Source organism: Malus domestica, chromosome 14 (genome assembly GCF_042453785.1).
Source record: "Malus domestica chromosome 14, GDT2T_hap1".
NCBI classification, from domain to species: Eukaryota; Viridiplantae; Streptophyta; class Magnoliopsida; order Rosales; family Rosaceae; genus Malus; species Malus domestica.
Genome location: NC_091674.1, coordinates 31,408,949 through 31,535,695, shown reverse-complemented (window position 1 = coordinate 31,535,695; position 126,747 = coordinate 31,408,949). Strand labels below are relative to the sequence as shown.

The following is a 126,747-nucleotide window of genomic DNA, read 5'->3' as shown; positions in this document are numbered from 1 at the left end:
AATTGGAAAATTGGAATGTAACTTTCAACTTTGTGTATCCTCTTCCTTCCAATATTATTATTATTATTTTATATATCCATCACCATTCAATGAATTCTCGGAGTAGAATTCTTTTATCTCTTTTTTTTCTCATTTTTTCTTTTTTCTTATTTAAACGATTACGGTTAAATCACATCATATTATTTTTTTATAAAAGTATAAAATATAAAATGTAAAAGAAAATGATAAAAAGGGGAGTAAAGAGAATTTTAATCCCTCTCTCTCTCCTTTTTTTTTTGGGGTGTGCTATCCACACACCCCAAATTACTTCTCACACCCCTTGTTAATTTTTGTCCGTTGATCTTCTTCAATTAATCCGATCCAACGGCCGAAAATTAGAAGGGTGTGTGAGAAGTAAAATGGGGTGTGCGGATATCACAACCCTTTTTTTTTTTCTTTTCTTTCTTTCCTTCCTTGGATACTGGTTTCTCTTTCATTTTTTCTCTCTGTCAGTGTTAGTGCTCATCATACGACGGACATCACTAGTGACCAGTGAGTGATGAGATAAAAAGAGTTGGTCGGTCCTTCTTTTCCTACGTCAACAATAACTGACGGTTATTGTTGTCATTTCTGCACTCCCTTTTCACTTGCACAAATTGCATTGCATGTTTATTTGTTCACCCTTCTTTCTATTTCCGGCAACAACTGTTAACTTATCAATTAATCAAAATTATGAATTGAGAAAGTTGGTGTTGATATCGGAGTGTACACTTGTCGTTTGCAACTCATCTTTTCTTCTTTTCTCTTTTCAGAACTACAGAAAATATAACAAAACAAAGCCAGTTCCATCTGACTTGAATCGATTTCGTCCCCATTACGACTACATATTTCACAAAATAAACGACTAGTGGCAACCATATAATGGTGCAACTACTCCTGGAGGCAGGGAGGAGGCTTATCCAAAAGTTTTATGGTAGTGCGAGCTGTCGAGTAATGGGTACTTTGGTTTTTTTTTAAGTGTTATATCTCGAATAAATTGTTTATATTATAAAATTAATTGATAATACGAAAAGTAGTCTATTTATCTATAAATATATATAATGTTCATTAACTTTTAGTAGTGGAATTCATACTCTCAACATATCTTTTTTATATATATTTTTAACCAAATATCTAATTGTTGTAAAGTTCAAGTTTCACATTTTTATTATGGAATTAACTTGGATCAGCCGGTTCAAATGAACTTTACACCCATGATTAGAACAACTTATTATAAATGTAAATTTCATGTAAATTTCATCAGTACAAAAAATCAATATAAATTACTAATGTAAATGAAGTTTAGCATATCCTAATAATTCTTATGGTCTTCAATCATGTTTAGTCATTGAACTATATATACAAACAAATAATCGAACTCGGTAAAGGTATCGTAAACCGTCTATCTATTTTCAATAGTTAATTGATTAAACAAATTTTAATTGATTTTTTATGAGATCATCTTTACAACAAAGTGAATTATAACGTGAACGGTCTCGAGTATAAGCATGAAGTTATGTAAATTGGATACAAAATATTTTGAAGAGGAGTTCATCCTAAACCTTGAGGAGCCAAGTGTTGATCTTTATAAAAACAGATGGATAGATTCGGCAAAAGCATTATAAACCGTCTATTTATTTGCTATAATTGGTTGACTAAACAATTGTAATTTTAATTGATTTTTGCAGAAATGATATTTTTAAAATGATTTATATAATATGAACAATTTCAATCATAAGTACGAAGTTATGTAAATATGCACCAAGCCTTAAGAAACCAAGCTCTTCTTATACTTTGTCCAAATTATTGAGACTTGAGCGTGGACGTTGTCTTCATGTCTCCTCTTTTCCTTCCATCCCTTATTGACACCGAATAAATAATAATGTATGCACTTATCGACTAATTACCAACTTATAAACAGTAAAAAAATAATACTTGCATCTCTCTATGAAAAAATGCACATATCTCACCTTTTTAATAGCATACATATATTCAAGGTATGGCACCATATAAATTCATTTGTATAAACTGCATAAATTTCGTATTTGAAATTGTTAAATTTCTTAATCTTCATTTGATTATTAGAATAAGTGATTGTTTAGTCATTCAAATGTATTGAATAAATGAACAATTTCATCATGCAAATGTTCTATGTTACTCGTACTGACGATTATCCTAATTAAAACTTGATCACAAGCCATTAATAAAGAATTTTTCTTCAACTTGATGTGTTCCAAATTCAAAACATTCTTTTTTTCTTTTTCTAATTGAGCTTGGAGTAGTAATTAACGTTGTTTGTAATAAAGAAAACAAAAAAAGAATAATATGGATATTAATACATAATACGTACACGTTATTTTGGCTTTCATTACTTTGGTACTTTGGTAGCTAATTAACTTGAGTGAGGATCCTGGGGGGATCCTCAAATCACATTTGTTCATCGTACATTGTGCAATCACAAATTATTATAAATTTTTTGATTTAAAATTAAATATAAATAGTATCTGAGGAAAATTGATCGCACGATGTACAATAAACAAATGTTAATGTTTTGGATTTGGATTTGGTCATTGTCCTGACTAATTACAGACTTCCAGTTGTTTCTAGAATAGTAATATTTGTTATCAAATCCTGACCGACCTTGATCGGCTCATCATGTTTACTTGTCCTTTTATTTTTTGACGGAAGAAAAACAAGGAAGATGATGCTCTTCGGATTCATTACATTTTAATCATTCATCATATATCGTGCGATTATTTTTCGTCTGATATTATTTGTGTTTAATTTTAAATAAAAAAAATCAAATGATTTATGACTGCACAATACACAATGAATGGCTAAGATGTGGGGATCCCTATGATCCCCACAATTTGGATCCATATGGGATCCAATTCCAAAAAATAAAATATATGTTCCACTAAGCACTAACTTAATCTGGGTAATGTTAGTGAGACTAAATTTAAAAACAAAATTTGCAAATTAAATGACGTGTCATAAAAAAAATGAGTATTTTTATCAACGTTTAAGTAATGAATCAATTATCAACTTTCATGTCATTTAATTTCTATAATTTTGTCTACAAATTTAGTCTCTCTAACATTACTCATTTAATCTAAATCAAAGAGAAAATTAGCTTGAACTTGTAGCTATTCGCGGGTCATATATATATTTCCTCTTGGAGATGTATATAATGTATAGGTAGGGGTGGTTCGGTATGGGATACCGAAACCTTAGTCCCGATTCCCAAACCGAAATTTTCGGTATTCCCAATTTCAATACCGATCCCAAACCAAAATTTCGGGAATCCCAATTTTCGGTAATCCCAAAATAGTTTCAATATTTCGGGACAATCGAGAATCCTGAAATATTTTTGGGCTTTTGTGATTATGTATTCCCAATTCCCATAGCTGTTATATTTTCACTGAAATAATCAGGTACATACTTCAAACATTATTGTGCTTCTTGTTTTCCTTCGTTTCGTAATTGTTCTTCCATTACTAATTTCAACTTCATACTCCCGATGAGTTACCTGGCATGAAGTTGAGGGGGTAGAAGGAATAATGCATGAATTGATCAAACGATATCGGTAGGCAACATTAAACTCTTAAACAACCACCAGTGCAACCGCGGATAAGTTTTATATGATATTTTCTTTTTTAGTATTGAGACGCAATTATAAATTTATAACCTATAAAACAGAGTTGTTTTACCATTTAAGAATACACTAGAAGGCAAACCTATTACAGAAGTTATACCTTTTTGTGATTATGTGGAATACTCATTACACTTCTGGTGTTTATGTTCTCTACTTTCTTCAACAACTTTGACACTAATGTTTGTGTTACTTCCAGTAAAGGTGACTCCTATCAACGAAATAGAATGACACATAACACATATCATAATCCTTCATATCTTTATGTTGCAGGGATGAAAAATAAAGTAACATGATTTTTTCATTATTGTGCCAACATGATTTATATATATTATTATCTCTGTGTGTATATATATATAAAAAATAATTAAAAATATATATTTCTGTTCGGTATGGGAATACCGAAATATTGGAAAGACAATCCCGATTCCTATACCGAAATTTCGGTATTTTTTTGGAATAGCATACCCAAAATTTTGGGAAAATCGGTTTGGGACATTTTCGGTTTGGGATCGGTATTTTTTCAGTTTGGTTTGGGATTTTTGGGAAATTTTTCCACCCCTATGTATAGGTATTATAGCGGGTCATATATATATTTCCTCTTGGAGATGTGTATAATGTATAGGTATTATATATGTAATAGGAAAAACTTAACCTTTGTCATGACTGTGATGGTAAGAATATAAACTACAAGTAGGTACTGTTAAGTGTTAACAAATTAAGTAAGAAATTAATATGAATATTTAGACAGTGCATGCCTATATATAGTTTTAGTTTTAGACTTTTGATTGACTAAGACATGCATGCATATGAATAAGCATACGCCATGAATTAGCAAATTAGCAATTGCTTGCTTGCTAGGAGCAAGACGGATTCATAAAAAAGAACAGGATTTTATGGGAACTCAGATCTCTGGGCTGCGCAACGTCATATATATATAGAAAGTGTTTGAGTTGATGGTCACATATACATATTACGTACTTTTTATTAGTTCTCTTTTTTATGCAACTCATCATTTCATAATATATGTTGCATTCTTAGACATCTTCAACCATGGGCTAAATGCCAAATTGCCCTCCTATTTGCCCCCCCCCCCAAAACCCAACCCTAAAAGCTAAAAGCCAAACCCAAGCCAAATTCCCACCAAAATTTAGCCCAGGATTCGATGTGAGCCTCACCAAAATGAATGAAATCCGGCGTCCGTGCGCCAATCCCCCTCCCCCACCCACTCGCCTGACACGCGTGACGCGCAATCCTTCAGACAGACAAGGCCCCACCCACGTGGGCCTGTTGGCCACCTTTCCCAGGTGCCCTATTGGCTACTTTGATCCGACGGTCGCGATCAACAGGCCGTTGGTTGATCCAACGGCCTAGATTCAAATTTAATTTTTTTTTTGTTTTTATATTTATATATTTATTGAATCCAACGACTGAGATCGAATAGAATCAAATCTAATGGTAAAAAAAAGATCTAACGGCCCAAATTTAAATCCAACGACTAAAATAATTAAAAAAAATTATTTAACTCAAAATTTACCAAAAAACTCTATAAATACCTATGTATTTGTTCAAACATCCACACAAAACTCAATTTTCTCCTACAATTATTCCAATTTTTCTTTCTACCATTTCCAAATTTTGTGTTTAAACATCTCTATCATGATTTTCATATTCTTTCATAGTGTTTCATGAGTTTCATATATGGATTTAGTGATTTTTCAATATTTATCGAAATTTAAATATTTTTAGATTAAAATGTTCATATAATTAATTTACGATAGTCTACATAATATTTTTTTAAAGTAAATTTAAGAAAAAAATTAGCCCATGTTTATTCTTTAATAATCCCGGGCTAAAATTGTAGGTCAGAAGGGTTTGAGTAAAAAAGCTGTTTTTGGGCTAAAAACTAAATTGTCTAGGCTAAAAAATTTGGCTTTTAGCCCAACGGTTGGAGATGATCTTACGTGGACAAATGAGGTGTTCCATTTCATTTTCAATTCCATATCTAATGCAGTTGTTATTTGTATTTATTTAACAATCTGTTTTTACCATGCCAAAAATATGGAATCTTTCCCCTTTTTTTTTCCTAATTTTAAATCGAATTTCCCATCGATGAAATACTAACTTGTATACATTCAAGCTTGTTCAAGGGTACTCTACGTCCACATTCGAACATTTTTCATCATCCCTGACTCCTGAGCGACATATAGCCAGACCGGACATCCGCAGGCCCACGGCCGAGCAGCTTCCATGAGCCCACCGTCAAGAGCCGTGAGAGCTCCACGTGCATGGACATGTTGCATCACCGAAGCATATATATCTAACTCCAGCTTCTGATTTGCCGAGGCCGGTGACTGGGACGGAAACAAATCTAAAGTATCTCCTCTTTTATTAAAAAAATAAAAAATAAAAAGGGAAAGAAGCACGTGGCTAGCGTGGCTATGCTTTTTATACATTTGCCGATTTCGGCTAAGGTAGAGGCCTAGAGGCAGTCGGTGTTGCGTTAGGATGCCGCTGCCTATATTGGACATCGATCGAGATTTTTACTTGATGAATGAATGATGATATGAGAGGTGCACGCCACTCCAGGCAACAAAGTGTACCAGTCTGGTCCACTTCTTGCGTGCCACGTTGGAAGATTGTCAACGCAAAAATAATGCTCAGTGGCCGCCTCCTTGCCTGGTTTTTTTTTGTTTTTTTTATTGTCAACATATGATTTATTGACCGAGGAAAATGTTATTGACATAAATTCTATAAAAAAATGCTAGTAGTTCAACTGGATAAAGAAGTTCAAACATAGCACATGATGACCCAACATAGCACATGATGACCCAAGACTTCGTCAGCTGAAGTAAATAGACTTCGCCACAACTATTATATACCTCATCAATTCTTTGTTTGAGTCACCGTTACGCGGTTAGAATCACAAAACACAAAGGCTATAAAACAAAACCGCATATGCAAAGAAGTTCTAAATGAAAACAAATCTAATCCCTAGTTTTACAACTACAAATATGCCCAAAGAATATGCAACTTTGCCTCTAAAATACTCAGCAAAAGAAATAAGCAATCAATAATAGTAACCATATCACTTGATGACCAACTAGAAAAAACTTATGATGGCAATAAAGCAAGAAAAGAAAACCCATCAGAATCGTAGAAGAATGCGGCGTGGAGACCCAAACTAGCTGCAAAGTGGTTTTGCACACATTCATCTGAGTGAGCAATATAAAATATCAATGATATCGGAAATATCGGTAGTCCAAAAACATGAAAATTTCGATGGAAATATCGGGATATTATCGATATCGATACAAATTGAATAAAAACCACGGAAATTGTAAGAAAAACTTGGAAATTTTTATTGAAACTTTGCAAGATGTTTATTTAGTCAATTATCTATTAGTTTATCGTAAAAAATTAGAAGGAAATGCATTGCATGATAGATATAACTGATTTAAGTTGATTATATAGCGAGATGGCAAACATTGTGAGTGTAGAAAATATGTAGTAATTAATGAAAGAAGTTTAAACACACCATAATCATTTATATATAATGAATTAGTACAATATTTTACACTTTATACATTGCATGGTAAGATACATGAGTGACTTAGTAAGGTCTAAAATATCGATGATATCGGAAATATCAGTAGTCCAAAAAAATATCGGTAGTCCAAAAACCCGGAAATTTCGATGGAAATATCGGGATATTATGGATATTTTAGACCATGGCAACGACTTACTCTCAAGGTGGATAGCAAACACAGTGGTTAGAAGAGGCTTCTCAATGGAAAACAAGCATTTAGCAGATAAACTGGAATTCATGGACTGAGGAGTGGAAGAGTAGAGAAAAACACACATGTGATGCACAACGGAAGAAGAACTAAGTAGTTGGTTCATTAGATTGAGAACACAGGGCAGATAAACTGTGACAACTCGTCCCGAATAAAAATATATTTTTTCCCCGAATGTGTGAAAATGATGATTATACCTTTGGGGCTTAGTGACGTGGATGTACGTATATAGTTTTAAATTATTTTTCTCGTTGACGTAATTAAATTGTACGCGTCATCATAAACGTGTTGACGCGAGTTAGGGCCTAATCAAGTTCGTAACGGAAATGTTACGAATGAATAAGTGGAATTGGGGTTGGGGTTGGTTTTATTTCCATTTGGACTCAATTGCTTAAACCCTAAATTCTATAGCCCAATTAGGGCTTGAGATTTGTTCTTCTTTTGGCCAACCCGTGACCACACACACACACGTGTAACCCTATTCTCTCATTCCTTCTCGAACGCTCTTTCTCATCTGTATGACCCGAGTCCTCCAATCTTCAAACGCCATCAAAACCTCACAGATCGAACTTCTAAGGACCACCTTCGAGTTCCTTGCATTCCCGCGAGCCTATTTGTTCGAAGAAATGACGTCGGAATCGAGAAGAACCATAAGCTCCGGCGAGGTCTTTGTCACTCCAATGTGATCGTGGACATTTCACGAGATTATAATCTAAAAAAGGGTCATAATCGACTCTATAAGGATCCTAGGCTAGTTTTGGAGTGGTTCGAACGTCGATATACTCAGGTTTGTCGAGTTCCAATTTTGCCCGGTTGTGTTGAGCTATTTTCCAACCAGTTCCTGAAGGTTTTAGGTCCCCAAATATGTATGATTATGTTCTCCTTGTTGATAGCTTCAAATCTATATAAACTTTGTGAATTTTGGTTGAAAAATGAAGTAGAAACTAAGGTTTTAAGATTTTCCAGAATCCGGCGTTGCAGACGGCGGTCAGCGGCAGCTTCGGCAAAGCCACCAGAGAAGACAAAATATTCCGTCAATTTTGATGGAATATACTAACGGCATCAAGTAAATTTAACGGAATATGCTTCTATTTAACAAAATATTTTTCCTAACGTCGTTGGGGATTCCATCAGTGTGCCAGGCATGTGCCTGCGCGTGGCTAGCACATGAGGGCGCATGAGACATCAAATTTTTTTTCTAAAATATAGGGATGCTCGTGGTGTTAAGTAAGCCACGATGATATATTCAAACACTCCAATTGAGCAACACGTGAGAAGTTATTGCACGGTTTTGGTTATGTACTTTTGAATTAACGTTAAATTAGTTGTTTCGCATGTAGGTGAGACGTTTCCAGAGGACGAGCGTAGCCATGCGAGACTTGGGGGTTACAACCCTGCTACATACCAGTGAGTGGGCTTTTGGTTTTCTATATATATGTATATATATTTTCCATTTTCCTATAAATGGTTTTAAATGGATTTACGTTTTTAAATGCCATGTCAATTGCATTACATTTTGGTATATGCATTAGTATAGATATGCATATTATTGCATGACACTGCGAACGCCCAGGTAAGTTTCAGGTGAGTACATATTGATGATAGTAATTGCAGTGTGTATGGTTATGTTTAGATGCATTTAGTGCTCATTATCTTGCACCCCGGTGTTAGTGCTCCACCCGAGACCAGGGCCTAGCCTTCACGTGATCATTCACCTCCCGCACCATACACTCACCTTAGATCCAAGGCAGGTGCTAGCCTATCATACAGACCACATTAGGTGGTTCCGACTCGTATATGAATTACGATACTTTGCACAGCCTTCACGTGATCGTAGCACTTGAGGGCGTCTATTTACACCCAGCCTGTCATAGAGACCATATTAGGTGGTTCCGACTCTTATGCAGAAATTGGTAGATGAGTTATAGGCTCAACCGTACATGTCACGTTAGGTGACTCTGGCTAACATATCAGTTTACATTGATTTATTTGACCTGGCTTACTTATTTCATTACTGAGATACTTGACATGGCATATACTTGGTTTTCACTACCCTTGAGCATGATTTCTACATACGTATGTATTACTATTTTCTAGGAAATTATACGGGTATTACGGTGATGGGTTATTATTTTTGGAAAGAGAAATGGTTTTAAAAATCTTTGTTTTTGCCCACTCACATTTTCTGTTTTGCGCCCCTCCAGGTTCTAGTTAGACATTCTTGTTGGTAGCTTACGAGGACTCTACGGCGGTTCTGACATACTTCAATTAATGTAGGAACTTCATTTCATGTCCTGTATAATTAATACTTAGCCTGCTGGACTGCACTTAGGTTACCTATGCTCTGAATATATATATCTACACTTTAAATACCTTCACTCGCACTTATATATTTGTCTAGTGTAAACTAGTTGGTTTGGTTTTTATTTACCCACATTTTCATATCACTATCACTTCCGCACTGCGCACATGGCTACGTCACCTTCACGTGACGGCTAACATGCCTCGATTCTGGTCGGGGTGTGTCATAAACTATTCGGCGCCTCATCAAGAGTTTAAAACTCATAATCTTGAGAGAGCAATTTTTTAGTGTGATGAATGGGCACAACACTAATAATGCTATCAAATTATTATATTTATTTTTCACAAATTTAATTTTTTTCACTTGTAAGTGAGAGGTTTTAGGTTCGATTCTCGACAAAGGCGAATTTTAACCACATTATTGTTACCTCATTGTAAGGCTTAGCCTACTCCCCACCCCTTAGTGTAGATAAATATAGTTTGTTTAAAAAAACATAACATATCAATTTTGTCATTTAGCAGTACACAAAATGTGCCACTTAATAGTACAGTCTAGTGGTATTCCTTTTCACTTATAAGTAAGAAGTCTTATATTTTATTCTTGCCAAAAGTGAATATGAACCAAATTATTACTAGCCCATTATGAGTCTTAACCCACTCATCCACCCTTTAGTGTAGATAATATCTTTTGTTAAAAAAAAAAAGTACATAGCACATGAAAAAATTATTACTTGACTTGACTTATGTATAAGAAGCCTATAAAAATTCTCTTCACAATGACATCCAGATAAAGCTAAAATGGAGTAAGATTATCTCCCCTCAAATCTTCCTCCCCTCCAATCCCCTCACCTTTGTACTTCTCTCTCTATAAAAAGTCAACTTATAGATAGAGAAAGACAAAGAGGAAAGTGTGAGAGAAATATAGAAATTTAGAAAGAAAGAGAATCTTACTCCGACTGAAATGGAAAGCATGACCACAGGTCCACAACTACAGATAAGTAGCACCAATCATGAGTGAGAGTGGGGCCTGACCTGAGCTATTTTGGTTTGTTTTGATTAAGGCCATTGTGGATGCAAATTTCTTTCTCCTTGATCTTAGACAATTTTGCACCTACAAAACAATTAACACCTTAGGTTAAGGCCAAGAGCCTCACGCTCCCATGATGAATGGGGGGGCTTTGGCCGAAGAACCTCTGATGCCAAAGTTAGAATTTAGAGAGAAAGAGTGTTTAGAGAATTTTGGGATTTTTGCCAAAGTGTTGGAATTGGCTTTTTTGGTGAGAATGAGAGTATATTTATAGGGATAGGAGGTGGCTAGGGTTTTTTGGGTTTAATTTAGGTTTAATTAGGAGTTACAAAATTGATTATTTGTATAAATGGGGTAATAAAATGGAGAAAAGTGAAAAAGGTTAGGAAAATGGAGGTGGCCGGCCTCTTAGCAGTTTTAGGTGTGAATGGGTGTTTTAATTGATAATTAAGGGATTGATTAGGTAATTAATCCCTTAATTAATCAATTTTTAGGGAACATGAAAGGAAAATATCATTTAGCTAATTGATTAGCTAAATAATGGAATACAAAATATATAGAATAAATTAGGTTTTAGGAATTACCTTATAGAAAGGATTTGATGAAATAGGCTTTAAATTGTTACCTATTTTGGGCACTTTTGACTTGGTTTAGGGATGATTGCCCGTTGCTCGTGCGTAGGAATCCCAGTATGCCTCAAGGGTATTTTTGTCTTCTTTTACCCAAGAATCCACATGTCGCCTTGCGATTATTTTTGGCTCCACAAATGCTCCCACACCTGTTGGGCTGCTCGTAGGAAAGGGTAGCAGGTGTATAGATCATCTTGCTTTAGGAAACGTGGGACTGCTTCCTATTTTGATGTAGATTCTCTCTTTAATAGGAAATTAGATCCTTCTAGGAAAGGGAAATAAATTTCTCTCAAAGCCTATTTAAGTCCACCTTAAGTGGGTTATTAAATCAACTTTGGAGAGCGATTTATTCTACACTACAAGAGAGAGATAGCTTAGAGGATATTTGTTCCCCTCATCTAGCAATTTTCTACATCTTGCCCGTGCAAATGACCGTCTTTCGTTGCTTTCTTCGTCTTCTTCATGTCGCACTGAGGTAAGAAAAAATTAATTTTCCTTGTCTTCTTCTTGGATGGTGCTACATCAGGGCAGCCGTCGGGGTGGTGCGGCATGTTGGCTGACATGGGCCAGGAGTCGGCTCGGCATGGACCGATGAGGTATTGTGGCAGGGACCACTGCTTTAAGCTGCTCGACTTGGCTAAAACCAAAGGCAGCTTGTATGGCTGGGCCCACAAATTGTGGCGATGTGGCGCAGTGCTAGATGAGTCACATGACTCATGTCTTTTTGGGCTTTTGGACATGACGCGAGCTAGGCAGGTGATTGAGAAAAATGAAGAGGTTGCGAGCCTCATGAGCTGCTGGAATGTTGGGTTGAACTCCCATGCTGGGTACCATGAATGGCGTTGGCTACTTTAACTCTTTTCGTTAGGAGAAACGTGGGCTGCTCCCAAAATAAGAGGTGAATAGGATCAAGGCGGATGCATTGGCTCGTCCAATCATCGTTGTGGATCCTGTTGCAAGTGAATGTGGGAAAAGGGATTTTCCCTGCCTGCTCAAGAGATGTTGGCTGAGAAAAAACCAAAGACTTCTTTCGCTGCTTATGCAAATGATGAAAAGTTGATTGCTGCTTATAATCAAGTGATCCACTTCAAGAGAATCGTCGATAGGCTTGAACCCCAAGTGTTGGAACTTCAAGGTGTACTGAAGATCAACGAAAGTTTGAAGAAATAAGTGGATGAGCTGCAGCGCGTCCATGTTGGTATTGGTGAAGTAGTTGGAGAAGTTGGTGCCCAGGCTGGAACAGTCGGGGGTGATGCCGCTACTAAGAGCTTCGTGGCTGCTGAAGGTGTGGCGACCGGATAGTCATGGGATGTCCAGGCTGCTAAAGTGTAATCATCTAGGTAGCCTTTAAGATTTTCTTTGTTTTTCCTTGTAGCTCTTATTTTGCTTGAACTCCTTCAGCCTTTGCTAGTCGTTTATAAACATGTTTTCCTTAGTTTTTCTTCATTTTTGCTTCTTTTGTTCATGCCCTAACCTTTAGACTTGATAGACCAGTGGCAAGCATGCTACTTTTTTATAAGCAGACAAGCTCGCGTAGCCTATGCAGCCGTAGGTGTTGGTGTAGAACTTTGCAAAGTCGTTAGCCATTGGGTTGGCAGCCGGATGCCTTACTTATAGAAGCAGACAAGTCCGCGTAACCACTAGGCTGTTAACCTTGACTTTCTCCAATTCCGTAGGTTGCGTAGCAAGTATCACAACACTTTAGGACTTGGTGTAGGTTGTTCCGCGCTTGGCAGAAGTGAAGCTTATCGACTACGTAGCATGTCGGCAGTGGATAAAACTTCATATATGCATGCTAGCTTGTTTAACCTTTCACAAGAATGTGTGGTTGTATAAGTCTAGTGCGGCTTTATTGCTCGAAGGGCAAGCCGTAGGCAGTCTTCCGGAATCCGTAGGCTACCTTAGTGCACTCGGTAGCAGCTTTAGGATTCCAGGGCAGCCATCCATCGGATGTACTGCGTAATGTGCCCTCTCCGTCTCTAGGGCCCGGTTCCCCATGGATTAGGCCAAGAAACCCAAAATCCTTCAGTTAGCTAAGCCTTGAAAAAGACCATTGCAGCTACTTCTAGGAATCCCGGTGCAAGTCATCGTGCATCTAGTTATACTAGGGCAGCCCGGCTCATCCACGTCTGGATATTCGGAGTGTAGAGTTTATCCTCCCGTTCTTGGAGAGCTGACCCATATGGGTGTCGAGAAATTGGTTTACCCTCTCGCGTTGGAGAGCAATTAGTTTACCCTCTCGCACTGGAGAGCATGGTTGGTCCCTCTGGGGGCGCAATTCCTACGGTAAGTCCTTAAGAAGGGCGCAGTCTTCTTTTGAAGTGCAGGAGTGATTAGTTGTTGTAAGCATGCAGCCAAGCCAAGTCGTGATTACTTCTGAATTCCTCATTAAAAAACGAGTTAAATGAACGAGAACTTAGATATAAGGTAAGAACTGCATAACAACTGGATAATTCTCGGCTGGTGAGGTAGTGCCCTTCGAGCTGCTTGAGTCTTCAGGCTTTGATGTAGCGAGAGCTCACACATGGTACTTCCTCAGATTGTAGGTGTTCCACTGTTTTTCAATCTTTTTGTCGTTTTATGATGGCGAGGGTGTAATTGTTCTTGCCACCTACTCTGCTGATCTTGTACAGACTTTCCCAGATGGGATCCATATTTTTTGAGCCTTTTCTACTGGTAGTGATGAAGGTTTTTCTTATGACCAGATCTCCGAGCTGGAAATGCTGGATCTTGGCTCTTTTGTTGTAGCTGGAGAGGAGTTAATGCTGGTAAGCTGCAATGCGAGTGATAGTCTGTTCGCGCCTCTCTTCTGCCAGATCTAAGCTTGTGGCCATATCCATTCGGTTGCTCATCTTTTGGTTGTGCGATACGCCATAGACATTCTTGGAGTTCATCTGGCCATTTTCTTTTCTTAATGGTAGGGGATTTCTTGTGGCAGTCGAGGATCATCTTAGTGGATGCTTTGGCTCGCCTATTGCCTTGAGGATATCTTAGCGTAGACATGTGCTGCTTGATGCCATATTTTTGGAAAAACTTCACCAAATTTTTGCCCACGAATTACGGGCCGTTGTCGATGACGATGGATTAAAAGATGCCAAATCGACAAATGATACTCCTTCATATGAAGCGCTCTATGTCCGCCTGAACCATGATCGTCATAGGCTCTGCTTCTACTTTTTTGGTGAAGTAGTCGGTTACCACGATTATCATGCCTTTGCCCCTGGTAGTCTGGCTGGTGATTAGTTAGGACTCGGAATGAATGGAAAGCTTTTTCACCACCAAGTCTTTTGTCATTCGAAGGCCTGCTAATGGGGTTTCGTACTCTGCTTCGTTGTTAGATGCTTTGAAGTTTAGAGTGATCGCCTGCTTAAGCATTGAAACGTCTGGGGTGGCAAGAACCACGACTGCTCACGAGCCTTCGTAGTTGGATGCGCCGTTGACATGCAAACGCCAGAAATCTCCATTGAGGGAGCAGGTATGGCTAAAGTGTGCTCGGCTGCCTTCGGGGCGTCGTTGGGCCGAGTTTTTGCGTTCGTCAGAAAACTTTGCATCTGCCAGGGTCTACGCCTTTATCGTCGCCGGTTTGGATTCGGCAGAATAGTGCGTCATGATGATGACTGCTTGCATTTGAAGGTAAAACTTAAGCTTTTGGGTTACAACAATTATCGCCAAAGTTAGCTTTTGAATTTTTAATAGCATCGATGAGAGCTTTTGAACTGTAGAATACAGGTAGTCGGGCCTCCAGCTCTTCTCGCATGATGGTAGAGCTTATTGCTACTTTAGATACCGTCAAACATGCGAATAAGTCATCCGCTGCTTCTAGGGAGGTGATGTCGGGTACTTCTTCAAATTCTTGAATGTGCATTGGCGAGCCTTATCCCAAAGTGCATGCTTCTCTGCCAAAGTAAAAGAGTCTGCTAGAGTTAGATCTTCTTTCATGATCAATTTTCCGAATAGCGGGTGGTCTGCTGGAAGCCTTTTTAGAAGGCTGCTCTAGCTATCGAGTCGTTGCATCCGACTATTTTTACCTTTTCTACTTTGAACCTCCTCACATAGTCGCGAGGCGATTCCTTTGGGTTCTTCTTGACGTCAAACAAATGGTCAGACTTCTTTTTGATCGAGCGATAAGATGAATATTCTTTGGTGAAAACCAAAGAAAGTTCGTAGAAATTCTGGATGGATTGTGGCGGCAGGGTGTAGAACCAATCTTGCGCCTCACCTTGTAGAGTGGTGGCGAATATCTTGCATATGAGATCATCGTTGTATCGATAAAGGATCATTGCGCTTCGGTAGCGCTTTAAGTGTCTCTTCGGGTCTTCAACCCCTTTGAAAGATGTGAAATGTGGCATGCTGAACTCGCGTGGAGGCTCTGCCTGCTCGATCTCATCCGTGAAGGGTGACCTGCTTATGTTGGTCATGTTTCGTCGTAGTGCCTCGTCGGTGACCTCGTTGCGTTGGAAATCATGCAATCGCTTGGTCAATAGTCTCTCTACTTTTTCCTGAATGTGCCTTTGTTGGGGTAGCGGAGCTCTCAGTTGCCCCCAGCCATGACTTGCTGGTCTAGGCTGCTCTTCCATGTGTTTGGCTCGTCTATGCCGCTGATGCAGTGCATGTGGTGCGTTCCTAGCAGGCGAACGAGTTCTTCGCAGGCTGCTAGTTGAACTTGAGCTGGATTGAGTGACTGTTTCTCTCCGTCCGTCGTGCTGCCTACTCTGATGTGAGGTGGATGATGCTCCTTGTGGGCTTAGCCGCAAATGGACAATTTGTCTGAAAGGTTGCTCATGTTGACTATCGGAGTATGACCTCAACCGTGAATGTATGCTCATCAGTGGGCCTAGTCGAGAGTGTATGTTCCTCTGTGCGCTAAGATTGGAATGTACACTGCTCAAATGTTCGGCTTGTGGCTGGTCGAGTGGCTGCTTACTGGGACGCTGCTGGAAAAGTCCGTCTGCCCTTGTCCTACTTCGGGATACCTCGTCTGGGGCACGTTGGATCCTGATGCATTGCAAAAGTTGATTCACCAAGGTTGTTTGTTGTGCAAGGGCGCTCGTCAACTCTATGACTTGTAGAGACGAGTGTTGTTCGCCATTTGGATTGGAAGAGCTTGGAAGGAATGCGCCTCCTTGGGCAGTGGAAGGGTGGTAGACTCCGGGAGCGAGATTTGAGTTGGGAAATGTCAAATCCGCGAAAAAATGTGGTGAGAATGCCCCCGGCTCGATGGTAGGTCCGGATGGTTGAGATAGTCTTGGGCTGCTTGGAAAGCTACTGGAGCAGGATAGGCTGTGAGTGTGGGCTGCTCGACTGGAGCTGGCTAGGCCATGGGAGTGGGCTGCTCGTCGGGAGCAGGCTGGGTCACGAGAACAGACTGCTCGGCAGGAGCAGGTTGGGCCGTGAGAGTGGGTTGTTCGACAGAAGCAGGCTGGACCACGGGAGTGGGCTGCTCGTCGGGAGCAGGCTGGGTCACGATAGCAGGCTGCTTGGAAGGAGCAGGCTGGGCCACGGGAGTGGGCTGCTTGACGGAAGCAGGCTGAACCACGGGAGTGGGCTGCTCGTCAGGAGCAGGCTGTGTCACGAGAGCAGGCTACTTGGCAGGAGCAAGCTGCTTAGTATGTGATGCATGCGAATGTGAGGCTTGGGCCCGGGCCCGTGCAAACTTTGGATGGCACGACTTGGGTCGTGGCCTTGGTGCAGTGAGCCTTGGATGGCACGGCTCGAGCCATGGTGAAAACACCATGGACCTCGCCACCGTGGTGGTTCCCATGGTGAAAACTCGTGGTGGTGGTGCTGCTCCACTTATTGTCGCATTTAGCCTCACGGATCTCCGCAATCCCATTTCTTGAACATTAGAATTTTCGCTTGTGGAATTTTCTAAATTTCTAACCATTATATTTTGCTTATACGTTTTATCAAAGAACCTTTGCAAGTAAAAAATTCTAATAATAAAAACGTATGAAAAATATTCAAATGGACTAGAAAATAAAGAAAAAACCTTTTTGTGCGAGAGTCTTCTACAAGTATCGATTTCAACTCTCAATGAAAGCACCAATTTGTGGATGCAAATTTCTTCCTCCTTGATCTTGGACAATTTTGCACCTACAAAACAATTAACACATTAGGTTAAGGCCAAGAGCCTTACGCGCCCATGATGAATGGGGGGGCTTTGGCCGAAGAACCTCCGATGCCAAAGTTAGAATTTTTCGAGAGAGAGTGTTTAGAGAATTTTGGTATTTTTGCCAAAGTGTTGGAATTGGCTTTTATGGTGAGAATGAGAGTATATTTATAGGGATAGGAGGTGGCTAGGGTTTTTTGGGTTTAATTTAGGTTTAATTAGGAGTTACAAAATTGATTATTTGTATAAATGGGGTAATAAAATGGAGAAAAGTGAAAAAGGTTAGGAAAAGGGAGGTGGTTGGCCTCTTAGTAGTTTTAGGTGTGAATGAGTGTTTTAATTGATAATTAAGAGATTGATTAGGTAATTAATCCCTTAATTAATCAATTTTTAGGGAACATGAAAGGAAAATATCATTTAGCTAATTGATTAGCTAAATAATGGAATACAAAATATATAGAATAAATTAGGTTTTAGGAATTACCTTATAGAAAGGATTTGATGAAATAGGCTTTGAATTGTTACCTATTTTGGGCACTTTTGACTTGGTTTAGAGATGATTACCCGCTGCTCGCGCGTAGGAATCTCAGTATGCCTTAAGGGTATTTTTGTCTTCTTTTACCCAAGAATCCACGTGTCGCCTTGCGATTATTTTTAGCTCCACAACCATTATCTGTCCAAGGCTTTTTAAGCCATCTCCAACCGAATGAGGGGTAAAGGGCCATGTTTAGCCATATAGCCTTGTAAGAAATTTTATTTTAATGAACAGTGTCATATCCTATTTTATACCATCTTCAACCAAGGGGATCATAGGCCAAATATAATCCTTTGACAAAAAATTCATCTCCAATCGAGGAGACCAAAAGGCTATAAGCCAAACATAACCTTCTCAATAAATTATTATTTTAATTGAATTAATATTGGTAATTAAATTAAACGACCATATTAAAATAAGGTTTTCAGACATATTTTAAGTGCCACCTGCCAAAATAACGAAGAAGGTGTGGTATTGTTGCACCTGCCACGAAGTCAAGCTTGACATTCTAACGTTGGAGGGCTGGCTGGAAATGGCCAGCCCGATGACCTATTTGTGGGTTTTAGCCCGATAGGGCCCATAAGCCATTTGACCTAGCCCTCGGTTGGAGACGAATTTCGTGTCATTCCAAGCTATTTTTAACCTTATGACCCTTTGATTGGAGATATAACCTTATTGCTCCAAAGAAGGCTCAAGAAACAACAGACCTAATGGTCGCTCGTGGAGGGTATTTTTGTCTTTCAGAAAAATCGAACATTCAAAATGTGCAGAAAATTGCAACGGTCCGTTAATCAAATGCTTCCCTCTGGGGAGGGAGGGAGGGAGAGAAACCCTAATTGGAAAAGAAAATCCATTTTTCTTTTGTGGGTTTGATTTGATACTTGAATTTTTCTATTTACTTATTATTTTGAATTGGCTTTTTAGTCAAAATGGTTTTTGAAATTTGCATAACACATAACTGTAATTCTCAAGATTTAGAATTAATAGTAGTGATCTCTGAGATTATCCACCATCCATTATTTTGGTAATTCTGTTAAAAAAACTTCGTTAAGTTGAAAGTATAATACATAACTTTAGATCCTGAGATTTGCATAACACATAATTTTGGTCCCTAGATTTGCATAATATATAACTTTAGTCTCTGAAATTGTCTACTATCCATCATTTTGATCATTCCGTTAAAAAGGTCAGGGACCACTTAATAGAGTTTTTTAATGGAATGACCAAAATACTGGATGATGAATAATCCCAACGACCACTACTATTGATTTTAAATCTCAAAAACTAAATTATGTGTAATGAAAATCTCGTAACCATTGTAACTAAAAAAAAAACCCAAATTTTAGAGCAGCAAGAGCTATATATTTAGTAAATAGAGAGAGGGAGAGGGAGAGAGAGAGAAACCCTAATCGGAAAAGAAAGTCCATTTTTCTTTTGTGAGTTTGATTCGATACTTGGATTTTTCTATTTACTTATTACTTTGAATTTTAGAGCAGCAGGAGCTATTTATTTAGTAAATAGTTGATTTGATAAGTTGTTTGTAAATTGCCTGCTCTCTAGTTTCTATTTATTTGTTATTGGGTGTTGGTGTTAAAGAATCAAGAGTTAATGGCCGCCGTAGATTTGAAGAAATCAGCAAAAACCCTAACAGCCGGTGATGAAAGTAAGATTACAAGTCGGACATCGGAAAATATGATCAAGCCTTGTCACTCCCACTTCTACAAATCCTAATCCCAGTTCCAATCCCAATATCCCAATCCCAATCCAGGAGGCTGATTGCCAACCCCAGCTTCCGCTCAGGTAAGTAAACCATCCCTTATTTCTCCACACCTTATACTACTTTCTCATTACCTTTCCTTTATAAAAACAATTCTGTTTAAAATTAGTCTATATGTTTTTGTAAATGTGTAGATATAGGATTATAGCGGAATTGTTTGCTCATGTGAACTGTTCCTTGAGATTGCTTCTTCTGCGTAAAAGGTCGCCTACTGTTCAAAATGTTTTTGCTCAGGTGAAAGTCATGGCACAAAGATAATGCCTAACCCTTCACAATATTCCTGTTTGATAGTGCATTTCTTTCATATGCTGGTTGGCGCCTAGCAGTGGTGGGTGTTGCTTTTCCACTTATAACCAAGTGTTCTTCTTTTCCTTTCCTTTCCTTTTTTCAGAAAGTTCTTGCACATGCATCCTACTTAACTGAAATTTGTACTTCCGGAAACCATAAAGATAGATAGTATTTTGGTGCAGGACTAGAAAACTCTATGCACCAATCCAGATATGAATATCACCTTGCTAGTTGATGTTGTAGAAACTCACTCTCAAGTATCTGACTTTATGGCTCTGCGCCAAGTTTTTAATTTTAGGCTTATTCATTTCTTTGCCCTGCATCCTGAGGTACGCCTACTATTTCTCAGAATATTTTCCCCACTTTTCCTTCTTCAATATGAAAGACTGCTGCAAGCTCCTTGATTGGTTCTAATAGGTATGTTTTAGCAAATGAAACTTGACTATATAAAACAGAAGATGTGGATCTCAACTGTATAGGACATGAATAATGCCTAAAAATGTTAATTTAGCTTCATTTGAGTGACATATGATAGTCTCGTGGTATATGAAATGTTAGCGATCAGATTGAGCTGGCTTCAACTTAGTGATTCTGCTTTGTAGGATCGGGATTAGTTATTTGGTGACACCTAAAAGATGAAACAGTTGCATGCCAGAAAGTTTGATTGAGTAATTTTCAGATGACTGCCCATTTTGTATAAATGTACAAAGAAAAGATTAAGTTTATTTCAACAAATTGATTATGTTTCCTCCTCTTGGGCATACCTCTTTGCATCCTGTATTTGATTAATCGGATAGGTAATATTCTATGTAATATTTGGGTGTTAAAAGATAAAAGAAATGAACTCATGCATTTTTATTTTTGAGATCAAGGCTTGTGATGTTCTAGATGCCATTTTGGTAGAGCCTTTTAGCCAAAGACAGCGTGTTGTTGTTGCTCAAACAGAAAAGACCCAACTCTTAGCATCTCCATCCCCCACACCATCTGATGGTGTTAGGAACAACAAAAATGGGCAGAATAAAGTATTTACTATTCAATCTTCCAATTTTAAGAGTAAATCGGAGCTAGATATCTAAAAATGGGAAGTAGAAGGAATCATGTTTTGAGTTTTGTATTATCAACCACACAGTACAGCTGAACCACCCACAATGCTCTATTGCTTCAAGTGTATCTGAAAGCCCTCATGTAAAGCTCACCTCATCTGCTGACAGTTTCAGGTACAACTACCTGCACTATTGACACCAAGGAGACCAATGCCCAGTTGTGACGCCGAGCATGAGACAATAAACAGCCAATCAACATCATGTTATACGCCTGCAAAAAGAATTCTAAACTTCTCGCACTCGGAAGGTGATAAGATTGCATTGGATTGTATGACAGATTAGTCAGACTACTACAAAGTTGTAAACCAAAACATCCCTAAGACTACAGAAACACCTTTTGAGGATGAAAATGTTACTTTTTCTCTGGAACCACAAAAGGTATGTTATTTTAGAACTTTTCAATTATTCTAGTAAATTGGCATTGGCATACTTTAAATTTAGTTCTTAACTGTTTTCTTAAACTTGCATAGTCATAACTTTCTTTTCTAAAGGGTGTTGAATTGATTGACTTGGGGCAATTTTAAATTTTGTCAAGTGAAGTGTTTATTTCAAGGTTCATGATGAGATCAACTAGATTTACTGCATCAAAACTCTGGTATTTTTCCTCTGGTGTGTGTGTGTGTGTGTATTCATTTATCTTAAGAAAGTTAATACTATCCATCAATTCTGCATGATATGACACCAGGAAATATAATGATGTTACTTTTGTCCAAGTAGATATTGTTTATGAGAACTTAAATGTGCAATCCCTTTTTTTGTACTTTTTACCTGTTACATTATTTGAACTTAATTCTGTCTCCCACTAACGTGGAGCCTATAGGTCAAGCAGATAATTGGTTACGCTGATAAGGATTCCAAGAGGAATCAAAACAGTGCATCACTGTGCCATCAAATCTCTGCTTGCATAGATGATGTGGTTACTATAGTTCACGGGAACTTTAAACTGGTCCCTAATCACAAATTGTGCACAAGATATTTATGACTTATGAGTAGCTTGGATATTGTTAAAAGAAGTGGGTGTCAATGAGTTAAACTCTTACTTTTTTTTTTTTGTTGCATTATCTAAACTAGGTGTTTCATGACTTGACCTTTTTTTTTTTTCTCTTTTCAGGAGAAGTCAAAGAACATATTGATCTTCTTAAAAGGTATGTTCCAAATTTGTTCCATATGGAGTTGTATTCTAGTGGAGATATTGTGCACGAGTAATCTTCATTTTTATTTCGTTAATTTGTCAGTAACATCCTTACACATGAAGAGATGTCTGGTATGTGATTAGAAGATTTGATAAGATCAATGTTGTTAGGCCTTTTCCAGTGACATCAGTTTCTCATAAGAATATCAAAATTTTTGTAAAAAATACCGTGAGAAATATCCTTCTCGTGTCCCCCAAAGGAAGGTTCTTATGTGTTGCCCACTATTCCCCCTGCGGTGGGGAATGATCTTTCTGGCCCATGGTGTGCGCAAAACCTTATAACACAAGGGAGGAGCACATGATAGGTTTTTCTTTTTAATGTTAATGTTGGGCAGGAGCACCCACGCACTGTTAAGAGAATCTCAAATTGGTTAGGAACGTTGAATTTGTTTTTACTACAGTGTATTATTCGATTGAAGGTTATGTAGGGGAAATCTCAGGTTTAACCCTTAATAATAAAGCATTTCTAGGATATCTTGTTCAGGTGTGGTCATATATCTTGTTCAAATTTGGTATGTCTTGTTCAGTTTTATGAGGGAAAAATTATATCAAGAAGTTCCTGATTATCCTTTGTAGATTACAAGTTTATTTGTTGTGAAGAGACCATATTCACATTCCAAATTACTTTTTCCACACTTTTTTATTTTTTTAATATTTTTTGATATTCTACACCTGACTAACACTTGATAGAAAATATTTAAAAAAATTAAAAGAGTGTGGAAGACGTAATTTGCGATGTGTGAATATAATTTTTATTTTTGTATTATGGATATTTGTTTTTCATCATCTTATTCAAAAGCTTGTCACGACGATTTTCTTTCACACTGTTTTTTCATTTTAGAAGTTGGAAGCACATCAGTTGTCTGTCAAATTGATATTTTTTTGTCTGATGATAATGACGTGCAGAATCAAGAAGGTGGCTGATTCAAAGTCAGTTGTGTCAAAGTTTGAGGAGAAGAGGATACAAGTGTACAAGTGACTGTGACAAGATTCGTACAACCGGAATTAGATCCTCTTCGGATCTCCTCACCGAGGATCCGGATAATCAATTAATACCAACCGTTCATCAAAGATCGTGCAGTCATAATTGAATGTTTTTTATATTTTAAAAAAAGTAAAGTAATCTCATTTTGCGTGAAAATTTTAATTTTCTTTTTTTATGGCCGTGCGGTATTTTAATGAACGGTTGTTATTAATTGATCTTCGGGATCCCAATGAGAGAATCCAAAGATGATCTAATTCCTTTAGATATATAAAAGAATAAAATTGTGATCGTACGTTTTTTGATGAACCGTTGTTATTAATTGATTCCGGGGATCCTCAATGAGGAAATTTGGAGAGGATGTAATTCCCGATCAACCAATTGAATTGATACAGCGGCCCTGCAATGCAATATATATATATATATATATATATATATATATATTTATTTATTTATTTATTTATTTGTTGACAAAAAAATTATGAATTTATTCGACAACTTGCAAAAAAATATGAACTTATTCGACAACTTAATTCATTCACATGAGATGGGCAGGCATGGTCATTCACCTTTAGATTATGAACGGTGAAGAAAAATTAATGTGCTTTAGAGCCTTAATATCAAATTCAAAGGAGGTGATCACAAATCATTGATTATCCAGAGCCCATGATTTCATCGGTTTTAAACTCATGACCTCTTTTAATATAAACATGACTAAGAATACACGTTACACATTGTTAAGAAAACTCACGAACATTATTAATACACTATTCCACTAGAATAAGTATTAATTCAAGAAACAAAATACAATTTATAATGTACTTACTTATTGACTGTATATTTGTATAGATAGGTATTTGTTCACACGTGTGATGACAATATTTGTATTGAGTTCGATATTAAGTTTGTGATTCTTGTGACTTGGGTGGGTGGATCGACAACTAATTATAAAGTATTTTTGTAAATATTCTATCATTTGTATAAAAAAAGAAAAGACAAATTTTATGCGTGTCTTTCATATGGTATAGTAAATGTATGTGCTTAATATATAGTTGTTTATGTATCTATATATAAAAAACTTATAATGCAAATTAAGCAAATATTCTTATGATAGTTGTTTATGCATCTTTAAAAAAAAATTATAATGTAATTTAAGCAAATATTTTTAGGAATACAACGATATATTGGCGCTTAAGAGTAATGAGATAAATTGGTATCAAAGTTATTAGCCATGAAACTCAAATATAAGACTCTTTTACTTACGTGTGAAGAATAATACCACTAATTAATGGCAATTGAGTAATTAGCTAGAAAAAAAAACTTTTTAAAGGTGATATGAATAAATTTTGTAATAAGGCGAGACATACGAGGTCAAGTTCAACTTGTAAGCGAGACATATGGCATGAAGTTCAAATTATTTAGAAATCTTAAATGTCATAAAAAAAAATTTATTATTGGTCTGATTTCTATAAAAATTAAGAAATTTAGAATAACAATGATGGAGATTAGTTGAAAGAATACATAGACTAAAATCCACTTGTATACCTTATTTGCATCTCAATGGAAACTGTACTTTTAAGAAAAAATTAAACCAAAATCTAAAATAAGTCTAAATTTAAATTTGTCCACCATTTGGAAAAGAATGTATATAAACCTTTGGGTTTATTTTCTTTTTCTTTTTCCTTTAGCCGACGCGGGCTGGAGTGTACATCCCATCAGAAAACGAGGTGATAATCAAACCCTATCAGGAACGCACCACGTGGCAAGAGAGGTGGGTTGGTGACCGTCGGATGTTGAGGAGAGGCGAGAGAGGGCTTTTATAGCGAGAGAGAAAACCTAACCATAGCGCCGTCTGAGGTGAAGGCTCTGGATTCGTGTTCTTTTTATCTTCCTATCCCGAACGCACAAACCCTAGGGAGGCCAAAACCCCCAAATCCCCCAAATCCCCCAACGCCAAGGTGAAGACTTTCTCACTCGCTCTCTCTCTTGTCGTCAATCCTTTTATTTTATTGATGGAATCTGTTCCTGTTTCTGTTTTGTTTACTGGAATAGGTCGTTTGTTTTATTTCTCTTGTGCTTGTTTGCTGGTTAATCAAGTGATTGAGGATGGTTTATTGAGCAGTGCACCCATTGTATTGTGTTTGTTTTTGTTTGTAATTTGTTGCTGTTTGCGTCGTTGAAGCTTGTTCGTTGGTGGGTAAAGCTAAATCAATCATTTCTGGTGCAAATTTTGTAGTTTTGGATTTCTAGTTTTGATCGTGTGGACAGCCAAAGAGTACGTTTGAAATGTTTACTCGATGGGATTCCGAATGCATCTGCCACAGCTGTGCACTTATTGTTATGTCGTCATTGGTGTCACTGTATAAGTAGAAGCGTCTTCGGGCGAATGGGTGTGATAGTGCCCAATTATGAATTCTGAACGTGAACGGGGTTTTACTTCGACAGTGTCACCAGTATTACTTTGTCAAATTTGGTAGACTTGTTTGTATTCAGTCGTATAGGTCTATATATATATATATATACACATATATTCTCTTGCTTACTTGTCATTGTGGCCTTATGCCTTTAAACCGCTTGCTTATTCCCATTTCATTATATGTCTCCTAACATGGTTAACTTGTTCTCCCATCTTTTAAAGAAGATAAACTGAACTTTGAAGATTTTTTTTAATGTTTATAGGATTTGGAAGATGTTTTAAACTCAATTATTCAGTGTGCCAAGTTGTATAATTGATGCGACTTTTCTTTGGTTGCATGTTGTCACCTCATATAGTGTTTTTATTGAAGTTTCTATAATTCATGCTTATCTTTCTTAATACAATATGAGATTGAAGAAACAAGATAACCGAAAGTGGAAATGAATTGTTCATTATTTGACACTTGTAAAACAAAAGGCTTTGTGAGCTGGAGGTTTTACTGCTTAAAACTTAGATTAACAATAATGTAATTAAAGATGCAATGTTTTGTCTCTTGAAACTTTTTGTTCATGTCTCAATTAAAACTCATGACTTCATCTCATTATACACTTTATGCAGATGAATAGGGAGAAGCTTATGAAGATGGCTGGTGCGGTTCGCACTGGTGGGAAGGGCAGCGTGAGAAGGTGAGTTAACTCTCACTTTGAAAGTCCTCTGGTCCACCAATCTAATTCAGAGTCCGAATCTTCAAGTGCTTGCTTTAATGATTATGTGTTGGATATTCTTGTGGTTGATGATTTATGTGATGCGGTTACCCTGATGGTATGTTGAGTAAATTGTTGTTTTACTATGTTTTGCTTTTCTTAAGAGGATCTTCATTTGGCGTTTGATCGACTTCTTAGTGCAATCACTTTATAATAAAAATTACTGCCTGTTTGGCAATAGTTTCAGTATAAAACATAGTCATCAGTGGTTTTGTAGTTATCTCACTTCTGTTGCATTATCTTCCTGTTGTCTGTATGTGATTTTGCTTATTAATTTATTCTCTTAACTTCAGGAAGAAGAAGGCTGTTCACAAGACAACCACCACAGATGACAAAAGGCTTCAGAGCACCCTTAAGAGAATAGGGGTGAATGCTATACCTGCTATCGAGGAAGTTAACATATTTAAGGATGACGTAGTTATCCAGTTCATAAACCCCAAAGGTGAAGCCAGCCCTAAAAAACTCTGGTCCTGTATATTATCAGTTTGTTTCAAGTTTTTTCCCCCTAATAGTTGATGATTTTCCTTGTACGTTTCAGTTCAAGCTTCAATTGCTGCCAACACTTGGGTTGTTAGTGGCTCTCCTCAAACAAAGAGTATGCTACTATTTCTTTTGAGTTTTTTTGAGTTTGAAATTTGTTTAGAATATCAGACCATCTGGCAAAACAACACACTGCTTGAGTTTTAAAATATCAAACATATTTTCATTTGTGTGGCTGTGCTCTGACATCATGATGCATTTGGCTTTTGATGGCCAATTCTGTTGTTGTTTATACCTTTGATTGTCTTTTTTTAGATTTTAGACATATTTTCATGTAACTTGACATATAATCTTGATTGTAGAGTTGCAAGATATTCTTCCCAGTATTATCAGCCACTTGGGTAAGTGTGCTTGTAAACCTTTTTATTTTGTTCTTGACAGAGAGTTGTCAAATTCTTTTTCACACCTTTGATTATTTTCAGGGCCAGATAACTTGGACAATTTGAAGAAGTTGGCTGAGCAGTTCCAGAAGCAAGCACCTAGTGCTGGTGGAGCCGCTGCACAAGAGGACGATGATGATGAGGTTCCCGAGCTTGTGGCTGGGGAAACATTTGAAGCCGCTGCAGAGGAGAAGAACAAGGAGGAGAATCAAGCTTCTTAGGGAATTTTAAGGGGATTTTGTGTCATTTTATATACTTTTGACGCCGGGGAAGTTTTTTATTTTGTTTTTGTTTTTACCTTGTCATGTCTGACCATGTTTGATGGATTCTCCTTATGATACATTGGGTAGTAAGTCACTCTGTCTTTTGGTTAAAATTTAGTTTTACTATTTCTTAATTTTTGGTCAATTATTGTGCTTAATTGTGTTGAAATTGGATGATCCTTGTTAAAATAACGAAACATGCAACAGAGTCTGCGAGGATGATCATGATATGCAAAAGCCTTCATCAGTAACCAAAAGCACCTTTAGCGGTTTTGCATCGAACAATTGATGAATCTGCATCTAGCAATGCTTTCATCATTACGCTCTCCGACTTTAGAAGGCAAATAGCACACCTCAACAGTTGGGAGTCGTCTATCAGTTGGCAGTTTGAGTGTAGGGCTGGTTTGGTATGGGATATTGAACTGAAAATGGCATGTCAAATCCTGAATCGAAAACTTTGGGGATGGGAATCCGACGACCGATCCCAAACTGAAATTTTGAGATTCCCAAAATCAAACCTGCATTAAAATTAAAATCATCTAGATTGAAATTGAAATCATCCGAACATGCATTAAAAACTCAAATTGAAATCAAGGACAAAGTGACAGTGAATCGGTGAACATTGATGGTCGAGAGAGACAAAGTGAAGAGATAGTTAAACGCACCTGCATCCTCCTCTTGACCCGAGCCCCCAATTCGAAACCCTAACCTTAATTCAATACCCCACACACAGAGACTGGAGAGAATCAATAATGGGGGTAAAGTTGTGAGATGTGGTGGTGGCCAGAGTGGAGAGAGTTCTTCGGAGTGAGATTGTGAGATGGTGGGTGGCTGCTGAGCTTCGAATTCGAGAAGGAGAGACATAAAGAGTATGAGACTAAGTGAACTTAAGGTTTGAAGGTCTGAGCCCTTCAAACGAAGCCAAAATCTTGGTCGAGATCGACGATGTTATTAGATGAGTTGCTGCCATTCCTGCAACGTGTTTTTCAGCAAGGGATGAGAAGTCGAAAGAGAGAGAGAAAGAGAGAGAGAGAGAGATCAGAGAGGTCAGTCAAGAAAGAGAGGTGAGTCACTTGTGTGATGTGGCCGGATTTGAAGATGGCAAATAAGGAGGACGAGAGAAATCGGCGAAGGATGAGAAAGCAGGGTGAGATGAGGTCGAAAGAGAGACGGTTTTATTTGGATTCAACGATTGAGATTAAATCTCAACCAAATTTGATGACTGTTACAATCCCAAATATTCGGGATCGGTTCAGGATAAAATGAGAGAGTGAGGGCTTCATCCCCACCACCGATGCACTCACACATGTTTGAGAAAGATCGAGAATAAAATTTTGGGATCGATTCAAGATTGGGTACCGAAATTTTTGGAATTTTTTATTTGAGATTTTTTCGATTTGGTTTTAGAATTTTTCTGGTTCGATTTGGAATTTTTGGTATTTTTTTTCCAACCTAGAGTATCTGTAAGTGCATGTGTCGGTATCTTTCTCAAATCTTTCATTTTATTCTCTATGCGAGTACACGTATCATCTCCATCGTCCACCGTGAAAACCGCCCCAATGGTTCCCACTATCTCCCTGTCAAAACTTATCAAGACAAACCCTTGTTTCTGTGTCCTCACACGGCAAAGGTTGCGAAAAATCACCGCAAAATCAGATCCAAATTGGTTGTCTACTGAACTCAGGTAATGTTACAGGCCCACCGGAAAGCGAGAAGCTTGTATTGTCGCCCAAGTCCACTGCGTGTTGTGCCTGCTTGCCTGCCAATGTCGTGGGTACTCCAGTGTCTCAATTTCTTTTTGTAACACTGTTAAACAACATATTCTGGAGTGCCGTGGGTACTCCAGTGTCTTAATTTCCACGACTACATGTATCACAAAGAAAATATTTGTTAGGCTATATTGGATTAATAGTCCCGTGATGACAGGATAATCAGATGATAGTTTCATGATGAAAAAATTCGAATTTAAACCCTCGTGGTAAACTTCATTAGGATTCAAACTCAAATCAACATTTCCGTCAATTCTCCGTTAACTCATTCAGCCTTTATAACCAAAAAGAACAAAAAAAAAACTCATTCATCCAAGACTGAATTTTTTGCTTCATGCTTCGATTCCATTCAAAGCTCTTTTGCCCATAAGAGAAACTAGATTTAGTTTTTTTTTTTATAGGGGTGTGCTATCCACATACCCTTTTTTACTTCTCATACACCCCTTGTTAATTTCTGTCCGTTGATCTTCTTCAATTCATCCGATCTGACGGCCGAAAACCAAAAAATTGTGAGAGAATATCACACCCCTTTTTATATATATGCAGCACTAAAAAAAACTCATTTCGTTAACTTTTCTGTTAACCCACCCCCGTCTTTTTCCCAGATGGAAGAACTGAAATCTAATCCCAAGAACCAACCAGCCAACAAAAACCAATCGATGGTTCGACAAATTCGTTGAGAATCGCACACCTATATATCAAGCAAAATAAAAGCCAAGAAACATGAAAAAAGGAGCATAAATCAATGGTTTGTTTCTGAGATTTGTTTCTGTGACTGTTAAATCCCCCTTATTTCATCTTGGACCTCCTTGTTGAGGATTGCACGTAATCTTTGTTTGGGGTTTGATTGTTTTGTACCGCCAGGTATGGGGCTGTTTTGGCTCTACCTTTGATGAACACTATCGTTTTATCTATAATAAAAACAACAAGGGGAAACTGAATAGAGAGAGAGGAGGAGGCAGGCCGGAAGTCTGGAGAAAAAATGAGAGAGAGAGAGATGGGATGCAGAGAAGCAGGCGGGCAGAGGTAGAACCCAAGTGGGTGATAAGCTATCCCGAAAAAAGCCAAGGGGAGAGGTGTGGGAATGTTAAGTACATAAATGTTAATTTTGGACTTGAATTCTAATGGATCATAAATGTTAATTTTGGACTTGAATTCTAATGGATTTCATCACGAGTATTTAAATCAGAATTTTTTTACCACGGAAGTTATCCTGAGATTACTCTATTAGTACGAGGACCATTAATCCAATTTAGCCTATTTGTTTTAGATGACGGCGAAGGAGAACTAACAACATCAGTTATGACGTTTGTATGGTGAATTAATGTCGTATATGGTATGCGGACGGTTAATCCCCAATGTTTTAAAACAAATGATTTATAGAAAATTAAGCAACCCCAACCAGTTCGAAGAACCGCGCATGAAATTGACATGATTGATATTATAAACCCAGGCAAAAAAAGGGTAAAACTAAAACCTTGAGGAAAATAAAAACACATGTAGAAGCTAATTACCGGAGATGAGCCAGCTCTCGTTAATTTGCTCATCTCCAAATTACAAAACACGTCTTGCTAATTGCTAATGTGCTGCCTGCATTTTCTAGTTGTGGGACTGGTTGTGGTTGGCAATGGAAAGGGCCTTGTGAAGATTTCTGAAAGCTTTCTCGTAGCGCAAGAATCCCATGAACCAGAAGTCGAAATCATCGTGGGTAACTATTTCAATGTACTTCTGTTGTGGTTTGTTGACATTCTCGCTTTGGTTCACTGTTTTGATCTTCCTTATTGGTATCCGAACTTTGTAATGCGTTCTGAGGAGTTGCAGTTGTCCAGCAGCAGCAGGACCAGAAGCAGGAGGAGAAGGGAGAGTGATGGGTCTTTCGCTGCAAAAAGCAAGCTTTTGGGTAGAAATGAAAAGGAGGCCAGGAATGGGACCGGCGGTGGTGGATAGGTAGCATTGGGAGGCCTTCAAGAGCTCTTCTCCTTGGCTGACACCGAATATCTGTTTAAAAATATTGGCCCTCCCACCCTCTTGAATGATTCTTGCCCCCAAACTCAACTTGCCCTTCACTGTTTCTGACAGCTTGTGCCCAAGTTTCACTGCAATTCGAATTCCAATTTATTCACATATGCAAGTATAAATATATATATATATATATATATATATCATCTATGATTGATTCTATAGCTTAATTAGGTTGTATTAGGAGGACAGGAATTAATAAGACCGACTGACTCTCACCGTGGTCGCGTATCCTGTATGCGAAACTGCTACTTTTCTTCCCTAATTTTTTGTTGAGGCCCTTCCTCGAATCATCTCCATCTGTACTTGCAAAAATATATACATTAACTACACTTGCAAAACAAACAAGCATACAGTAGAGAGACGAAGAGAGAGGGGGACGTACAGGTGGAGGTGGTTTTGAAGGAGGAAGATGAGTGTGCAGAAGAAGAAGGACTATGGCATAAGCTGATAGGTTCAGATAAAGAAGATGCCTGCCTTTGGCTTTGGCTTTGCCTTTCTGGTGTTGTATCACTATCATAATCATACGAGTGCATCATGTACGGACTGCAACTGGCAACAAATTGATCTGCAAATTTCTCATTCATTTCCACTTTCTAAACTTTCTGAACTCTGAAAGATGTTGTAAGCGTGTATAGATCTGCCTGCGTGCCTGCGTGCCTGCAGCCTCCTCTCCTTAAAAGATGGTGCTTCATGTGCTAATTTATCACCGTCTTTATAATTGTATCTGGCAATTCAATAGCATCAATATTATATTATATTATATTAGAAGAATTGCTCTTATTATATTATATTATATTCAAGCGACAAGCATCAAGCACCCACCACAAGGAAGGAAGTTTCAAAGATTCTGCTCGTACATAATATTATATGGCGTTGTTGACTATATATCGAAGAACCTTGTTACCCTATTTTGAATGAAACATCCTTCTAGAACACGTCGCAATTTCATGGCAATTGCCAGTTGCCTGCCTAGGCCCAGGCCCAGGCCCATCTTGGAAAATTGCAAGAGGAAAAACTAGAGTCAACAAAGGGTGGCTGTGGCTCAAGGTCAAGATAAAAGGACATTCAACTCAATTCAACAATAAGACAATTTGGATAAACCCCTAAAAGGAGGAGGAGGGCTACTCCTTCCCCCTTTCCATTAGTTGTGTACTTGTGTGCCTTTGTCTAGGTTTCACAACAAACTAACTATAAATTACAATAAAGAGCGTGTATGCTGCTGTCTGTGCTGTGCTAGAATTGCCTCCACCATATCCATGTGAGTCCAAGACTGCCCTTAACACCAGACTGCCAGTTCGGAATAGTGGCGGAAGGAGGATGAGGTAATTCGCTTGGCACCATTTCATTTGAGTTTTTGAGATTTTATTAGTGATTTGATTGGAAGGAATTGAATTGAATTGAATTTCCTAATGACAGACTAACCATGCCAGCGTTGTCTATTCAATAGCCAATATTTCTCCACCCTCCTATTGTCCTTGCCCAATGGCCCGACGGGATAAGATAAGGACCCTCACCAAACACGACAATGGCAATGGCACTGCCATCCCTTTTATTTTATTTTATTTATTTTTTTGTTTCTTTTCAATAAACAATATTATCTACACTAAGGTTAGTGGGGAAGTGGATTAAACCTCACAATGGCTAGCAATTTGGTTCAAATTTGCTTTGACAAGAATCGAACATAATGTCTCACATTTACAAGTAAAACGGAATACTATTAGACCGTAGTACTAAACAACGAATTCATCATCTTATTTACAAAAACAATAAAAACAATTCAAATTAGGATAACTCTTAAACTAAGCGAATGAGGTTTCTTAATCCAAAATGGATTATTCATAACTTTGCCAAATATTTTGTCAATGATGTGATTTTGACGCCTCTACACAAAATGCTCATCGTTTCTTTCAAATTACCACATTACACAAAAGGATTAAACCTGTAAAACAAGTCGAATAACACGACAAGGTTAGGAAAAAAAAAAGACAAACATGTATGTCAAGATGCACATTAGTTTGAGAAGTGAGAGCTAGGCAAGCCAACGTATAATCCTAAAACAAAGCAGCACGAGCAGTAGGCAGAGAGGAATCATGTCATATCATAGTTGGAGAAGACAAGCTCATATTAGAAAAATTGTCACCAACAAAATTTCATTCGCGATAATGTGACAGGCGTAGAAAGGTAAATGTAAAATTTGTTGCCCCACGTAAGGAAATAAATATACAAAATAATCTAACGAAGGCCAAATTTGTGTACAAGCAAAATGATCATGATGCATGCAAAGGGATCATCTTCGGATTCCTTCCACATAATCCTCCTCATCAAACAATCCAGACTTTTGAAATTTGATCCAACAGTTAAAGTTAGTATAACTTTTAGAGTGAGCTTGTTTTTGTAGCCGTCAGATCAAATTTTAAGGATCTCGATTGTTTAATATGCAGAATTAGGTGGTCCATTAAGTAGTGTTCAGGGTTGTCCATGATACACTTGAAGCCAAAAAAAAAAAGCTTGGAAATGTCCTTAAGAGATCCTTCGAATGTCTCGTATGGGACCCAAGAGTGCCCACCAATGTTTGGTAAAATGCTCACTCGATAGATCACTCGGCGGCAAGCATCTACAAAACTCGGTAGGATTCGCTTGGCATTTGTTAACATGCTCCCTATGAAGCTTTGTAGCATAGCTGATCATATGACTACATGTCAACTAATTGTTTGAGTGTTGTGCGCGCTGTTTCCATTTAAAAAAAAAAAGTTGAATCTTTTATATTAAGTTGAGAGTTGAGACCCCGAAATTAGAAATCCATATCTGTCACTGCGTGTTTGCGATCTTGCAGACGATGTATGATCTCTTTCTCAATCTCACTGGTTTGATTTATTTTTCTTTTTTAATCGGTACACACATGTGTATAGTATACGCGCGCCCAACTAGGATCTTTTCCTAAACTATTCTCTATTCCTAAGGATAATGACATGGACCCGTAATTTTAGCCACATAATTTTATTTGTAGAACCAAAACTAAATAAAGCAGCACTCTGGGTCTCAGTGGCCATATCTGCCAATTATTTCGTGTTGTTTGGCTAATCTGTCTAGTATTCAACACTCAGGAATAATAATGGTTCAGTTTGAGAACGAAAAATGCTATATTTATCTCCACAACTATGAAAATTAATCATATTTATCCGCAAATTAACGATCAGGGATTATTCATAACAATACTCATTAGGTAACGGATTTCCCATCAATTAACGGTTATATCCATCTTCATCAATACAAAAATATATTCGTTCAGTTGACGCGTAATAAATTAGTAGATATTAATTTCGTTATTAAACATTTAATGTATAAAATGATTCAATGAACGAATCTTGTGGAGTATAAAAATTAAAATATTAAATTTAAATCATTAACGATGTCGGTTGATATTTTATATCTCTCATAAGAACCATTAAATTATCTTTGATTTTGATTCAAAACTTTTTAACTTTCTCACAAACCACTCAAACAATGCAACTTTTGTATTCTCAACTAATGAGTTCGGTGAATAATGAATACACACACACACACTATATATATATATATATATATTATCGTTCGATTATATTATATAGGGTTTTTATCATAAAGATTTTTTAAATCAATCCACCCTATCAAGATAGTCATTGAAATTGAAATGTAATTTCTGAAAATGAGTGTCACAAATCAATAGTCTTTCTGTCACATATATGTCAAAATTTTTGTTATGTGCTGATATGACACATAACTAAGACCTACAAGTTTATTTAAATTTGTCATGGATTAAAAATGTTTAAAAAAAATTTTAAAAAATTATTTTATATGATTAAAAATCCTAAAAAGGGAAAAAAAGAAAAAAGAAGGAGAAGATGCATTATCTTCTTCCCGAACTGAACTTGCAGCCCGTGAATCCCAGAATATCAGAGCTTATATTCTGCAAAGGTAGATGAGTTATTGTTTGGACCAAATTTACATCATCGGTCCGTGCAATCAAGATCGTTGAGTAAGTATAGTTCTTAACCGTCGGATTGAAAAGTGAAGATATTTTTGTTATTATTAAAAGATAATATTATGTTTTTTGTCATAGTAATTATTTTTTAATTTGGATTATCTTAGCTTTATATCTTCGAACAAGTATACAGTTCGAGTGAACTTGGGATTATTGCTATCAGATTGGAGAAACTTGGTAGATAAGGTTTGAAAAGCCATGGTGCATGTACGGATGGTTTATGGAGAAGCCTAGATAGGCTTGGCTTTTGGTGGTGATGTGATAAGTCTAAGATTTAATAGTCTTGGATAATGATGACAAGCCTAGGTAGGCTAGGCTATGATGATAAGACTTTTATTTGGATAGGTTTTTGTGAGGTTTGGAAAATCGTGAACATCTATACCAAGGATATGCCTTGGTCTCTCATGCGGATTAATTTCAGTTCCGCGGAAAAGAATTGCAGTTGGACTCTACAAGCACCATCAGGCTGTGCTAGGTAGATATCCAACGCTATAAATACATGAAGGCTACGCAACATTCAGGGACCTCCAACTTAACACACAAACTGTCATGCGCAAACCTTCGTTTTACGCGAAACCTCTCAACAACCTTGAGATTTTTATTTTCCTTTTTCGCCAACACATCTTCTTGAGATTTTTATTTTCCTTTTTTGCCAACACATCTTCAGTTTGAATAAACAGTATTGTGAATGCAATCGGTGAACATCTTCAGTTTGGATAAACATCACTGTTGTCGTAGAATCAGCCGATCGTGAAGCACCTTCAGTTTGGATAAACAGCACTGCGACGGGGCCGACTGGTTATCTATCCAAGTCTTGGTCGAGAAGGATTTGGGAATCCTTATTGGCAGAGGTCATCTCATTAGCCTTCTTGGCGAAGTGAAGTGTTACAAGTTACTACATTCGGCATATTGAAAGCCGAATTTGATATTGAACTTCGCAGAACTAGCAGCCTTGTCTTCAGGCTCAAGAATTCGAAGGTCGAGATGTGTTCCTTCCTCGGCCGCAGTCGCAAGATCAAGAAGTCAGCAACGCACCCAACGTAACATCAACAAATTTTACACCTCGCCCAAGCTCGGCCAACGAATTGGCATGCCTGCATACAACCGAAGGACGTAGTTAGCTCATTAGTTACTCGACCTACGCGCCATGTAGGTTGGTAGTTTTTAGGGTCAACAGTTACAGAAAAATTAAACAAGAAAAAAGATACATATACTAATAGATTAATTATAAGGATAAGAAGAAAACAAGATGGAGATGATCCCCACCCTTTCATCCCCGGCTCTGACTACACCGGCAGTTTAATTTGAAACAAGGGATTTATGTCAAACGGCAGTTTAAAATATGCGTGCCTGTGCTTAATTTGAAACAAGGAAAGGCAATTTTTAACTCTTCTGTTATAATTTCCCATGGTTTCCTACTACTACTATTATTATTATTATTAACCTTTTTGGGTATGTTTGGATGAGAGTTTTATAAAATTCAAGGGATTTATGTCAAACTAAAAAAAACTGAACTATAAATGTAGCATAGAGGCATTAAATAAAGATGGCATTATCCACATCCATTCACCTCTCACCACTCATTCAACCTTTATTAATTTCTATAATTTGATTTTCTTCAATTCATTCGATATGACAATTAAAAATTGTGAGAAATGTAGAAGATAAAAAAAATGTGTGTGAAGAGTACCATCCTTAAACAAACCAACCATGAGCATTACAAAAGTATGCCAGTGAGATTTGCAAAACTCTAATTGGGAGGTGTCATTTACAAAACCCTTCCATATGCTTTTATAACCCTCATGCAGGGTTTCTCTAATCCCTTCCACACATTATTTTATGGTCAATTTCTTCATAACTTGACATCAATCCTTTGAATCTTGTAAAACCCTCGTCCAAACATACCCTTGATAAAGAACAAAACATGGGCAAAACAACAATTTTGGACCGTATAAGACAATACTCTTGTTCAACCAATCTTTATTTATTAACATATTTTTATTGTGTAAATGTGAAATTAAAGATTATTTAGTCATCTATATATATCAAATCAACAATTTTAATAAGAATTAACATCCTTATATTGAATGTTCTATTTATTTAATGCTGGCAGTTATATATGTAAATATTAGTAAAGTGTAAATAATAGTCTTTTGTCGCATATGTAATACCAATTGTAACTCATATATATATTCTACTCTAGAGATTAATGAATATACAAGAAATTCCCCATATATTGTTTTTATGTATTTTTGGTATTTAGCATGTTGAATTCAACTTTTAAAACATATGAATGACTAAAGGGCTAGTTAATGACTAAAGGGCTAGTTTGTTATTATTGTGCTTTAAAAAAAAACTATTTTTCTTTAAGAATAAATAGCTGTAAAATAAAGTTGTTAATTTTTTTTTGTAAAGTGAACTTTTATATAAAACTGATGTGAATATATTAAATGATTAAAAATTATATGATATTAAATATAATAATTGCCAAAGAAAATAATGTCAGGGCAAAAATTGTAATTTTGTAAAATATATGGGGCTATACTTGCCATTTGAAAACGTTGTTCACTATGCTCTAAAGAAACACTTTTTTCAGAAGCATGGTAAACTCTACTTATGTTTTTCTACTGTCATTGATAGCATTTGATGTTCCAAATTTTCTTAATAAGCTACCTTTAATAAAAGTACTACAACTCTAAATCAGCCCTAAATAATTTACAAGCAGTTGTGGTATGATGAAATAAGAAAGAAAAATGCTAAGAAGACTCTCTATATATTAGAGTTCTACTTTGAAAAGTTTCCTTGACATTTCTAAGTAAGAAATTTATGACCTTATTTAAAAAAAAAAAAAGGATACCCTCTTAACCGTTGGATTTGACTTTAATAAAATTATGTGGTTGAGATTCTGTGGTCTGTGATTTAATCTCAACCACATAATTTCATTAAAGTCAAATCTAATGGTTAAGAGGATGTCCCTATTTTTTTTAAAAAAACGGGATTCCTTCCCTTAAAAGACCTGTATATATATATTATTTTATTTTTTTAAATCTGGAACAAACAATATTATCTAAATTAATGGGAAGAAAGATAAGTTTAGCCTCACAATGAGCTAACAATAACGTGCTTTAAATTTATCTTTGACAAGAATCAAACCTAAAACTTCTTATTTATAAGTAAAAAGAAATACTACTATATTGTAGTTCTAAGTAGCTAGTTATGAAAGTTGAAGCTTTGAAATGCGTGTCCGTAAGATAGATGAAGACGTAGATTTCGAGGTGTTGGTTGTTCAACTTGCTCGCTAATCCCTTTCCTTTCCCACCTCTAAGGCTGGTATTTATTTAATACTTGATAATTAATCGCAGAGAGTATTAATGTATGATGTATTCAGGATCACAGATTTAAATATCGATATTATCGGCGATATTTCGCCGATAATATCGATTTTTCCGGTCGGCGATATTTTAACTGGTTTCCGTGGGGTTTTCGGCCAAATATCGCGATATTATCGATAATATCGCGATATTTGGAAATTATCGGCGAAATATCCATGGACGGTGGAATCGGAATCCGAGGCGACGTCGGAGAAGAACGCCGGAGACCGTGGGGCGATTCTCGGGCCGGTTTCGTCCCAAAAACCTTGCAAAAACACAAATCTTAACATTAATTTCACAAATATACATCAGATTTCACAAATATACAAACGATTCAAGGCAAGGTGAAGTCGGAGAGATTAGGGTTTAGGGTTTCATGGAATCTCACCTGACGAAGCGGAATACGAACGATCCTTGCTCCGCGGCGCACCTCTGACTTCGCCTGAGCCACGATCAACGGCGATCTCTGTGTGTGTGTGTGTTTGGGAGAAGAGAGATCGAAGAAGATGGATCCAGAAACCAGATCGAAGAAGAAGGATCCAGATCGCGGGAGAGACGAAGACGGAGAGACCGAGGGAGAGACGGAGACGGAGAGACCGAGGCAGAGACGGAGACGGAGAGACCGAGGCAGAGATGGAGACGGAGAGACCGAGGGAGAGACGGAGACGGAGAGACCGAGGCAGAGACGAAGACGGAGAGACTGAGGGAGAGACGGAGACGGAGAGACCGAGGCAGAGACAGAGACGTAGAGACGGAGATGGCGATGAGGTGGTGTCGCCGTTGATGTGGTGTGGAAGTGAGGGTGTGGGTTGTTCACGGGGAGAAGGAGAGAGTGCAGAGAGTGCAGAGAGGGCGAAGAGGGAGAATGAGGGTTGTTCACGGGGAGAAGGAGAGAGTGCAGAGAGCGATGAGGGGGTGTCGCCGTTTAAGTGGTGTGAAAGTGAGGGTGTGGCGTGTGGGTTGGTTCACGGAGAGAAGGAGAGAGTGCAGAGAGTGCAGAGAGAGAGCACGGTAGAGATGAGAGAGTGAGGGAAAAGAGAGATCTGAGAGAAAAGAGAGACGGTGACACAAAAGCAAGGTGGGCCCTGGGCACACCTATTAAGATCAAAAAATAATTTTAAAAGTAAGATAAATGAAAATACAATTTAAATTGGGGGTGGGTGTAACAATCTACCCCTCTTAAAAGAATTTCGTCTCCGAAATTTAAAATTACTTACTAAACTGAAATACTAGAAAATAGGAAGAAGAATATATGTATAAAGAGAAATCAAGTCCAAATAATTACATCATATTAAAATTTGATTAATTTTTTTTTCAGTTACATATATTCTATATGATAAATTTCTATTTTAAATCAAGTCCAAATAATTACATCATATTAAAATTTGATTATTTTTTTTTTCAGTTACATATATTATATATGATAAATTTCTATTTTAAATCAAATCCAAATAATTACATCATATTAAAATTTGATTATTTTTTTTTCAGTTACATATATTATATATGATTAATTTCTATTTTAAATCAAGTCCAAATAATTACATCATACTAAAATTTGATTAATTTCTTTTCAAGTATCTACTTTTGAACTACTCACCACGTTCATTCTATGTGATGCTAAGTCACTCATGTATCTTACCATACAATGTATAAAGTGTAAAATATTGTACTAATTCATTATATATAAATGATTATGGTGTGTTTAAACTTATTTTATTAATTACTACATATTTTCTACACTTACAATGTTTGCCAGCTTGCTATATAATCAACTTAAATCTGTTAAATCCATCATGCAATGCATTTCCTTCCAATTTTTTGTGATAAACTAATAGATAATTGACTAAATAAACATCCTGCAAAGTTTCAATAAAAATTTCCAAGTTTTTCTTACAATTTCCGTGGTTTCCATGTAATTTTTATCGATATCGATATTTTACCGATATTTCCATCGATATTTCCGTGTTTTCGGACTACCGATATTTCCGATATCACCGATATTTTCTTCCTTGTTCAGGATACGAATGATTAGTATTATTAGTTGACCTGAGTTGGCCGTTAACCCCTGGTTCCCTACTAAAAGGGAAGCCTCGCATTTTCTTTCTCAAGCCAAGTGGAAAGAAGGGGATGAAGTTATTTGAATTTTTGAAATTTAATTCAACGGTTAAAAATAAAGATTTATTTTAAAAATTATATTAATTTTAACTGTTGAATTAAATTTTAAAAATCTGAATCACTTGATCCGTCAATTTGGTATAAAAGATTTAGAGATAATCTATTTCCAGTAGAAAAATCCGTATGATGGGGTCACTCTTGTGCACGCCTAACCTGTTACTCGTCCACCTGTCAAGTGAGACTAGCTTAATTTGTATATTTCAACATTTCTGTATCGTCCGCACTCCACGACCCCACACACACACGAGTCGCAGACGTATTCAATATTCATGTCTCTTTCGTTTCCTTGGAAAAACCTTTCCCTTTCTTTTACTCTGTTTTTTACTCCTCCTTTTTAACTTTTCTTAGAATATCATCAAATTTCAGTCCTTTATTTCTCTTTAAATTGCAGGCTCCTCCTTTCATGGACTCTCTCAGTAGTTAGTCGTACTCGTATTATATATTCCACACTACTACCACCACAGGCAGGCAGACAGGCAGGCAGGATTCCAATACATAACGATTGTACAATAGTATTAGTAGTAAGATGGGGGGTCTAGACACTCAGAGGCCGTATCAACTTGAAGAAGATGATAACGATCGTCATCATCATAACATAAATTCATCACCATCATCAGGAGATGCGGAGCTGGATTCCCAGCACCAGACTATGACAACGAACAAGAAGAAGAACAAGTACGTGGTGGTGGAAGACGATGACGATGACACGGCAAAGGAAGAATTACTGTCGGTGGAGAAGTTGTTCGAGAACCAACCAGTGCCGTCATGGCGGGAGCAGCTCACGTTCAGAGCCTTCTTCATAAGCTTCGTCCTCAGCATCCTCTTCAGCGTCATCGTCATGAAGCTCAACCTCACCACCGGTATTATCCCCTCTCTCAACGTCTCTGCGGGTCTCTTGGGCTTCTTCTTTGTCAGGACTTGGACCAAGTTCCTCGAGAGGTGCGGCCTCCTCAACCAGCCCTTCACCAGGCAGGAGAACACCGTCATCCAGACCTGCGTCGTTGCCTCCTCCGGGATCGCCTTCAGCGGTGCGCTATTCTTTCATTATTCTTGATTTGCTAGTTTCATCAGATTAATATTCAATTCAGAACTAGATCCTCTGCCATCCATCCATCCGTGCGTCCATCTTAAGGATGAGATGAGACCGAGGGAAACTACCGTGCCCAACATCTTAAACTAATACTTCCATTATTTTGTTGATTTTCAATTATATATTTGCTTCTGTGACTGTCATGCTGGCTAATCTTCTTGGAAGAACCTGAGTGTTTTTTCTATTAGGAAACAGGAAAATTATTAAAACGAACCAGACAACCATGTTCATGACATAAATACATCACTAATATATATACAGAGTACAAGTATTTGTTTCATTTGTTTTTTTTTTTTTTTTTAACTTTCGGGGATTAAGCAGTTAGGCCGTCACAAGTTTACTTGATTACTATTTGATGTATATGTAATTAAATAGTAGGACCTTTTTTACCAGAGGAGATCAAGAAAAGGGGGGAATCTGATTAGTTGTCAAATGTTAGGCAACTCAACCCCATGAGGATACACAGGCGAAGATTTTCCAACAGATCAGCTAGTTGTTCGTTATACTGGTGGCGGTATCAAGGGTTTGTTGGCTGTGCGTTATTCTCTCCAAACCATGTCAGCTCTTATGTTGAGATTGGTCATGGAGATTGTTTACCTATATTTGACGCCACACCCCCAGTCTTGTAAATCTTCTCTTTTTAATAATATATATCGTTTCTTCTAAAAAATAATGAAGAGCTAGCTAATAAGCCACTGTTAAAACTGGATCCATCACTGCTAGAGGACTGAAAATCTTCCATTGTTGAATTCAGTGTGCTGCCAGTATTAAGAGATGCCACAACTTTGCTGTGGCCCGAAAGGTTGGACACAGAGGAGTCATGGATTGTGTGGCTGTGTTGCGTACTAGGATGCATCCTGCTATATATTCCTAGTGTTAAATTCCTTCCGTTTGATTATGTATTGATATGTTATGTACAAACTGACCACAGGAGGGTTTGGGAGCTATCTGTTTGGAATGAGCGAACGCATTGCCCAGCAATCCAAAGACAGGAGTGACACAAAAGATCCAGGATTACTCTGGATCATTGGCTTTCTCTTTGTTGTTAGCTTTCTGGGCCTCTTCTCAGTCGTGCCTCTCCGAAAGGTACACTAGCTACTAGACACACACACGCATGCGCGCGCGCACCCACCCACTCAATGCATTCCATTTCCTATCATAAGATAGAATCCATTATGTATAGTTCGCAAATAGAGAAAAGAGCATTGCCGGGCAGTGTATATCAAAGTTTAATGTATACATGTTCATTGACATATATGGTTGGTAATTTCAGATCATGATCATAGACTTCAAATTGACATATCCAAGTGGCACTGCAACTGCTTACCTTATCAACAGTTTCCACACTCCCGAAGGAGTCAAGCTAGCCAAGTAAGGCACCATCAAACCTCATTCCTATATACACACCCGTACATTTTATGACTAATACATACGTCTTCAAAATCAACATAACATGAGGTGAAAGTTGTGTCTCTCTAAACTCTAATGACTCTATTCTACTCTTTTAATTAGGAAACAAGTAAGGGAGTTGGGCAAGTTCTTCTCCTTCAGTTTTTTGTGGGGGTTCTTTCAGTGGTTCTATACTGCCGGAGACAATTGTGGATTTGCAAGCTTCCCTTCACTTGGCCTCAAAGCATATCAGAATAAGTAATACTTATATACCACCCCTGCCCCATCCTTAATTGGTTTTCTTATTTGCGTACGATGATATGAATAAATGTTCAGTTCTGGTTATTAATCATACGTGCTCCTGAATTGGAATTGCATTCGCAGGTTCTTCTTTGATTTCTCGGCAACATATGTTGGAGTGGGGATGATTTGCCCCTACAATGTGAACATATCAGTTCTTCTTGGAGGCATTCTTTCCTGGGGATTAATGTGGCCTCTCATAGAAACCAGGAGTGGTGATTGGTACGATAAAGAGCTCAGCCCAAAAAGCATGAATGGCCTTCAAGGTTACAAGGTGATCGGTTTTCCAGCTCAAGAAAAAACCTTAATTAATAATAATATTCTTCCAATGCATATATGTAAGGATGTGTGTCAATGGAACTTATCATGTACTTGTTTAAATAGGTCTTCATTGCCATTGCCCTGATCCTTGGTGATGGGCTATACAACTTCGTGAAGGTGCTAAGTCGAACCCTCATTGCCTTACAATCTCAACTCCGAAGCAAAGATGCGAGCGGCATCCTCCCTGTTAAGAAACATCAAGGCTCTCCAGATGTGAGCTCTGAGCTGTCTTATGATGACCAGCGGCGGACCCAGCTGTTTCTTAAAGACCAAATCCCAGCGTGGATAGCTGTTGGAGGGTATGTTGTGTTTGCTGCAATCTCAATTGCCACTGTGCCGCACATATTTCCCCAACTCAAGTGGTACTATATATTGGTTATCTACCTCTTTGCACCCACGTTGGCTTTCTGTAATGCATACGGTTGTGGCCTCACTGACTGGTCCCTGGCATCCACTTACGGTAAGGTGGCCATCTTCACGATTGGGGCATGGGCCGGTTCTGCACATGGTGGTGTTCTTGCTGGACTAGCAGCATGTGGAGTTATGATGAACATTGTGTCGACAGCCTCTGATCTAACCCAGGATTTCAAGACCGGCTACCTAACCTTGGCTTCCCCTCGGTCCATGTTTGTGAGCCAAGTCGTTGGGACAGCAATGGGTTGTGTAGTTTCTCCTTGTGTGTTTTGGCTCTTCTACAAGGCCTTCAGTGACCTCGGAATACCTGAAAGTGCGTATCCATCTCCCTTTGCTGTTGTGTACCGTAACATAGCTGTCTTGGCGGTAGAAGGTGTAAAATCTCTACCCAAGAACTGCCTCTTGCTTTGTGGCATCTTCTTTGGGGCGGCCATTGCCATAAACGTGCTCAAGGATTGCCTTGGTAAAAAGAGGGGACGCTTTGTTCCACTACCAATGGCAATGGCAATCCCTTTCTATCTAGGGTCGTATTTTGCGATCGACATGTGCATTGGGAGCTTGATAGTGTTTTTGTGGGGAAGGGTAAACAAAGCCAAGGCAGACGCTTTTGTCCCTGCCGTAGCTTCTGGTTTGATTTGCGGGGACGGTACTTGGACTTTGCCTGCTTCAATACTCGCTCTTGCCGGGGTTCAGCCGCCAATTTGCATGAAGTTTTTGTCAAGCTCACAAAACACTAGAGTTGATGCATTCATAGCTGGTAAAGCGCGCTAATTAAGTTCATCCCCATCCCCATGCCTCCCCCTATGCATGATATCATATATGTGTATGTATATATATGAATCATCTGTACAAGTCTTTGGAAGGAAGGTTTGCATCGAATTTGCTTATGGAACAATCAAATATTATCTCCCAATCATCTAAAAACTTAATCCTGGTTGGTGGACCACATATATGGTGCCGCTGCGTCAATTCTCGTCAACTGGTAAATGTTCATCATGGTGGATCCAACTCTTTATTTTTTATTTTTTGTTACTTGTATATTTGTAGCTCAGTAAATGGTAAAAACCGCTTTCAAATGCCTTGTCTAGTTTTCTTTACTTTAATGCTCAACTTATGATTACATGGAGCAATGATCCCTTAATTTTAGTTCCTGAACCACAACTCGGAATTGGACCCACGTCCAGAAGCCAATGCTTCAACTTTCCCCAATATAAGGCAAGGCCTATCCAAATCATCAAGAACACTCTACTTAAAAGTGACGACGCTACATCAAAATAATAATGTTTGATGCGAGTGAAAATTGCAATACATGGCAACGTGTCAATTTGTGAGACCACTGACCTCAAGCAGCCCAATCTTCATCACTAAGATCCGTATCCTACACAAAGCATAAACTCAAGAAATCATTATTTTCGACAGTAATTAAGGTTAACTTCCAGTCAACATGGAAATGTTATTACTAGAGCGCTGCATCCAAAATCATTATCAGTTTAAAAAAAAAATCATGGCAATTTCAATGATCAGCGCCCAAAATGCCAAGGCACCAGATATGCCATCACCAATCACGCATCTTAATTTCAAGGAATTGCACCAAAAAATTAAAAAATCCATATCCATGACACTATAATTAAAATTTTAAATAAAGTAGGAATTACCTGCGATTCTGAGGTGCTTTCTTCAATATCATCCTCTTCAACCTACATGTTTATGCACACCTCAACACTTCAGAAAGTAGAATGTAATAATTACTTAAACAACAATCTTACCACATAAAAGGTAATCGAGCATTAACAAGTTAAGAGAGCAAATCTCTAGAATTGTAATTGGATAATCATGTTTTTGAAAAAGGAAGCACAAAAATACAAAATCTTACTTTTACACTGAGAAATACATTTTAATTTAGAGTAAAAGCTTTGATAACAATTACAACAACAACAACAACAACAAAGCCTTTTCCCACTAAGTGGGGTCGGCCATATGAATCCTAGAACGCCATTGCGCTCGGTTTTGTGTCATGTCCTCCGTTAGATCCAAGTAATCAAGTCTTTTCTTAGGGTCTCTTCCAAAGTTTTCCTAGGTCTTCCTCTACCCCTTCGGCCCTGAACTTCTGTCCCGTAGTCACATTTTCGAACCGGAGCGTCAGTAGGCCTTCTTTGCACATGTCCAAACCACCGGAACCGATTTTCTCTCATATTTCCTTCAATTTTGGCTACTCCTACTTTACCTTGGATATCCTCATTCCCAATCTTATCCTTTCTCGTGTGCCCATACATCCCACGAAGCATCCTCATCTCCGCTACACCCATTTTGTGTACGTGTTGATGCTTCACCGCCCAACATTCTGTGCCATACAACATCGTTGGCCTTATTGCCGTCCTATAAAATTTTCCCTTGAGCTTCAGTGGCCTACGACGATCACACAACACGCCGGATACACTCATCCATCCAGCTTGTATTCTATGGTTGAGATCTCCATCTAATTCTCCGTTCTCTTGCAAGATAGATCCTAGGTAGCGAAAACGGTCACTTTTTGTGATCTTCGCTAGATTGCTCCGGTCATTAGTGTGGATAAGTATATAAATGGATAGAGATAGGAAAGCAAACACAAGATGTACGTGATTCACCCAGATTGGCTACGTCCACGGAATAGAGGAGTTCTCATTAATTGTGAAGGGTTTACACAAGTACATAGGTTCAAGCTCTCCTTTAGGGAGTACAAGTGAATGATTTAGTACAAATGACATTAGGAAATATTGTGGGAGAATGATCTCGTAACCACGAAACTTCTAAGTCCCGGAGTGTGGTATCGGCTTGACTTTCCTTATCTGTCTCATAGGTACATGTGGAATCTTCTCTGGAAGTACTCTTCCTCCATCCAGGGGTGGTATCTGTAACTTGTGGAGATGCACAAGGTAATGTATCAATGTCACTTGAAGCTTACTTGTAGTTTCAGGCTTGGTCAAGCGCGATACACACCATGTAGTAGGAGTCTCCCAAGTCGCCGAGCTAGGGGATCTGCTGAAAGAGGTAACAGACAAGGTAAGCAATCAGAGCTCCGGCTGATTGTTCACATTCTCCCTATCTTGCAGGCAGCATGAAGGATAAAAAAAAGGTCGTACCCAGTGCACAAGGCTCCCGCTTTACGCAGGGTCTGGGAGAGGTGAATGTCAGCATGAAGGATAAAGAGAAGAAAAATGAGAAGAGATGATATGGGATACTTTTGCTTTTGAAGAAGTAACTTTCCACAGGCTTATTCTTGAACTGGGCTGGAGGGTTTTCTGGTTTCCTCCAAAGTATAAGGCCGACTGAAGAATTTGAGGGTCAAAACAAGTCCATCAAATCTAGAGTACGTTCGACCCTACTGATATGGGATACTTTTGCTTTTGACAGAGTAGTGGATGTATCGGCACGTGTGCTGTTACGCTTGTCTCCACATGCTTCCTTGTATCCTTCTCACTTGCTCTATCTGTTCCTCAGGCAGATGCGGTATCTTCCCTGTAAGCATAAGATGTTGAAGATGAGTACTCGAGAGCAATGCCAGGTAAGTAATCAAGTAAGGGGTTCCAGGCAGTCAGTTCCTGACTGGAAGCTTGATTCCAAGTGCTGACTGATTGCTCTCTTTCTCCTTGTCTTGCAGGTAAGAACAAGGCCAAAGGAAAAGACAGGGAAAAAGCATGATATGGGATACTCTTGCTTTTAACCCTGATGATATGAGATATTCTTGCTCTAGTATAGCTTGTTTACAGAGGTATTATCGGGGGGAAAGAAAGCTGAATATTTCGAAAGGCTTCGTTGGGAATGCCCTCTCAAATAAGAGGAAGGGTTGAGCATTTTTGCAGGTCTGCCTGTCCGTTGGGGATGGAGGTCGACATATATAGGAGTCTCCCTAACATCAAGTAATAATGCTATTCCTTTACCCTGCTTGGTCATAGCACGGTAGTGGGAGCTGCCAGCTTCACAAGTTTTAACTCTGTCAGAGCACTTTGAAAAAGTGATATGTGGTATCTGGAAAGCTGATGTTGCGTGTGAAGATTACAGACAAGCTTTATCCAAGGAGATCCGGCTCTTGAAGTTGGGAAAGTGGTGCCTCTTCGGTTTTCGAACAAGCAATCCTGTCGGGGATCTGACTCTCGAGATTCGGAAAACGATGCCTCTTCGATTTTTGAGAAAGCAATCATGCTGGGGGTCTGGCTCTCGAGATTCGGAGAGCGGTGTCTTCGATTTTTGAGAAAGTAATCATGTTGGGAGTTGGGAGTGTTTTCTCGAATATGAGTAAAGGTTGGGCATGTTTGCTAGTCTACCTTGCCACGAAGCACAGAGGTTGACACACAGGGACTTTCCAATTATCCAGCAGTGGTACTGTTCCTTTACCCTCTCTTCGATTTTTGAGAAAGTAATCATGTTAGGAGTCTGGCTCTCGAGATTCGGAGGGCGGTGCCTCTTCGATTTTGGAGCAAGCAATCTTGTTGGGGGTGTTTTCTCGAATGTGAGTAAAGGTTGGGCATGTTTGCTAGTCTACCTTGCCACGAAGCACAGAGGATGACACACAGGGACTTTCAAATTATCCAGCAGTGGTACTGTTCCTTTACCCTCTCTTCGATTTTTGAGAAAGTAATCATGTTGGGAGTCTGGCTCTCGAGATTCGGAGGGCGATGCCTCTTCGATTTTGGGGCAAGCAATCTTGTTGGGAGTGTTTTCTCGAATGTGAGTAAAGGTTGGGCATGTTTGCTAGTCTACCTTGCCATGAAGCACAGAGGTTGACACACCGGGACTTTCCAATTATCCAGCAGTGGTACTGTTCCTTTACCCTTGTGGGTAATAATATGGTAGCTAGGCCGTCAAAATTTATGTGTCTAAACTTTGTTAGTGTTGTTTCTTTGCTATTCTTTTACCCTTCTTGGTCAGAGCGATGTAGTGAGAGTTGCAAGCTTCACGTGTCTCGACTTTGTCAGAGAACTTTGGCAAAGTTATATGTGGTACCCATGAGCTACTGTTGCGTGTGGGAAGTGGGTGATTGAACAGTACGATTCATGTGCTTTCTACTTCGCCAGAAATCTTCGACAGAATGCCCATAATTTCCGCAAAGCTGAGTGTGCGTGTGATAGGTGCTGACAGGGCTGGAAAAGTAGTCTCAACTTTGTCAGAGAACTTTGGCAAAGTTATATGTGGTACCCATGAGCTACTGTTGCGTGTGGGAAGTGGGTGATTGAACAGTACGATTCATGTGCTTTCTACTTCGCCAGAAATCTTCGACAGAATGCCCATAATTTCCGCAAAGCTGAGTGTGCGTGTGACAGGTGCTGACAAGGCTGGAAAAGTAGGTGCCTCTTCGATTTCTGAGATCGACCCTCGTGGTCTCTGAGCAGCCCAGCTTTTGAGAAAGCAAACCTCTTCGATTTCTGAGATCGGCCCTCGTGGTCTCTGAACAGCCCAGCTTTTGAGAAAGCAAACCTCTTCGATTTCTGAGATCGGCCTTCGTGGTCTTTGAGCAGCCCAGCTTTTGAGAAAGCAAACGCCTCTTCGATTTCTGAGATCGACCCTCGTGGTCTCTGAGCAGCCCAGCTTTTGAGAAAGCAAACGCCTCTTCGATTTCTGAAGCTTCGTCGAGTGCAGATTTTTATAGAGGCTGACATTAAGTTCCAAAGCACACTTGAATATCCACCAGTAGAAGCTCCATTCTTGCACTTCTAAGATCTTGATTTGTCCGACCTCTTCTCTCTTCTACACCTTTGAAAATGTCTGGCCCCTCCGACCGTCGTTTTGACTTGAACCTTGTTGAAGAGGCAGCCCCGCCTTCTCCAGACAACATATGGCGCCCATCCTTCATCTCCCCTACTGGTCCTCTTACCGTTGGGGATTCCGTGATGAAGAATGATATGACCGCTGCGGTAGTGGCCAGGAACCTTCTCACTCCCAAAGATAACAGACTACTTTCCAAACGGTCTGATGAGTTGGCTGTTAAGGATTCTCTGGCTCTTAGTGTTCAGTGTGCAGGTTCTGTGTCTAATATGGCCCAACGCCTATTTGCTCGAACCCGCCAAGTTGAATCATTGGCGGCTGAAGTGATGAGTCTCAAACAGGAGATTAGAGGGCTCAAGCATGAGAATAAACAGTTGCACCGGCTCGCACATGACTATGCTACAAACATGAAGAGGAAGCTTGACCAGATGAAGGAATCTGATGGTCAGGTTTTACTTGATCATCAGAGATTTGTGGGTTTGTTCCAAAGGCATTTATTGCCTTCGTCTTCTGGGGCTGTACCGCGTAATGAAGCTCCAAATGATCAACCTCTGATGCCTCCTCCTTCTAGGGTTCTGTCCAGTACTGAGGCTCCGAATGATCCCCCTCCGGTGCCTTCTCTTTCTGGGGCTCTACCGACTGCCGAGACTTCTCCTAAGCAACCTTTGTGAAGGCTCCCTCTTGTTTGTTTATTTTGACTCAAGTATATGTACATATTTGTAATTTATCGGGGATATCAATAAATAAGCTTTCCTTCATTTCAACGTATTGTGTTAAATCACCAAAGCCTTCTTCGCTAAGTTCTTTGAATTTTCTTTTGTTGAAGCTTGTATGTTGGAGCTTTGTGAGTGGAGCATGTAGGTTGAGGTAGTGTTTCCTTAATTTCCCGAGCGAGGACAACTTCTCGGTTGGAGACTTGGAAAATCCAAGTCACTGAGTGGGATCGGCTATATGAATCTTAGAACGCCATTGTGTTCTGTCCTGTGTCATGTCCTCCGTTAGATCCAAGTACTCTAAGTCTTTTCTTAGGGTCTCTCTCAAAGTTTTCCTGGGTCTTCCTCTACCCCTTCGGCCCTGAACCTCTGTCCCATAGTCGCATCTTCTAATCGGAGCGTCAATAGGCCTTCTTTGCACATGTCCAAACCACCGTAACCGATTTTCTCTCATCTTTCCTTCAATTTCGGCTACTCCTACTTTACCCCGGATATCCTCATTCCTAATCTTATCCTTTCTCGTGTGCCCACACATCCAACGAAGCATCCTCATCTCCGCTACACCCATTTTGTGTACGTGTTGATGCTTCACCGCCCAACATTCTGTGCCATACAGCATCGCCGGCCTTATTGTCGTCCTATAAAATTTTCCCTTGAGCTTCAGTGGCATACGGCGGTCACACAACACGCCGGATGCACTCTTCCACTTCATCCATCCAACTTGTATTCTATGGTTGAGATCTCCATCTAATTCTCCGTTCTTTTGCAAGATAGATCCTAGGTAACGAAAACGGTCGCTCTTTGGTATTTCTTGATCTCCGATCCTCACCCCTAACTCATTTTGGCCTCCATTTGCACTAAACTTGCACTCCATATATTCTGTCTTTGATCGGCTTAGGCGAAGACCTTTAGATTCCAACACTTCTCTCCAAAGGTTAAGCTTTGCATTTACCCCTTCTTGAGTTTCATCTATCAACACTATATCGTCTGCGAAAAGCATACACCAAGGAATATCATCTTGAATATGTCCTGTTAACTCATCCATTACCAACGCAAAAAGGTAAGGACTTAAGGATGAGCCTTGATGTAATCCTACAGTTATGGGAAAGCTTTCGGTTTGTCCTTCATGAGTTCTTACGGCAGTCTTTGCTCCTTCATACATATCCTGTATAGCTTGGATATATGCTACTCGTACTCCTTTCTTCTCTAAAATCCTCCAAAGAATGTCTCTTGGGACCCTATCATACGCTTTTTCCAAATCTATAAAGACCATGTGTAAATCCTTTTTCCCATCTCTATATCTTTCCATCAATCTTCGTAAGAGATAGATTGCCTCCATGGTTGAGCGCCCTGGCATGAACCCGAATTGGTTGTCCGAAACCCGTGTCTCTTGCCTCAATCTATGCTCAATGACTCTCTCCCAGAGCTTCATTGTATGACTCATTAGCTTAATACCCCTATAGTTCATGCAATTTTGTACATCGCCCTTATTCTTGTAGATAGGCACCAAAGTGCTCGTTCGCCACTCATTTGGCATCTTCTTCGTTTTCAAAATCCTATTGAAAAGGTCAGTGAGCCATGTTATACCTGTCTCTCCCAAAACTTTCCACACTTCGATTGGTATATCGTCTGGGCCTACTGCTTTTCTATGCTTCATCTTCTTCAAAGCTACAACCACTTCTTCCTTCCGGATTCTACGATAAAAAGAGTAGTTTCTACACTCTTCTGAGTTACTCAACTCCCCTAAAGAAGCACTCCTTTCATGTCCTTCATTGAAAAGATTATGAAAATAACCTTTCCATCTGTCTTTAACCGCGTTCTCTGTAGCAAGAACCTTTCCATCCTCATCCTTGATGCACCTCACTTGGTTTAGGTCCCTTGTCTTCTTTTCCCTTGCTCTAGCTAGTTTATAGATATCCAACTCTCCTTCTTTGGTATCTAGTCGTTTATACATATCGTCATAAAATAAAAGGGAAACAATAATGGCCACAGTACAAAAAGAATCACCCCAGACACAAACGTACCTCATTTTTTTTCTTCTTTGCCAGGCTTTTGCCTCCTACAGAAACACAGACGTCATAAGTGCTAACTTTCCCACATGTAGATGCATGCATAAGAGAAACAAATAATAAAAATAGAAAAAGGTAACTATCCGGGAGATGTATAATAATAGAAAAGAGGTTGCAATTCCATAAATATTTAATAAACTAGATCAAATTATACAGTCAAAACCATATCACATCCGATGCCACTCTAATCTGACATAGTGTTGCTAACGAGCAAACAATGATGAAGATGTGAGCACAGAGGCCTGAAGGAAACAACAGCTGTTTAACTCTACCTTTATCACTGCTCACATTATCATGAGAACTCCCAACTAATGAAAACAATTACTCCTGTATGCAGCACTGAACAAGGTGAAGTTGTAGTTTTGGGCAGCACTCAACAACCCCACCATCACTAAAAATTAATTGAGCAATAAAAGACGGAAAAAGATCATGCACCTCATCAGATAACAAACATTTACTATTCCCAGATAGGACGTCAAGAACTCCGCATTTCATAAGTTCATAAACACACAATCAGTAGACTAAACTGTAATCTATACCACTCTTACCAAACTTGACTAAAATGGTTATATGAATCTCCCTCCTCCTAACTCCTAAGCATACTGATAAGTTCATAAACATGTAATCACCTCTTCATCAAATAATTTATCTCCTCGAGTATACTGACAAGTATATATTTATTAGCTACCATAATGGGCACAGAGAGAGAGAGAGAGAGAGAGAGAGAGAGAGAGAGAGAGACCCGCATCCTTTTCCTTGGCAGTTTTTGCCTTTTTCCTGGGTCCTGCATCCTGCAACAACAACAAACTAGGTCAGCTACAACACTCCGATGCAAAGCAGTCATGGCGAAGACAAGGATAAAATCAGCTAGAATTGTAGTTTGAAATGGCAGGGAGAAGGGGGAAGGAGCATTAAGAACAAAATGTAACCAGATTAACCTTCTTCCTTGAATCAGTTTGGTGCGGCTTCTGGCCAGAATCTGGAAAACATCAACATCACTCACTATTCTGAGTACTCAAATCCCAATATTTTCATAATAAGCGTAATTTGGAAGAATTAACAACCTTTGGGAGATGCACGTTTCCTTGGGCCTTTTGGTGTTTTATGAACCTGTGAAGAGGGAAGCTGTACTTGACTTTGCATGCTGGAGTCCACTTTCTGCAACACATTGAAAATTTTCAGAGCATTGTAAGCATTAAGAGGAAAAAGAAGGAAAATTCTGATAAAGGGAATAGAAGGAAAATTCTGATAAAGGGAAGGAAAATGGCAATGCATGATGCAATGTTCTCTTTTTGACATGCCAAGAATCATCAAGTTCACTCTGATTAGCTGTTTCATTTTGGTTTTCAGTTACATGCTTCGTGGTAGTTCTGAAACATACCCTAGCTACATAACAAGTACTCGCAAATCATAATCCTAAGAATAAAAGTTTAAAAAAAAAAATAGACTTACCTTCTTCTCCACTTTCTTAAACAATGTAGATATAGTAGTTTGAATGAGCGAACCATGATTGCTATGAGAGTCCTCTTTAGATGTAGTCCCAGCAAAGGCAGAATGTGACTCTTTCTTTGATTTAGCTTCGGACAGAGAGGAATCTTCATTTTGCTTGGGAGTTTGAGCTCCTTTCATACGATCCTCATTATCAATGTCTGCATCTCCAAAGCTGAGATTGTCAGTCTGTATCTACCAGTTAAGGGAATCAGTTGCAATATAGCAAGCTGAGATGGAAGTTTGATACAAGGAGCATGGTAAACCTGAGTTCAAATTACGATATATATAATTAAAATGCTGGAGTTTACAAAATTAAGACAGTAAAATCTAGGATATTTCCACTACTGTGCTTCCCAGATGAAGAATCAAGTCTTCCAACTTTTTTATCTTCTCCTTCAGCTGAGGGGGTATCACTTTCAGCAGAATCATCTCCAGAAGAAGCTTCTCCAAACCTGAACAAAGTGACAGATCAAGGGTTGAAGCAAGATATGGGCACATCACAGGGCAGTAGGTGCTCATTTCTTTTATTAATATTCAATAAAAAGAAAATATATCAAAATGGTTAATTATCTATGCTACGTAAGTATGTAACTGAAGGTATCGCAAAATATCATGAAGACAAGTGTCTAATAGTTTACACAGTATTCATAGAGACTACACAACATTCCATGATAGACCATAGACTGAAAAGTAATGAATGCATTCATGTCTTCCACAAGCTACATGTGAAAGCACATTGGACATAAGGGCCCTTTGTAACTATTTGCAACATGTTTGATTGTTTTCTTTTTTCCTTGGAATGATAAAACTATACTACACAGAGGAACGTTAATTAGAAAGGCCTGAAAAGGAAAATATGGACATGTTGCTCAAATGAAAAATAAAATGTTGGTTTCATTACTATCCTTCAAAGATGGCCTCAGAACATATAAGGTATGTCTGTGTGTCTGTTTTCCTGTACAAATATGTATACCTATATATGTATCATAGGTTGCACACTTTGTTTTGCATGTATTTAATTTATGCAATTGCTGATTTCTTTATGAGAATATCTAATGAGTACAATAAAAGGCAATGCCAGTACTTGAATTTTTTTCCTGCAGTTCTTGCTGAATGTCGAACTGGTGTTGCCTTCATTAATTCATTGTTTTCTTCATCTGATAAATTATCTTCAACCTTGTTATGTGGGGAATACTCTTCAACATATGTAGTTTCATTTTTACTATCACTTTGCTTTTTGGCAGATGTTGAACCTGCGCCACCTTGAAAGTCGAACTCAGAGTGTTGTCCCTGAGACCAACAAATTCCGACAGTAGATCATCAGAAAGCAGCGATATGCACACCCTACAACATGTATAACCTATGTGAATAGAAACCAACCTCAGTCAATTCCTTAGGAAAATCAAGTTGGGCTTCCTCGGGATTCTCATCTTTTGTCCCAATCCACCAAGCATCGGAAAATACAATCTGGGACATGAAAAGCTACTGCTGATAAGCCTGATATAGATATGTAAAACATGCTTTCTGAACCTCAGTTTCATACAACAAGCACCCGACCTTAGACAAACAATAATATAAGTGTATATAACGGGTAGTGGCGCATGGGAAGTTCTGAGAACTGAGAAGCTTAGAAACATATTGTTCTCCAAATCAAAGGAGAGGAAATTTGTTGGAAAGGGGTCCTTCAAGGAATTACAAAACAAGAAGATTCCAGGTGGAAGTTGTATAAGACAATAACTCTAAAATCATTATGTACACATTTGCCTTTAGGAGTTACAACGTTTAGAATACAAGTTTTCAAGCATATCAGCTTTGCAATTCTTCTGCCTCATTCTCTACCAACAAATGGCTGATATGAAACTATCAACTCCCATTAACCCTATTTTTTTTCTTCTCATTTCTAGAAAATTGAAAGAATTGAAGTGATTATATCGAAAATCATTCGAGCAGGTCAATCCTCCTTGGTCAAATTCATATGATATTTTAGAGCAGTTGCACTGGTCATCAACCAAGCCTATGAACAAAATGATATATATGCATATATATACCAAAGCAGCAACTTGAAAATCAATGCGGTAAACAAAGTTGTACTTGTGCAGAGTTATAAAAAGGCACCGACCATATTATCGAAGTAGTCCTCGCACATGACACTCTTTCCACCCTTGGGGAACTGCATTGTCAGATACCTGTTCTTGGGGAACACAAGAGTCCCAAACAACTTCATCTGACCCTGAAAAGTGGAAACAGAAACAACTGAGACAAGTGGGAGAAAGAAAATCGGGGATGAAAGTAGTAGAGGTCACCGACCGACCAGAGGGAATTGGAGGTAGAGGACGGGGTTCTTGGTGTCCAAATCCTTGAGGTCGCCGATCTTACCACCTCCAATGGGGGCAAGGAGGCCAGGGAAGGAGAAGAGGAACTTGTTCTTCCGCTGAGATTTCTTCACAATGTCCTTGCCATGCTGCTTAAGGACACCGTTTGAAGGTGTGAGAGGCGCGCGGGGCTTTGCAGGGATCTCTGAGAGCTGGTTGTTGGAGAAGGCGAGGGCTTTGAGCCTCTTCCGCTGCGCGACCTCAGGTTCTGCCTCTGCCTCTGCCCCTTCATCATCTTCGTGTTTCCGCTTCTTCGATGACGAGGTCCGCGCCATTTTGATTCAACCGGACCGGAGACCACCAACCCTACCTCCTGTCTCTGTAGGGTTTTAAACCTCTCTCTCTAAAATGTCTATTGCACCCAACAGACCCGACCCAAGTATTGTCCTAGAGGCATAAAAGTTCTTGGAATAGGCAACCATGGATCATATCTTACTCGGATGTTCTTCCCCTCACCCACCCTCCAGCAGATCCCCGCTTTTAGCACTTCCCGGGATCTGCTTTCGAATACCTTCGTACAAATAAAAATGGGAATGGGCCTATCCGACTAATGCCTGCCTATGCCGATCCAGTGAGAAGCTCCGATAATATTTATTTTAACCAAAAATTATATTTTTACATTAAAAAATTAATCTTGTATTATTTATTTTACTTTTTATTTTGTCTTTAACGTTAAAACTCAAAGTTTTCAAATCATTTTCATTTGTTTTCCCTTCAATCTAATGAATTGTAATTTGTGCACAAAGTTGTGTGTGTTTAAGATTACCAAAAAGTTTTAAAATGAAGGAATTTTATTTTTTTAAATTTATAAATTTTCTTGTTTGGTTGATCTGAAAATACTATAGAACTTGAATAAGAAATTTTTTATTTTTGAACTCTCACTCATAAAAATTTGAAAATGACACCTATTTACATGAAATTTAAACTTGGGAATTGGAGATTCCAACTTCCAAGTTTTTTCTTTCACGTGAAACTTCTAAATTTCTATGTTTATGAATTCAAACAACGGAATTTGTGTATATCAATTTACAAATTATGCTTCTATCAAAATTTCATGTTTATTTTCTTCATCCAAACATAGTGTTATAGTCATATATAAAATTACTACAAAGGTTTTACTGACTTTTGAAAAAAAAAATTATTTTCTTTGAACATCCATAGGACTTTGAAAAAAAAACAATGTGGTAACCAAGAGTTTAATAAACTTCAGGGCTGTTAAATTTTTATAATTAATACAAAGAAAATGAAAAACTTACAAAATAAAACAAGGATATTCTACATTTAGTAAATTATTTTGGGGTTCAACGAAATGTATGAGAGTAAATTAAGTGCCTAGAAAAAAAAAAGTGTCCAGAAAGGAAATATAGGTTTGTACAGAACCACTCAACACAAACACACAAAACCCATTCAACCAAAAGACACCACAATTCACGATGGTAAGAAAAAAGAAATCCACAACAAAATACGCAAAATTTGCATCCTTTAACAGAAAGCAGAAAAGGGAAGAGTAATCCAATCTCGTTGTCAGTCCAAATCCACAAGGGAGGAGTAATGAGTGTGTTTTGTGCTTTCTTTCCTTCTTTCTTGTTCAGCACAGAAACCCTCCATCCTTTTGCCATTCCTTCATTTCCGATGTGAAAATTTCCGAGTTTCTTCATTAGTGACAGTCAATTAGGAAGCCATGGTTGGTGCTCTGTCTCACGCCTTGCCAGGCATTCCGTCTTGTTGTTGCCTTTGCCGAATCGATAATCACAAGGAAGATGGCAAGCTCTGCGTTTGGGGTTTCTCCACCTCCAGAGAAAGAAGCGACTCTGGAATCGGAATTGTTCGGGTTTACAAGAGGAGCCTCTTGGGTGACAACCTCACCGGGCGCTGGACTCTCAACGCACTCGACACCCACATTGGTGTCGAGACTGCTCCTCGTCACACCACCGTTGAAATCCCCGTCACCTGTTACCAGGTCGCTTCTTTCGTCTTTAATTTGAATGGGCTCTGTGTTTGTCAAATTGTGATTTTTACTTGTATTTTCTCTGTGGTTGAGAGAGATCCTGCAATAGCGACATATATTATATATGATATATACAAGTCGTTGAACATTGCCATCAAAGACCTTCAAATCACTCTGCTATCCTTACGTTAGCCATCCTAGCAGCGTAGCAGCCTGGCAGTGCCATAATCAAGTGTTTGTCTTAGTGTTTTAGTGATTAAGAAATTTGTTTCTTGTGTTATGATTTCCCTATTTTCGGAACTTCGTTATAGGTCACCATTTACTAAATGCTAAACAAATGACTTTGCAGCTTATTGGCGTTCCTGCTAAGGCTGAGAAAGATGAGGTTGTTAAATCAGTGATGGAATTGAAGAGTGCCGAAATTGAAGAAGGCTACACTTTGGATACAGTCCGATCTCGCTTGGTACACACCTGGATTTTTATTCTTTGCTATTTATTTTTTTAATTAAGTTGTGCTATGTATTATATAGTTTAATTCCTTTTCTCTTACGGGTTTGTTGCCAGTGTCTCTTAACGGATGTGAGAGATAAGCTTCTTTTTGAACCAGAATACGCTGGCAATATTAAGGAAGAGATCCCACCTAAATCTTCCCTACGAATTCCTTGGGCATGGTTGCCGGGTGCTCTTTGCCTTCTTCAAGAGGTAAAGCTTTGTCTTTGTGCACTCTTCTTAATTTGTAATATAATGTTGCTTCTTTGTTCATTTTCTTCCCTTTAAAGAAAAATAAATACGGTTAATCACTGATTCAATTAAAGAGGAATTGAATTCTTTTTTCAGATATTAGTTACCGTACTATGTCAGTGAAACTCCATTTGGCACAGTGCTTTTCATTGTGGATTCTTTTGTAGATAATTTATTAGCTGGAACTGTTTTCTTCTTATTTGTAATTTTATACAACAACTTTTTGTTTTGGTCTAATTATAAACGAAAAAGGATTTTGTTTTGCAAGACACGGGTATATGATATTGGATTTCTCCATTATAGGTTGGGGAAATTAAGCTTGTGCAAGATGTTGGCCGCGTGGCTGTTCAGCATCCAGATGCTAAGCAGTATATTCATGATCTTCTTCTTTCTATGGCATTAGCGGAGGTAAGGCATATCAGCAAAGAGGTCAGGATATTGTACCATCCGTTTCTGCATTGTTATGCTTCCCTTTCTCATCTTAGGTGCTTTCTTGAAGTGTGCAACTGCAAAGGTTGGTTTTGAGAAGAACAAGGTGTCCCAAGGATTTGAAGCTCTAGCTCGCTCTCAGTGTCTTCTAAGGAGTAGAAAGTCTCTTGGTAAAATAGCATTGTTGTCTCAGGTAATACTCTCATCTTCTATTCTGTCAATATTTTGTTATCTGGTTTATCACTCTGGAATGGGACTGTTGTTTTTGGGTTGCAAAGTAGCGACCAGATATATACTAATAATCCAAAAGTATAGTGGATCAAATGTTGAGATGGATCATGGACCTGCTGGTTGAAATTTGTAAACTATGACAAATTTCTGTTTGAAAACATTTAACTTTATTCCATGCTTGTACTTGCCCAAAAGTATACTTGCTCATGCTGCTGTGTAAATCATATGTTGGTCATGTTTAATAGATAGAAGAATCTTTGGAGGAGCTTGCACCTGCCTGTACATTGGAATTGCTTGGCATGTCTCACTCACCTGAGAATGCGGAACGAAGACGAGGAGCAATTGCAGCCTTGCGTGAATTGGTCAGGCAGGGACTTGATGTGGAAACTTCATGCCGGGTTCAAGACTGGCCATGCTTCTTGACCCAAGCACTGAATAGACTAACGGCTTCAGAGATAGTTGATCTTCTTCCATGGGATGACTTAGCTATTACAAGGAAGAACAAGAAATCACTTGAATCGCAGAATCAACGGGTTGTAATTGATTTTAATTGTTTCTACATGGTATTAACAGCTCATGTTGCACTGGGTTTTTCAAGCAAGCAAAAGGAATTGGTAAGTTCATTATTCTCCTAGGTTACTTGCTTTGAAATAATTAATTTTGAATAAGAAGGCTGATGGAATAGTTCCCTTCAAATTCTCTCGAGGGTGTTGTTGTCTGTTCCATTTTGTTAATTTCAGTATTTATCATATGGTTGTGCAGATTGAGAAAGCAAAATCTGTATGTGACTGCCTGATTGCATCAGAGGGTGCTGATCTGAAACTTGAGGAAGCTTTTTGCTGGTTCCTTCTTGGTCAGGTACATTTTTCAATTTCCTTTTAGTTTTATGTCCTGCACTGTTTCATAAAGTTGTTTTGGATATCTTGCATAGACTGAATTTGTTTTCCTTTTCTCCTTTCTGTTTTCTCTACTACGAAATATTAACTTGGTTTCCAGGGTGATGAGGCTGCGGTTGTTGAAAAGCTTCAGAAGCTGGAGTTGAACTCAAATTCTGCTGCACGAAATTCAATCTTAGGGAAGGAAGTTAAGGATACTTGTGGTGCAACTCAATCATTGGTACATCTCTTATGGGTTGTTGTTGTCTCCCTATTTACACAGCGTATATTGTGATCAATGCGGTCTATTTATGTATCAACTTCTTTTAATTAGTGGCATGCACATCAACATTCCAAAAAAGCATACACTAGTAGCCAGGGGCCACTCTAGCTCTTAATCAATTTTCCTTTACTTTCTCTGTGTCATGTCATTTGTTTCAGGAAAAGTAAAAGTTGTTTTTAGCCTGCAGAATAGATGGTTTATCATGAAAATGCATTGTGTTCCATGTTGTGCCATTTCACACTCTACTTATTTCAGTACAAACTTTATGTTTGTTTTCAAGGCCAGTACTTTCTCATGTCGGACTGCCTGCTGAACTTAATCAGGAAATGTGGCTGAAGGATGCTGTCCTTGCTGTGTTTCCAGATTCACGAGATTGCCCTCCATCGTTGGTGAGATTCACAATGATGGATTGATTAAGGATTTTAGTTTTGTTTTACCAGACAGTTTATGCATGTGTGTATGTATGTCTTTGCAGGCCAACTTTTTTGGTGGTGACAAGAGAACTCCTCTGAGCAAGAAAAGCAAAGTAGCTCCACAGAATTTGCCTATCATAAGTCAAAGACCAATGTCCGCTGCTTTTGTTTCAGAACGGAGAGATTTTGATAAATCTTTTTCCCATATGAACTCTTCTCAATATCTTGGAACAGCTGTTAAGCAGTTGGCTCCAACTGATCTGCGAAGTCCCTTGATATTGGGCAAGACTGGCAGTGGAACCAGTGCCAATGCATCATCAGTTCAATTGGAAAGGAATCTTGGCATGGACCGCAGTAAAGTTTGGGATGGTTGGTTTGCGAGAGGAGTTTTGGTTGGAAGGATCACTTTAGTTGGAGTACTGGGGTGCATTGTTTTTGCTACCTTAAGATTAACAGGATTGAAGGGAAATGTGATGAGAAGTGCTTCTCAACAGGCCTCCAGTAAGCGAAATATGCACACAAGTTCTATTGCTTGGACAACAAATCCATCTGCGGATTCTAATCTAGTCCCTGCTTATATCAAGGGGAATGGACTAGCTGGCAGATTTAAGAAGCTTTTGGTGACTTTTATGAAGCCGGTGGGGACCTTCTCAGATGCTGGAAATCGGCAGATTCCGTATTTGTCCTCTTCAACGGCTGTGCTTCGGAGACTTATGTCTATTGAAGAAGCTAAAGACCTTGTGAAGCAATGGCAAGCAATTAAAGCTGAAGCTCTGGGGCCCACTCATGAAGTTCACAGCCTCTCTGAAATCCTTGATGACTCAATGCTTGTTCAGGTGTAGTTAAGCTTACTTCCTTTTACATGTTCTTTTCCTTGATGATTCTTGCAAGTTTTACTGCTTTACGGTATGGGTTTGGGTGGTTACGATTGCATGCATGGTTCACAGTGGCAGGCTTTGGCTGATGCTGCAAAAGCAAGGTCTTGTTATTGGAAGTTTGTCTTGCTACAACTGTCTGTCCTACGTGCTGAGATTTTATCAGATGAAGTTGGAGGGGAAACAGCAGAGGTTGAGGCTGTCGTAGAGGAAGCGGCTGAACTTGTTAATGAATCTGAGCAAAAGAACCCAAGTTATTACAGGTGAGTTGATTGAAGGGGTTATGATTATTTTTGTGGTTTCTGTTACTGTATTTGGCGGGGTGGGGTGGCGTGTGGAGGGGGTGATGATTATCGGGGCTTGTATTTGATTTCTTTTCTGTTGGAGTGATTGCAGCACCTATAAAATTTGGTATGTTCTAAGAAGGCAAGAAGACGGTTCGTGGAGGTTCTGTGAAGGGGAAGTGCAGACACCATCATAGCATTAGCCTAGCCTAGTTGCTGCTGTAAGCTTGAACCGTCCACGCCGAATAATGCTTTTCTAACTTGGTTCCTTCCTCCTATCTGTAATTTTTCTTGTGGAGGAGAGGTCCCAACTAATTGGAGATGTGGATCTAAATTGAGGGAGCTTTTTTTTCTTTTTTTCTTTTTTTCTTTTTTCGCAGAAGTATGAAAATGGTTTGTGTTGATAATTCTTTTAGTTGTGATTATGTTGATAAATTGTTTACATGTGGCTGGAATAGAATGAGCATTGCTTTCATCGTCGTGTGTTTGTTGCCTTTTAACATAGGAATTGTTTGAGACGTGTACAAATTATTGATTAATTATCCAACTCAAAGGACCAGGAAGGAGGATCGAGTTTCCAAATTTACCATGTCATCTTGTTATGCTAATTTAGCCATTTTTCTTTTTAAACCGAGACATTACAGTAACGGGAAATTTGTTGTATGCAAGTTTTATGTGGAAGATGTGACGCGTTAGAGGTCCGAATATACTAATAATTGTCACATGCTTAAGTCAAAACTAGTAGGCCACTCAGTAATATGGTTTGGTAGTATTTCTTTTACTTTGAATTAAAAGGTTTTAGGTTCGAAGCTAGTGGATGACGAATTTGATATCAAATTAAACTGCCTGTTGTGTGGCTTAACCAAACTCCTCATTCTTTTAGCGTAAAAATACTAATGTACTAAAAAAATAAAAAAAAATAAAAAAAAAAAGTCAAAACTAACAGACAAATGTCTGCCCCTTAAATAGGAGGTTTAGTGGGTTAAAAGGAGGTTTAAAGAAAGAAAAACAAGGAAGCTTTGGAAAAGCAAGCCCAGCCCATGTTAAACCACAGCGCCCCACCCCACAGCACAAGAATCTGAGACTAGAGACCATTTCTTTGATCGCGAATTGAAGCACACATCAGACGACTATCAGAGAGAGTTTGAACGCCAATCACGGTGATGGGTCGTCAAGCCGTAGCCAAGCTGATCCGTTCGATCGCATCGCACAGAACATCTCCGTCAACGTCCTTACTTCAGCGCCGCCATTACTCCCCGGCTCCGCCACCGCCCCCCGCTGTCTTCGTTGACAAAAACACTCGCGTCATATGCCAAGGCATCACCGGCAAGAACGGCACTTTCCACACCGAGCAAGCCATCGAATATGGCACCAAAATGGTATCTATCACTTGCATTCCCCTCTCACTCTCTCTCTCCCTTCTCCAAATTGGTCTCTATATGTGCTTTCATCTGTTTCCGATTTTCGTTTGCTTTATTGAAAATTCTAGGTTTTTCTCAAACGCATTCATACAGGCCGGGCCTTAGATGTGTATGCAATTTTACTTGAAATTTCTGCTAGTGATTTACACAAAGCCGAAAGCTCCGGAATCAATTACCAAATTACTGGCGCCACCTGAGATTATTTTGCTGTTTTACACGTTTTGGGATTTCCTTTTGATTCTCGTGCTGCTATGTTTATGTATTTAGATTCATTTGCTCATGTGCTTAAACTTGCTTGTCTCTTACTAGTGAATGTCGAAAGCGGAGTTTCAAATTGGTAAAAATAATTGGGAATTGTGTTCATGTTGACATGTAAACTGGCGATGTGGGTTTCCTAATGCGGCAACGCTAATGCAATAATTAGGAGTGCTTGCAACTAATTGACTAAGTTTAGTTTCAAGGTTAATTTTCTATAACAAGCTTTCTTTCTGAAATATACTAAAAAAACAAAAAAAAAAAAACTTAAGAGTGATCCATTTTATTTTTCCTTTCTTTCTTTCGTTGATTATATTTGTATACGATTGTGCTGAAACAGGTGGGTGGTGTAACACCGAAGAAGGGTGGGACTGAGCATTTGGGACTTCCTGTTTTCAACTCAGTTGCAGAAGCAAAAGCTGAAACAAAGGCTAACGCCTCAGTCATATATGTCCCCCCACCATTTGCTGCTGCTGCTATTCTTGAGGCAGTGGAAGCAGAGCTGGATCTTGTTGTTTGCATCACTGAGGGGATCCCACAACATGATATGGTAGTGTTAATTTCACCAATATCTTTAAATAGGAAAAATAAGATCACCATGTTTGTACTTGGGATGATGCGCCAATAGTCTCATCTTTTGGGACTTGTAAAGAACCTCCAACCATATTTATTGAGTTCATCCTTCATGGACTATCATATGGCTTGGAATACAGACTTCATTGAACTTGATCGGGGCTCTGATAATTATTTTCAGCTCACTAGTTCACTGAAAGCGTAGTTATTAATCTTGAATCTGGTCTTCTGTGATTCGTGCGAGTGTGTTATTGAAGCTAATATTTATGAATTTCAGGTGCGTGTCAAGGCTGCTATTAACAGGCAATCTAAAACTCGGCTCATTGGGCCAAATTGCCCTGGAATTATTAAGCCTGGTGAATGCAAAATCGGAATTATGCCTGGCTACATTCATAAACCTGGGCGTATAGGAATTGTTTCTCGATCTGGTACCTTGACCTATGAAGCAGTGAGTACTAATTTTAATCCAGGGGGACTGGGAGAACTATCCGATTAGCCTCTACAATTTTTCCTCTCCAACATACAATTTTCATATTAATTTGGTCCTTTCAGTAGATTGGATACTCTTATTATGATTCAATCTTCAGCTTTTCTTGTTTGATATTTGAATCTTGTGGGCACCAGTTCAGTTCCTTATAAATCTAACTAATTTTTTCCTTTTACCCTGCAGGTTTTCCAAACAACTGCTGTTGGCCTTGGACAATCCACCTGTGTTGGTATTGGGGGGGATCCATTTAACGGTACAAACTTTGTTGATTGCATTGACAGATTCCTACAAGATCCTCAAACAGAAGGTTAGGAGTTTGAATTAGTTTTTCTTTTCATGTTGCAGTTGATCAAATTGCAGATTGAATGGAAGGATATGCATCCTTTCATCCGCTCGTGTATTTGTTTATATTGCATGCATAGGTTCATATTTATGCTATGAGTGTCCATAAAATAATTGATTGTATTCGGACCCTCCTGTTTCCCATCTCTGTCTCACACAGACACCCATATTGTCTTAAGTCATACAGTTATCCAGCTTTGATGAGGTAAAACAATACTCTGTTAGCATTAGTTCAGTTTTAAGGTTCAACATTGGAGTATATGTTCGATGTTAAAAATCAGGTTAGTTCACCACTGCTGGAAATTACATTAGTACACTGAGCATAGAAGACTAGACGACATCCCTGGATTGACATTGACCGACTATAATTTGTTGAGTCAAATAGAAAGTGTTCTTATGCTCCCATTTTCCAACCCTTTTTAGGGGCTTTATGATAAGCGTCATGTTCCAACTACTTTGACTGGATACTAATTTCCATTTAAAGTTCATCGGTCGTTTTGGGACTTTTCTCTTTTATGATTTTGGATGCTCGTCCATTCTACTATTTTTGGCTGGCTGACATTGTGTATGTTGCTTAAACACTGCGTTAACCAACTTTTTCTTGATGTAAAGTGTATGTATTCATTTCTTACATCTGTCATCTGTGTGGATGTTGGTGAAGTATACAATATAACATGTCTTGAAGTAGAGGACAAGTAATTTGAAATTAATTCCAGAATGTGCGTGTTTTAGGTATCATTCTTATAGGAGAGATTGGTGGGACTGCAGAAGAGGATGCTGCTGCATTGATTAAGGTAGGAATCTCACTAATTTTTGTTTGTATACCATAGTTCATAGGTTTCTTCTGGTGTCTGAACATCTAAGGACCTGTTGAGCCATACATGATTTTACTTCTCGTAGATTCTCAAAGTTAGCTTCAGTAACAGTAAGTACTGGTGTCTATATTTGTTGTCTGGATATGGGTTGCTCCAACTGATTCTCTGACCAATTAAACAGGAAAGTGGAACTGAGAAGCCTGTTGTTGCATTTATTGCTGGATTAACCGCACCTCCTGGTCGTCGTATGGGTCATGCTGGAGGTATATAATTCTTACCCTCTCTCTGTCTCATTGTCTAAGGATGAGTGTGTGGTTTCCTATATGTTATGATTACTCACATCTGGTTTTGCAGCTATTGTGTCGGGGGGGAAGGGTACCGCACAAGACAAAATCAAGACACTAAGGGAAGCTGATGTTACAGTGGTGGAGTCTCCCGCGAAAATTGGGTTAGCCATGCTTGACGTCTTCAAACAGAGGGGCCTTGTGAATTAGCAGCTTGACAACGGCAGTTCATTAGCAATCACACCTATAATATTCTATGGCAAGATGTCAAAAACAAGATGATTGTCTTCAATTTTTCACTGAATATAACTTAACTGCGGTGGAGCATTTGAATGCTCCGAGATTTCTTCCCCCATTAATTTGGTTTTTGCGATTGTTTTTTCATACATAAGTGATTTGAAGGGATTCCATAATATGAATATTGTTGCTGTAGACAGATTCTGCTCAGGGAATTCATTTCGTAACTTAAAGGCTGAATGCCGACTGCCGAGCCAACAACAATGTTGTAATACAACTTTTTACTGTCCAGTCTGATTAGAAAAACAAAGAGGACAGAGGGAAGGGTCTTCAATCGAACTTTTATTTCTTTTTTCTGGTTACAACGTTTGTTTCTTTGCTTGATAATGATTTTTAGGGTAGTGCAATTCACACGCTCATTTTTACTTCTCACACACTCCTCTCAATTTTCGGTTGTCGGATCGAATGAATTGAAGAAGATCAATGAATGAAATTAACAAAGGTGTATGGGAGGTAAAACTGGGTTTACGGATAGCAATACCCTTTGACCTCTTACGTTTGTTGACCTTATTAGAGATTGTTACTGGCACTAAATTACTAATACAAAAGGCTTAAAAGTGGCTAACTCGAGACCAAGACAATCACTTCAAGCCGTTTTCCGGCCAAACCACGAAGAGTTAGCCTTCAAAAAAGGTACCATTCTCTTCGTCTCGTTGAGAAGTATGATTTTCGTTTTTGAATCATTTGATTTAGTTGAGTATTGAAGAAGTTATGAACGTTTAAAGTTTACCCAGTTTCCGGCGAGTTTCCAAGTTTTCACTCGGACCAGTTAACTTTGAGGCTATTTTCCGGAAATCTCCGGCAACCATTGGGTTTCGAAATAGGTATAATCTTATTCTACACTTTCCTATCGTCACTTTGATATATTATGGGTCGAATTTGGTTAAGAAACGATTGAGTTACAAAGCTTTGAAAATTACCTAAACTTATGGCCAAGAGCTCTGTGACACTTAACTGAGTTTTTAACGGAATGACCAAAATGATGGATGGTGGACAATCTTAGGAACCACTTTTATCGATTTGGAATCTCAGGGACCAAAGTGATGAGTTATGCAAATCTCATGAACAATTTTGACAATTTACCCTAAATGATATTCACTAGGCCACAAGTAAAGAAACCCTTCTTTTACTGGTTAATTTTTTTTTTTTTGGACATCCATTTTTCTTCTATAATTATGAATGCTTTCTCTTCAATTTTTTTTTGTTAACAGTGGCAAAATGCATCCGTTTTGTTTGCAAAACCCTATGAGTGTCCAAATAAAATAATTGTCTTCCTTATAGAACCACTCTCATGTGCTTTGGCCAGACTTTTTTTTTTTTTTTTTTTTTAATTTTTATTCGAAGTGTTTTGGCCAGACTTTACAACCGCATTGGGATGTGAAAAATGGTAGAAGAAACCTCTGATGCATAGATAATGCTTCTAACCACTTTAGAAGCCAACTCCTGCCTTGCTAAACTTTTAAAATCTGTTTGGTACTCTACTTAAATCTAATGAACAATTCATTCAACCTATTTAATTCATTCAGTGAACAGTAATAGACCCCATAAACAGTTTAATTGGCCAAATGCATATCCAACCCTAAAACTAAATAGGCTAGTCAATTTTATTAAAATATTATTAATTTTTATTATAAAATAATAAAAAAATTAATTTGATTTTTAATTTCTGACTTTATAAAAAAATATTATTAATTTCTAACATTTAATTTATTTTTTTTTAAGTTTTTTGGTCAAAAAATCTGGACTGTTGATCTAAAAATCGAATGGTCCTCATTGTGCCATGTCAGTAGCCATTAAATTTCAATTTCAATTTTTTTTACCGTTGGAAATCCAACGGCTCAAAAAAATAGCCGCTGGAAATCCAACGATCCTCATTGTGCCACGTATCCACACGGAAGAACACCATAGTGCTCCTGCATAGTGGGCCCCACCTCTGCGATGTTGTCGGCCACTCGTGACCACGTGCGCGTGTTTTCCACACGCGAAGCGCAAAAAAAATTGAAATGGCATGTGACGTCACACTAGTATCAGCATGATGTCACATAGGCCGGGCCTTGGCTCTACACATTTTGGGCCACCTTATAGGACGGCTTGGGCTGTGTGTCAGCCTATTCCCAGCCTATTAGGCTGGGTTGAAGCACTTTTTATGCCTGCCGGGCCATTTTGTGGACTGTGAGTCGACCTACCCTTTGGGGTGGACTTGCTCTAAACTCACTCATTTATTTTCTCTCTCTCTCCTCCCCTCTCATTCCAAATCTATCTCTCTCCCACTCTTTTTTTTTTTTACCCTTTTTGTCTCTCATCCAATCTGCTCTCTTCATTCTCTCGGTTATTTTTGAGAAAATTTTCAGTGTGATCAGTATACAGGGTGGTACACCACGTGTCATTATACAAATAGTGAGATATGTGTGTTAAAAAGTTTAACTTAAAAAATAAAATTTCTCACCACTTATATAAAAACACGTGGTGTATCACCCCCCTGTGTTCCGATCACAATGAAAAAATTGTTCTTTCTCTCACTCCTCTTCCTCTTTATCTCGTCCGATCATCTATCTTATTTTTCTTTCTTTCAATTATCTCTTACTTTCTTTCCTCATTTCTCCTCTTTCTCCCTTTCCTCCATCCCTCTCTTTTTATATCTATTTGTCTAATTTAAGCCGTAATATTTAAAAATTTTAAATCGCAAACCAATCAAATTTTTTAGTCTTAAAGAAAATTGTTTTCAAGAAATATTCTTAAGATATGTTTTGAGAAATGATAAAAAATTTCATATAGAATACCAAACAGACCCTTAGTTTTCACAAGTTACTTCGATTTAAGCGTGAAAGGACTATTACCCTACACGTGAACAACAAATGACAAGGCTTGGATAGAAATCTTGATTTTTTTTTTTTAACAAACAACACACAAGGGGGTGGAAGTGAAATAAGGTTCATAATGGGCTATCAATTATGCAGTTCAAATTCGGATTTGGATCCTCTCCTAAGCCCAAGGAAAGGATCCTCTTGACCAAGGAGTGTAAGCCGTTGGATTTTCATTTAACAGTTATAATTATTATAACTTTAAAAGAACCCCATATTTGTAACCGTTGAATGAAAACAACTGCTCACACTTCGTGGTCAGGAGGATCCTCTCCTTGGGCTCAGGAGAGGATCCAAATCCTTCAAATTCACCTTTAACGAGACTTAAACCTAAGACTTCTCACTCATAATAAGTGATGAGAAATATCACTTGACCGTAGTACTAAATGGCAACGGACTTCACCAAGTCTGAGACTTACTCTGGACCACAGGGATGATCTATGCAATTTAGACGAAATACTATGTACAAATCGACCGATCACAAAACAATAAAACATGAATTAGTACTGTTGTGACTAGTAAATATAAGATTAGAATGTACACAAATTCAAGAATGGTTTTATCTGTTCTAGGATTACAAGGCAAGTCTAAACGTTCCGCCAGTTAAACACAAAAATTCCACGCTACTCGGCTATGCAACAGTTCAAATGCCACAAGGCAAACGGGCAAATGTCTATGCCCACAATATCCCAACTTCATTAAGCAGTCGTAGGATCGTTTATCACACCCAAGAAATCGTCCTTTATGGTGCCAATGCAGAACTGCAAAATTAGAGGGAAAAACTAGTATCAGAAACAAACAAAAAGACGCTAAATATCATGAAGGACAAAACGATTCTAGCCCCTTTCTATAGAAGTGGCTTCAGCCAGGCTCTAAGAAACTAAATGCGTAAAAAACTGACTATGGCGGAGAACCAGGATCAAACAAGCAGGAAATTCATCAGAATGTAGGGTTGGATCATGATGATCATCCCACCACACCACATTCAGTATGATTTAGTGTTGAAAATTCAAAATATGACACGCTGACTAATCAAGGGTAAACAGGACCATTCCTAGAAGGCTAGGATGACGCTGCTACTTTACGCCTCTAAATCATCCTCACCCTACCCTTTTCGTCCATAACTAAAGCTGAATCACTTGGACAGTACAAGGAAAATGGCAAAACATACAAGTCACGGAGAGAAGAGAAAACAGATTGAGGGTATACAATTTCAGTAGCATCTACTCGGGTTCCAATTATCTTTAATCGCACTTCGCTGTCTTTCTGAATCTTAACCTGCAAAATAACAAGAAATCAATGTTTAACCGTATAAATCTAAGCTAAAAGAAACAGCTGAGAATCATTTGAAACAGAAGCATACTGATCCATCTGATGTTGTATAGTTTGGCATATCCCCAATCTGGAACTCCATGTCATCCGGTATCAACTACAAAACAAGATGAGGACATTAACATACACTGTATATGGAAAACATAATGATTATGACATGTTAGTTTAACCCATTAACTGAGACAGCAAAAGAAACAAGTACTCTTTAAACTCCAAAAACCAGAAACCTATAATCCAAAGAAGTTGAGAAAGTACAAATCTCATAGAATTATTGCTTATGAGAATTATTCCTTTGTATAAAAGACTAGTAGACCACTACTTATGCCACACCTCGACACTAGTTTCCAGTGAGGACCGAACTCGAGGCGTGCTGGCCATCACCGGTTGGGTGACAAAGCCAAAATACAACATAGATTATGTTTTAAAGAAAGATACAAGATTGACTAACTTAAAAGTATATCATTCTTTAGACTGACATTTTATTTAAAAAGTTGAGTAGAACTTGTTATTTGGAAGGAAGGGGGTAAATGACGGCAAAGGTAAAAGAATAACATAGCAACAATACAACCCAAGTCCTTGCAAAAGTTTACAACTTTGTACTCGATAACATTATGGAAAACAAAGTTTTCTAACAAGATATGGATAATGCTTATCACTGCTCAGAATAATCAAAGGGGGAAGAGATACTTACGTGGTTCGAAACAAAGATTTGAACAGGACCAGCCTCAGCAAAGAATCCCATCTATAAAATTTGGAGATGACATTACATTTTCTGCAGTTAGTATTATACAGAATACAAGAGCTTGCAAAAGCAAAGTAAGAACACTGATGATAAAACGTTAATAGGTGAAAGAGGAAAAGCATACCTTGTTGACCATGGTAACAACAGCTTCTAAGATCTCTCCTTTGAATGGTCTGAAAACAACACACTGGTACTTGATGGGGAATGAGACGAAGCCTGTCCCATCACGAATCATCCCTTTCCCAATGTTTTCTATGCCCGTAATTGCAACCACAAATCCATGTTGACCACTGCACAAAAAGTATTCATATCAACTACTAGATCCATCCCAACCCGTGATGGAGAATCTGCCATATATTTGGTTTGAAAGACACTAAGTAAAGCACTTGAATGTCAATATTGAATTGGATAGGAGAAAAGAACGTGGTAAAGGATCGACAAGAAGCAACTTTTGGTTTGTTTTCGTGTTCTGACGTGTAATGCATAACCCAACAGCATAAAGCAAACAATACAAGAAAAAATAAAGCCGAAGAGAGAGAGAGAGAGAGAGAGAGAGAGAGGACAACCTGCAAGTGCCTTCGACATCTTTCATGAGCTTGGAAACGAGATTTTCACGGAGATTGCGGCCAAAGTGGCGAGGATGAAGCTGCATGTTCCTCTCCAGCACTATATGGAAGAACATCTTTCCTTCTCCCTGAATCTCTCAATTCTGATTGACGAGTTGGAAATTGAGAATTCGATGTTTGCCCTAACCCTTCCAACTAGGAACTTCTTACTTCCTTCTCTCTCCAGAGAGATACTCTTTCCCTCGCTGTAGCAAGGCAGATACCTAACCTTGTCTCCGTGAGACGAAGACATCATAGTAAAAAGGAAATCCCAATTCGAGGGCCCAGCCAGCCCAAATAAAGCAAGAGCCCAAAATATCCAAGTCCAACACTGTTAATGTTTGACCTGCGGGAGATTCTCCTAAACAAGTTGCGTCGCGGCGAGTGATGGCACTCGTAATCGCAGGAGCAGATCCCCTTCCTGATCCTTGATCCTTGTCTGTCGTGCTTGTGTCGTCCCTGTGATCGCACTTGTAATCGCAGGAGCAGATCCCCTTCCTGATCCTTGATCCTTGTCTTTCGTGCTTGTGTCATCCCTAAAATGTCACTCCTACCACTTTTAAGTGTACAAGTGAAACGCAACTGAAAAGTGCAAACCCCTGAAATTCAGTTCGCTCCAGTTCGTTTCTTTCTCAAACGAAACACCAACATCATGGTCGGAAAAACGGAGCCCCTCAACGCCACAGCCACCACGAAAACCGGCCAATCTCCGCCCCTAGCCACATCCATGTCAGGTCTCCTCGGCAACTTCTCGTTCAAAACCCTAAAACTGAAGACCAAGCAGCAGGAGCTCCTGATCCGAGTCTCCATCCTCTGCTTGGTCTACGTCCTCGCCTTCATCACCCGCCTCTTCAGCGTCCTCCGCTACGAGTCCATGATCCACGAGTTCGATCCCTATTTCAATTACCGTACTACCCTCTACCTTACCGAGAAGGGCTTCTACGAATTCTGGAACTGGTTCGACTCCGAGAGTTGGTACCCCTTGGGTCGGATCATCGGCGGCACCCTCTACCCTGGCCTCATGGTCACCGCTGCCATCATCTACTGGGCCCTCCGATTCCTCAGCTTCGCCGTACACATTCGCGAAGTCTGCGTCCTGACCGCTCCATTTTTCGCCTCCAACACCACCCTCGTAGCATATTTCTTCGGTAAAGAGATTTGGGACACCGGCGCCGGCCTTGTCGCCGCCGCATTGATCGCCATTTGCCCCGGCTACATCTCCAGATCGGTGGCCGGCTCCTACGACAATGAGGGTGTCGCCATTTTCGCCCTGTTGCTGACGTTTTACTTGTTCGTCAAGGCCGTCAACACCGGCTCGCTCGCTTGGGCGTTGGGCTCCGCATTGGGCTACTTCTACATGGTCTCTGCCTGGGGAGGTTATATCTTTATAATTAACTTGATTCCCCTTTACGTTTTGGTGCTTTTGATCACCGGGCGATATTCCATGAGGTTGTATGTCGCCTACAATTGCACTTATATTCTCGGAATGTTGCTCGCTATGCAAATTCGCTTTGTCGGCTTTCAGCACGTTCAGTCTGGGGAGCACATGGCTGCCATGGGCGTCTTCTTCTTGATGCAGGTTGGTAGGTTGTTTTCCTTAGGTTGCTTTTCCATTCCATACATTAACTCAGTTTATCTGTGTCTTTTTGTCAATTCATTTCTTGGTACTTACTTCATTTTTCATGTTTGTTTGGTGACACGGGGGATGGGGTTGGCAGGTATTTTACTTCTTAGATTATGTCAAGCACCTACTAAGTGACTCTAAGATGTTTCAAGCCTTTTTAAGGATCACTGTCACCTGCGCTGTAGGCGTTGGTGGTGTTGCCTTGGGAGTCGGCACTGCATCTGGCTATATCTCTCCATGGACAGGGCGGTTTTATTCCTTGCTAGATCCAACATATGCCAAGGATCACATTCCTATTATTGCATCTGTCTCTGAGCACCAACCGACGGCTTGGTCATCTTTTATGTTCGATTTTCATATCTTGCTCTTCCTTTTCCCTGCCGGTCTCTACTTCTGCTTCAAGCGTTTGTCAGATGCCACCATATTTGTAGTAATGTATGGTCTTACAAGCATGTACTTTGCTGGTGTCATGGTTCGGTTGATTCTTGTTGCCACACCTGCAGTTTGTCTTATTAGTGCCATTGCTGTCTCTGCGACTATAAAGAATTTGACACAGTTGGCAAGGGCAAAGGACAAGGTTTCCCAAACTGGTTCCACCAAAGGCACCAGCAGCACAAAGGGTTCTTCAAAGGTGACATCTTTACTCCTTTATATGCATACATACACACAAACATATACTTGCAGTGTTGATCTCTTGCTCACTGTTGAATACAGAGTCCATACTCACCGTCTATTTGAACCAAATGCAATGGCTGATATTTGAGTCTCTAGAAAGAAAATTAATTTTCTGAATAAATATCTGCTGTCTGATTTGGATCCATGGTTAGTGAGTATGGATTTTGGTTCTTAATGGTGGCGAGGAGATCGTGATCGTGCGTTTAGAACCACCCATGTGATTTTCTTTTGAGATATTTTGGTGTTATATATCAAGTACCCTTTTTTGTTTTATTTTTTAATTACAGTATATAACACGTAGTATCTTGCTAACATTTGTGTAACAAGCAGGGTTCAATTGATCAATCTCAGCCTTTTCAAAAAAATGGTGCTCTTGTCTTACTCTTTGGTGCATTCTACTTGCTTAGTAAGTATGCAACTCACTGTACCTGGGTCACGTCAGAGGCATACTCATCTCCCTCAATTGTTCTGGCTGCGAGGGGTGCCCATGGGAACAGGGTCATATTTGATGATTACCGTGAGGCATACTTTTGGCTTCGTCAGAATACTCCTCCAGATGCTAAAGTGATGTCATGGTGGGATTATGGGTACCAAATCACTGCAATGGGAAACAGAACTGTTATAGTTGACAATAACACCTGGAACAATACGCACATTGCTACAGTTGGGCGTGCAATGTCATCTTATGAAGATGAGGCATATGACATAATGAGATCGCTTGACGTCGACTATGTCTTAGTTGTATTTGGTGGTGTTACAGGTTATTCTTCTGATGATATCAACAAGTAAGTTCATAAGAATTTATTTAAACTTTTGAACATCACTTGCTATTTGGTAAAGCATTTTATGACAGTGTTGTCTGACGTTTGTATCCATGTTTCTGAAGCTTCTTCAGAACCATTTTGTTCAATATAATTGAAAGTAATAATCTTGTTAGTTATTTTTCTGCTTTCACTATATAGTAATACAAATTTCTTCATGCCAGATTTCTGTGGATGGTGAGAATTGGGGGTGGAGTATTTCCTGTAATTAAGGAACCTGATTACCTTGTTAATGGTGAATATCGTGTTGACAAAGGTGCAGCTCCCAAGATGTTGAACTGTCTCATGTAAGTTTCATAACGCAGCTAAGATGTGCAAACATATGTTATGTGCATACATGTGAGATTTTTTAACAGAGCTAATGATTTCATCTTTTTCCCTAGTGGGACCACACCTTACTTCATTTCACGAACATAGTAAAAGAAAAAACACATGCGTCCAAAGGGGTTCCATAATCCAGAACAATTTGTGTGTATGAAAATCGGTATGATGCCTTAAAGTAGGCAAAAATGGAAAACCTATGCTTGTTACACTGAGCTTATGATTTTGATTGTTCTTTTATGAATGAATTCTCTCAAACTTTTAGTCATAAAATAACACCTTATATTGGCTTGAAAATAGTTAAAGAGCTAATTGGTTTGATGATGTTTTGGTTTGCAATCCTTAAGGCCTAGTGATTGATGTAAGTGTGCTGTATATCATAATGTAAATCGAGTTTCATTTCTGCTGGACCACTGGTTCTAATGTGTGGGGTATTAGGGTGCTATCTCACTCAAAATTAGTCAGAGACCCTTCGATGAATTATCCATTTGAAAATTATTATACCATTTGTGTTCCTTACGTATTATGTCTAGTTCTGTACAGGAATGATTTTTTTTTTTTTCCATTTTTATGGTGATTAGGTACAAGCTGTCTTACTATCGATTTGGAGAGCTGACGACAGAGTATGGCAAACCACCTGGGTAAGTTTCACGTGCCTTGATAACAACTATAGGTGTGCATGCTTCCGTGCAAACAAATGCACAAGTGTAATGCAAAAGCACAGCATGTGGAGTATGAGACACTACAACAATTGTCTAAACTGATTGACAAATAGAAAACGTAGAAACCGGAGTCCTTATTGAGAGAATGGCCATAATATTCCAAGATTGATAATTCTAGGTGCTCTTCCTGAGTTTTATATTGCATTAAAGGCAGCAGTAGACTGGTAATTTACCGCTGGCTTGGGTTTACACTACTAGTTGAAGCCTAGTACATTATTGGGTGAAAATGGAGAGTAAATTATTGCATAAGCACATCTGTATGCTTATATGCTTGCAGTGCATGAGCATGTGCAACCTATGCCAAATAGCTGATTGTCGTTGTTTTGATTGACAGGTATGATCGTGCACGGGGTGTTGAAATTGGAAATAAGGATATCAAACTTGAATACCTGGAAGAGGCATTCACAACGTCGAATTGGATTGTTCGTATTTACAAAGTGAAACCACCAAATAATAGGTGGTAAGTCCGGCTCTCTTGCAGCTACAAGGAAGGAAAGGACAATAGTGAAGGAACATGGTTAGATGAAGGGCGGAGAGATTGGAGTCTTGAGATAGGGTTTTTAGAAGATAGTAAAAGCGTAATTTTCTTTTCTTAGACTTGGTTTGTGGCACTGAAGTTACTGATCTGATCCGGAACCCTTAATTGGAAGGTCGTCTTTTTGCCTCTGAATTACAACGGTTTTGTTCATTGTATCGTTGAGAGATTTTACAATGTAACATTTGAGCAGTTTTAATTTCAGTCGTACGATAAATTATTAAATTTGGTACGTTATCATAATATCATTATTACTTTTTGAAGACAGAATATGAAGATTGGATGAGCCAAAAGCACCATTCATGCATGCAGTGAAGGGGCTTGGTTTTTTTTGTTTTTTTTTCAAACGATAGTTCGAAGTCATGCCGTTATGCAAGGGTTCAATATTGTGGTAAAGGACCACTTGTTTTTTTTATTTTTTTTATTTTTTTCGATCAAGTGGTTCGCTGTGGTTGAGGAATTTCATGATTAATTTCCGCATAGGAAACAGACCAACAAGTTTCATAATTTGAAAAGGTAATTTTTTTTTTTTTTAGTGCAAATTAAAATTTGACAAAAAAAAAAGAGAAAATTAAAATTATTCCTAAAGAAAAACGAGACAAAAACCAAAGCAGTCACGTTGGATAAAAAGTAAACAACTTGGGTAGATAGATGCTCCGTCCCCGCTCCCGCCCGGGTACTCGCGCTCTTCTTGGATATACATTTACGCTTATCGTATCAAAATCCACACACAACTTGGCCACAGGGGAACAGACTTACTCCGGTTTCTTGCGTTATTGTGCCCAGACCTCTAACTTACCCCATGGCAGAGCACTCCATGCTAAACTCATCAGAGGCCTTCTGCCCTTCTGTCCTTTTCTTCAAAACCATCTACTCAACATGTATGCTAAATGCGGCGATCTTATTAATGCTCTCCAACTGTTTGATGAAATGCCTCACAAGAATGTTGTGTCGTGGTCTGCGGTCATTACGGGCTTTGTCCAACATGACTCTCCTAAGAAAGCCCTGTCTCTGTTTGGTCGTATGCACCGGGACGGCACCACCAAGCCCAATGAGTTTACCTTGGTTAGCGCCCTCCACGCCTGTTCCTTGTATGGGAATCTGACTCAAGCTTACCAAGTCTATGCATTCATCGTTAGGCTAGGATTTGAGTGGAATGTTTTTCTCAGTAATGCGTTTTTGACTGTTTTAGTAAGACATGGAGAATTAAAAAGTGCTTTGGAAGTTTTTGAGAATTGCCTCAATAAAGATATAGTGTCTTGGAATGCTGTGATGGCTGGATACTTGCAGTATTCTTATTTGGAAATACCGACATTCTGGTGTCGCATGAATCTCGAGGGAGTGAAACCCGACAGCTACACATTTTCGAGTGTTCTCACTGGGTTGGCTGCTCTCACTGATCTTAAAATGGGCGAGCAAGTTCATGCACAGCTTGTCAGGTATGGCTATGGGGCTGAGATTTGTGTGGGGAATTCGTTGGCTGATATGTACATTAAGAATCAGAAGTTAATGGAGGGCTTCAAAGCCTTTGATGAAATGCCTTCAAAAGATGTGTGCTCATGGACCCAAATGGCTGCTGGGTGTCTTCAATGTGGGGAGCCAAGGAAAACGCTTGAGGTTATTGATCAAATGAAGAAAGTGGGTATAAAGCCTAACAAGTTCACGCTTGCAACTGCCCTGAATGCCTGTGCCAATTTGGCTTCCTTGGATGAAGGGCAGAAATTCCATGGCTTGAGAATTAAACTCGAAACCAGTACTGATGTTGATGTGTGCGTGGATAACGCTCTGCTAGACATGTATGCAAAATGTGGATGGATGGAGGGTGCAAGGCGTGTTTTTCAGTCAATGAAGGATCCGTCTGTGGTGTCATGGACTGCAATGATCATGGGGTGCGCACAAAACGGGCAAGCTAGGGAAGCTGTTGAGATTTTTGATAAGATGAGGCTGGAGGAAGACAGTATTGAGCCAAATTACATCACCTTCATATGTGTACTCTATGCATGTAGCCAGGGCGGGTTTATTGATGAAGGATGGAAGTATTTTGCCTCCATGACTCATGACCACGGAATCTCCCCAGGAGAAGACCATTATGCATGCATGGTGAATCTTCTAGGCCGAGCAGGATGCATTAAGGAAGCTGAGGAATTAATCCTGAGCATGCCCTTTAAGCCAGGTGTTCTGGTTTGGCAAACTCTTCTTGGTGCTTGCCAGATTCATGGCGATACAGAAACTGGAAAGCGGGCGGCAGAGCATGCGTTAGATATAAACAGAAGGGATCCATCAACGTATGTGCTACTGTCAAACATTTTTGCTGGATTGAGCAATTGGGATGATGTTGGGATGCTTAGGAAACTAATGGAGGCTAGGGATGTGCAGAAAGTGCCAGGATCCAGTTGGATTGAAGTGGAAAAAGGCCAGGCATCATCACCTCTGTAAAGACCTGCTTAATTCCATTGGTACCTGCTTCCATATTCTCATCCACTTACTATTATTCAAATGATAAAATCTTACAACAACAACAACAAAGCCTTTTCCCACTAAGTGGGGTCGGCTATAAATGATAAAATCTTAGACAAGTAGAAATTCCTTCTCCTTGGAATTCCTACATGCTGTTTAATTGGGTGGAATTCGTTGGCTTCTCCTTGAGAGCTAGATTGTTCCACGGCTGTGGCCCGTGCAGAGGTAATGATACAAGTGCTATTTATCATATTATCAAGTTAAACATTATTAGTCAAATTCGTTTTAAGCCATGTTAGGCAATAAAGCATTTCTTTAAAGTCAGAAACGATTATATTATATATGTGTACCATATGATTTTGTCCCTCAGATCATAGACCAAAACGAGTAAAGCTTTTATATAGTTAGAGGCTGAAGTGTTTCAAACTATTTTAAAGTGATTTGTATATGCCTAATTTCATGTCATTGCTCATGTATGGATTTCTGAAGTGAGCAATAAATCCTAGGTACCTAGCATAGGGTTTACTTGTTATACATGCTATAGTGATAGCTTGTACTTGTACCTAGGAACGTAAGAGGTGAAGCAATGTGTTCGATGTTACACAATCAGGTGGAGTTGCTCTTTTACTTTGGAATCAAGGTAGGGTTTCTGGGAAACCTTCTATTATTTAGTTTGAATATTGCTTCTGTATGTCTGTTTGTTATTACGTTATTATGAAGGTGGTTTGAATCTGAATAATGTTTCGAAATGTTGGTCGAATATGATTGATGATTCTAAAGGCGAGTTGGTTTTCAATATTGATTTTATGATTATCCTTGCTATGTGCAAAGAGAAATGGAAACTTTCATAGCTATTCATGATGTGAGAATGGGTTGAATTATTAGAAAGAAATTTTGGAAATGGTGCTAATGACTAGGAGCTTTTGTGTAGTTGAGCCCAACTCTGTAGGCATCAGGTCTTAGGTCAACCCAAAACGCACATGGGCTTTATGCGTAATTCGGGGCTGGTGACAAAAAGAGGCAAAATTAGATGGATTAACGGGAAATAGGGAGGGCGTTTTGCATTGCACTCATGCATATAATTTCGCGCGTGTATTTAAATTACTTCAATGATAATTAAATTTTAGCTCTTTGGATTTGGGGTTTTTTACTAACCTCAGGTCCGCGGGTTACAACCTCAAAAGATTTGCTTGAAAATGATTAGGGTTGTTTTCTTGGCATTCCACATATTGTTGAATACACCCCATGCTTAAAACACCTCACACTCATTTTTTAAACTAAAAACTAACTTAATACACCCCACTTACTAACCAAAACTACCCTCACACCCCACACCAAAATCCACCTCAAGTCTTCATCTTGTCCCAAAAAAAAAAATTAGTCTTTGTCTTGAGCACATTTGCAACCTCCAAATATCAGTTTTGACTAATGTATTCATTATTTGTTGCTTCTTCATTTCCAGTACTGTGAAAAATCACTTTGGTTTAAGGAGTTCATCAAAACTCATATCAGCTGTAGTCTTTTAATTCATGAATAATGCATTTTGGCAGATCAAGAATTAAGAATAGCTAAATAAAGAATGAGCAATAAGGGAAAGAGAGGAAAAAAATCAAAATCTTTTTAAATGATTTGGGGTGCAGGATGAAAATAATTGTTTTTATTTTATTTTTAGGGCTTAAATAGTTATCTTATACAAGTCATTTAACATTAAATATTGAATGGGGTGTATTTAATAATTTGTGGGGTGCTAGTAAAAAAATCCAAACGAAAGATTTTGCAAGTTTGAAACAAGTTAAAGCATTGCTTGGCATTCAAGCAAAGTAAGCATGAATTCATGACACAATATCTGATTTCATACAAATTGAGCCTTTCCTTAAATCGGCCCGATTATTCGTCATCACTTTTCCAGCATATATGTTGCTGTAAATCAAAATGGAAGCTTGCATAATGTTGTTATTTTTAAATTTTATTTAAATAACCTTATTTTTTAAATTGTTTAATAAGAAAGAGGGAATTTACCGTCATTTGTTAATTGTTAGCAAAATGTGGGGAAAAGAAAGTTGTAGCTTAAAGCCTTTATAGAATTTACATTTAATAAAAAAAAAGAAAAAACCAAATGTAATCATTAAAAGGAAAAAAATCTAAACCCATAAATATAGGAATAGGGTTAGGATTAAAAGAGTAAAAGGAAAAAACCATTTTAAATAGGATGAAAAATAAGGAATTAAATTAGAAAAGAAAAAAGAAAGATAGCGTTGTAGTGTATTAGGACAAAGAGTCCACTCCTAGTAGTCCACAACCGTCGTGTGGTCGTACATCGGCGCGCACTCGCCTAAACGCCACATTTCATCCACTCATTAGTTACCACTCTCATCTCTCTCTCTCTCTCTCTCTCTCTCTCTCTAAAAAAGTAAAAACTCCCTCCCCTTAGCCAAAAGTGAGCCTTGAGTTTCAGGTCTCCCTCGTTTCGTCCTCCATATAACCTCGCACGTCCTCTCTGCCAAATCTCTCCCTCTCCTTTCTCAACCCAAGAGTCATGTCGTCCTCGGGCGGCCACTCCGGCAGTGTTGGCGGTCCGATCGCCCCTCAGCTTTACTTCTGCCACCGGTGCGACCGTACGGTTTCCCTCACCCCCTCACCTACCTACGATCTCGTTTGCCCTCTTTGCAGCGGCGGCTTCCTCGAAGAGATGGAAACCCCCAACCCTAACCCTAACCCTTTCCCCCCCAATCCTTTCTTCTCCTTCCCCTCCTCCGACGCCCCTCCCTTCGCCTCCAGCGGATTTCCCCTCCTCTTCTCCTCCTCCGCCTCTGGTCCCGCTCCCGATTCCGCTCCCGCCCCTGCCAATCTCGCCGATGATCTCTCCTCCCTCTTCGGTGGCGCACCCTCACGCTCCTCACCCTTTCAGGACCCCGACGCCTTCAACCCCTTCGTCTTCCTCCAGAACTACTTGCAAACCCTGAGGGCAAATGGTGCCAATGTCCAGTTCGTGATCGATGGCAGCCCTGGCGGCGGCGGCGGGGACCCATTTGGTTTTCGTGTTCCCACCAATCTTAATCTCGGCGATTACTTCTTTGGCCCGGGCATCGAGCAATTGATCCAACAATTAGCCGAGAACGATCCAAACAGGTACGGCACCCCACCTGCCTCTAAGTCCGCCATCGTAGCCTTGCCGGTTGTGAAAATCTCAGAGGAGTTGTTGGCTTCGGATTCGTCACAGTGCGCGGTGTGTAAGGACTCATTCGAGCTCGGTGAGGAGGCCAAACAGATGCCCTGTAAGCACTTATACCACTCGGATTGTATTCTGCCTTGGCTGGAATTGCATAACTCATGTCCTGTCTGTCGCCACGAGTTGCCCACTGATGATCCTGAATACGAGCAGAGGATCCGTGGGGACTCCGGAAATGGCAATCAAACTAGTCAATCTGCGGCTCCTGGTGGGACTAATATTTCTATGGGCGGTGGTGGGAGTGGTAGTGGGTTTGGGTTAGGAATTGGCACGCCATCTCTAGACAATCCGAGTCCAAGTCCTCGAACGGTGGAGCGGAGGTTTACCATTTCCCTACCACGCTTTTTTGGGGCACTTGGTGGTCCGGCCGAGACTAGCAATACTGGGAGTGGAAACAATGAGGAGTCGAACTCAGGGAATAGGGGAAGGCATAACCCTGGATCGGAGGAGCCTAGGCAAGAAGATCTTGATTGAGCACAATTGGTATTGCACTTGTTACTTACCTAACACATTCATATATCTTTGTCTTCCATTTGGTTATTCTGACCTAACAAGCTTGAATGTGCCTGTCAAACTTTGTTATTTATATCCTTGGCAAACAATGATCGTTAGCTCCTTTATTTTTGCATCACTAGTTTAACTCATATTTTCATGAAAAATCATGTAAATTTGAAGTCTTTATTTGATAATACTTATTCGTAAACCTTCTATGTGGCAAACTTGCAACTGGATTGTACCTTAGAAACATTGTTTTGCACGAGTTATTTGTAGCTAATCAATGTGGGATGAAACGACTGGGAGTCCTATAGTGTTAGGTAAAAGGAAGAAACTGTCGTAAGCAGTGGGTCATATTGGTTTCTCCAGAAGCAACGTGCAACCAGTGAAAAATGCTAGAAAATACATATTTAAACAACGACAAGGGTATGACTTCCCCATTTGTGGTTAATCTACCATGACATAAAAGTCGAACACCTACTGCGTATTAAAAAGATATCTTCATGTAACAGTCCTGGTAGACCTCCATTCATCTAAAACTTCCAACAAGCCTCAACAATCTTATAAATTACCTTCTTTGAACTAGTAAAAGTCTATAATGCATACCTGAAGAACTCTGGAAATGTACAGATGTGAATTGTGGATGCATATCTAATAATACTAAACCATTGTGTATAACACACATAAATGCCGCTGCGTTGGTTGATACTCATAATGATTGTTATTTTGGTGTATCCAATCGCCGTACTGTGATATGGCTGATATCACCCGTATCTCCTGAGATGGTTGTAGGAGGTGACTTTAACGACATCTCTAGGATAATGTTTGATATCCTAGACAGTATGATATTTGTTTATAGTTGAGAGATCTACGAGGTGCATAAGCACCAATGCCACGACATACTAGGTTTATTATGTGTAAAGGCTAAGATCACCATCTGCAGTGTTCTAGGGTAATGTTGTCTAACTCTTGGAATAAACCTACTTTGTCCAGGAGTGAACCTTCTGTTCTTTTCTTGTGTCTTAATCTGGTGTCCCTGGTCAGGGTAGTCATAGATCACCATTCCAATCATGTATGATTATGGATCTATATCAGTGACCTTAGTCTCTAGATTTGAGAATATGTGACTCATCCTTCCTGATTTATTTCAAAAGATCAAGTTGTTCTGAGTTTTTTCTATTTTATGTATCCAACTTTTGAAGGTTACTCTCAAAAAGTGAAGAAGAGATGGGGTTGGATGTATAGGTGGGTCAGAGTGCTTTATAAATTTCACGCGGTAATTTGGCTATAAGCTAGTGGGACAGTAGTTATTCTGCTCATATTCCACTTCCTAAATGTGGAAGTTATGAGATACAAATTCTAAGCAGTAGGTTGACCATAAGCTATTGGGGAAGTGGTTATTCTGCTTGTTTTCCAATTTTCTAAATACGACAGTTATGACTTGCGAATTCTTAGGTTTGTCGGACTCTTGAATCGTTGGATGCATCAGATTTTTTATAGGAGCATACTTGTTTGCATTTTTAGTTAAATTGTAATACTCATAATTCTCTTGTTGCTATCAGAATCATCTGAAGTTGTGTGCTGATGAGATTTTTGTATTGTGTTCCATCCATTCAAAAGAGTTAGACCATACAAAAATCTAGGCTGTTTTGTTTGTATCAGTATTGGATAGTATGAGTATTTCTATCCATTCAAATCAGATTTTAATGTTTATTTCTCTTTTCCATTCAAATCTAGGCTGTCTTGTTTGTATTAGTATTGGATCGTATGAGTCTTTCTGTGCGACCAAGTTTTTTAAGCCAATCCATACATGAATGAGGTTCTTTTGTTTTAGTATAGTGAAACTTGAGGAAATCAATATGGATCCTTGGTTGGATTATTTCGAGTGCATGTTTGACTATATTTCCAGCAGCATTTATGTGCATGATTCATTTAGTTTATGAAGCAAGTCCTTAACATAGCTTTATGTTATAAGTTCTAAGACTTTTGGGATTGCTTGGTGTCTAGGATTGAATTGGAATGGATAACTCATAAAATTCAAGGTATATTGAAGGTTGGTGTATGATTTTTCATTTATAGGGTATTAGAAGTGGAAGATTAGACATGAAGGAAACTTGTCCCTTCTAGTCCTTTCATTTGGGGGGATTGGATCCATCTTCTACTTTTAAATTGGACACAGTTTTTCCATCTCTTCCTTCAAAATATGTTGAATACTGTGAAATATTCAATCCTAGACATCAAACGAGTCCTTAGTGCTCTTTTTTTCTAGTTTGCCATGTGGCGTCGTGTTTAGTTTTGAATTTATGTGCTCTCAATGTTTTCTCTCCCTCTCTCTATCTCTGTCGCTCTGATATTATAAATTTATTAAGTTTTCAATTAAATGGTTGCTTTGTCTCTTTTTGGTAGGTACAGTTGGCAGATTGGATATGCAACCAATTGTTGAACAAAGAGAAAGATCTTACACATTAACAGTTAGTGACAATTGTTTTTCTCTAAATATTTTGTCCTGATAATCATAGGTAAATGTCCATCGTTATTTTTCATTGTTGTGAATTCTTTTATAGATTCATCATCAATTTATGAGAATTTTATGTGCATGATCCGTGTTGTCGAGTGTCGTGTAATTTTTTATTTTTATTTTTAAATTTTGGTACCATGGTAATTTTGGGGATATGTCTGTAATATGAGGCATTGTCTTTCTTTCTTAATTGGCTTATATTGTAGTGTAGCTGTGAAATGGTTTTGATATTGTATCTCTGATTCTATATATTTGTTATTGTCACGCCCACCCCACCCCCACCCAAATTGTGATTAGGCGCCCTAACCACGGAGTTTATGGCCGTAATCGTGAATCCCTTTAGTGGTGATGAACTTGACCGCCAGTATGTAGTGAGTAGAAATGGAGATTGGTGTTGCCATGGCCGTGTTATTTGACCGTGCATCAAGAATTTAGTAGCCAAAAATCACATTGTGTCTGATACCTTGGAGTAGGTGGCATTTTGGAGCCAACTTGACCCAACCCACCCATTAAAATCAACATTTGGGTGGATGATTAACTGGTTAGGTAGTTAACGGATGGACCCGTTAATCGCATGACATTTTACGGGTCAGTTTGAGTCTACCTACATACCCTCTAAGCACCAGTTAAGTAAGGGTGTTTGTGTAATTTTAATAAATAACCTAACCCAGCTTTCTTTCTTGTGCATTACCACAGAGAACCTTTTGCCTTGTTTGCATTCTTCCAACTTCAAATACTATACAAACTCTCTCTCTCTCTAGACTGTATAAAACTTTGCATATAAATTTACCTGACAGCCATCTCTTCTGCAAAATATATTTTCCATGCCAATGATTGATCCTCATAGATATCATTTCATTTTGGTTTCATGGTCTGTATAAATAGTAGCTTGATTAATATTAAAATGGAAAAGACAAGATTATAGCAACATTTCCAATTGATTTTAGGGCATGTTTACTTACAAGAAACAGGAATTGAAATCATTTTGATTCATGAGTTCATTGCGGTAACAAAAATATGGATATGGAAATCATTTTATTCTTTAACTTTCTCATGCGTTTACTTACACGTAAAGATTAGAAAAGCACAAGTTTTTCTTAAAATCCATAAACAAATACCAAAAAATAAGGAATCGGATTGACTAGGAGGGATTGGTTGTTTAGATTCTCTCTTCTTACTTATCCAGTTATCCTACTTTTAAGCTTTCCCTTTCATGTCTTTTCCAATTTTTGTTAAGTAAACATGCCGTTGCTACTACATAATGGATGACCCTTTTAATGTGGAATGATATAACAGTCTTTTTACCCTTTTAATTTGGAATGATATAAAAAATGTTAGGAAGACATCGTTAATACTAAAAGAGGATGCAAAGTTGAACTTAAAATACATTATATATGTATGTATGTATGTATGTATGGTGAACTGTCATTTTAGTCTATGAATTATCACATTAATGAAAATTAGGTCTTTAAACTATTTTTTCCAGAAAAATAAGTACTTGAATTATAAAAATCTGCCAGTTACATCGTTAATATTATATTCGAAGCTTAAATTCAATTTTCCGTTAATTTAAGTCATGTTACTTGCATGTGATACATATTGGAGGGTAACTTGATAATTTTACATAAAGAAATAGTATGTGGAGTGAACTTTTGAAGGTAAATAAGACGTTAGATTTGCAATCTATATTAAATGTTAAGGGCTTATAGGCGAGAAAAGAACAATATTACACTCTAAAGTGTGTCAAGTGACTTAAATGACGAAAAATTAAATAAAATAACTTTGAATATAATAGTTAGTAGGGATGACATTAGCAATTTTTAATGAATTTAGGGACTTATTACTGAAAAAATAATTTAAGAACCTAATTTTTACTGAGTTGATAGTTCAGGGACTAAATCATCACTTTACCTATATATTTATATATCTATGTTAGGATGACTTACTAACTTATTGTGATGAAGTTGAGTCGGTAGGTCTATATCACGTAGAATGATTTTTTCTCTTCATTCATTATCTTTTACTTGAACGGTTACGATTAAGGTACGTCAACATCTTGTATTGATTTTTTTATAGAAACAAAAAGACAAAAAGCAAAATGTGAGAAGAAAGAAGGAAATGAGATGAGAATATAAAAGGAGATGAGAGAATTCTATTCTCTATCACATGCATTAATGAAATAGTTCAACATTGTCCCTCTTTTTCTCCTCCTCCTTGTGCCCCCGTTGTGCTCTTCTCGAAAAAAAAAAAAAAAAAAAAGCTTCCAACCTTATGTAGGGGGAAGCAAGTCTAAGTGGGAATGCAAATACATATACGCATACGACTACGAGAAGGAGGGTGGGGCCCGGAGGTGGGACTGGGAGAGTCGTTCCTTCGCGTGACTTTATCGTACGATACAAAATGCTAAGATAGAAAAAAAATTATGGTAAGAGGTGAAGTTTGTTAAGATTTATGTGTAAAATTAAAGATTTTATCTAATTTTTTGTTAATTACTAACATGTGATAAATTTGGAGACTAGGGAGATTAAATTTGGAGAAATTTTTTTAAAACTAAACTACATTGAAGTTGAGAGTTGGTTTATTCCTTAACCGTTGATAAACGTGCTCATTCTTATTGGTGACACATCATTTAGTTTGCTAATTTTGTTTTTAAATTTAGTCACCCTAACATTACCCTAGGCTAAAGTTGAACCCTCCTTTTGTTAGTGTGTGATGCTACATGTGAGGCTAATTTTATCGTTTTAGTCTCATATGCAAGCCTAATATACTAACAATTAATGAAAAAGGGCGAAATTTTTAATTTTGAGCTTAAAATACTAAAAGACTTCACTACAAGGTTTAAATCCTAGTTTTTTTTTTTTTTCAATAAAAATTATTTTTCAACTACTGTATCACCACATAAATCTGCTCCGGAAGAGTGCCCTATTAGACCAATCAAAGCCAAGAATTGCACAAATGAAGAAAAGAGATAGAAAATGAAAGAAGAACAGATAGGTGATTCTCTAATAATCTAATATTAGGCATAAAAATAAAATGAAAAAAATGATTGAGTGTTACTGCTGCTGAGCCTGAGAGATGTGTCGGTAGTCGGTTCGGCTTCTCCCTCTCTCTCTTGTCCGCTGTCCTCCTCAAGTCCTCCATCAACTCAACTCAACTCTGTCATTCCGCGTCAAAGGAAAATATAATATTATTATTTTATTTTGAATGTTTGAAAAATCAAATAACAACTGTCTGCCTGATGCTTCTTCTCCAGCAGCACAATCACCATCACCATCACCATACAAGAAGAAGAAGAAGGCCAAGTATTTGACTTTTTTGTGGACTTGATTTTTCTTTACAATTTAATATTATTTTTATTCTTTCTCTTGTATTACTGTATGGATCTGGTTTTGTGTCAGTTTGCTTTCTGAAAAACTCTCTTACCCCCGAAGTCCCATTGGATTTGGATTGGATTTGAGGCACTCGGCACTCGGCACTCGGCTACAGCTGCCAAGGGACGAGAGATCGGAGAAGAAGAGGCATATCAATTATGTCTCCTTCCAATACAAGGTCGGCCGAGAATAATGGAGGAGGAGGCGGCGGCGGCAAGAATTACATAGAGCACCAAGTCTCAAAGATGGACACACTGGCCGGCGTTGCCATCAAATACGGCGTCGAGGTTTCCAATTTTTCTCTGATATACCTTTTTTAATTAGCTTCCTGCCCTGCCTGCGCATTGTTCCTAATTACGTTTAGTGCTTACTAGTCTTAATTGCCAAAAATTGGTATGGAATTGATAAATGGTAAACACTAAACAGGTGTGTGACATTAAAAGGATGAATGGGTTTGCTACGGATCTTCAAATGTTCGCTTTGAACACCTTGAAAATACCTTTGCCCGGAAGACATCCTCCCTCTGTTCCTTCTCCAACCACAACCACAAGGTAACATCTTCTCATTTCTCTCATTCCGATTTCCAACAATTTATAACAAGAAAGAGAAGAGATATCATCTTTTTAATGTGACTCTTGACTCTTGATCTGAATCCTACATTTTAACATGCTACTTGTTACGTCTCTATGTTCGGAATACCATTGCTAGCGTAGATTTATTATTCCTGAAAACTTGATGTTAGGGTTCCTTCCTTAAGACTCTCTATTGTTTATAACAAGGTTGAAGCATTTCTTCTTAAGTTATGACGTTTTCTTTACCAACTTTCATGTCGGAATGGATGCTCAAGTGCCTCTTAGTCTCTCTCTCTCTCTCTCTCTATATATATATAGCTGCCGCTTTACGTAAAGCTAATCATCTGTATAACTTATTGCAGAGAAAACGACGTTGAAAAATCCACCCCATGTCTTGGCCAATCTATTGTGCTAGAACCATTCTGCTCTTCTGTGGGTTCAAAACCTCCCAATGAGAAGAAGGCCACTACAGCAATGAGCACTTTACAGAAATACTACGGTCTAACATCTCCAAACTTGAAGGGAAAAGCGGAAGGCACCGAGATGGCTGTCTACAGAAGTCGAAGTTCTGAATCCTTTGATCAAAGTGCGGTCTCACCATTGTCTGACCCTCTAAGTCACCCTAAGAAGTCCAGACATTCTTCCATTGATCTGTTGTCGGAGAATGGTGCAATGGCTGATTACCTTGCAGCAGAACTTGGAGATGGGCAGGGTGAGAAATCTGATGACAAATCAGTCCGGAGGCGTCAGAAAGCTGAAGTTGATAATGGGGCTGTCACACCTGAAAGGTTGTTGAAAGGGGAAAACAGTGGTGGGACCAGAGCTTCAACAGGAAATGGTTTAGCCATGAGGCAGAAGTCATCAAGCCGAGCATCGCTGCCATCTGATTCGGAGTCAGGATGGTTGAACTCTATTCCGGTGGGCATGGGGGATTCTATCACTGTCATGACAGACGAAATGGCTGTGGTTCAGAAGTCGTCAAGCACACCAAGCTTAAAAGACCAAGACGGTAATAACACATCATCAATTTGGCCAACTTCAAGGTGGAGCTTGACACAAGACATTCAAGCTCTGTCAAGTGCAACGATGGCCAGACCAATCTTTGATGGCTTACCAAAGCCAATAACTGGCCGCTGGAAAACTGCCCTTGATTAGAGAAATTCATTAGCACTGTGATATCATCGATTTGTTTCCATACACTCGATCCAGTTGGCTGAAAATTTCTCAGCTACAGATTACGCCAAAGGCATACGTATTCTAGAGCTGGTGCAATATTAAATATACTTGACAAGGAGAGGATACAAGGAAAATAAAGTGAATAAGATATGACATGCAGCACTATGTTTATAACAGCATATAAAGTGTGAAACAGTAGATGCCATGCCGCAGCTTGAGAAAAGGAGATGGTATTGGTATATGGCCAAATTATTTATTGTTTTGTTCTTGTTTGCTGTCATGTGTTAGTTTGTAATTTGTATCGAAAAATAGGAATCTGGCTTCTTGTATTGGGTCATGTTATGTGTTATTCGTTGTATAATGTATGTGAGAATTGTTTGTTGCTTATTGGCAATGTAGATTGAATTTGTTAGCACAACACTCTCTTCTACTTCATCTGTTGCATCTTCTATTGGTGGTTTGTGCTCACTGGCTTTATATTGACACTCTCAGTAAGAAGCAACTTTGCCTCCACCCACCACTCCAGGCTCCAGGCTCCAGGCTCCAGGCTCCAGCCCATGTCTATGGCCTCATGCTCGGGCTCCGACCGACGGTGGTTTGCACATTTGAGGCCGGAGACAATTGAATTCAATGAGCTTAGGAAGCAAACCAATTGTTATCAGAAACATTTGATGCAAACATTTGGTTGTGAAACTTTTTTTCTTCCCTTTTTGAACTTTCAACGGCGAAAACAATCTAACAGATTGCACTTGTATGCAAGATTTGTACAAGTTTTGGATTAAAAAACAACATTACTGAAATTCATCAGCACCATATATCAATTCTCAATTGATGAAAACCAACATCAACAAATTACTACATATCACAAGGATTTTGGGGCATTACAATTCTTTGTTTTATCACTCACAAAACCTAAACCTAATTCATTAGCCCCTTCTCCTTCTAACAAACACCTAAGCGCATTACAAACATCGTCACAGATCCACAATATTACTGATCAGACGGCGTTTCTGTTAATGTCCGAAGAAGAAGGTGAGGGGTGATGGTCGTGATCGTGATCGTGGTCGTGGCGGTGATGGTGTTCGTCATCGTCGCTGTCGTCCTCGTCGAAGGGCTTCTGCTTGTGGAAGATGCAGCACTTTTTGGAGCTCTTCTTCTGCATGAACTCGTTGTCCACCGTCCCTTCCTTCCACGACACCTGCTTCTTCTTCCGATTCAGCCTCAGCACCACACCTTCCGATTGCGACGACGATGCGCCCGCGTTCTCAAGGGTGATGGTCGTCGTCAAGCTCCCGCTCGTCGTTGGTGCTGTTCTGCCTCTACCTCTGCCGCCGCCGCCGCTCATGCTTCAATCGCAAATCGAAATCAATCGTCTATCGCAAAGGCGTTTGGCCTGGTTCACTCGGTACCAGGTCTTTTTTGCCTCCCTTTCCGATTTTTTTTCTTCTTTTCTTTTTTCTTTCTTCTCTTATTTATTTAGATTAGAGTTGTCTACCTTTGACTGTTCTAACCGCTCACCGACACTTGCTTGCTTGCTTCTTCCTCCTACTTTCATTTTGCGTAAATTATATTTCATGCGTACTTGTATACGGAATTAGATCCCCAGATCCCGAGATCAATGAATATTAATCGTTCATTAAAGATCGTACGGTCATAATTAAATATTTTTTTTATATTTTTAACAGTAAAGCCGTTTCGTTTTTCGTAAAAAATATAAAAATTGTGATTGCACGAACTTTGATAAACGGTTAATATTCATTGATCTCCGGTAAAGAGATCCAGAGAGGATCTAATTCCCTTCGATACAAGTTGATTTGAATGATCATTTGATATTGCTTAATTTTGTTAACTAATTCTTGTACTTACTGTACTGATCGATGTCGATCAGGCTTTAGAAAGGAACACTTGAAGGATGAGACGAATAGTATGGGAATCGTTACAAACCATGGCGAACGTCCTTTGAAGGAAACTAATGAAAACACATGGAGTCGCTTCCACAAAGAAATCAAACTTTCAGACAAGTGCGATCCAAATGACGTTCGCGCTAAGTTTGACAAGGCAGGAGTTCTTACAATTATAATGTCGGTTGCACATGATGATCATTACCATGAAAAAGTCGTAGCAGCAGCTGCAGATGAACACAATAACAATGCCATTGACAAACAAAAATCAGCAACAACTGCAACTACTAATTACGATCAAAGTAGTGATTATGATCTTAATAAACCAACAAGCTACGAATTTAAGAGCCAAAGGATTATAGTTTCTACAAATTTGGAAATGGAAAAAGATGTTGCAGTGAAGCTTCTGCCGGCGGCTGCCGTGATTGTGGTTTTTGGATTTGGCACATATGTTGTCAAATATTACAATAAATAATGGACCACCATAACCATGTATACATACCAATTAACTAATGTTTATCAAATTCTAATTAATTAATTAATAAAAAGGAATTGTTATTGGCATTCCAAAAATCTCATTTTACACTCAAAACTTTCTATAATTAGAAAGAACAATATACTTGTGAGGAGTGTAGAATGAGATTTTTGGAGTGCTAATAACATCTCCCTAATAAAAACGTCATTTGAATTTTTATTCTGTTAAGTTGAAAAGGAAATGGCCGGTGTATGGATATAATTATATACCTAAGTGAACTGCCATCGATTGCGGGGATAGCTCAGTTGGGAGAGCGTCAGACTGAAGATCTGAAGGTCAGGTGTTCGATCCACCTTCACCGCACATAGAATATTTTTTTCTTTTTTCAATTCGTTATTTTATTTTTATTTTTATTTTTATTTTTTTTTCAATTGAAAAAAAACTTAAGAAAATAATTAATATATGAATTTGACCTATTCTGAGTGTGGCGGTGCTGGAGAGCGGAGAAAGAGAGATGGGATCGAGAGGAGCAGGGACGGTGGTGTCGCAGCTGACACGAGCGAGCAGAATGAGAATGAAATTGCAGACGGCGTTGGAAGCGAGCGTTTTGGAGATTGAAGACGTGTCGCATCAGCACGCTGGCCATGCCGCCATGAGAGACAAGGCCAATGCCAATGGCGAAACTCACTTCAACCTCAAGGTCGTGTCCCCAAAATTCGAGGGGCAGAACCTGGTGAAACGACACCGCATGGTCTACGATGCCTTGGCTGACGAGCTCCAGTCCGGCCTCCACGCGCTGTCCATCGTGGCCAAGACTCCGCAAGAGATTGCCCCCAACCCCAAATAATAGGATTCGAAATTCCACCTAATGAAAACTCTCTTGTGGTTAATCCAATTGCTGATTGGTACTCGCTAGTGTTTTATCTATGCAGCAGGATTTGTCAGATTATTATTATTATTATATAAATTATGTATTTTTTTGTTGGTTTTAAATGTGAAATTGAAATGCTTGCTTATATTTTAGTTATACATCCAATTTGTTTCTTCCAGAATTATGCTATGCGCTTTGATTATAATTTTGCAGTTTTCAGTTGCAGTCTGCGCTTGAATGAATGTTTTGCATTTTGCAAGTATTGAGAGAGAGAGAGAGAGAGAGAGAGAGAGAGAGAGAGAGAGATGAAAATATGAGGCTTGTGAGAGTCAAAAGTTTAAAAACTCAGACAGAAATAGAAGAGAACAGGAAAGAATGGAAAATGGAAAATGATTGTAGGCATGCTTTGAGGAATGCCAAACGTTTTTCCTTGGAATTAGTTGAGCATCTACCTTCATTCCAGCCTCTCTCTCACTCTGTCTCTCTGTCTTTCTGTCTCTCTCTCTCTCTCTCTCTCTCTCTCTCTCTCTCTCTCTCTCTCTCTCTCTCTCTCTCTCTCCGTGCGTGGGCCTTGCCTTCCTTCGCTCTCATGCCTTAACGCCTTGCCTCTGTTGTTGTTGTTGCTGCTGCTGCTGTGTATGTGTTATTGTGTTGTTGTTGTTTCATGTCCCGTATCATCCAAACCAACAAACTAGCGAAGGTAGGAGCACAAGCACACACACTCACACTATCAACAATGAACAACAAAGCCTCTGTTTCGAAAGACCTCAATGCCAAACACGTCAAGGTATCCTTTATTTTCTCTATTTCAGTCCCTCTCTTTTCCTTGCACATTCTTGTGCTACACTTACATTTCCCATTATTGTTTCTGTGTTGTGTTGCATGTTGTCACTTGTGCCTCCAGATTTTAGAAGGTCTTCTTAAGCTGCCACAAAACAGGGAATGTGCTGATTGCCGGAGCAAGTACGCATTTCACATCCCTCTCTTTCCTTTTGTGTAGCATATTTTTACTACTGTCTTCAAGTGCTATTCTCGGCTATATTTCATATTGTTTGGTCATGATTGTGGCAATTTGATGTCCATATTAACACGATCTTCGTGCTGCAATGTATTTCTTTCAGAGCTCCGCGATGGGCTAGTGTCAACCTGGGAATATTTATTTGCATGCAATGCTCAGGAATTCATCGGAGTCTTGGGGTGCATATTTCAAAGGTTTATTTTTCTACCTATCATTTCTCTATTTCCTAGTTCATATGCTGTTCCTGCTGGTAAGGTTTTTTTTTCCTTTCCTTTCCTGGCTTCTCAAATTCAAATGGATTGGTACTCATTGAAGAAATTGAACAGCCATATGACTAGAGAATTATTCTTGGTTTCTGAAATTGTTAAAGATAAATAATGAGGCCATTTTATACCTTCTGAGTAATCGAAAATGTTTTGAATGACAATGGTGATTGGCATCTTGAATCTGCTATGAGGTATTCCTGTGGTCTGGTCTACTGGACTACTTTTATCAAAGTTAAGTAATATTCTATATTTGATTGTCAATCTGTTTGAGTAGCATATGTTTTCATACTATTGCAACTCTATGTTCTAATAATAGCGTAGCCTGGTTGATCTTGGAAATAGGTGCGGTCTACAACTTTGGATACATGGCTGCCAGAACAGATTGCTTTTATGGAATGTAAGAACACGACTATGGTAGCTGATACTGATGCATTATTTGTCATCTTAGTGCCATCTTTTTTCCTCTTTTTCCTCGAAATCATTTAACCAAAGTAGTTGTTAGAAAACATCAGTTCAGTATTCATATTTTTTCCGTGTGTTTTTAATCTTTTCTAACTGACTACTATCTTTTGATTCATTATCTTGCTAAATAACTCTCTATGCACTTTTATGTAGCCATGGGTAATGAAAAGGCAAACAGGTATTGGGAAAAAGAATTGCCACCAAATTTTGACAGAAGTGGGACTGAGAAATTTATTCGGGCCAAGTAAGTTGTTTTCGGAAACTAATTATGAGCTTCATGTGGAACATGGAGAATGTGTTGGTTATTATTTCCTTCTGCTCTTAACTTTCTAGGGAACTTGCAGGTATGACGGAAGAATGTGGGTTGTGAAGAATGCAAAACAACCAGCTCTTGAACCAGTAGATATGAGCATCCATTCCAACAATTTGGTAAAGGGTGGAGCCACATCTGGAGCTCCTAAGAAAACAAGGAGACATTCTCTTGAGGAAGCAATGCTTTCTACGAACCTGGTGGAAGCTGCTCCTACAGTGGCAAGGTCCCGTGGGGTAGATTTTTTATCTGGTTATGTTTGCTATGTTATCTTGATGAAAATGCTCAATTTTTTTTGTTTCTGACCCTTAACTGAGTTCTTATGGGTCTTGCTTATTCTTAGACCTATAAGGGAGCTTTTAGAAAATTGGCGGTTTAAAGATGAGAGCAAGAAAGTCGAGATTCTTTGTTGCCGATATCACTTTCTTAGGAGTTTATGAGATTGAGAAATTAGGTCTGGTGAAACAAAAAAAGGTTTTCTCTTTTGCCTTTTGTCATATATGATCCATAATTTGACTTCATAGATTATTAAGCTGCTATTTGCCTCTACCCTTTAATATATACCTATCATACTGTACTTAGGCCTCGCCCAAGTTTTCTGGAAGAAAAATTTATAAGGTCCATACCAAGTAACCTATTATATAACTGATTTCAGGTGGCGAAAAGATGACACGAATGAGAAAAGTCACTACCCATCAGGAGCTATCTGCTTCCGTGATTTGTTGTATGTCTACTCTTTCATGTCTCTTTGCGTGCTTTGTCAAATGTGTTTGTAATGCTCTTATCTTCTGTAAGTAATTTTTATGGTACTTTTGACAAGTCGAAGGCATTTACTAGTTAATATTTACCTTGTTTATTGCAGGGCTCTTTAGATTTGAATCATAAGTTTACTACTTCACCTCCAGCAAAGGGGCCACCACCTATGATGGAATGTGATGCAGTCACAAAAAAGATCAACGGTACAACAGACCTATTTGGCTTGCTTTATGTTCATGATGCAAAGCAGAAGTATGCCACTCCCCCACTCTGGCAAACTTTTGATTGTAAGAAAATTATTGTAACATGTTTCATTTTGTTACTTATATTTTTGTAGTTGGGTAGGAAGTAGTAAAATTGAAGAAAGGGAGACGGAAAATAACTTGAATTTGAGTAGTTCCTCCTTAAAAACCCCGGCAAAAACATGTTTATAATTAATACATGGAAAAATGATTTCTACTGTCATGTAAAATTGAGTGTTAAATTGTAAACACTAGACTCAGCTCTAACCTTGTGATCATCCATGATTTGCAGGAGAAGATGATTTTTTGAGTTAAGGCCATGGTTTATAACTGAACTGGAGGGAGCACTGACTCTGTATTTATTCCTACCCTAAAATTGTAGGGTTGGGCATCAAGGTTTGCTGTTTTCATTTGATCTTGGCAGATTTTGCTCTTCTTTCCTATTCCTATTCCTATTCCTATTCCTATTCTAGGGAGTACTAATGTCGCACACTATGGATTATGGAAGAAGAAAAAATGGTGTAAAGGAAAAAGAATTGTATCAGATGATATGCAGGAAAAAGTGTGCAGAACATGCCATTAACTTAATTGGTTTCTTTGCTTGCAAGAATGAGGTTGTTTGACCGCCGTATGTATTTGCGTTTGTTCTCACGTCCATCGATCACCTTCAAAACCAAAACTAGTTTCTTCTGTAATAAGACTACATTTATTTTCCTTTCTTGTTCGTTCCATCCTTGTACACTGCAACAGAAGAGGAGAAGAGAAGATCAGATGGGATCTGAATCAATCAAAACATTTATTTTCTTTTTCTCCCGTGTCTTCATCGATCTCATATTCTGTAATAACAGAGACAGAAAAAGAATTAATAAACAAAAAAAGGAAGATATGTACGTAACTCTTAGGGAAGAGATCCCATCCGGATCTCTCCCATCAAATCCTAGGGATTTGGAGATTCCGATTCTTGAAATTTGATTCAACGGTTACAACTATTATAATTTTTAGAAAGCGTTTTGTTTCTAGCCATTGGATCAAATTTTAAGGATCCGGATCTCCGGATCCCTAGGATTTGGTGGGAGAGATCCGGATGGGATCTCTTTCCTAACTCATAATAGTAAACAAGAGCAAAAAATTAATTGATCTGCTTGGAGTTGGACGTTCATCATTCATGATTTGAAAATTGGAGTCCCGCAATCCAAGGAATATTATAACTAATAATACAGTGGGAAAACAAAGGCCTTTTATATAAATGATCATGTAATGTAATGTACTATTATTATTATTATAATAAGGGCACATATAGCTTTCATTAGATTTGCAAATTATACGGTCAAATTTGCCGACACTACTAAGTTGCAGGACTGTGTTGCAAATCCTATGAAATACAAAAGAAATCTGAATTCGACTTTCATTTTAACCCCCTTAATTATGCATGCATACTTACAAACAGTTGATCATCAGATTATATGCTAATTAACTATAGAATTACATGTACAACAAGATTTAAAACAAGTGTCTAGGTCTCTTACGCATTGGCTCCATCGATTGGTTCATTTTAATTTAATTGGAGAATGTCAAAAGAAGAACATATATCAATAATTGCATTGCATGTACGTTATATATATAACCAAATTGGATGTTATATATATGTTGTTATCTAATTGGAAGGATTTGACCCAAAATTTCAATTTGGCTCCTAGAGATCATGGATATATAACTTCCCTTCATACTTTGCCTTCTTATATACATTCTTCTATACAATAATTATATTCCAATATATAATATAGGGTAAAAGACTGTTTACTACCCTCATATTTCGTGGTTTTCAACATTTAGTACATCAAGTTTTTTTCGTCTCAGAGTCATACCTAAAGTGTAAATTTTAGGACAGTCTCATACATCCGTTAGTCAAACTGTTAAATGTGCCGTTAATTCTTTTTTTTTTCTTCTTTCTTCTTCTTCTTCTTCCTCCGACTGCAACTTTTTTTTTTTTCTTCTTCCTTCTCCCTTCTCCTTCTCCTTCTTCTTCCTCCGAATCTGGGGAAGTTTCTTTTTTTTTTCCTTCTTCCTCCTCCTTCCTCCTTCCTTCTTCCTTCTCCTTCCTCCTTCTTCCTTCCTCTTCTTCTTCTTCTTCCTCCGAATCTGCCCATATTCGGTTTTTTTTTTTTCTTCTTCCTTCCCCCTTCCTCCTTCTTCCTTCTTCCTTCCCCTTCTTCTCCTTCTTCCTTCTTCCTTCTTCTTCCTCCGAATCTGGGGAAGATGAAGGTTTTTTTTTTTTTTTTTTTGAGGAAGAAGAAGAAGAAGAAGAAGAAGAAGAGGAAGGAAGAAGGAAGAAGGAGGAAGGAGAAAGAAGAAGGAGAAAAAAAAAAAAAAATCCCCAGATTTGGAGGAAGAAGAAGAAGAAGAAGAAGAAGAAGAAGAAGAAGGAGAAGGGGAAGGAAGGAGGAAGGAGGAAGAATAAGAAAGAAGAAGAAAAAAAAAAGTTGCAGTTGGAGGAAGAAGAAGAAGAAAGAAGGAAAAAAAAAGTGGCTAACACGTGGCGCCCAGTTATTGTCCATATGGGCACCACGTCACAATTAACGGCATATTTAACAGTTTGACTAACGGATGTATGAGATTGTCCCAAAATTTACACTTTAGGTATGATTCTGAGACGAAAACAACTTGATGTACTAAATGTTGAAAACCATGAAACATGAGGGTAGTAAACAGTCTTTTATCCTATAATATATATAAGAGTGAAATGACATGTCAACTGTTGACCCTCTCTCTCTCTCTCCATATATAATATATATAAGAGTGAAATGACATGTCAACTGTTGACCCTCTCTCTCTCTCTCTCTCTCTCTCTCTCTCTCTCTCTCTCTCTCTCTCTCTCTCGGAGCATCTTCTTCTAATTTGATACATGCATGATACATAATGTACATGTATAATATCCAATAAATATAAGGGTGTGATATCCATACACCCCTTTTTACTTCTTACACACCTTTCTTATTTTCGGCAGTCGAATCAAAGGAATTGAAGAATATCAAATAACAGAAATTAATAAGGAGTATATGAGAAGTAAAAGAAGATGTGGATAGCACATCCCTAAATATATATTAATTACAACCCTTCACTTCATCATGAATTAATCACGAACGAATCGAACCATCTTTCAATTAATAACTGAGACATGCATGCTTTTGTCGTCCATGATTTTAATTTTGTGACCTCTATATATAATGCATCTAAATATAAAATTAATTGGACCTTTTATAAAGGGCACTATGACATTAATTAATTAATTACAAGGGGTCATCTTCAAACTCAAACCAACAAAATCATGTGCAATAGGGGAATCGATGGGGCTGAGTCATTACATGGAAATTGGTTTCTTTATATAATAATCATCTCTGTCTCATGTTTCGTTTTTCCTGATGGAGATCTGCCTTAATATTAAGCTTATATATATACAAGTAAGAAAATTTTAGGAATATCATATTTTTACCATATTGATGCATAATTTAATGGGAAAAGTAACATACACATAGCACACGGTAAATGATATGTTGGTTATATGCGTTATGTGACACACAATGTGAAAAGTAACATTCAAACTAATTAAACAACCAACTGCATGATGAACAAGCACCTAATCTTAATTAATTAATTAATTTCGGGCTTTTTCTATTTCTCTGTGTCCGAGTTCACACAACTCACTGTGTCTGTGTGGCCCTCTCCCTTTCCTATTGGATAATATACCATTGCCATTTACCTAGCTAGCCATGTGTCATGTGGGTGTGAGTGTTTGGTGATCGCAATTTGAATTGAAAGATTGCTAGTTTGTTTTAATTTCATATATAGCATTCGACAAGAATATAGAAATGGTCAATTTTTTTTCTTTTTACTAGGCAGGGACATAGAAATTAAAATGTGAAAGAAAATATTACCTAGAAATATTTTATGAGTTGGGACAAATATCATTTTTCATTTAGAAAGAAGAAAAAAAAAATCGGAGAATAAGCTGCTTTTATGCGGCAGGCGAGAGGCCAGTGCTCACGAAATTAAACCAACACTGATGGTGAGGTGAGGTGAGGTTTGTGTGTTTTTCTTTTCTTTTTATCTTGTCGATCGCGGAGAGCCAATTGGTACGGATTCAATCATACAACCGGCCTAGATTATTGTCCTTGCCTGCCCTAGCTAACAACTCTCTCTGCCACCAACTAATTACTTTACAAATTTATATATTAATTAGCTTCAATTCTGCATGCAGAATAGTAACATGCTGGAAGGAATTGCAATTTGTCAGTGTATCGTTATTTGAATTTGCCTCTCAACCAGGGCCGGCCCAGGCCCAGTGCAAGCAGGGCAACCGTCTGGGGCTCAAAAATATTGGGGGCACCAAAATTATTAGGATGGTATATTTATATATGTTTTCATAAGAGTATAAATTTATAAAATTTGGTTCAATGACACAGAAATTTAAGTAGAAGAGGTGGTTTGGTCATTTGAAAATAATGAGAGGTCTTGAGTTCAAAACACCACATGTGCTTATTTACTTTTTAATTTTTACAAATTTCTTTTCAGAAGAGTATAAATTTATAAAATTTGGTTAAAGGATCAAGAAGTTTAATAAGAAGCAATGATTTTTGTTGTTTAAAATTAGCAAGAGGTCCTAAGTTCGAAACGCTATGGGCATGTTTATTTTTTTCAATTTTAACAAATTTTTGTTTGGTTGTTAATTTATTTTTAGTTACTAGCTAGTAGCTATGTAGCTTGTTATTTTTAAATATTCGTTTCAATTCAAGTCTAATCTTTAACAATGAGTAATACGTAGACCAAATTTGTAGCGCAAATTTGTAAATTATATGACGTGTAATCAAAATATTTAATTTAATGCTCATTCATTACTAATACATATCAATTAAAGACTCGAAAACATCATTATTTTTTTAGTCCCATATTGACAAGGTTAGTAAATAAGAAAAAACACCTCATGATTTATACAAAAACACTTTCAAAGTTCAAATGGAAAACAAAACTCATCATCTATCTACTTATAAGCCTAGAGTTGTTTGGTTTTCTTCTTTCAATACAAAATAAATTAGTCTTTTTGTGTTTCTAAATTATTGAGTTTGAAGTGTTTTTCTAAGTATAATTTTATTAATGTCTTACGTGTGAAAATAAATAATTTTCTTATATGAAGTTTGGGCACCTTTTTTGGCGTCGCCCCGGGCCTCAAAAATCTCTGGACCGGCCCTGCTCTCAACTAAGACACTTAAGACATGTCTAATAACCATTTTGTTTTTTTTTTGTAATTAGTTAGAGATATGTGTTATATATATATATAGAGTATAGAGAGAAAGAGAGAGAGAGAGAGAGAGAGAGAGAGCTTGTGTTTATATATATTATAGCTAGGAAAGTGAAAAGTGATGGTATATAAATATGTGTATGGAGCATGCAAAGGATATCATGATTCGTGAAAAGATGATGGCCATAGATACAATATAATATTTGATTTGATATATATGCAAAATGCAAAAAGCAATTATAATTAGTACGTGACTTATTGGTGCTTAGCTTGGGAGCAAAGCAGGTGCCACCCCAGCAAATTGGAATTGGTGGCTTTGGTCGTCCTTAGTCTTCCACCCCAAGCAACGAACCATCATATCGTGTAATTAAAGACTCACCATCAATACAACCATGTATATAAAGCACGCTGAGCCCAATAAGTCAATGTATGCCATTTCCACTCCGACTCTCTTTAGGAGGAGAGAGGGACCACTAATTCACCCTTTATTTCAAAAAGTAATATTAGGGATATCAAAATTTTTAAATCAAATTGCAAATTAAATGATGTGTCATCCATAAGAAACAAGTATGTTAATCAACATTTAATTAATAATTCAATCATCTACAACCACATTATTTAATTTGCAAATTTAGTTTAAAAAAAATTTGATCTCCCTTCTATTTCAAATTATTTAGATGTGAAAGATCCTTCCACTTCCAATTCTAATTCCAATTCTTCTTTCCTTGAATGGTATATAAATTCTTAATATATATCGCTGCGTAGGGCCCTTCCAAATCATATATTTCCTTGTATGCATCATATCATATAAAAACCCTAATTCCATTGTGCAGTGGCCACTTGGCAATTAGCTAGGGCGAGGGAAAAAGTTAAAACAAAAGGGATAGGGCGCCGCTTGGTGGACGCCCACCACTAGCGGCAGAGCTTCAAAGTTTCCAACGCCCATCTTCAAACTTCTCCTCTCTTTCTGCCTCTCTGGTTTGGTTTCTAGTGGGAGATGAATATACATAGGCTATTTGTATATAGGGGTAAATCCCCTACCAGCAGTGTGTGTGACTCCAACATATGTCTCCATCTCTTTATATAAACATTAATCAAGCGGTAGCTACTTGAAACAACCAACAATACAATTCATTATATATTCACTGCGTTGTTTGCTTAATTGTTAATCTTAATTAATTACAAGCAGCTTCCATTTATCCCTAATCAGTAATAAGGAAAGCAGATTGTGGTTTCAATTCTTAGAAGTTAGAAGATGATATATATACACGTGTGAATCGACTTGATAGCTAGGTCGAGGGCATGGACATCAATCACAAAAACTTTTCTTCAATTCATTAGTTTCTTATACGTATATAGCTACATGTATCATAATTCATAGGTCGTCGATATCTCACATGGAGATGGAACTATATTCTAGTAGAATTGTTTATTAATTAATCTTGCCGTTGCTGCCGATGCAATCGAAAGAAAATTAAACTGCAGTAGCAATTTAAAAAGCATATGCATGCAGTACATTGTGTATTATATATTTGGTAGAGGATAAAGATAGGGGGTCAGTGGTAATTAAGTTGGTCACCCAAGAAGCCAATTTATAAACAAAAGTAATCTTTGAAAAAATTTCACCTCGATATACATATCTATATATCTAGAATGTTACTGCAAATAATATCATTGTTACACCTCTACTCATATAATAGTATGGAACAAGAAATCAAGGATGTATTTGAAATATTTATGGGCAATACTCTATTCATTCTTTTTAAACATAATAACATTTATTTTTAAAATTTTACATACTGTGTTCATGCTCTCGATCTAAAGTTGACCTTTTAGAGCTTTCCTTCACCTTATACGTTAAATTAATCATCACAGTGGACTAAAAACTCACTCGTTTTACCATGAAATCCTCTACAAAGTGCTCCAAAAACTTCAAAATTTGTTTTTAATAGCGGAATGAGAGTATTAACCACGCTCGAACATGCCAATTATGTCCTTCCATGTGTTCATTGCTTGAAGGAATACATCAACTTTCGTTGTTGTTTGTTGATATAACGGATTATCCATGAAGGACTTCAATTGCCAAAATTGAAACTACATGTCCTTAAGTGAAAGATCCTTCAAACTAAGAGAGCAATATTCTTATAATTTTAATTTTGTTATATTCATAATTGGTAAGATATCCCAATCATGTTGACTTATAATTACTTAAGCATGTGCTGATTGGTAGCTAGCTAGTACTATGTACAAACAGTTTTATTCTTGTATGCTAATAAACTGGTTTTTCATCAAGAAAAAACGATCGAGCTCAACTTTGTCACCGACTCATCAAAGCAACTAGGTACGTATGTCAAATGAAAAGGAAACCCACGATGGAGAATTGGATGTATCGATCGCAAAATACACCAAGAGGGGATTACTGTTTACCTAACAATGTTGGGCCTGACCAAAGAGGGATAGTGATGCATAATTATTAACGACAACTCAACCTTCAGTTGTTGATCCCTCAACGGGTGGATTTATGTGTTAACCAAAATCAAAGCCAAAGCGAATACTGTACTGTTTGTGATCGTGACTGTAGAAAGATTTCTCTCTCTCTCTCTCTCTCTCTCTCTCTCTCTCTCTCTCTATTGTAAATGTAATGCCATCAATCACTAGTAGAATTACGTAGTAGTAGTCTAATATGTACACTGTAGCTCATGCCAAGTGACGTTATTTTACTTTTATTTGCTTGCTTTGCTACTATAATATATCTAATGACTGTGTTAAAATTAATATCTATCAAAGAACGAAAAAAGAAGAACCAACGCATTATAAACTTGTATTCTTATTCGATTAATTAAAATAAATAAAATACAACAAAGTATCAAAACGACTATGCAACCAAACGGCTACGTTCTTGTTATACTTAATTCATACAGAATTACAATTAAAATGCGTGCTTATAATGACCTAATTATGAAACACATAATAAAGCAATCTTAATCCCTAATAAAAATACAAAAGGAACTATAATTCTTATCTTACGATAAAACCACAAACATAATCAACATTCTTGTGTTCTTCATCAGTCATTGGCTATCTTCAACATTCCTCCTCAGCCCTTACCCCTTGTCAATTAGGCAATCAGCACTGGCAATGATATGATGTTCGTAGCTAGCTGCAATGTATTGGCTGACATGAAGCGTGCCAGTGCCTGTGCAACTTTTGATAATCACGACAAACGACTCCGACACATTTGAAGACGAATCGAAACCAACGGTACAAGTTCATTTGGGTTAAAGTTGTAATTACAGTTGGTTAGAGGAGAGAGGTAGGTTCCAAATGAACTTGTTGGGACATGGCAGAGTGTTTTTGGTACTTAGTGAGTGACTTGTGAGCTATCAGTTTCAACGCAGAATATTCATAATATAGATTTCGTAAACAAAGTAGTATAATGAAAAAACGATCGTGGAAAAGCAGAACCAGGCAACCACAGGGGTGGGGTGGGGTCAGAGAGAATTTTTAATGTGATCGGTACACATAGTGATATATCACGTGTCACTATATAAATGTTGAAATATGTATGTTAAAAAGTTAATAACTTAAAAAATAAAATTTCCGACCACTTATATAAAAACACGTGGTGTACTACCTATATTCCCCGTCACAATGAAAAATTTCTCGTAGGGGTAAAGAAATCCTCTCTAGATCCCTTCAACCAAATCAAAGGATCCAGACCCTTGAAATTTGATCTAACGGCTACAAACAAGGAGTCCCTTTAAAAAGTATAATAACTTTAACGGTTAGATTAAATTTGAAGGCTCCGGATCCTTTAATTTGATGAATTTGGTGAAAAGAATCCGGAAATAATCCCTTTCCGTGGGGGTGGTGGCTAGTGCATGGCTGTGGGTGTTCCCTGGGGTCAGACAGAAGGAGACCCCCAATGGCCCCCAATGGCCCCCAATGAAAGGGAGGGTCCATTTCTGCTTATCATCAGCCTGGTTAACTTATGCCACTTTCATCGCATGCAAATGCAATGCATCCTCCTAAATTGTACAAATTAAGATTTGAGATATATTTGTAATCTATATTTCCTTCCTTAATAATTTGTAACTAAAATGATGATGAGCACCTAGCTAGCTAGCTTCTACTAGATCTAAATAATTATCCAGGGTAATTAAGCTAATAGTTAGCTTGGTATCCAAGAAGAAATTACAAACTTTGATTAGTTGAGTGGGGTTAACAGAAACACGATGATCAATATCATCATCTACTCCTATAGGCTATAGTTGTATATACATATAAAGACAGAAGCTGGTTAATATTTGTTTGTTTGAAAAATAGTGGAGGAAATTTAGGAATGGAGAACAGCTGCTGATTATCCAATATCCACCCACCAATTTCCAACCAACCCCTCCAAAAACAACAACTTAAAACTATATATATACAGCTTCCATTCCATTTTGGCTTAAGGAATAGAGAAGGAGCTAGGGAGGGATCTTTTGTTGAGCCAAGTTTACTTCCTTAATTGGTTAATTTATTTACAGTTTGTACATAAACTGTTCTTTACAAAATTACAGTGTAAGTTGTTACAGAGTTACAGTGCATGGTCATGACTCAAGCTTAGCATAGCATGTGGAAATATGGGATCTTTTTGCTGCAGGGTTAGTTCTTAGTGTTAGAAAATTCCGGACTGAAAAATTCACAAATTAAATTGCAATATATATGTCTATTAGAAGGTTCCATTCCTAATTCCATTAAGGCTTTTTAGGATGACATCAAACTCATGTTGAGCTAGCAGGTGGATAAGTTGTGAGATAATATCAATATGTTAAATCATTAACACGTCTCATTAAAATTTAGTACTTGATAGTGATAATTAACTATGTGGTATAATGAGTTGAGCATGCACTTATTATGAATTATATTTAGAAGTAGGACTGAGCCGTGGATGAAAATAAAGCGGCATGGTCCGAGATCTAATGGAGATTAGATTTTAGTTAATTAATCCAAAACTTTGCTCGAACTTGTAACATCAACTAATTTTCTAATTTGGTGCTGGTGCTGGTGCTGATGCTGGCCCATATATGACCATAATAAGAAAAGAAAGGGTACTTTAATAATAGAAAGAATAATGTGGCAAACGTCGAACAGTTTGGGAGAGGACGTGAAGATTGGACGGCAGAGATTTGATCAATTAGGAGTAGTTGTGGGGAATTTAAGTTTAAGCGCCTCTCACAAGCACAAAGGGCCCTTCCCTTTCGTGTTTTTAAGCCCTCCCTCCCTGTCCCTGCCTCTTGGTCCTTGTCCTTGCTCATCTTAATTTCTGTCTATCTATCTTTCTCTCTAAACAAAAAGCCCATTAATCTCTGCATCACCATTGAAGTCGAAGAGATGCAAAATCCGTCTGCAACTGCAAATGCAAACTGCATCCGTTCTCTGCTTTACTTTCTGTCCATTCTTCGTAGCTCTATATGAATGAATTAATCCTAGTCCATTAGCCCACCTTCATTCCCTCTTCATTTTCTTCTTGTTGATTTCTCTTTTTCTTAGTTTCTTTGTTTATATATATGATATGGGAGTGAACCAATTTTTTCATGTGATCCCATCCTAGCTAGGCTATAAGGCTGCTCATATACATATTTTCATCAAGTGCCACGCAACTTAATCATCTTCATGTCTTGAGCCTTAAGGTATTAATTTATTCCAGCAAATTTTTATGCTGTTTTAAGGAACCCTTTCGTCTCTCTCTCTCTCTCTCTCTCTCTCTCTCTCTCTCTCTCTCAGAGTTCCTAGTCTCCGTGTCTAGCCTAAGTAAAGTAGTCTTCAATTTCCCAAATCCCTACTGTTTCGAAAATGGCGGTTTTATATGCTATTTCGGGTCTCATTTTGTCGAGCAGAGGCACAGCGTGTGGTTTTTGACACATTCTCTGCTTCTTTCTTTCTTCTTATTTTGAATTTGAATTTCTCTCAGAACTTATCCTTCTTTGGATTAGGAATTAATTATAATTAGGATACAAATTAAGATGATGGCGGATGCGTTCAAAAGAGGAAGACTGGAAACGGCAATCTGGGCAGCAAAGGTGTTGCTGCTTTGTGTAGGGACAGTGTCGACAGTGGTATTCTTCAAAGCAGCAATCATTCCTTACTTGCTCAACCTCTGTCTTTCCATCGTCCCTCACATCCGGACTTCTTTCAAAAACTGCTGCTCCTTATCTCCTCTTTACATCTACATCATCCTCAACTTTATCATCCTCACCATCGCTGCCTCCTCCGCTTTCCAACGCCAAAACCACAACCACAAGCACCACCTTTCCTCTTCTTCCGTTGCCTCCGGCGACACTACTAAAAACAATGCCAAGACCACTGACAACATTGACCCCTCTCACGATTTTATTTACAGTCCAGACAACAACACCGACAACAAGTACAACAGCAGCCAATCCCAGATGCTGTCCGCCCAGCCGCCGCAGCAGCAAGACAGATTATTCCAAAGTCATCCGGAAGATGATGCAACTTTTCTATTCTCTTCATCATCTCTAGACAACCATCCGTACACATTGAATAATGAGATGATCAGTTGGCATGACATTCACACAGTACAAGAAGGTGTAATTCCAAATACTATTCTCAGTACTAGTACTACTACCTTTGAGTATGATGATCATCAGCGATCTGGGCCTTCACCGGAAAAGTGCTGCGGTGACTCAATGCCAACGGAGGAGGAGGAGGTGGAGGCGGATGATGACACCAAGACATTGGACACGACATGGAAGGCCATCATGGATGGGCAAGGCAAGGCAAGCGGTAAGCACCTCAAAAAGAGTGACACTTGGGACACGCCTCCTCGCCTAACCGGCCGGCAATTGGCCATCACAAATACCAAATTCAAAGTCCCACAACGTCAATTGAATCAATGTAACTTGGATGATGATCACGATGACGAGGACGATGCAGTGACATGGGCTCGACGGGAGCTCAAGAAATCGGACACGTTTAGCGACAGAGTGTCTTTGAGAAGGCAAAAGTCGATGAGTCAGGAAGAGTTGAACCAGCGAGCAGAGGCCTTCATCAAGAAGATCAACAATGACATCAGACTTGAGAGGCTAGAATCTGATCAACGCCGTTTCAGGGAGATTGCTAGCACTGCCATTTAGCTTCTACTCGTACTATTATCATAAACCTTTTTCCTTTCTTCTTGGTGTGTATTTAATTATCTTCGTTTTTGTTCATTTACTTTTATATGCACAAGGAATACCCCGAGAGATTCTCTTGTCTGTTCATTAAGCTTGTTTATCTCTTATGTATTTGTTAATTAGTTATCAGCTGGCAGAAGCTCATCGAGTACCAAACCATTAGTTTTATATGTATGGTTATTATATATGTTGATTCATAAACTTTGTTTTAATTAGTACTACTATTGCTGTTATATTAGAGTTTTTTGGGAGAAGACTCAGCTGAGAAATACCTTTTTGGCCTTTGGCTTAAACACTAATAATCTATATATGCTGTCGAATCTTTTCAGGTAGACTTGTGTTTTCTGGAGGATTATATTTTAAAAAATAATAAACATGCGCATCTTTAATTATTCTCTCACTCATTCATGTTTAGTTTTGTGTGTTGATTCTGTTTAATTTAATTAATTGGATGATAAAAAAATATAAATATTTCCTTTATGTATCAATTAGAGAACGATCCTTCAACTCCTTGTTTACAATTTTGTTTAATTGATTGTATGACTATCCAGAATCCACTCCACCATATAGATGATATATGATTATATGTAGCCTGTAGGCATGTAATTGGTTAGTGTAAGTATCAAGCAAGGATAGGAATATGTATAGGTTAGGCAGGTTTTAGTAGGCACTTAGGAGTGAGGACAGCATCCATCCAATTTAGAATTTACAACCAATGGTTTCTCAGCACTAATTCAAGATTAAGCCGAATTTTGAAAACAAACTAGTGTATGCTCAAATCTGTAAAGAATTGAGGACATTGTCTCACCTCCCATACTGTACGTAGAGACTCTCCTCTCTACCACATAAGGAAAAAGTCTTTGCTTTCTAAACTTGTGGAGACTATGGGTTCGTTTGGAAATGCTTTTAAAATGACTAGAAGTGCTTTTGGTGAAATTGATTTTGGATTCCAAAAGCATTTAAGAGCTTTTTGGAAGAAGCACCAAATATGTGCTTCTTCCAGGAAGCACTTAAAAGTGCTTTCCAAAAATAAGTTTCAAAAACATTTTCACTAAAAACGCTTTTAGTCATTTTAAAAGCACATCCAAATGAGCTCTATTTATATTTTGAAACGAGTAGAATATATTATTTTAGATTTAAAGAAAGAAAAGGCTGTACTGAAATAGAATTCGTATTTGATTAGCAATGTGGTGTAGAATATCAATAAAGGAAAACTAATGAAAAGGGTTTGAAAACTTTGAGTTTTAATGATAAGGACAAAATAAAGGGTAAAGTGAATAGTACCATGATTGACTTTTTAGTGTAAAAATATGGTTTTTCGTTAAAGTGAACAGTACCAGGTGCTTTTCGTTAGGTACCGTTTGGTACGTGGGACGGGACGGGACGGAACAGGACGAGCCGTTCCGTCCCACGTTTGGTGCGCCTAAAAACTGTGGAACGGGTTGTCCCATGGGACGAAATTTGGCTGATTTTTCGTTCCACCTCTTCCTCCTGGAACGACCCGTTCCACATCCGTGGAACACAAATTTATAACATTTTATGACAAAATTTCTCCTTATCTTTTTCAATATTTACATCATCTGTTCCGTCCTGTTCCGTCCCGTCCCGTCCCGTCCTGTTCCGTCCCGTCTGTGTACCAAACGGTACCTAAAGTTCGCTATCAATAATCCATTTTTGATTAGTAATGTGGAATTTGTGTGGATTTAAGATTAAGAGGCAGGCTAATAAGAGTTTTTGGGCCAAGGGAGGAATAAAGAATCTCCAAGTATCAAAAATGGGCCCCTGCCTGCGAGACCTGCCACCAAAGACAAAATACAAAAGTTGAGGGTCTCTTGGATTTCATTCAAGTTGAGTGACCTTGTGTAATGACTAATGAGCTGGTCGAAAGCGCCTCCCTCCCAAGTCCCAACAGGCACAAGTAGACTTGTGGTCTATTCTCTATAGGGTATAGATGAATGATGATGCCCAGTAAGCTGTAACCCAACAAAACAACTTTTCAGAATTTGGCATAGCATGAGAAATGAACCCTTTTAACCCAAAACCTTGGGCTACAGGTCTCTCTAGAGCCTCTACACTAAAGCAAAGCCATCCAGGGGAGGAGAGATTCTAGCTAGCTCATCCACAACAGTAAGGCCTCTACCATTTCACACGGCAGGCCCAGCGCCTCGAGTCCTCTTCACTCCCTTTTTACTTAATCCTAGCACCTATCAAACATGGAACTATATTAATAAGTAGATGTGTGATATTCACATATCCATTTTTATTTCTCATATATCTTTTTAATTTTCGACAGTTTGATTAGATAAACTGAAAAAGATTAAGGACATAACTCAACAAGAAATGTGTGATATTCACATATCCATTTTTATTTCTCATATATCTTTTTAATTTTCGACAGTCTGATTAGATAAACTGAAAAAAATTAAGGACAGAAATAAAAAAGAAATGTATGAAAAGTAAAAAAATATGTGTGATAATACATTTCTAATAAGTAGTTCAGTCCAAAATACAGTATCCAAACAAATGCATCCTTAAAAGTCGCCACAAATTAGGGGAAAAAGATGAAATAAAATATTTCCCAGAATCACACACTCGCAAGTTGCAACAGCCACTACCAGTCTGCCATTGCCACTATATGCTGTATAGCTCCGGAGGCTCCAGCTACTGTTTTGTCTTTCGTCACAGGAGAGAAAGAGAGAGAGAGAGAGGAGGCTGAGATGGCGGCTGCGGTGGCGTCGTCAAATCCGAAAGAGGAAGTGAAGACGAAGAATAAGAAGGAGGGATTGGGGTGGATAGAGTGGATGAGGGGGTGGTTGTATGTGGTCTACGAGATGCTGTTCCAGAGAATCACCGCCAGCCACTTGCAAAACCCCATGCCTTTGCCTCCCGTCAACGATCTCACTTGCATTGTCACTGGATCCACCAGCGGAATCGGCCGCGAAATCGCCAGGTCTCCTACTTCTCCTTCCTTCAAATCTCCAAACATTCACGAATTCAGTTTCTTGTTAGCTTGTTTATTTTAGTATAAATAAATCAACTCGATTTGCAAGATTGTATTAGGATTTGGGGCTCCGTCCCTCTGTTTGGTTACTGAGAACTTTTGATACCCTGGTGCCCATTGCTCAATTTCATTTCTCAAGTTCGAATTATATTTGCTTGAACATGAAAACTGAACAGGCAGTTAGCGGAATCAGGGGCGCATGTTATAATGGCGGTGAGGAATACGAAAGCGGCTAATGAGCTGATCCAGAAGTGGCAGAATGAATGGTCTGGAATGGGACTTCCTCTGAATATTGAGGTATCTTATGAACATCCCAAGGGCCACCGCCAATCTACCTTTGATTTCATTAATTGTATGCAAATATATAATTTTGTATAATCTTTATAGGTAATGGAACTTGATCTGCTTTCATTGGATTCTGTCGTGAGATTTGCCGAAGCATGGAATGCACGTTTAGGCCCTCTTCATGTTCTTATCAACAATGCTGGGATATTTTCAATTGGAGGTTGATCCTTTTACTGACATTTTTACATATTTCGAAGCTTCGTCTCTTCAGAATCTTATTTTTCATTTACTGGAATACTCTGCCTATGGTGTGTTCAGAGCCGCAAAAGTTTTCAAAAGATGGTTACGAAGAACACTTGCAAGTGAATCATCTGGCTCCAGCACTGCTATCCGTCTTGCTATTGCCTTCCCTCATTAGAGGCTCTCCTAGTCGAATTGTTAACGTGAATTCTGTTGTAAGTTCTATGATCATCGTGCGTAAAATTTACATGCCTGTGCTTATGCTTTTTTAGGTATATACGATACATATAACTTTCACACACCTATTTACACACACATGGAATATTGGCGCTATAATTTATTTCACAGTTTGATATTCTTGTTTTACTGTTATATAACATAAATCTGAGAATGCTGTCTTTCTTTATATAGATGCATTATGTTGGCTTTGTTGACACAGAAGACATGAACGTTGTTTCCGGGAAAAGAAAATTTACAAGCTTAGTGGGTTACACAAGCAGCAAGCTGGCACAGGTGCTCTTAGAAGTCTTTATTGTTTGTTGGTTTGCATATTTTAGCTGGAACAAGCTTGTAAGAGCTACAAGCTTTCCTCCCTATCTGTGTCTGTGGAAAGGAATTAGGTCCTTTTGATCCGTAAACTGTTAGCTACTCTATGTGGAATACAAGTGTCTCTGTCTTTATTTAGATCTTTTTAGTTACTTGGTCCTGTACATTGATCAAGTGCTTGATAATTGGGTGCTATAACTTTAGCATCTGCTTGTCTTTTTCGGCATTCCTTTTATGGTTTCAACATCTGCTTTGATGTCTCTAATCGTTTGTAAAAGCCGGTCATCTATTATCCAAGGTTGGACACTTGCACATAATGAAATGTCAATTAACTGCTGTGGTATGTATATAATTTCCGGAGCTGTAACATGACTACTCTAACCTAGTTGTATTTGGATTGCAGATTATGTTTAGTAGTGTCCTACATAAGCGTCTGCCTGCTGAATCTGGCATTAGTGTAGTATGCGTTTCACCTGGAATTGTCCAGACTAATGTTGTAAGTATCTCGATGCTTTCCTTCCCCCTCCCTTCTTCGTTACCTCAAAGAAGGATATGCCTTCAAGGTTTCTATATGAAAGTTTAATTAACAGTCTTGCATGTTATTGGTTTTATGTACCTTGAAGATTTTATATTCAAAGCTTCTCTACATATATAGTATATTGAGTTTTATGTATCATTTTGGGTTTCAATTAATTGCAGGCAAGGGATCTACCCAAGATTGTTCAGGCTGCTTATCATCTAGTACCTTATTTTATGTTTAGTGCTCAAGAAGGTGTGTCATTCTTGCTATTACATTTCATTTTCCATTTTACCTTCTTACTTATAAGATACTGAAGACACCCCAGAAGAAAGGTTTGTAAATATAATCTTTGATGAGTAGTTAATATCATTTTGTATTTTACTGCAATTAGTAAAGCTAGAGTTGGGCCATAATTAAAGTCACATGATCTTGTTAGTTGGCCATATAAAGTTTATAAAAGATAAGACAGAACAGAATAGAAAAGTCGGTTCTTCTCATCATCTTCCTGTCATGATCCTGTTCCTATTCACTTTGTTAAACCCTAAGAACTCGCTTAAACTCACCTACGAGTTTTAAACTAAAGAACAGCAATAATGCTAAAAAAATCTCTTTGTCGATAGGAATGTCTAAGAAACTGAAACACATATATGTGCTACGAAGATGTGGCTTGTTCTTTTATGTGCAAGATGCATATATGTTACCTACTAAATTTGAAACGTAAATATAAAAAAATGAAACAAAGATTAATCCGAGTAGCCCTGGGATCATCCTAGACTTGTGAAGTTTGGATGAAACCCCGTCTTTATGATAGATTATTTCTTGATCACTTATTACATTATGAATTTTTAACCTATCAGGTACTATTGACCTTGCTCCTAGGTGATCTACTTAACAGATCCGAGTTTTACTGCTATGCAATAAATGAAGCTTTTGATGCTTCTAGAAAACTGAACAAAAAGAGGGGAAGGGAGGGAATGTGAAAATCATATTGTAATGATTTATTGTATGCAGGTTCTAGGAGTGCTCTGTTTGCAGCCACTGATCCCCAGGTTCCCGAGTACTGTGAATTGTTGAAAACGGATGATTTTCCTGTTTGTGCCTTTATTTCTCAAGATTGCCGTCCAACGAATCCTTCAGAAGAATCGCATAATGTTGAAACTTCTCACGAGGTGTGGGAGAAGACATTTGAGATGATTGGCCTTCCTTCTGATGCGGTGGACAGGCTTATAGAAGGGGAAGAAGTTGCAAGCAGATACGGGGCTCATGGGGAGTAGCCTTGTTGCATGATATGCTAGAAGTGCGTGTCGAATGCTCAGCCTAGATAATGTGCGGAAGGGTAGAATACAGAAGAAAGACTGGAGCGCCACAATCATCTGGAAGAAACCTGAAGAGATGGTGCTGCGTTGTACACCACTTTAATTGTTTAGATTTGTTTTAGTCTATTGACGTGTGCGGAGACAGAACGATTAGGAAGGTCTGATGTTGGTATTTGGTTCACCCCCGCCCTTCCCACTGGTTTAATTGTTTTCTTACTGTAAACTAATGTTTTCAATTTCGTAGACAGTGTAGAGAATTATTTAGAGACACAATTGTAGTCTTAAAGATGAGTAGTGACTTAAGAATATAGGTGCTCTTCAAAACGCATTTGTGATTTATTGTGGACATACCCACACCCACGAATTTAGATTTAAATGAGATGGGATGGATGTTATGGAACAATGCAAGATACAATAGTATGCCTGAATTTTTTCACCATCAAAGTAAAACATGTGTTACATTGGGAGAAAGACTAGGGTTAAAAAAGGTCACCGCCATCGAAATGTTTTAAACCATTGATGCAAGGCCACGCGAAAAGTGTTATAAATAACTTTATATTAGTGGTTTGAAAACGCTGGAGTGACTGGTGTCCATGGAAGTCTCTTTCTCTTCGTAGAGTTTAAACTTGTAAGTAGCGGGGAAAAGAGGATTTGAAAATACAAATTTGAAAGGAGAGGAAGTACATGGGAGAGTACATGTGTCGGAATGGGAGTGGTCAAAGTGAAGCTAAAGAAAGACAAAAAAGAGAGTAGTTGCGAATTTTTGGGGGAGAAATCTTTGTTACATATATACAAACAAGCGCGCCGACTCTCTTTGAATTCTCTCTGGTCTCCATCCATATTATGATATTAATCAAGAATGAAGGGTAAGTAATAAATATTATTAGGAGCTTTGCTTAGGCTTGGCTTTGCTTTGCTTGTCAACAACTCAGACTGAGAGTCACTCACCATATTCTCACATACGTTACTCTTCTCTCTTTGGGCCTGCATCTGCCTTTGCCTCTGCATCTTTGCCTCTGCCTTTGCCTCTGCATCTGCCTCTGCATCTTTGCCTGTGCATCTGCCTGTGCATCTTTGCCTGTGCATCTGCCTCTGCCTCTGCCTCTGCCTTTGCCTTTGCCTCTGCCTCTGCCTGCAGGTAACTCTCTCTCTCATGGTTTCTTTTCTTCTTGCAACTTCCCATTCTTATACCATCATCCGCGACACACCATTGTCCAAATCTTTTCTAATTTCCTTTATTTATTATATATACATATACAAATACATACGAATCCGGACCAAGAATCCGTGAATCATATTTTTTTATTATAAGATTATAAATCATTTTAAATATTTTTATTTAAAATTAAATACAAAGTGTATCGAACAAAAACTGATCGCACATATACAATGAACGGAATCAATTAACGGATCTTTACTATCCTTATCAAAAGAATCCGAAAATGATCCTGTTGGTATACATACACGACGCATATCAGTGTTAAGCAGTATACGGTAACACATTGTTTTATTGATAGATCATTCAAACCAAATACAAACAGTCCTTTAAATAGTGAAAACCTAAAGCAAACCCTAGACTAAAACAAGTAAGTAATTTAAAACTTAATGAGCAAGTGATTAATCCTTGGCCCGCAAGACAACTAATTTAAAAACTAATAATCTAAATTCCAACACCCCCCGTCAAACTCATGGCGGTACACGACATGGGTTTGCCAAAGTGATGAGGATGCAAGCTCCATTGTACTATCTTCCGATGCCAATTCCAATACGAAATTCCATCGGTGCAAGTGCAAGATCCCAAATTCCAGTGCCAGTGCCAGTGCCAGATTCCAATGCTAGTGCCAGTACCAGTGCAAGATTCCAACCAATGCCAGTGCCAGTGCAAGATAAATACTAATGCCAGTGCAAACTTCCAATCCAAGTTCAAGCTACCATGCCCAATCATCTTTTCTAGATTCAGATTCCGAATCATTTGCAATATGCAAAACAGAAGGCACAACTGCTGCTACATGTGGTGGTTTATGTGGAAATCCATGTTTTTGAGATAACTCGGGACATTGGGATTTCCAATGCCCTTTCCCTTTACAATAAGAACACTCATCCATAGCAACACCAGTTTTATTACGAGGTCTCGGCCCAATTGCCGCAGCCAATGCTGAAGTGTTTGACAACGATGAAGAGAGCCTATGCGACTGCACACGGACTTCTTCGGCTTGTAACTCATTAAGAACAGAATCAACAGATGGAAGAGGAGTTCGATGTAGGATGGAGCTACGGAGTGTCTCAAACTCATCCCGAAGAGGCATTAGAAACTGAACAAGACGTTGTTCTTCTCTATATTGACAATAAAGCTCGACGATGCCAAGTTCTTTAGGTTCAGTCAATGCAAGTTGATCCCAAAGATTGGTCATTTCATTATAAAAAACTTGAATACTCTTATCACCCTGCTGGATTGCACGAATCTCCATTTCTAGTTGATACCTCTTAGCAAAATTGGCCTTGGTATACAACTTTGCTAAGTGATCCCAAACTTCCTTACATGTTGAGAACTTAGCAAGTTGCATTCCAATAGTCAAATCAACAGAATTATTAATCCAAGTAATAATCTTTGAATTATTCATCTCCCATGCAGCAAACAATTCAACATGATTCTCATCTTTGGGGTTATTTGGAATAGAAACCATTCCAGAAACATAGCCCCACAATCCTTTTCCAATCAAAAAATTCTTCATCACATAAGCCCAATACACATAATTATTTCCATTTAATTTCACACCAATGGCTTGTAGGGAATCATCCTTTGCAGATGCCATGACAACACTCCGTAAAAAAATAAAATAATACCTGATAGCAAGCAGGCGATTTAGACAAACGGGTACCGGTGCAGACTGATGCAAGCTCAAGCCGATGCAGATTCAATGGGTGTGGGTGCGAGGGTTTCAAGATTTACGCCCAGGAGGCCGACGTGGTGCAGGTCCAGTGCAGCCAAACCAACAGCCTGTGCCAATGATGCAGCAGCATATGCTGCCTAGGGGACGTGTGTACCGCTATCCACCTGGTCGCAACATGCAGGAAGTTCCATTTTCTGGAGTCGGCAGTGGTGTAGGGCGATCTGGTGCTGGTTCACGAATCACTCAGGCTGACGGCACCGAGACAGGTCCAGCGAACCTGCTCTTGATACCATGTTAAGCAGTATACGGTATCACATTGTTTTATTGATAGATCATTCAAACCAAATACAAACAGTCCTTTAAATAGTGAAAACCTAAAGCAAACCCTAGACTAAAACAAGTAAGTAATTTAAAACTTAATGAGCAAGTGATTAATCCTTGGCCCGCAAGACAACTAATTTAAAAACTAATAATCTAAATTCCAACAATCAGTTCATTGTTTTCTTTTAATCTTGGGCTTCTTTCTGTCCATGTGTGTGTTTAATTTATTTATGAATGCACCAGTGCATAGTATGGAAGCCGTCGTGATTTGAAATTTTGAATGCCATACACAGTCCGAGTCTCCATAGTTTAATATCTCAAGAGTCTTTGATTAAGGTTTGACTTTTAACTCCTTAACAATTAATTTAGGATGGTGCTCCACTTCTTTTTATTTTTTATAAATTTTATGTTATTTTTTATCTTTAATTCTCTTAATTCATAAATTTGACAGTCGAAATAAAAAAATGTGTAAAAGATAAAAATGTATTACGAATATCACCATTTTAATTTATTTTTTGTGTGTATGTATTTTGATTTGTGGGCAGATGAGACAAACATTTAGAATTTGGAAGGGAACTGTGATTGAGATTCCAACAAACAAACAAACAATGAAACAACATCATTTGTTTAATTAATTAATTTTCCATTTATTAGTTGTTATTCTGTCTGTTTTTGAGTGTGTGTGAGAAAGAACGAAAGAATAGAAATTAGGACGACTCTCCTAAAAGTAGTTATATAAATAAATATTACTTTTCTCCATGAAAATTGTGCATGGGGAATTGAGTCATGATCACTGTTCCAAAACCACGCGCCATGTCTAGAATTTCAGATATACTTGTGAGTGACTGTGGTGACCAATGACCATACATACATATGCGAAATGAACAGTTTTGATACTCGTCTTTCGAATTCATTGCTCGTCCTCCTCCTCCTCGAGATCTGCGCTGTAATGTCTTGTACTACAAGGCAAAGAATTAAGTTTGTGTGGTGCTGCTGCTTCTGCTCTCTTCTCTCAGAAACATGAGTCAGAGGGATTAGATACATGTGTACGTACTGTCTCCGTCTTAAATGCGTTTCAGAGACGAAACCCTACTCCTGCTCTTTCTGTTTCCACATGTTTTTACTGTTCATGAATAGCTAAGCTATGTTTATGTTTTGCTTTTCTTTTATTAATTTTATATAATTTATTCACTTTTAATTTTATAAAGATATATCGATCGGATCGACAGCGGTGTAGAAACAAACAACAACATCAGCAGCTTCATCAAATCTTCCTTCTTCTTCAGTTGTGTCGTCGGCTTCTCCAAGTCCAAGTAGTTTTATCAGCAGCAACAAGTCCACCATGAATCGGAAACCCACATGCCTCTTATCCGTCCGCGACGGTAGGAATATTTTCACTTGAATCATTTCGCTTCTCCATTCAACTTTTACTCGTGGACCGGCCGGCATCTGGCATGCAAAAATCGTTTGGTCTCTCTGTTCAATAATACAATGTCGCATGAACAAATATTCAGATGATGATGTTGTATTATTGAATTGAAACGCCTACGTACTCATTTATTTCAGCCATTTTCTATAAATCTTTTATCTTGAATTGAACAACGGACGCATGATTGAATGGAAATGCTTAGGAGGTTTTTGCGTGCAAGTGCACATGTGATGATGTGATGTGACTAGGTAACGTACGTAGCCTGAGTTTACCATCTTTGGCTGTCTATCTGTCCATCCATCTTCCTTTGTGTTTGAATTTCAAAACTCGATCTGATAGAGTCGTAGTGAGTAATCTAGTAGGCTAAAAGGGCATTGGCTCGAGGCAGGAAGTCAGTGACCTTTCTTTTTCCCTTTTTCTTTCGTATTTTTCATACTCTATGATACAAACTCGTGCTAGGATTAGAAATAGGATTCAAGAAAAAAGAGAAACTCCTTCCGTCTGTTTGTTTCAATATTCTTTGTTTTCTTTTTCTTTCTTTTTTAACAATAATTCTGCATGAATTGGTGCTAACATTTTATTATATTTTAAGCTCATACGATATTGAATTTAATTATAAAGCCCCCATGATAACTTTGATTCTATGCAGAAGGGGGCTACACATACGAGTGTTTAGTTTGTATCAAGAGTAAAATCAAATTTGAAATAATGAGTGAGGGAATCTTATATCTTGATGGATGGAGAGTGACATATATGTTCTCCCCGGTGGAAATTGGTCCTTTAGTCATTTGGTGGTCCTGCTGCTGTCTTTACTTTACCTCCCGTTGGCTGTTGTGAAATTCAAAATCTCATTTCGAATTAGGTGCTCTGCTCAGTCTCCATCTTTAATTTTTTTTATTTGCATGATTAATTTGTTTGTTCAGCATATAATGTGAATATTTTTTGCCTTGGAAATTGGCTGTCCATGCATCCTAGGCTAGCTATCTCATATACGTTGAACAAATATGAGCGGAAGGGAATTAACGAAGCCTTGGTTGTTATTATGTCAGATATAGAAGAGAGGATGAAGATGCTGGCATCTCACACAGCTCAACAAGACACTGGAGACACCTTCGCTGAACGAGCCGACGCTTACTACAAACGACGCCCTCAGCTGCTCTCTCTGCTTCAAGACTTATACAAAGCCTACGTCACTTTATCTGACCGTTATATTCATACAATTGCCAAAACCAATCATCGCCGTGGACACTCCTCCCAAACCTCAATCATTGATAATGACTGCTACGACGACTGTCATGACCAACAAGATGCCGATGGTGATACATTAAGCCAGATGGATTCGGACGTGGGCAGTTCCCTCTCCTATCAGCCACAATTATCTCTTGCTGCTGCCCGGGATGATAACATGGTGTTGGATTTGGATGCAATTGTTGCGGAGGTTGTGATGAAGAATGTGGAATGCGATATCTTACTTGATGAGGCCAGCACCATGGGGAGGCGATGCAATGAGTCATCAAGGAAGATGAAGTTGCAGAAGAGCTTGCTGGAGGTGCTGGAGTCCGAAAGGCTTATACTACTGAATGAGAATGCTAAGTTGGGGTACAAAGTGGGTGCATTGGTGGAAGAGAACAAAGCCATCGCGTCCGAGTCCATGTTCATTAGGAGGAAGGCTGGAGAGCTGGCTAGGTGTTTGCTGAAGGTGAGGGAGGATCAGAGGGTGTGCATGCTTAGCCGTAAAATCGAGGACCTGCAGGGCCAGATCTATGGGTTGGAGAAGAGGAACAAGGAGTACTATGAGCAACTTGTGAAGAGAGACCAATGGTCCTCTCAACTTGTACAAGAAGAGAGTAGGAGCATAAACAACAAAAGCAAGTATAACGGGAATGAAGTGAATTTGGAGGTTTGTTTCCAAATAGGGAAGATCAATCGGAGGCTGAAGAGAGGTAATAGCAATGTGAAGGATTTTGGCACTGCGAGTGGGAAGAAGGGTTGGAGTTGGTGGGGAAAGGTCAAGAACATGGACTTGTTTCTATGCGGACATAATTCAAGCTCTACTTGACCTCAATGGTGTCTGTCTGTTTAATTACAAACTAAACTTACGTTAATGGTGGTCAGTCTGTTTATTTTTCGTTTAACGTCCTGTAGAGTCAACACTGTCATGAACCTGCTGACTCCACGGTGATTCTGCCTTATATTAGTTTCATGATCCAGTAGAATTTGAGGCTCAAATTGGCTGAAACCTACTATTTAAATCAAGCGTGTCACGAAATTTGCGTTTGTCGCGGCTGCTGACAAGGTGATTTCTAAACATTTTCCCCCGTTTTCTGCACAACCAGCGCAATTTTTATCTGATCGGTCACCCGATGTAAATGTGGATGAACTGGATGGCCCGCCCGGTTTTGGTCCACGAACCGAAAATAGGGTATACTCGCCTATCGGCGAAGAAGATTTCTCTCATGTGCTTTCAAATTCTCAAAAGATCTCAAAAGAAAAGGTGCAGGTAGGACAGATCGACGGGTACTAGTACAGTGAAGCTTGTTTATTGGGGATTTGGATCCTCTCCTGAGCAGATCAGGATCCTCGGGATCAAACAACATGGGCCGTTGGATAAAATCCAACGGTTATAATTATTATAACTTTTAGAAGGACCTCCTGTTTGTAGCCGTTAGATCAAAATCCAACGGTCCATATTGTTTGATCCCGAGAATCCTGATCTCCTGCTCAGGAGAGGATCCAAATCCGTTTTATTGGAACATTCGAGGTATTGATAATGATGATTTTTTAACAAAAAAAATAAATAGTGTTATTCACACAGTTATTTTTACCTTCTATACACTCTTATTAATCTTAAGCATTTGATTTTCTTCAATTTATTCGATTCAACGATTAGAAATTGAAAGGTATGTGTGAGAAATAATAAATGGTGCGTGGTTTGCATTTATGTGCCCATGGTCAATTTTGAAAGGGTAATGCTTGAGAGATCAACTATTTAAATCAAATTTTATAAACTATATGACGTGATTATTGATAATTGAATTATTACTTAAGTGTTGGTTAACGTGCTTATTTCTTATTGATGACACATCACATAGTTTGCAAATTTTGCCTACCTAACATTGCTCATTTAGAATTAATTTATCCAACTTAAGCCTACATTTGTGTCATTTTCCTTTTTTATCGATAAACTTCTCAATAATTTGTAAAAAAACATTTATTGGCTTTCAAAACTCGGATATCACTCTCTCTCTGCCAATATTGATTTATTTTTCTATTTTGCACATTAAAAATCCGCAAAAATATCACTTTGTACTAATAAATTGTCCAATTGCTTCAAAACTTGAATTTTCCACAAAGGATGTGATCTATAAGCCATGATTTGAGATCGATTATGCAAATTTCTAAAGTAAAAAACATAAGCCTACATTCGTGTCATTTTCTCGATTGATAAGATTCTCATTTATTTGTGTAGGGCATTTAGTGATTTTTCTAAACTCAGATATCATTTTCACTCAAATGTTTCTTTATTTTTAATTTACACATTAAAGATTCATAAAATTTACTTCTACATATTAGTAAATTGTTCAAATGCTTCTAAAGAGCTTATAAAACTTTTTTTATTACGTAAACCCAAAAAATTGCAAATGTTCAAAATTGGCATTTTTCACAAAAATTGTGAGCTATAAGTCACGATTTGAGATCGATTTTGCTAAAATTTGAAGTAACAAACTTAAGCCTACTTTCGTGTTATTTTCGTCGTTGATAAGCTTCTCAATAATTTCTACTGGGCATTTAATGATTTTTCTAAACTCGGATATCACTTTCGCCCCAATGTTTATTTATTTTTATATGTTACACATTCGTAAAAAATACTTTTGTGTATTAATAACTTGTCCAACAGCTTCTAAAGAGCTTATAAAAGTTTCTTTAATGTGAAACCCAAAAATTTGCAAATGTTCAAAATTTGCATTCTTTACAAAAATTGTGAGCTATAAGTCACGATTCGAGATCACTTTTGCTAATTTCTAAATTAATGAAATTAAGCCTTATTTCGTGCCATTTTCGTCGACTGATAAGCTTCTCAATCATTTATGCAGGGCAATTTATGATTTTTCAAAACACGGATATAACTTTTGCTCTCCGCCAAAGTTTATTTATTTTTCTATTTCACACATTAAAAATTTGTAAATAATACTTGTGTGCGTCAATAACTTGTCCAAATCTTCTAAGGAACTTATAAAACTTTCATTGTGTAAACCAAAAAATTTGGAAATGTTCAAAAATTGAATTATCCACAAAAACTGTGAGCTATAAGCCACGATTTTCCTAATTTCTAAAGTGACAAACTTAAGTCTATTTTCGTCTCATTTTCGTCAATTGATAAGCTTCTCAATAATTTATGCATGGGCTTGTAGTGATTTTTCAAACTCAGCTATCATTTTCACTCTCCACCAATGTTTATTTATATTTCTATTTGACACATAAAAAATACTTATGTATATCAATAAATTATCCAATTGCTTCTACAGAACTTACAAAACTTTCTTTATTCGTAAACCAAAATATTTGCAAATGTTCAAAATTTGAAATTATTCACAAAAACTTTGAGCTATAAGTCACGATTGAGATCGATTTTGCTAATTTCTAAAGTAATGAACTTAAGCCTACTTTTGTGTCATTTTCGTTGATTTATAAGCTTTTCAATAATTTGTGTAGGATTTTTAGTGATTTTTAAAGCTCGGCTATCACTTTCACTCTCCGCCAATGTTTATTTATATTTATATTTGACACATAAAAAATCCACAAAATTTACTTATGTGAATCAATAAATAGTCCAACTGCTTCTTAAAAACATACACAACTTTCTTTATTGCGCAAACCAAAAAATTTGCAAATGTTCAAAATTTGTATTTTTTGTGAGCTACAATTTGAGATCGATTTTGCTAATTTCTAAAGTAACGAACTTAAGCCTCTTTCGTGCCATTTTCCTTGATCGATAAGGTTCTCAAGAATTTGTGTAGGGCATTTAGTGACTTTTCATAGTCGGATATCACTTTCACTCTCTGCCAATGTCTATTTATTTTTCTATTTTACACATTAAAAATTCATGAAAATTACTTAGGTGTGTTAATAAATATTCTAATTGCTTCTAAAGAGCTCATAAACTTTCTTTAATGCATAAACCCAAAAATTTGCATTTTTCAAAAAACTGTGAGCTACAAATTAAGATATGATATTGATTTTGCTAATTTCTAAAGTAACGAACTTAAGCCTAGTTTCATGTCATATTCGTTGACCGTAAGCTTCTCAATAATTTGTGAAGAGCATTTAGTGGTCTTTAAAATTTGGCTATGATTTTCACTCTCCGCCAATGTTTATTTATATTTCTACTTGACACATAAAAAATACTTATGTGTATAATAATTTGTCCAACTCTTTCTAAAGAACTTACAAAACTTTCTTTATTGCGCAAACCAAAAAATTTGCAAATGTTCAAAATTTGTAACTTTCACAAAAACCGTGAGCTATAAGTCACGATTTGAGATCGATTTTGCAAATTTCTAAAGTAACAAACTCAAGCCTATTTTTGTGTCATTTCCGTCGATCGATAAGCTTCTCAATAATTGTGTGTGGTATTTAGTGATGTTTCAAACTTGGCTATCACTTTCACTCACCGCCAATGTTTATTTATATTTCTACTTGACACATGAAAAATACTTATGTGTATCAATAACTTGTCCAACTACTTCTAAAGAACTTACAAAATTTTATTTAATGCATAAACAAA

General features: G+C 38.2%; 16 protein-coding genes, 2 long non-coding RNA genes and 1 other non-coding gene across 42 annotated transcripts; 16 read left to right on the top strand and 3 right to left on the bottom strand.

The window, feature by feature from the left end:
* Nucleotides 1–19,429: 19,429 nt before the first annotated feature.
* Nucleotides 19,430–23,843, top strand: LOC103424623 (uncharacterized). 5 transcript variants are annotated; one of them, XR_011575456.1, is made up of 6 exons: nucleotides 19,456–19,868; nucleotides 19,980–20,173; nucleotides 20,316–20,462; nucleotides 21,345–21,614; nucleotides 22,348–22,381; nucleotides 23,335–23,843. It is a non-coding gene; the product is annotated as an uncharacterized lncRNA (long non-coding RNA). The 5 variants fall into 5 exon arrangements; XR_011575457.1 differs by lacking the exon at nucleotides 20,316–20,462 and having other exon boundaries at nucleotides 19,430–19,868; XR_011575458.1 differs by lacking the exon at nucleotides 20,316–20,462 and having other exon boundaries at nucleotides 21,351–21,614.
* A 1,232-nt stretch (nucleotides 23,844–25,075) lies between these two features.
* On the top strand, nucleotides 25,076–27,907 carry LOC103424624 (nascent polypeptide-associated complex subunit beta-like). Its single transcript, XM_008362721.4, has 6 exons — nucleotides 25,076–25,368; nucleotides 26,445–26,512; nucleotides 26,884–27,032; nucleotides 27,129–27,185; nucleotides 27,433–27,471; nucleotides 27,553–27,907. The coding sequence occupies exons 2-6, from the start codon at nucleotides 26,445–26,447 to the stop codon at nucleotides 27,729–27,731; spliced, it is 492 nt and encodes a 163-aa protein (XP_008360943.1). The 5' UTR covers nucleotides 25,076–25,368; the 3' UTR covers nucleotides 27,732–27,907.
* A 3,056-nt stretch (nucleotides 27,908–30,963) lies between these two features.
* LOC103424625 (putative GEM-like protein 8) lies at nucleotides 30,964–32,441 on the bottom strand. 2 transcript variants are annotated; one of them, XM_017329351.3, is made up of 4 exons: nucleotides 32,387–32,441; nucleotides 31,947–32,288; nucleotides 31,781–31,861; nucleotides 30,964–31,638 (listed from the first exon to the last, which is right to left on the bottom strand). In XM_017329351.3, exons 2-4 carry the CDS (start codon nucleotides 32,146–32,148, stop codon nucleotides 31,142–31,144), a joined length of 780 nt encoding a protein of 259 aa, XP_017184840.1. In that variant the 5' UTR covers nucleotides 32,149–32,288; nucleotides 32,387–32,441; the 3' UTR covers nucleotides 30,964–31,141. The 2 variants fall into 2 exon arrangements, with proteins under 2 accessions (XP_017184840.1, XP_070668256.1); XM_070812155.1 differs by lacking the exon at nucleotides 32,387–32,441 and having other exon boundaries at nucleotides 31,947–32,357.
* A 198-nt stretch (nucleotides 32,442–32,639) lies between these two features.
* Nucleotides 32,640–33,239, top strand: LOC114821093 (uncharacterized). Its single transcript, XR_003768512.2, has 2 exons — nucleotides 32,640–32,886; nucleotides 32,981–33,239. It is a non-coding gene; the product is annotated as an uncharacterized lncRNA (long non-coding RNA).
* Nucleotides 33,240–41,470: 8,231 nt separating this feature from the next.
* Nucleotides 41,471–45,724, top strand: LOC103455707 (probable metal-nicotianamine transporter YSL7). The gene is made up of 6 exons (XM_008395297.4): nucleotides 41,471–42,162; nucleotides 43,156–43,310; nucleotides 43,498–43,595; nucleotides 43,737–43,871; nucleotides 43,998–44,187; nucleotides 44,298–45,724. Exons 1-6 carry the CDS (start codon nucleotides 41,661–41,663, stop codon nucleotides 45,417–45,419), a joined length of 2,202 nt encoding a protein of 733 aa, XP_008393519.2. The 5' UTR covers nucleotides 41,471–41,660; the 3' UTR covers nucleotides 45,420–45,724.
* Nucleotides 45,718–57,589, bottom strand: LOC103455740 (DNA-binding protein RHL1). Of its 3 annotated transcripts, none has more exons than XM_070812154.1 (13): nucleotides 56,972–57,589; nucleotides 56,780–56,890; nucleotides 56,041–56,127; nucleotides 55,745–55,950; nucleotides 54,997–55,112; nucleotides 54,622–54,848; nucleotides 54,234–54,327; nucleotides 54,099–54,148; nucleotides 53,912–53,960; nucleotides 53,125–53,159; nucleotides 46,304–46,345; nucleotides 45,990–46,026; nucleotides 45,718–45,912 (listed from the first exon to the last, which is right to left on the bottom strand). In XM_070812154.1, exons 1-12 carry the CDS (start codon nucleotides 57,305–57,307, stop codon nucleotides 45,991–45,993), a joined length of 1,389 nt encoding a protein of 462 aa, XP_070668255.1. In that variant the 5' UTR covers nucleotides 57,308–57,589; the 3' UTR covers nucleotides 45,718–45,912; nucleotide 45,990. The 3 variants fall into 3 exon arrangements, with proteins under 3 accessions (XP_070668255.1, XP_028948385.1, XP_028948386.1); XM_029092552.2 differs by having other exon boundaries at nucleotides 45,718–45,870; XM_029092553.2 differs by having other exon boundaries at nucleotides 45,718–45,870; nucleotides 54,108–54,148.
* A 749-nt stretch (nucleotides 57,590–58,338) lies between these two features.
* LOC103455698 (plastid division protein CDP1, chloroplastic-like) lies at nucleotides 58,339–63,586 on the top strand. Its single transcript, XM_008395281.4, has 12 exons — nucleotides 58,339–58,992; nucleotides 59,330–59,443; nucleotides 59,545–59,682; nucleotides 60,025–60,129; nucleotides 60,221–60,343; nucleotides 60,627–60,995; nucleotides 61,144–61,239; nucleotides 61,378–61,497; nucleotides 61,863–61,928; nucleotides 62,015–62,788; nucleotides 62,900–63,090; nucleotides 63,224–63,586. The coding sequence occupies exons 1-12, from the start codon at nucleotides 58,714–58,716 to the stop codon at nucleotides 63,306–63,308; spliced, it is 2,460 nt and encodes an 819-aa protein (XP_008393503.1). The 5' UTR covers nucleotides 58,339–58,713; the 3' UTR covers nucleotides 63,309–63,586.
* A 513-nt stretch (nucleotides 63,587–64,099) lies between these two features.
* Nucleotides 64,100–67,724, top strand: LOC103455699 (succinate--CoA ligase [ADP-forming] subunit alpha-2, mitochondrial-like). Of its 2 annotated transcripts, XM_008395282.4 has the most exons (7): nucleotides 64,100–64,490; nucleotides 65,128–65,337; nucleotides 65,638–65,808; nucleotides 66,031–66,154; nucleotides 66,922–66,983; nucleotides 67,186–67,267; nucleotides 67,359–67,724. In XM_008395282.4, the coding sequence occupies exons 1-7, from the start codon at nucleotides 64,275–64,277 to the stop codon at nucleotides 67,496–67,498; spliced, it is 1,005 nt and encodes a 334-aa protein (XP_008393504.1). In that variant the 5' UTR covers nucleotides 64,100–64,274; the 3' UTR covers nucleotides 67,499–67,724. The 2 variants fall into 2 exon arrangements, with proteins under 2 accessions (XP_008393504.1, XP_070668253.1); XM_070812152.1 differs by lacking the exon at nucleotides 65,638–65,808 and having other exon boundaries at nucleotides 64,129–64,490.
* Nucleotides 67,725–70,924: 3,200 nt separating this feature from the next.
* On the bottom strand, nucleotides 70,925–73,412 carry LOC103455700 (DNA-directed RNA polymerase II subunit RPB7-like). The gene is made up of 6 exons (XM_008395283.4): nucleotides 73,087–73,412; nucleotides 72,645–72,810; nucleotides 72,470–72,520; nucleotides 71,810–71,875; nucleotides 71,656–71,724; nucleotides 70,925–71,207 (listed from the first exon to the last, which is right to left on the bottom strand). Exons 1-6 carry the CDS (start codon nucleotides 73,200–73,202, stop codon nucleotides 71,145–71,147), a joined length of 531 nt encoding a protein of 176 aa, XP_008393505.1. The 5' UTR covers nucleotides 73,203–73,412; the 3' UTR covers nucleotides 70,925–71,144.
* Nucleotides 73,413–73,452: 40 nt separating this feature from the next.
* On the top strand, nucleotides 73,453–78,048 carry LOC103455701 (dolichyl-diphosphooligosaccharide--protein glycosyltransferase subunit STT3B). The gene is made up of 6 exons (XM_008395285.4): nucleotides 73,453–74,704; nucleotides 74,844–75,380; nucleotides 75,755–76,209; nucleotides 76,410–76,532; nucleotides 77,148–77,207; nucleotides 77,623–78,048. The coding sequence occupies exons 1-6, from the start codon at nucleotides 73,778–73,780 to the stop codon at nucleotides 77,750–77,752; spliced, it is 2,232 nt and encodes a 743-aa protein (XP_008393507.1). The 5' UTR covers nucleotides 73,453–73,777; the 3' UTR covers nucleotides 77,753–78,048.
* Nucleotides 78,049–78,386: 338 nt separating this feature from the next.
* On the top strand, nucleotides 78,387–80,687 carry LOC103455702 (putative pentatricopeptide repeat-containing protein At3g15130). Its single transcript, XM_070812151.1, has one exon. It carries the CDS (start codon nucleotides 78,475–78,477, stop codon nucleotides 80,257–80,259), a length of 1,785 nt encoding a protein of 594 aa, XP_070668252.1. The 5' UTR covers nucleotides 78,387–78,474; the 3' UTR covers nucleotides 80,260–80,687.
* A 1,934-nt stretch (nucleotides 80,688–82,621) lies between these two features.
* On the top strand, nucleotides 82,622–86,601 carry LOC103455703 (E3 ubiquitin-protein ligase RING1-like). Of its 2 annotated transcripts, none has more exons than XM_008395287.4 (2): nucleotides 82,622–83,992; nucleotides 86,411–86,601. In XM_008395287.4, exon 1 carries the CDS (start codon nucleotides 82,817–82,819, stop codon nucleotides 83,981–83,983), a length of 1,167 nt encoding a protein of 388 aa, XP_008393509.1. In that variant the 5' UTR covers nucleotides 82,622–82,816; the 3' UTR covers nucleotides 83,984–83,992; nucleotides 86,411–86,601. The 2 variants fall into 2 exon arrangements, with proteins under 2 accessions (XP_008393509.1, XP_008393510.1); XM_008395288.4 differs by having other exon boundaries at nucleotides 82,651–83,992; nucleotides 86,417–86,601.
* Nucleotides 86,602–88,451: 1,850 nt separating this feature from the next.
* On the top strand, nucleotides 88,452–92,059 carry LOC139191367 (uncharacterized). Of its 3 annotated transcripts, none has more exons than XM_070812149.1 (4): nucleotides 89,450–89,824; nucleotides 89,921–90,180; nucleotides 90,320–90,444; nucleotides 90,828–92,059. In XM_070812149.1, exons 2-4 carry the CDS (start codon nucleotides 90,052–90,054, stop codon nucleotides 91,618–91,620), a joined length of 1,047 nt encoding a protein of 348 aa, XP_070668250.1. In that variant the 5' UTR covers nucleotides 89,450–89,824; nucleotides 89,921–90,051; the 3' UTR covers nucleotides 91,621–92,059. The 3 variants fall into 3 exon arrangements, with proteins under 3 accessions (XP_070668249.1, XP_070668250.1, XP_070668251.1); XM_070812150.1 differs by having other exon boundaries at nucleotides 89,592–89,824; nucleotides 89,954–90,180; XM_070812148.1 differs by having other exon boundaries at nucleotides 88,452–90,180.
* A 2,248-nt stretch (nucleotides 92,060–94,307) lies between these two features.
* On the top strand, nucleotides 94,308–94,380 carry TRNAF-GAA (transfer RNA phenylalanine (anticodon GAA)). The gene has a single exon. It is a non-coding gene; the product is annotated as a tRNA-Phe (tRNA).
* Nucleotides 94,381–94,531: 151 nt separating this feature from the next.
* Nucleotides 94,532–94,864, top strand: LOC103455741 (sufE-like protein 1, chloroplastic/mitochondrial). Its single transcript, XM_008395330.4, has one exon. It carries the CDS (start codon nucleotides 94,532–94,534, stop codon nucleotides 94,862–94,864), a length of 333 nt encoding a protein of 110 aa, XP_008393552.3.
* A 464-nt stretch (nucleotides 94,865–95,328) lies between these two features.
* LOC139191366 (probable ADP-ribosylation factor GTPase-activating protein AGD15) lies at nucleotides 95,329–98,657 on the top strand. Of its 9 annotated transcripts, none has more exons than XR_011575396.1 (10): nucleotides 95,329–95,675; nucleotides 95,793–95,851; nucleotides 96,010–96,100; nucleotides 96,515–96,569; nucleotides 96,788–96,878; nucleotides 96,979–97,180; nucleotides 97,288–97,418; nucleotides 97,600–97,668; nucleotides 97,807–97,987; nucleotides 98,235–98,657. XR_011575396.1 is itself a non-coding variant. In XM_070812147.1 (8 exons), exons 1-8 carry the CDS (start codon nucleotides 95,553–95,555, stop codon nucleotides 98,242–98,244), a joined length of 777 nt encoding a protein of 258 aa, XP_070668248.1. In that variant the 5' UTR covers nucleotides 95,329–95,552; the 3' UTR covers nucleotides 98,245–98,530. The 9 variants fall into 9 exon arrangements, 2 of the variants coding, with proteins under 2 accessions (XP_070668248.1, XP_070668247.1); XR_011575393.1 differs by having other exon boundaries at nucleotides 96,979–97,170; nucleotides 97,288–97,398; nucleotides 98,235–98,530; XR_011575392.1 differs by having other exon boundaries at nucleotides 96,979–97,170; nucleotides 98,235–98,530.
* Nucleotides 98,658–109,246: 10,589 nt separating this feature from the next.
* LOC103455738 (uncharacterized) lies at nucleotides 109,247–110,374 on the top strand. Its single transcript, XM_008395328.2, has one exon. It carries the CDS (start codon nucleotides 109,247–109,249, stop codon nucleotides 110,372–110,374), a length of 1,128 nt encoding a protein of 375 aa, XP_008393550.2.
* Nucleotides 110,375–112,916: 2,542 nt separating this feature from the next.
* LOC103455696 (dehydrogenase/reductase SDR family member FEY-like) lies at nucleotides 112,917–116,724 on the top strand. The gene is made up of 8 exons (XM_008395279.4): nucleotides 112,917–113,363; nucleotides 113,591–113,711; nucleotides 113,802–113,919; nucleotides 114,018–114,154; nucleotides 114,351–114,452; nucleotides 114,889–114,981; nucleotides 115,185–115,257; nucleotides 116,017–116,724. The coding sequence occupies exons 1-8, from the start codon at nucleotides 113,131–113,133 to the stop codon at nucleotides 116,277–116,279; spliced, it is 1,140 nt and encodes a 379-aa protein (XP_008393501.1). The 5' UTR covers nucleotides 112,917–113,130; the 3' UTR covers nucleotides 116,280–116,724.
* Nucleotides 116,725–116,916: 192 nt separating this feature from the next.
* Nucleotides 116,917–123,214, top strand: LOC103455695 (kinase-interacting family protein). Of its 5 annotated transcripts, XM_008395278.4 has the most exons (4): nucleotides 117,080–117,459; nucleotides 120,742–120,915; nucleotides 121,612–121,824; nucleotides 122,012–123,214. In XM_008395278.4, the coding sequence occupies exon 4, from the start codon at nucleotides 122,026–122,028 to the stop codon at nucleotides 123,019–123,021; it is 996 nt and encodes a 331-aa protein (XP_008393500.1). In that variant the 5' UTR covers nucleotides 117,080–117,459; nucleotides 120,742–120,915; nucleotides 121,612–121,824; nucleotides 122,012–122,025; the 3' UTR covers nucleotides 123,022–123,214. The 5 variants fall into 5 exon arrangements, with proteins under 5 accessions (XP_028948371.1, XP_008393500.1, XP_070668245.1 ...); XM_029092538.2 differs by lacking the exon at nucleotides 121,612–121,824 and having other exon boundaries at nucleotides 116,917–117,459; XM_070812144.1 differs by lacking the exon at nucleotides 121,612–121,824 and having other exon boundaries at nucleotides 117,084–117,187.
* The last annotated feature ends 3,533 nt before the right edge of the window (nucleotides 123,215–126,747 follow it).

What these genes read in the sequence shown, in the direction of transcription:
- LOC103424624 (XM_008362721.4), top strand. Translation starts at nt 26,445, where the DNA reads ATGAATAGGGAGAAGCTTATGAAGATGGCTGGTGCGGTTCGCACTGGT. An exon ending in GGGAAGGGCAGCGTGAGAAG is followed by an intron (nt 26,513 to 26,883) that starts GTGAGTTAACTC and finishes TCTTAACTTCAG; the next exon opens with GAAGAAGAAGGCTGTTCACA. An exon ending in CCAGTTCATAAACCCCAAAG is followed by an intron (nt 27,033 to 27,128) that starts GTGAAGCCAGCC and finishes TGTACGTTTCAG; the next exon opens with TTCAAGCTTCAATTGCTGCC.
- LOC103424625 (XM_017329351.3), bottom strand. Translation starts at nt 32,148, where the DNA reads ATGAATGAGAAATTTGCAGATCAATTTGTTGCCAGTTGCAGTCCGTAC. An exon ending in CTTCAAAACCACCTCCACCT is followed by an intron (nt 31,862 to 31,946) that starts GTACGTCCCCCT and finishes TTGCAAGTACAG; the next exon opens with ATGGAGATGATTCGAGGAAG. An exon ending in ATACAGGATACGCGACCACG is followed by an intron (nt 31,639 to 31,780) that starts GTGAGAGTCAGT and finishes TTCGAATTGCAG; the next exon opens with TGAAACTTGGGCACAAGCTG.
- LOC103455707 (XM_008395297.4), top strand. Translation starts at nt 41,661, where the DNA reads ATGGGGGGTCTAGACACTCAGAGGCCGTATCAACTTGAAGAAGATGAT. An exon ending in CTCAAAGCATATCAGAATAA is followed by an intron (nt 43,872 to 43,997) that starts GTAATACTTATA and finishes TTGCATTCGCAG; the next exon opens with GTTCTTCTTTGATTTCTCGG. An exon ending in ATGGCCTTCAAGGTTACAAG is followed by an intron (nt 44,188 to 44,297) that starts GTGATCGGTTTT and finishes TTGTTTAAATAG; the next exon opens with GTCTTCATTGCCATTGCCCT.
- LOC103455740 (XM_070812154.1), bottom strand. Translation starts at nt 57,307, where the DNA reads ATGGCGCGGACCTCGTCATCGAAGAAGCGGAAACACGAAGATGATGAA. An exon ending in TGGGAAGCACAGTAGTGGAA is followed by an intron (nt 54,849 to 54,996) that starts ATATCCTAGATT and finishes ACTGGTAGATAC; the next exon opens with AGACTGACAATCTCAGCTTT. An exon ending in CAAAGAAGAAAAAAAATGAG is followed by an intron (nt 46,346 to 53,124) that starts GTACGTTTGTGT and finishes ATAAACATGTAG; the next exon opens with GTTGAAGAGGATGATATTGA.
- LOC103455698 (XM_008395281.4), top strand. Translation starts at nt 58,714, where the DNA reads ATGGTTGGTGCTCTGTCTCACGCCTTGCCAGGCATTCCGTCTTGTTGT. An exon ending in ATACAGTCCGATCTCGCTTG is followed by an intron (nt 59,444 to 59,544) that starts GTACACACCTGG and finishes GTTTGTTGCCAG; the next exon opens with TGTCTCTTAACGGATGTGAG. An exon ending in GCTGGTTCCTTCTTGGTCAG is followed by an intron (nt 61,240 to 61,377) that starts GTACATTTTTCA and finishes CTTGGTTTCCAG; the next exon opens with GGTGATGAGGCTGCGGTTGT.
- LOC103455699 (XM_008395282.4), top strand. Translation starts at nt 64,275, where the DNA reads ATGGGTCGTCAAGCCGTAGCCAAGCTGATCCGTTCGATCGCATCGCAC. An exon ending in ACAAGATCCTCAAACAGAAG is followed by an intron (nt 66,155 to 66,921) that starts GTTAGGAGTTTG and finishes TGCGTGTTTTAG; the next exon opens with GTATCATTCTTATAGGAGAG. An exon ending in ATGCTGCTGCATTGATTAAG is followed by an intron (nt 66,984 to 67,185) that starts GTAGGAATCTCA and finishes CCAATTAAACAG; the next exon opens with GAAAGTGGAACTGAGAAGCC.
- LOC103455700 (XM_008395283.4), bottom strand. Translation starts at nt 73,202, where the DNA reads ATGTTCTTCCATATAGTGCTGGAGAGGAACATGCAGCTTCATCCTCGC. An exon ending in TTGTTACCATGGTCAACAAG is followed by an intron (nt 72,521 to 72,644) that starts GTATGCTTTTCC and finishes CAAATTTTATAG; the next exon opens with ATGGGATTCTTTGCTGAGGC. An exon ending in GAGTAGATGCTACTGAAATT is followed by an intron (nt 71,208 to 71,655) that starts GTATACCCTCAA and finishes CTAATTTTGCAG; the next exon opens with TTCTGCATTGGCACCATAAA.
- LOC103455701 (XM_008395285.4), top strand. Translation starts at nt 73,778, where the DNA reads ATGGTCGGAAAAACGGAGCCCCTCAACGCCACAGCCACCACGAAAACC. An exon ending in GCGTCTTCTTCTTGATGCAG is followed by an intron (nt 74,705 to 74,843) that starts GTTGGTAGGTTG and finishes TGGGGTTGGCAG; the next exon opens with GTATTTTACTTCTTAGATTA. An exon ending in TCTTCTGATGATATCAACAA is followed by an intron (nt 76,210 to 76,409) that starts GTAAGTTCATAA and finishes TCTTCATGCCAG; the next exon opens with ATTTCTGTGGATGGTGAGAA.
- LOC103455702 (XM_070812151.1), top strand. Translation starts at nt 78,475, where the DNA reads ATGCTCCGTCCCCGCTCCCGCCCGGGTACTCGCGCTCTTCTTGGATAT.
- LOC103455703 (XM_008395287.4), top strand. Translation starts at nt 82,817, where the DNA reads ATGTCGTCCTCGGGCGGCCACTCCGGCAGTGTTGGCGGTCCGATCGCC.
- LOC139191367 (XM_070812148.1), top strand. Translation starts at nt 90,052, where the DNA reads ATGTCTCCTTCCAATACAAGGTCGGCCGAGAATAATGGAGGAGGAGGC. An exon ending in CCATCAAATACGGCGTCGAG is followed by an intron (nt 90,181 to 90,319) that starts GTTTCCAATTTT and finishes AACACTAAACAG; the next exon opens with GTGTGTGACATTAAAAGGAT. An exon ending in TCTCCAACCACAACCACAAG is followed by an intron (nt 90,445 to 90,827) that starts GTAACATCTTCT and finishes AACTTATTGCAG; the next exon opens with AGAAAACGACGTTGAAAAAT.
- LOC103455741 (XM_008395330.4), top strand. Translation starts at nt 94,532, where the DNA reads ATGGGATCGAGAGGAGCAGGGACGGTGGTGTCGCAGCTGACACGAGCG.
- LOC139191366 (XM_070812146.1), top strand. Translation starts at nt 95,553, where the DNA reads ATGTCCCGTATCATCCAAACCAACAAACTAGCGAAGGTAGGAGCACAA. An exon ending in TTGGGGTGCATATTTCAAAG is followed by an intron (nt 96,101 to 96,514) that starts GTTTATTTTTCT and finishes TCTTGGAAATAG; the next exon opens with GTGCGGTCTACAACTTTGGA. An exon ending in GAGAAATTTATTCGGGCCAA is followed by an intron (nt 96,879 to 96,978) that starts GTAAGTTGTTTT and finishes GGGAACTTGCAG; the next exon opens with GTATGACGGAAGAATGTGGG.
- LOC103455738 (XM_008395328.2), top strand. Translation starts at nt 109,247, where the DNA reads ATGGCGGATGCGTTCAAAAGAGGAAGACTGGAAACGGCAATCTGGGCA.
- LOC103455696 (XM_008395279.4), top strand. Translation starts at nt 113,131, where the DNA reads ATGGCGGCTGCGGTGGCGTCGTCAAATCCGAAAGAGGAAGTGAAGACG. An exon ending in ATCGGCCGCGAAATCGCCAG is followed by an intron (nt 113,364 to 113,590) that starts GTCTCCTACTTC and finishes AAAACTGAACAG; the next exon opens with GCAGTTAGCGGAATCAGGGG. An exon ending in TTGTTAACGTGAATTCTGTT is followed by an intron (nt 114,155 to 114,350) that starts GTAAGTTCTATG and finishes TTCTTTATATAG; the next exon opens with ATGCATTATGTTGGCTTTGT.
- LOC103455695 (XM_029092538.2), top strand. Translation starts at nt 120,876, where the DNA reads ATGAATCGGAAACCCACATGCCTCTTATCCGTCCGCGACG. An exon ending in CCTCTTATCCGTCCGCGACG is followed by an intron (nt 120,916 to 122,011) that starts GTAGGAATATTT and finishes TTATTATGTCAG; the next exon opens with ATATAGAAGAGAGGATGAAG.